Source organism: Crassostrea angulata, chromosome 8 (genome assembly GCF_025612915.1).
Source record: "Crassostrea angulata isolate pt1a10 chromosome 8, ASM2561291v2, whole genome shotgun sequence".
Classification (NCBI taxonomy): Eukaryota; Metazoa; Mollusca; class Bivalvia; order Ostreida; family Ostreidae; genus Magallana; species Magallana angulata.
The window spans coordinates 14,035,284-14,162,888 of NC_069118.1; the positions used below are offsets into that span (position 1 = coordinate 14,035,284).

Here is a 127,605-nt window from a genome sequence, read left to right on the forward strand (position 1 = left end):
ACAATCAATTCATCAATCAACCTGCTTTGCTCCTTCCTCTGAAATTTCGTTAAAACTGATTGGTCCGATTTTATATCAAATTCTGTTTATGCTTCTAAGCGATGATTATGCTAAGTATGTGTATAATAAACAAGAGGCCCATGGGCCACATCGCTCACCTGAGGAACAATAGGAATGATAAAGTCAGCTTAATGGAGTCATAATACAAACAATCTGGACAATGTACAATAATACATGTAGATCCTGCATAAATAAAATCCATTTTTCCTCCTTGGAACTCGGATAGCCCTGATTGCTGCCAATATTTACTAGAGCAGACTTTAATCACCGCTCCTGCACATATATAGGGACTCAACGTTACGCAGGGAGGGATGACCGCACACCTACGCAACTCAACAGGTACCAACGTTAACGCAAGCAGGGATAACGCAAGCAGGGATGATCGCACACTTGCGCCAACAGCTCAACCTAACGCAAGCACGCGCTAGAAAGGCCAGAACACCAGCAGGGATGACCATACACAAGTGCTCCGCCGCAATCACCACAAGCAGGTATGACCGCACACTTGTATACATGTGCTACAGGGCAGGAATGACCACACACTCTGTATCATAGGTTAGAAAACACAAAGATTAGATAGAGCAGGGGTGTCCACACACTCAATCTATCCCTACTTGTTCAAGTTTAACCCCAAACAGTCGCTCGTCAAAATACTATAGACACTGTCCCTATATAGGTGCCGGCCTAAAATAATTCATAGTATCTAAAAATTGGAAATCAAAAATAAACAAACTAATCCGGCCTAACCCAAAACTACTTATGCAGAACAACTTATATACATTGAATATTTATTATTGTATAAAAATAATCATCACAATCATTGGTTAACAGTGGATGCATTAATTAAAATAATCAAGAATCAATAAATCAAGGGCAATAACTCAATACAGTAATACAAAAAGATTCTAATGAAAAAATAGCTGCCTGCTTCAATTTTATAGTCATATCACATGTTGAGTATTGCAGTTCTCAAAAAGATCCTTTACAATTGTTTATATATAAGATATTTAGTTGCATCAAACTCTGAACCTTCTTGTGAGGCCAAGGAATTGTCCTGGAGCCAAAGTCTTAACAATTATAAAGAATCATCTTGCTGATTAGTTTCTGAGAAGAAGATTTTTAAAGATCTACTCTATATATTCCTATGTAAAACTTTAACACCCCACCCCCCAATGTGGCCTCACCCTTCCCCCAGGGATCATGATTTTCACAACTTTGAATCTACACTACCTGAGGATACTTCCACACAAGTTTCAGCTTTCCTGTCTGATTAGTTTCTGAGAAGAAGATTTTTAAAGATCTACTCTATTGTTCCTATGTAAAACTTCGACCCCCCATTGCGCCCCACCCTACCCCCAGGGATCATGATTTTCACAACTTTGAATCTACACTACCTGAGGATGCTTCCACACAAGTTTCAGCTTTCCTGGCTGATTAGTTTCTGAGAAGATTTTTAAAGATTTACTCTATATATTTCTATGTAAAATTTTAACACCCCCCCCCCCCCAATGTGGCCTCACCCTACCCCCAGGGATCATGATTTTCACAACTTTGAATCTACACTACCTAAGGATGCTTCCACACAAGTTTCAGCTTTTCTGGCTGATTAGTTTCTGAGAAGGAGATTTTTAAAGATTTACTCTATATATTCATATGTAAAACTTCGACCCCCATTGTACCCCACCCTATCCCCAGGGATCATGATTTTCACAACTTTGAATCTACACTACCTGAGGATGCTTCCACACAAGTTTCAGCTTTTCTGGCTGATTAGTTTCTGAGAAGATTTTTAAAGATTTACTCTATATATTCCGATGTAAAATTTTAACACCCCCCCCCCCCCCCCAATGTGGCCTCACCCTTCCCCCAGGGATCATGATTTTCACAACTTTGAATCTACACTACCTGAGGATGCTTCCACACAAGTTTCAGCTTTCCTGGCTGATTAGTTTCTGAGAAGAAGATTTTTAAAGATCTACTCTATTGTTCCTATGTAAAACTTCGACCCCCCATTGCGCCCCACCCTACCCCCAGGGATCATGATTTTCACAACTTTGAATCTACACTACCTGAGGATGCTTCCACACAAGTTTCAGCTTTCCTGGCTGATTAGTTTCTGAGAAGAAGATTTTTAAAGATTTACTCTATATATTCCGATGTAAAATTTTAACACCCCCCCCCCCCCCCATGTGGCCTCACCCTTCCCCCAGGGATCATGATTTTCACAACTTTGAATCTACACTATCTGAGGATGCTTCCACACAAGTTTCAGCTTTCCTGGCTGATTAGTTTCTGAGAAGAAGATTTTTAAAGATTTACTCAATATTTTCCTATGTAAAACTTCGACCCCCCATTGTGGCCCCACCCTACCCCCGGGGTTCATGATTTTCACAACTTTGAATCTACACTACCTGAGGATGCTTCCACACAAGTTTCAGCTTTCCTGGCTGATTAGTTTCTGAGAAGAAGATTTTTAAAGATTTACTCTATATATTCCTATGTAAAACTTTGACCCCCCCATTGTGGCCCCACCCTACCCCGGGGGTCATGAATTTCACAACTTTGAATCTACACTAACTGAGGATGCTTCCACACAAGTTTCAGCTTTCCTGGCTTTCTGGTTCTTGAGAAGAAGATTTTTGAAAATTTCTCGAAATTCTTCATTAATTTCTAATTATCTCCCCTTGAAAACGGGTGTGGCCCTTAATTTTCACAACTTTGAATCCCCTTTGCCTAAGGATGATTTGTGCCAAGTTTGGTTGAAATTGGCCTAGTAGTTCTTGAGAAGATGTTGAAAATGTGAAAAGTTTACGGACAGACGGACAGACAGACGGACGGACAGACGGACAGACGGACGACAGACAAAATGTGATCAGAATAGCTCACTTGAGCTTTCAGCTCAGGTGAGCTAAAAACATTGCAGTAGTTCATACACTTGACATAAAGAGAATAGAATAATGAAACGCACCATTTTGAAAAGATCTTGTCTCGTAATAACGAGATCTTTTCTCGTAATTACGAGAAAATTAACTCGTAATTACGAGAAAATTAACTCGTAATAACGAGATCTTTTCTCGTAATTACGAGATACAAATATTTTTTTATGTGTCCCTATTCGTCTTTCGTACTTACGCGCTATATTTGGGTATCTGTAAACTTCGAAACGAAACGTACGTAGCCCAAAATAGAAATGCCTTAAGGGGGCATGGTTATGATTTTTATCAAATTTTAGTTTTCTGTTTTTATTGTTTACAATGCCTTAGAAATGCATTTCTATTGATCAACCAAAATTTGAGTGTCAGTTCTAGAGTAAGATATAGAGCTCACAATTGTTTGCCATGTAAACAAGGCTCGTGCCCTGTTTTTTGTTTACATTGGTTCGATATACCGGGTAAAAGTTGTTTTGAAGCTAACTGCTCTCTCTTCTAACCCGTTTTTAGCATAACTAAATTGTTTTTAGCGTTTACCACATTCATTCTATGTCTTAACTGGAATTTTTACTTCAACTTCCAAAACGGAAACAAAAACACGACGTAAGCTTTGTTTACTTGACAATGAAACACGACGACTGACGCTGAAATTTTTGTTGACTGTTAGAAAATCCTTACTGAAGCATTGTAAACATCAAAAACGGGAAAATAATTTTTGACTAAAATCTTGACCATGCCCCTTCAACATAGATTAATTTTTTCAGGATTAACCGACATTTATATTTGAAATGATAAAAACTACGAAAATCACGGGCTGCTAATGGACATTGTAAATCTTCCAACTTTTTAAGCATTTAAATACGGTTTCGCTTATTTTAGAGAGATCCAAATAAAGTTCAACGTTGATTAAACGTGTAAATGCTTTCTTTGGGGTTCAGTTTCGATCAACAACCTTAATATACGCATGAACTACCAAAGAAACCATTAAACATAATATTTAATACAGACTGACTCTAAATCGGAAGATCGAGGAACCACCGGTACAACTGCGCAAAGTCATCCGTGATTAGTTTTCTCTGGCGCATTATCATGGTACAGTAGCCGGAATAATACAGATTGCGTAAATGACAGCCATTCAGCATAAATATTGATGTATATTAATTATACTGGAACTGGTTGCATCACGGACGTACCCGCTGCCGTTGTTTAATTGAATTTACCTGACTAACTTTACCGTGTGTTTAAGGGCACCTGTCGTTTTTTGTCTTACGGTCTGATCAGCTGCTGAAGATGACAATTATTCTAAGGAGACAATCTATAAAGAAATTCTTTAATTAGAAAAACAAGTAAACTCAATCCCCTCCCCAAAAAGTATATACATTGATCTTGGAATCCCTCTAACAACTGATGAATGGTGAACCTGACTAAAGGGCTCTCATTCTGATATTCTGATACAAAGTTTACAGCCCAGGTATATTAGCTTGCTTAATTAAGTCGAAGCCCTTTGAAATTGAGGAAACGTCTTTCCGCTTTACGTCTGGGTAATTAACGGTAGAAGTCTCTCCCTTTTTAAAGCGAGCCTGGCAACATCACGCACATTCTTCAGATGGCAGCGTGAACGACACATCTTGATTTCATGAATTCCTCAGAGATATTAAACAGGTCCGAGTTTAGCGACAATTTTCAGTTTTATGGGCGGTTTTGGAACACGATGCCAGTTATAGGCATAGCGACCGTCATTTGTAACATCATCGCCATCGCCATCATCTCAAGGTCTAAAACCATCGTCCAGAACTTGAAGGTTTACATCAGTAGTTTGATGGCGTGCGACTGTTTCACGGGATTCAATTTGGTGGTGGCCCCCATCGTACACTGGCTGGTCAACGCCCCTAGACTAGTGGATGTCAGCGCCGCCGTCATTCGAACCTTGCTCCAGATATCCATTCTCCACAGCGCCGGGTTAGCCGTAGATAGACTTGTATCCGTCAAGTATCCAATCTTTTACGCTTTGCATGTGAACAAAAGGACGTGCGTGTTTTTCTGTGCTTGTATTTGGTTCATATTGTCGGTGAACCAGGTCATAGTATCGACGATTTCATCCAACGACCCAATGGGCGGACAATTTGACAAAACTGTTTACACTGTTTTCTTGACAATATACTTCAGTTGCCTTTTGATTTTTCTGGTTTCAAGCAAAACGATTATACAATGTGCCAGGTGTCATTTAAATAGACAGACTCTTCGTTTACAACAACATCCGGAACGTGAACAACAAGTGACCACCACCTTCCGGTTCTCGATTGTCATTACCACAGCTTCCGGCTGCCTTTTTGCGCTTTACCTTCCGGTCCAAGTTTTTATCATCTTAACCTTCATCGACCCCGCCAAAGAGATGAAAGTTACACGGTTTTTCTCGGATATATCCTATCCCTTGTTGATGCTTGAAAGTCTCCTTAACCCATTACTATATATTGTGAAATTTCGGGAGAGTCGAAACTTGATTAAACAATTCTTCTGTCCATCCGGAAATGCTCGAGAGAATCAAAGCACAGTGTTCACCCTAAGGACCTTTAATGTCACATGAGGGTCTTATATAACAAGTAATCCACTAGCCTCAGGAGATGGCAGTTTGGGTTAGTTTGTATTTGTGTGTCTCGTTTCATACATTTCATGTCGTCAACATTTCATGTGTATGGGACCAAGATTATTGAAGACATGATTTGACCCCCCCCCCCAAAAAAAAAGTTTTTGATACTTGTTCCTCTAGACTTCACCACGGCTAGTTTTTTTCTGGAAAAATGATGACATGATTCAGTATTTTATAGAATAATTGACTCCGGTAAGGTTTGTGGCTTGCGTTGATTTTTTAATTTTTTTGGCACCCAAATTTACATATCAATTTGTTCAATACACTAACGTTTTACTACTATAAACTAAAATGTTTTCCACGACCCGTTCCATAACTAAAAAAAGGTCAAATTTTGTAATTCCAAGCTGTAATTTGATGAAAATGTCAAAAATGTACTCACTGTAAGAGTTTCTTAGAAGTTAACAAATTCTCGGATGAAACGCAAAGCAACAGTTGAGAAGCAATTTTCACTAAAAACAGGCGTACTCATTAATGGTCGGAAAAGACCATATTACACGCCATTTAAACGTACATAAACTCTAGTTCATCAAATATGGTAGTTGGCAGACCAATTTCACAAAAATTAGTTAAAGCAATATGAGCTGCAATTTTCATGCTGAATTTTTTTTTTTTACGAAAAAGTTATTTTCTTCTAAAATTACAAAAATATCATGGTTTTTTAATTTCTTTAGCCTTATTTTTGTTGGAGAACCCGTTTTTAAAAGAAGCCTTAATTGGAGTAAAATTGAATTACTGTCGTCCTGTACAAAAATTGAACTGCTATATATTCCCTAGAAGAGAGATCTTTCTTCTGACAAGAATTAATGATTTTTTCAAATCTGATTTATGATAAAAGTTTAAGTTACATGCATACTTAGCATGATAACAGGTTTTTGCAGCAAGATAAAATTCTAAACAAAATACAGCTCATATTACTTTAATCGTTCAATAGTTATAGTTTTCACCTGTAAAGTTACTTTTAGAATGCTCATTTAACCTTAACAATTACATTTGTTAACTGTAGTCATAATTTTACAAATTATGATAGTTTATTAATCAGGAAACTATTTGTATAGCTACATATTATTATTATTATTATAATAATTATTATTATTAATTGTGAAACTATATGTTAAGCTCGTTTTTCTAATTTTTGATGTGCTCCATATATGAACCATCGATGGCTTTGCGAGAGGGATTCCATCATTAAATTGCTGCTGAGTAAAAACTGATTCCAGACACAAATGCCAAATTCAAAGTTAGTACCAGTTGGGTAAAAACACGCCATTCTCTCTCTCTCTCTCTCTCTCTCTCTCTCTCTCTCTCTCTTAATATATTCTAAAGAGCACTCCGTTTAAGTTTACAATTACGCAATTATAGTAATAATGACAATGATGCATGCATAAAGACGACCTCTCCAGATAATAGGTAATAATGTTACCTGCGTCAATTGACCTATATCATTAGTTGATAATAATACATGTAGGAAGGAACATAAAGCCGAATATTGTACGGCGCCTACCTGCTGTCTAGATTTCCATAAACATGTGGGTTTTATTAATAAAAGGGTTGGCTGCCAGGCTTCTCAAACCAGCCACAGGGCTATATCAACATCACACTTCTTGATCAAATTTCATACAATTTGGATTTGCAAAGACACATGAACAACAAACTGAGTTACTTTTATTCCACATTCTTCGTGTGTCTTATAAATTCAATGGTGAGTTAGGATAATCAGGCAATGCCAGTAAGGAAAACTTAATCTGGAATCGTCAATAGCGGAAACGTACCCTTGACTGGATGGTCAACGAAATACCTTTCATATATGCTTTAGAATTTTAAATACGAAATACTCAATGAATAAGGAATCATTCTTTGAACATTACAATCAGATTGATCAAATCCAATAAAGCCCGAAGGGCTGTATGATATATTTGATCACACCCGACCGTATTTGATCACCTGATAATATTCATATTACTTATATTTACTTAAGGAAAAAGGAATCTTTGAGTATTATGAGGTGATAATTTTTGTCATGCGTGATCACTACCCCGACCGAAATTATGACCTCATAATTATATTCAAAAATGAGTTCTTATTACATTTGTATTTATATAATTTATAAAATTTTCAGCAATTGTGCTATCAAATATTTATATTTACATTCTACTGTGTTTTTTCATTAAATAATGTTATTTTTAAATGCCTCTAAATGCAACAACCCAATCATTTCTTATGTATTAACATGTAGTTTACATAAGTAGTTCCCAAACATTGATTTCTATGTTATCGTTATAAAAATGCATTTCAACTATGTTGGTAGAACACCATGTATTACAAATATTCAACAATAAAGTTGATTCTATTGTTAAAAGCAAAATTTAAAGAGTTATTTTTCATGAATTGAATTTCAAGGCTTATCTCAACAATCCATGTGATAACCAGTATAAACCGGTTTTAGAAATAGCTGTTCTTGCTGTTACTAATTTACTCCCTCCGCGATATGCAATTTATATCGATTTATTTAATAAAATAATTTACTTCATCAATAAGGGAATGTAAATATAAAGCACGTTATTCAATATGACTGCTCACCCGACGGCAGTTACTGAAGAATATAAATAAGCAAACCCCGCTTGTTCCCCATTTATACGTCATTTGAATTTATTAGACTGAATAATACAAAATCGATACGTCGTGTTATCACAGGCAAAGACCCTGAAAATGACAACTAAATGTAAATAAACAATTTTCATCAAGATAAATGTATTGTCTAATTATGACCACGACTACTGTAAATTCCTTATTTTACGTGAGTTCTTATTTCAGCGATTCAACCGTTTTCCATCAAATCGCGAGAACAAACAAATCGCGAATGCCGAATTTGTATCATAGTTTCTTGTAATTAACATATATCCGAAATATTTAAGCGAAATTTTAAAATTCGCGAGATGTGATTTTTGCGATTTTTACGCGGATATAATTCCTCGCGTTTAATTATCATGAATCTACAGTATCTTACCCGCTAAAGTACACACGAGATCTTCCTCAAATTAAGATATATAAATATATTTCCATGAAAATTTATTTTTAATTTTAACTGTTTATGCCAAAATAAATTCAAGGTACATTACCAGGCTATTTTGGAGTTATCATATTTTGGATTTTCCTTATTGTAGCATACAAAATGCATCAATGCATACATGTAAAATGAAAAATATGATTACGGATAACACAGTGGAAATCTCCACATTGCGGGGATAGAATTTTTGAAATAATTGAGGAAGCGTTCGAATGTCCTTAAGCTCGTTCAGCGACCCCAAATTATTATTATTAGATTAATTTGAGAGCCTTGCGGTTACCACCGAAGAACCACGTCAAATTTCAATGAAGAAGATTTTAATTAAATTTCAAATATTTCTATGGGAGTAGAACTTCATTTGGAAATTTGAAGAGGGAGTAAACTCAAAACACTGAAGATCAAGAACCGTCACCGAGATACGGATCTGGAGTTTGATGTATTTGTTACAGTCACATTCTTTGATCTTACATTATTTCTCTTGCTGGTCGTCGTTTCTTTGAATGAACTGTATTGAGTAGAAAAACTAACGTTCAGTTAATCAGATTAATGAAAAAGGCTTCGTTATTCTGTGAAGCTGACGTTCAGAGAACAGTAGCAGATGATAATTTTTACATCCAAATTTAAAACAAAATATCTAAAAATAGAAATAAATACATCTTGCAATATAATAATTTCAAAGTACATGTTATGACGATTGCTTGCGCAGTTTTCTCGCCGTTCATCGTTATTTTTGGTTAGTTCCCAAGATTGTTCCGTCACTTTTTGCTCTCGTTGTTTTACACCATTATTCCCATGGTTCCACATCATTATCAATTTACCTGAACCCGAATACTAGCTTCAGAAATCTACAGGACTGACTGACTACAGAATTACAGGGAGTTGGGTAGTCAAAGAATAGCCATAATCAGATCTACTTTAAATTTCTAAATAATATGCTTTTTGAGCTAAAGATTATTTCATAAAAACACAGTATTAAGCTATAAAATTTGGATAATTTCCTATTTCATTCTTCAGAGCTCTTCTATATAGGAAGATCAATATAGTCTAAAACGGCTACGTCCGTCCAGCCCTTCTTAACCGGAACCACCCCCACCCACCCACAATTGAGATACATATTAGTAATTACGTATGTAACGGTTGAGATGATCGTGTACTACATGCAATTTCCTGCAATAGTTTATCATAATCCGATTAAAGTTCCATTCTGTTTTTCAACGATGTGTCCGCCATGATCTCATCCTTGAAGTTAGATAGAAAGGAATGTATTTTATTTTATAGATCATATAGAATTTTATTCCCAAATTATATCTACCAAATTTTACGATAATATGACGTTAAGTAAAATGCTATGGCGAAAGTTTTATTGTTTATTTATTTTTTTGAATGGCCCTCGTATAAGTTCATATTTGTATACCTAAAATGTATCAAAGTAAATAATATCAACAGTTTGAAGAAACTTTAAAAAATCGTGATATTTTTTCTGACGCAGAAAGGTAGAGTTTGTTGTTTTTTTACAGTTTCCCCTTTGTTAACATATAACTATATATATATTTTTAAAATCAATTTTATTACAATGTAAATTTAGATAACACATACCAAATGATAACAGAAATAAAATAATCTAAAAAAAATTAATGTATACTTTGTCAAAAATTAAAATATCGTAATTATCAAAGGTATTACATTCTATTTAAAATACAAGTTTTTCATTGATATAACTGCCCGGATAACTAATGGCACCGGTCCTGCTGCCTCAATCAAGGTTCAGTGATTTGACGATGAAGGGATCCTTCTTCGCGCCCTCTATGAACTCCTCCACAGACAGGTTATCGTCACAGTCGCTGTCCATCTTATTGAATATGGAAGCCGTCTTCTCCTCTGGGTCATCTTGGGAAAGTCCACAGGAGAAATTGCCTTTGTTCAAAGCCTAAAAATTGTTAAAAAGTTGCTTGTTATTGATTTCCCATAAAGATATATTGTACTAAAAACACAAGAGGCCCATGGGCCACATCGCTCACCTGGGAAACATGAGGTATGATAAAATCAGCTTAATGGAGTCATAATACAAACTATCTGGATAATGTACAATTATACATAATACATACTTTGTATCTACACTACCTGAGGAAGTTTCAGCTTTCCTGGCTGATTAGTTTCTGAGAAGAATATTTTTAAAGATTAACTTTATATATTCCTATGTAAAACTTCGACCTCTCATTGTGGCCCTACCCTACCCCCAGGGGTCATGATTTTCACAACTTTGAATTTACACTACCTGAGGATGCTTCCACACAAGTTTCAGCTTTGCCGGCTGATTAGTTTCTGAGAAAAAGACTTTTAAAAATTTACTCTATACATTCCTATGTTAAACTTTGACACCCCATTGTGGCCCCACCGTACCCCCGGGGGCCATGATTTAAATCTACACTACCTGAGGATGCTTCAACACAAGTGTCAGCTTTCTTGGCGGATTAGTTTCTGAGAAGAAGATTTTTAAAGATTTACTCTATATATTCATATGTAAAACTTCGATCCCCCATTGTGGCCCCACCCTACCCCCGGGGGTCATGATTTTAACAACTTTGAATTTACACTACCTGAGGATGCTTCCACACAAGTTTCAGCTTTCCTAGCTGATTAGTTTCTGAGAAGAAGATTTTTAAAGATATACTATATATATTCCTACGCTTAACTTCGACCCCCCATTGTGGCCCCACCCTACCCCCAGGAGTCATGATTTTCACAATTTTAAATCTACACTACCTGAGGATGCTTCCACACAAGTTTCAGCTTTGCTGGCTGATTAATTTCTGAGAAGATTTTTAAAGATTTACTCCATATATTCCTATGTAAATTTTTGACCCCCCCCATTGTGGCCCCACCCTACCCCCAGGGGTCATAATTTTCACGATTTTAAATCTACACTACCTGAGGATGCTTCCACGCAAGTTTCAGCTTTCCTGGCTGATTAGTTTCTGAGGAGAAGATTTTTAAAGATTTACTATATATATTCCTATGTAAAACTTCGATCCCCCATTGTGGCCCCAGCCTACCCCCGGGGGTCATGATTTTCACAACTTTGGATCTACACTACCTGATAATGCTTTCACACAAGTTTCAGCTTTCCTGGCTGATTAGTTTCTGAGAGAAAGATTTTTAAAGATTTACTCTATATATTCCTATGTAAAACTTCAATCCCCCATTGTGGCCCCACCCTACCCCAGGGGTTATGAATTTCACAACCTCGTTTCTACACTACCTGATAAAGCTTTCACACAAGTGTCAGCTTTCCTGACTGATTAGTTTCTGAGGAGTTGATTTTTAAAGATTTACTCTATATATTCCTATGTAAAACTTCAACCTCCCATTGTGGCCCCACCCTACCCCAGGGGTCATGATTTTCACAACCTCGTATCTACACTACCTGAGGATGCTTCCGCACAAGTTTCAGCTTTCCTGGTTATATGGTTCATGAGAAAAAGATTTTTAAAGATTTACTCTGTATATTCCTATTTAAAATTTCGATCCCTCATTGTGTCCCCACCCTATCCCCGGGGGTCATGATTTTCACAACTTTGTATCTACACTACCTGAGGATACTTTCACGAAAGTTTCAGCTTTCCTGACTGATTAGTTTCTGAGAGGAAGATTTTTAAAGATTTACTCTATATATTCTTAAACTTCGACACCCCATTGTGGCCCCACCCTACCCCCAGGGGTCATGATTTTCACAACTTTGAATTTACACTACATGAGGATGCTTCCACACAAGTGTCAGATTTGCAGGCTGATTAGTTTCTGAGAAGAAGATTTTTATACATTTACTCTATATATTCCTATGTAAAACTTTGACACCCCATTGTGGCCCCACCGTACCCCCGGGGGCCATGATTTAAATCTACACTACCTGAGGATGCTTCAACACAAGTGTCAGCTTTCTTGGCGGATTAGTTTCTGAGAAGAAGATTTTTAAAGATTTACTCTATATATTCATATGTAAAACTTCGATCCCCCATTGTGGCCCCACCCTACCCCCGGGGGTCATGATTTTAACAACTTTGAATTTACACTACCTGAGGATGCTTCCACACAAGTTTCAGCTTTCCTAGCTGATTAGTTTCTGAGAAGAAGATTTTTAAAGATATACTATATATATTCCTACGCTTAACTTCGACCCCCCATTGTGGCCCCACCCTACCCCCAGGAGTCATGATTTTCACAATTTTAAATCTACACTACCTGAGGATGCTTCCACACAAGTTTCAGCTTTGCTGGCTGATTAATTTCTGAGAAGATTTTTAAAGATTTACTCCATATATTCCTATGTAAATTTTTGACCCCCCTCCATTGTGGCCCCACCCTACCCCCAGGGGTCATAATTTTCACGATTTTAAATCTACACTACCTGAGGATGCTTCCACGCAAGTTTCAGCTTTCCTGGCTGATTAGTTTCTGAGGAGAAGATTTTTAAAGATTTACTATATATATTCCTATGTAAAACTTCGATCCCCCATTGTGGCCCCAGCCTACCCCCGGGGGTCATGATTTTCACAACTTTGGATCTACACTACCTGATAATGCTTTCACACAAGTTTCAGCTTTCCTGGCTGATTAGTTTCTGAGAGAAAGATTTTTAAAGATTTACTCTATATATTCCTATGTAAAACTTCAATCCCCCATTGTGGCCCCACCCTACCCCAGGGGTTATGAATTTCACAACCTCGTTTCTACACTACCTGATAAAGCTTTCACACAAGTGTCAGCTTTCCTGACTGATTAGTTTCTGAGGAGTTGATTTTTAAAGATTTACTCTATATATTCCTATGTAAAACTTCAACCTCCCATTGTGGCCCCACCCTACCCCAGGGGTCATGATTTTCACAACCTCGTATCTACACTACCTGAGGATGCTTCCGCACAAGTTTCAGCTTTCCTGGTTATATGGTTCATGAGAAAAAGATTTTTAAAGATTTACTCTGTATATTCCTATTTAAAATTTCGATCCCTCATTGTGTCCCCACCCTATCCCCGGGGGTCATGATTTTCACAACTTTGTATCTACACTACCTGAGGATACTTTCACGAAAGTTTCAGCTTTCCTGACTGATTAGTTTCTGAGAGGAAGATTTTTAAAGATTTACTCTATATATTCTTAAACTTCGACACCCCATTGTGGCCCCACCCTACCCCCAGGGGTCATGATTTTCACAACTTTGAATTTACACTACATGAGGATGCTTCCACACAAGTGTCAGATTTGCAGGCTGATTAGTTTCTGAGAAGAAGATTTTTATACATTTACTCTATATATTCCTATGTAAAACTTCGATCCCCCATTGTGGCCCCACCCTACCCCCGGGGGTCATGATTTTCACAACTTTGAATTTACACTACCTGAGGATGCTTTCATACAAGTTTCAGCTTTCCTGGCTGATTAGTTTCTGAGAGAAAGATTTTTAAAGATATACTCTATATAATCATGTGTTAAACTTCGATCCCCCATTGTGGCCCCACCCTACCCCCGGGGGTCATGAATTTCACAATTTTGTATCTACACTACCTGAGGTTGCTTCCACACAAGTTTCAGCTTTCCTGGTCTTATGGTTCATGAGAAGATTTTTGAAAATTTCTCGAAAATTTTCATAAATTCCTTTGCAAAAGGGCGTGGTCCTTAATTTTCACAACTTTGTATCCCCTTAGGCTAAGGATGCTTTGTGCCAAGTTTGGTTGAAATTGGCCCAGTGGTTATTGAGAAGATGTTGAAAATGTGAAAAGTTTACAGACAGACGGACAGACGGACGGACGACAGACAAAATGTGATCAGAATAGCTCACTTGAGCTTTCAGCTCAGGTGAGCTAAAAAATAAAACATTCAGTTATTGTTGTACTTGTATTACATTGCAAAACGGGGATACTAAGTAGTTTCTAAATCAGATCTAGTATTTTCACAAAATTGTCTTGATTTCAAAATTGATTCGACACTGGATAAAAATTGACAATCTTTTGATGAAATCCCACATAAACAATAGTACGATTTACACGATAGAATTAGGAAGAGAAATTTCGATTTTGCGCTCAAAAAAAACTCTACAGGGGTCATCTCAAAGTTGAAAATAATCTATAAAGAACATACAACTCTTGCTCAGTTATGTCAAATTTTTTCAAACAAATTCGTAAATAAAGTTCGATTCTTTTCATGGTTTTTAATTCTATAAAATTTCAAGTATCTTATCTTAGTTAATAGTGTTTAAAGTGACATACTGCGTAGATCATAATTACTTAGTATAATATAAAAACAGTTTTAATTTTTGTTTTAAAGCTAGCTACAAGCAGGGCCTCGATAAATAACAGAATTAGAACAACACAATGAATAAAATCTTTCTTTCTACCCGTATTACAGAAACTACGTACAGAGAGAATCGCAGACATTTCGTTCCGTGAAATAAATCCATTTCCGTCAATATCGTATATATTGAAACTGAACTTCAGCTTTTCCTCCAAACTCCCTAGTAATACAACACTAAATCCACACATAAACTCTCGGAAATCCAACAGGCCGTCCTTATTCTGATCGAACACACGGAATACATGTCTGGCAAACTCTGTTGCGTCCCCTAGCGGAAATATGTTAGAATACACTCCCTTGAACTCGTCTTCTGTCAAAAAGCCCTTTGGCCAGCTAGCTTTGAACTCTTTGTACCATTCCTGAAGTTCCTCCACTGAGAAGTTTGTCTGGTTCCTTAATTCCGCAAGGGTTCTCGGAGCGAGTTTGCTTTGTCTTTGTCCCATTTTAACTGCTAAGAGCTTCAAAATAGCTAGACTATTTACAACTTCGCTTCAAATACTTGTTCCTGTACTAAATAAAATGTAAGAGAACGTTTATCGTGTTTCGTTAATTCAACACCTTTTTATCAATATTTAATGAATTAATATTGATTTGCTTTTCAATTAGATGCATATAAGTACTTTGACAAGGATAGGTTTACGTGCCGTGTTGTAATCCAATAATGATTTTAGTATCCGTCTTTTTTAATAAATAAAGTTGTCTTATGGCTTTGTTGTCATATCAATTTCGCATGAAAAATTGTTCCACATCTGACCTCTGTAAACATGAAATTTATACAAAAGAAAATTGAACAAGTAAACTCCTAACTGCATTCATAACTTTGGTTTAGTTAATCTCAGGAAGTTTATATCTAATCCACCCAACCTTTTTACATTTAGACCACGAAAGAACGGACTATGTGCGTTCAATGCACAACTCAATGAATGTTCATTACATGCTCCAATCGCAACTTCTCGGACCTTTCCGTCAGAGCCCGGAAACACCTCGGATGATGTTTTATCGCTTGTCGGAAAAGCCCGAAAAGTTACGATTGCACATTCCCATTCGCCATACGAGTTTTAAAAACATATACCCAAGGACAATCTGCCAACATCGAAAGTGAGTCATTTCCAAACAGGAGACTGTATGCTTCGTTTAGCTTTTGGTAAAGCATAGTTTCTGTTCTATCATTTTAGCGATGTATTTTTGAAACTAGCAAGTAGAATCTTTAATCTAACATTGCTAAAGTTATGGAAAGTCATTTCGGTCTTCTCAAGTTTTTATTTGTTCTACTTGGGTCAATTTCCCCTTTTTTCGCCAGAAATTTTCAAAAAGTAAGGCGCTTTTGACAACGAATACCCGAGTAAATTATGACCGTATAATGACCATATATGATATGAATCTTAGCTGTCATATTTCATTGGAGGTATTCCAGACAATATTTTTCACCGATGGATATTTCTGTAATAAAAAATCTGCCTAACAATTATATTTCATTTCTGTTTTCAGTCAAAAGCGTCAGTAAATGTCACAGCCGTAAGTATACACATAGCAAGTACATGTACAATGGAGACCCCAGAACCCAAACAAAAGGCCTATGGGCCCTCTAGCTCACATCATTAACTTATCGATTTTGGCGAGTTTCTTTTTATATAATAACTCTAAACAAAGATGAATCAAAGAGTGAGGTTTTAAAAACATTTGAGTCAATTAAATTGTTTATTTGTTCTACTTGGGTCAATTTCCCCTTTTTTCGCCAGAAATTTTCAAAAAGTAAGGCGCTTTTGACAACGAATACCCGAGTAAATTATGACCGTATAATGACCATATATGATATGAATCTTAGCTGTCATATTTCATTGGAGGTATTCCAGACAATATTTTTCACCGATGGATATTTCTGTAATAAAAAATCTGCCTAACAATTATATTTCATTTCTGTTTTCAGTCAAAAGCGTCAGTAAATGTCACAGCCGTAAGTATACACATAGCAAGTACATGTACAATGGAGACCCCAGAACCCAAACAAAAGGCCTATGGGCCCTCTAGCTCACATCATTAACTTATCGATTTTGGCGAGTTTCTTTTTATATAATAACTCTAAACAAAGATGAATCAAAGAGTGAGGTTTTAAAAACATTTGAGTCAATTAAATTGTAGTGTTAAGCTTTATCAGGATTCAGGTATTATAATTTTACAAATTTCAGCATTGCAGTTATTTGCTTGAACAGTGTTTCTAGGTCAAAGTCCTTCAAAGACTCTTTAAAAATCCTTTTTCTGGCCTTATACTCTATATATTATTTACCATTGAGCCTAATTTCACTCATAAATAGTGTTCGTGTGTAAACGTACGTGTGCAATGACCTTGAACCAATTTTTTAGATCATGGCTAAGGTCATACAAGATTTTATTTTAAATTAAAGACTCTAATTCTCTCCCTATGATCAAACCTTGCTCAGACTTTATTATAAGTCTGCCTGTAGTGAATGGGTGAACAGTGACCTTGAATCAAGTTTCTATGTGGTAAGGTCAGAATAATAGTAAACCTCTGTAGAATTCTTGTCTAGAACTTAGTATTTCTTTTTATTCTTTCTGCTTTATAATTTATCTATACAATGCTATAAATGCATGGTATATAGGGTAGGAAATGTTTTAAAAGCCCTTTAGAACTAAATTTTTAAATCAAAGATCAAGGTCAAGCAAAGTCCTCTAAATTCGTTTTGTCCAAACATTGTAGGCATATTTGTTAAGTTAGGCCCTTTCAGATGGTCATCGTCTCAATATTGTATAGCCTTGTTATGGAAAACTGAACTGATGGCAAATTGAAGGTCATATTTCTTACTTGCCCTGTAAGTAAAATATGTAAATCATCCCATATTTACTTTCTCAGTTCTATTTCCTCTGAAAAGTTTCCTTTTCAAATGCTCAATGATATCTGTAGGATATTTAAAATTATTGCATGCTTATGCTGCATTTATATGTTACAATGACTGTACTTTTTCAGCACAAACTGATTCACTCACTTCTTAATCTAGTGCCTGAATTTGATACATTCATTATGATTGATGCCACAACTAGTACAATGCTGGAACCCCTTCCATCCATTTCAAAAATAAAACTTGGTCTTTCATGGAAAGAAACAAGATTCTCAGACTATACCTACATGTACTTGTAACAAGCACATACTGTTAACAATTAATTCTAGTATTTTCAACACTGTTTCAGTGATTTAGGCTATGTAAATTCAATAAACAGACACTGGAACAACATTTTAATATTTATTAGCAATAACCAAGGTAACATGTTTAAAATACAATCATAATTTTGATAAATAATCTAGATGACAAATTACTGTATACAGGGAAATAATTTCTCCCTCGTTGTCAGCTGGCAAATGTAAGACTGGGCGAATATCAATGTCTCAAATTATCTCTCTTTAAACAGAGATGTTTTGGGTGAATTCATGTAGGATCAAATCTTCTTGCAAGTGTAGGAAAGGCTAAAGTTACATAGGGCAAAAATAACCCTGTATACAGTATTAACTGACAGCAACATTGTACATACATTTCAATAATTAATGGTAATAACCAAAGTTACATAATACAATCATAATTTTACAAATAACCTAGATGTCCACTTATTATCTGACATCTACTGTGTACATACAAGTTAGAAAATTAATTTTTTCCCACTTAATATAGTATAAAAGTAATCCTAAAGCTGGGCTAAGCAGTATAGGCAATTAGTGAATGATAATTATAGTTTCATATGATGGTAATACAATAATTTTGGTGAAAAACTGTCCCTTCCATAGAGATAAATATTGAAGCTAACTAGGAAAGTCAACACTGCTATTAGACAGTCACACTCATCAAATTCATTTTAAATTAATTACTTCACTTCCACCAAAAAATAATTGTATTTTTAAAAATGTAAGATCTGGAAATATCATAATAAAATTAAAATTTATTTATGTACTTCAGTATATTAACATTTTCCAGTGTCTTTGTCAGTAATAACACTACAAATCAAATTTTTAAGGTATAGTTAAACACAGTTCATCTACAGGTTACTGTACATTTTAATATCAAGTTATTGGCATTGGAATATAAACTTCATCCCAACAGTACATAATTTACATTACTCAGATGAACTGTATTGAACTGTACATTACAAATTTGATTCACAGTGCTATCACAGACAAAAACACTGAAAAATGTAAATAATATACCATACAGGAAATGAGGAATCATTCTTTAAATATAATGAGGTAATCATTAAGGTTGGGCAATGATCAAATCTATTGTAAAGCTCTTAGGGCTTCATTGAATCTGATCATGCCCCACCATAAAGATCACCTCATAATACTCAAAGAATAAGACCTTATTTCTTAAATAATTAATTACTAAAATAAAACTAATAAAGTGTCAATATGGAATTAAAGGCATTTGACATCAATGATTGGTTTCTATTTAATGTTAAACACTGTCATACACTTGCAACAAACATTTTTACCACTAGAATAATAGAACAGTTAATATTTTCAAGCTTTTGGGTATACATTTTAATAAAATTTACTTGTCGTACCACAAAATAAATATTTTTCTTCATCCTAGTACATGTATTAGTTTAATTTTTCAAGACATTCTTATATATAAAAAATACTAACTTTGGGAAAAAGGGCAGTTAATATTTAATATGTCTTACATAATTTAATAAAGCATAAAAAAACATGATTCATTTAAAATAGAGAGAAGCATAAAATACTGCGAAGAGTTGTCCAGCAAAAAATTATAAAACAAAATCAAAGATGACACTCTTGATGAATAAAAAGCTGTGTTTATAAGTATATGATTAGTCAGTTTGATTCTGGTAGCATTGCATTATGTAACAATCAAGTACTCAACAATGTCATACACAAAGGCAGGGTCTTAAAGAACCATGTGCAAGAAATAATAGGTTAATATAGATTTGATTCTTTAAACAGTTAAACAAAAAATTTACAATTGGTAATGTAGAAGCATGGTAAAAACCATCAACAGTACTATATAGCAAGCTTATTTGTGGTACTATCATCAATGTTAAATGATGTGGTCTGTAAACACACGTGAAGTAATGTGCAAAACCTAAACTTTGTTCTCCCACTTGGCTTTAAATCATGTTAAACTGGAGAGAGAAAAAAAATAAGAGAAAAGGGAAGAATATATATATAAATGATGACTATTGAACTTTACTTTATCATCCATGTTTCTCAGTATAAAAAACTACACTTCTGTTTTTTACCTGTTTTTTTCTGATTCTTTATTACAATGTTATTAAATAACTACCAGTAGATATTTTTGTTCCAAAAAGAATCTATGTAAGAGCTTATTTGCTTTTCAACTTTCAAGGTTTTAATAGTTTATCTTTGCCATCTTAAAAATTGAGCCTAACAATTAAAAGACCTTTTTGATATAAGAACTGGGTTGCAATCTCAACAGTGTGGGTTATAAAGGTATTTAAACTGCTTCATATCAAAGTCACCTCAACGGGACTCAAAATCAATTTGCTATATCCATAAATTCATTACGTCCGAATTCATTTTAACCGTAAAATTTTTACCTGGGACTCAAAAAAACTTCGCTATATCCGAGAATTCGCTATATCCATGTTCGCACTAAACGAGTTTTACTGTACAGTATATTAAGCCATTAAAAAAGTTCAAATATTGGCCAATCGTATTAACGCATTTCCCTAATTTAATAGTGGGATTACTTACCTGTTAAGCATCACTTTTGAAATTTTTTTTTGAAGCGAACGGTCCATATAAAATTTTTAATGCTTTTGAAAGTTTAGAAGTTTAATAATTATCTTTTAAGTAACAGTGAGAAAGTTCTAAGTAATAATTTCACTGATGATATGATAATAGAGTTCCATCATTAGTAAACAACATAGACCTTCATTCCCCGTTGCGTTTTTTTTATTCTGGACTGAACGTTTTTTTTGTGCTCAAAATGGCGGACCATCATCATCTGCGCTATTTTCTGGACATTAAACAATGGTACCTTGTGTTTGAAGTGTTTTGTTGTTGTTTTGTGAGTGTTATATATTCATATAAATGGTTTTTACAGGCTGGACAAGATAAAAGTTGCACCAAGTTGCAGAAATGGTCAAAAGACATAGTGAACCATTTTTGGTATGCTTGCAAGACTGCAAACAGCATGGATGAATTCATGGTATGTAATGTATTTAAAAAAAAGCTATTAATGTTAAGACACAAAGAATAATATGGATACATTTTGTTAATGCCTTCAATACTTTGCACTTATTCTGTAAATGAGAATAAATGCATACTCTTAGCCCAGGGATGAAACAGGACACCCAGTTGTGGAGAATCTAGATACTAACTCTTCAGAAAGCGGTTATGAGTCACCAATTTCAATCCCACAACCTAACCAAGTACAAACTGTAAATTTTGTTAGCCTAAATTTTGGCATTGAAGAATACCTGCCACTTACGACAAATACTTTTGATTCTCTCCATTCACATGTCTTTCATAAAAATTAAAATCTGAGGGAGCCAGTTTATTAATTTGTGATCCTCCTCCTAAAATCTGCCTTCTTTTGAGCATCCACAAACAAAATAAAGACAAGCAATGCAATTTCATTATTAATTCAAATTAACACTTGTGTAGGAATTCTTTTTTTAATGCTCAATAAATATCTTTTAATAAATTGATACCACTGAAAATCCAAAAAAATAAAGAGAGTACAGAGGAAAACCATGCAGTTTCCTTGCTGATGAAAAAAAAAAAAAAAAAAAAAAGTATGTGCTGCTGCCTGCTTGGTGACCCCTCAGAGAAAATTAATGTTCAAAGAAAACAAAAAGATGGAAACATCAAAGAAGTACCAAGTCCCATCATTGGCCAAATGTACAACAAGTTTAATTATGCTGTTAGGGGACATTGCCACCCTGGGTTTACAGCGCAATGGGGGGAAAACAACTGGCACCAGCCAATCAGATCTTTTTGTTGTTTACTCTTGACCAATTAGATTAGACTATTAAAGCATGTTCAAATATTAGCCAATCATATGTACGCATTTTCCCAATTAGTGGGCTTACTTACCCGTTAAGCGTCACTTTTAAAAAAAATTTTGAAGCGGAAAATCCACGTAAATTTTTTTAGCACTTTCGAAAGCTAAAATTTAATACCATCCCTCCCTCCCAACTAGCATGTGTGGTTTATATGTAAGTATGTGAGTAGTGTATGTGAGTGTTAGCTTGTAGAGTAGTTTCACATGATTTATATTTATAAAAATTCAGTGTGCTGCATATAAATGTTCTTTGTAGCTTTAACTTGCATTGGTTGTCATTTTATTATAACATGTGACTGCATTATTAGTATGCAACACTGAATTCGGTTTGCTGTCTTGTTAATAATAAATCATGTGTTCACCCAAACCATGGTCTCCTGTTCTTACCCCTAGATGAGGATTTAGATTAATCATCTACACAAGCTATTGCCTACCAAAGCTAGCGAAGATCCACAGCAACAATTGGCATTTGTTAATGGTGAAATAGTTATTAAACTGAAACATAAGGAAGCTAAGATCACCAATGTTGAAACTTGGACCAATGCATTCCAGACCAAACCCAACAGCTCCTTAGATATATAAACATTGTCCGTACTGCAGCTTCTACGACATCCAGTTTAGACTCAGGCTCTCCCGCAACCCGTTACTCCCTTGGGACACTGTAGACGCACTCTGGCTGTTGTATGTGGTCCCCACGAACCCGAGCAAATCCCACTCAGAAGTCTCTTAAATGCTTTGACTACAACTACAAGGGAACTTGCCTAAGACCCTATTGTTCATACCAGCACAGTTGCATTAAGTGGGGTAACCCCCACCCAGTTCAATCTTGTGAATACTCGCCCCAGCTATCAAACTCACCCTACCGTTATGAAAAACCCAGACCCAACCCCCAACAACTATTTGCCCCTTACTTAAAATAGAAAGACATTTAAAGAGACATTCATAATATGTGTATCACATTACTGTGATGATGCTCAACTCATGGATGTTCCCCATTGCGTTGACCAAAACCCTGGACAGCGTATTCAATGTCCTAAGTGCATAAATGTATAAGTGGTTATGACAAACACATGGGTCCAAGAATTAATGATTATTAACTTTAGAGAGCAAACTTAAGAGACGCACCATCTGGAAAATTCCAATACTACCAAAAACAAACAAAGAGATTGCTTCCAAACAATCTGAAGATCTGCTTTTGAGTATTCACAAACAAAATAAAGACCAGTAATGCAATTTCATTGGAAAGTAAATTCATAAATTATACATGGATAGGAATTTTTTTTAAATATTCAATTGGAATAAATATTTAAAAAAAAAAGATTAATACCGCTTACTGAGAAATTTAAATCCACTCAGAGAAGATCCAATTTAAGACCAAAAGGTACATGGATTGTTTCATGTATAAGCAAAAGGAAAAAAATATTCTATTAATTCCACGGGATTTACCATGGCAGTCCGCCGTAGTTCACAAGTGAGATCTACTTACGTAACAAGTGCAAGTGCCCCGTACGATCTTAACAGACCCGAGAACTGGACAGTTGAGAAGGAATAATGTTACTTTTCATCAATCCGATAATAAAGAGTGTGTTTTTGAAGAAAGTGAAGGATCTGAGCTTTATTCATAGTTGCTTTGAAGATTGCCCTGTAGTTTTTGCATCGGGCTCGAGTAACGCATACCAAGATGGCTGTGATCATGCATCCCCAACTTATGCAAACAATTTCAACTCTCAAGGAAACAGTGCATGCGCGAACCAAAGATAAAGGATTATTGAAAGAAATGTGATTTATTTTAGGTTTCATTCATCATTGATAGACTATGATGACTTTCCATGTTTAGTTTAAAAAACAGCTGAGAAATCAATACAACAGTTACATGCATTCTTAAACCTGATGCTAAATTTAACTCTTTCCCCCGCACTAGCGCTTCTCGACGCCCTGTCATTTTTTCCGCGGTAGCGTCTTTCGAAGCCATGTTTGAATTTCCGCAAAAGCGTCTATGGACGCCTTGCCTTGTTTTCCCCAGAAGCGCTTCTGGACGACCGGTTATTTTAAGACCGTATGAAAACGAGACCATGACGATTATTTACACGGGGTATACATAGAATTGAAGTAATACCATTGGTTAATAAAAATAAAGTGCAGACTTCATAAAATCAAGTGATTACATAATGTATAAGGATTTTCCAACACATGTGTACACCGAAGCGAAAGTTGATTTTCAAGATGGCAGCGCTACCATCAAACAAAGATATATTGCAAGATTATTTTGATTCTGACGACAACATAAGTGAATTTGAAGGGTTCTCAGATAACGAATCTGATCTATACATTCCAGAAGAGTCAAGTAGTAGTGAAAATGAGGATAGTTCAAGTGAATCCGAGCGAGAAAATGACGTCAATTGGACAGAAAACCTTCGAGGAGTTCGTGTTGAACCCTTCACAGAAGACACTGGCCCTGTTTTTCCAGATGATTTCGATGTCGCCACTGCATCAGCGAAGGATTATTTTTTTTTGATGTTCAGTGAGGAACAAATTTCAGCATTTGTTCGGCATACAAACAATTATGCTCGATGGAAAATCGCTCAGAGGGGTGAGGCAGATCCTGTTTGGTATGAAGTCACCGAGGCTGAAATGCGGTCCTATTTGGGCATAAATATTGTGATGGGAATCAACGAAATGCCCACTTACAAGGATTATTGGTGTAAAAACCTTTTCCTTGGAAATGAAGGGATAAAATCAGTTATGACCGTCAAGAGGTATGAAAAGTTGACAGAGTATTTCCATGTGAGTGATCAAGAAAATGAACCTGCAAGAGGAACAAGAAATTACGACAAACTGTACAAGGTACGTGAAGTGATAACCATGGCAAGAGAAAAGTTTAGATCAAACTCCCCATGACGTTACGTTTGAATTTTTAACAGATTAATATCATTTTTAAAAGTAAACCATACTCAAACGTACTCAATTTGTACAGTAAATTACAGAAAATTAAATTATAAGAAATGAACTCAATGTCTACCTAAGTTATACGAGTATAACCTGGGTTGGGGCAGTTTAGGCTTTTTTGTAATCAGCTTCGCAGATTATATAGCGCAAACTGCCACAACCCAGGTTATACTCGTATAACTTGGATAGACATTGAGTTCAATTCTTAAGTGATCTGCTATTTTATTGGTATATATAGTGATCTGGTATTTAGAGATTGTTTGTCGGAACCAAAGTTACGGCATTTAACACATGCTTATTTATTCTGGAAATCATTTGTTTTATTCACCAAACTTCAAAATTACAATTATCGGAAGTTTAAATGGTGACTTCTGAAGACATTGATAATATTCGATAGTAATTGAGGATAAAAACAAATACATTAATTGTGAAATGGTTGATTTTGTAATTATTTACAAGATAAATTGAAAAGTAAAGACAAAATTGCTATTAAACCAAACAAATGTCGTGTTCTAATGTATCACAATTTCATCATGACATTCCAGAAAAATATCGAAATAATATTGCAATACGAAATTTAATTATGGCGATACCCATCCCTAGTCTTAAATACGCTTGTTGGATTAATTTATCAATTGCTAAACATTAAAATAGTTTGAGTTTTGAATGAATCTGATTAAATTGTAGCAAATACTGTCCATCCCATGGAACTAGGATTGAATCAAGTTCAACAACAGGCTTACAAATATCCGTATTACGCCTGCAACACTCCAGGGCCTTTGAACTCCTGTGCATGGACTGGAGATCATGTGTCAAGTGCTTTTAGAACTTTGTATAACACTGAAACTTAAGACATTCATGGAAATGATGGGAATTTAATTTACAACGGGAATTGCCAAACCATTACATATTTAAACACAAAAGTTGAGGCCTTGGAAAGGGAAATCGAAAAGATGCATATATTTATATTCATACTGATGTCTATTATTACACAATCATTTGTGAATTTTCTCATTAAAAGTTTGACAGAAGGATTCCACACAGGAATTAACCCCCTACCCACCATACCTTTAGAATCAGAGAATGTAAAAATCGTTTTATCGGCAAGGCAAGATCCTGCCACATTTACTTGGTTAATAGACGATGAACTTAATAAGGGTTATCTCATTGGACCATATGAAGAAATACCTTTTGAAATTTACCGCATCAACCCCTTAGGACTAGCTCAAAGTAAATACGATAAAAAGAAGCGTTTGATAGCGGATATGTCAGCTCCACACAATAACCAGGATCATCCAAGTCCAAACGAACTCATTAACAAAGAGGATTTTTCGTTACTTACAATATGTGATTATAGATCATGCAGTGTGAATAATCCAATCTTTGGGTAAAGGAAGCTGGCTATGTAAAGCTGATATTATGGACTGTTTCAAACTTATTCCAATTTACCCTTCATTGTGGCCATATCATGGGATTAAAAACAACAACAAATATTATTTTTCACTGGACTAGTCTTAGGTAGCCAATCAAGCCCAAAATCATTTGACTACCTATCATCTGTGTTATGTTGGATTTTGCGGGATAATTATGGAATTTCAAACATTCTTTATTTACTTGATGATTTCTTAACAATAAATTCACCAGACTTTGAAGCAACACAAACTATGGCCTTGGTTCACCATGTTTTTGCTAAACTTGGTATCCCATTATCAGATAATAAAACAATCATCTACAGAACTAAAATACCTTGGAATTATCTTGGATACTGACAGGATGGAGGCGAGGATACCAGAAGAAAAATTGGTTAGAATATCTCAACTGATACAGCAGTTTTCTACAAGGAAATCCTGCACGAAACGTGAATTACTTAGTCTTCTCAGTCATCTTAATTTTGCCAGCCGTGTGGTCCTTCCTGGCAGATCATTTGTGTCTTATCTTATTTTGCTTTTCACCAAAGCTTGGGAATAACACCATTACGTCGCCTTGAATTCAGAGTGTAGACTTGACGCACATGTGGTCCAAATTCCTGGAAGGATGGCACAGAAGATTGGTTTGCTTGGACAATGCTACCACAGATACCACCGATCTACATCTGTTCACAGACGCCACAGATACGGCTTTTGGAGGATTTTTTAAAAAGTGGTTTTAAGGTTATTTTCCTAAAGAACTGACCTCAGGAGACCAATCCCTATCAATGGCTTTATTTGAGCTCTATCCTATCGTCGTCGCGTCTGTGCTCTGTTGTGAGAAAAATTCAGACAGAACAAAGAGCTTCCATGGACAATCAGACACTATGTAGTCTTATATGTGCTAAAATAAACTGTAAAGAGGAGTGAAACCTTCAAAGGACACTCTAAAACTGACTAAATCAGCAGCTTACAATTACAATAAAGAACATTAAAGTCTATCATTTGTTATTTCTTTGTTATCAGTATGAACTATTTAAAAGAACGAGCGATGACTTTTTACTATCAAAAAAGGTCGCTGCACGTTTTCTCCCCCACAAAATATTTGGAATGTTGACAGGTATGCACTTTCAAAATTCACGCAAGGCAAAGCCATGCCAATTTATTCTACTGCTTTCAAGGCTTTCAACTTCAGTTTGCATTGCAATTGTGATATTATGACAAGAAAATTTTTTCTTCTTCTGATCGTGGGCATTATGGATTTGCTATCCCTACAAGAGTTTCTACAACTTCCTTCATGGTATGTCTTGTATGATGAAGATACCATTTGCCTAGTGTCCGTAATAGAAGAAGCAGATTTTAACCGCCAATATGCTTTTTGGATCATTTCCTTAGACTGTTCAGTTATGTGCTGTGGATGTTTGTTTTGCTTCCCATAGGAATTTACTTCAATTCCCGTGTGCCCTACACTGTCTTTGCCGCGTTTCGATTAGACTTCATTGACTTGAGTTACGCTCGATATTCAAAATATTCCTTGTTTATGAAAACAAAATGACAGACTCAGATAGCGAGGTAGAAATAACATGTGGTGAAGCTGCTGCTAAGAAATGGGCAACAATGAAAAAACTCTCTCCAAAAACAGCAGACAGACTAATAGAATTGGGCTATGACAGCATCATGGAAGCATTATCCCTCCTTGCAGAAGACGACCTCGGCGAGGCCATTATAAAGAAGGGCCTTGATGCTGCATCTAAAATTGAGAGTAAGACAAAGTTATTTACATTTGAACTCTATATGTATACTTATTATGTCACCTGAATCACTCTGGTGAAGTGTTGCTTTCTACTTGGCAACTTCTTCAAGCACTCTTTCAATCCTACGTCCTATAGACTACGATATTTGAAATTTTTTTTTACTTGCAGTAAATGTTCATTTCCTTCCATTGATGAGTTAGCGCCTCATCTGAATAAGCTTTTATTTTTTGAATATTGACAAAAATTTATTTTACTTTTTAGATGTCCTATGCAAACATTTTCAAAAAGATGTAGTTGTCATAAGGGCCAATATCAGGGATCGGCTGAAGCTAATTCGGAGGGCATATGACGGGGTATCGGTAGATTCATCTGAGTGACTGTATTTCAAACTTATATATAAAGTTGAAGCTGACATAAATTCAATTAGGTAGTCCATCTACAACTAAGGCGTATTTAACAATTTTGATTGATCTATACTACATGTACATCAGATACATATTTTAAAGTTATTATAAGGCTGACATAAACCAATCTCGGGGGGGCATGTATACTATGTAGTTCATTTAATGAACTTTTTGCACTCAAAACTTTTTTTTAAAGAGTTGTCAGCCCTTTACGAATTTATTAAAAATTTATGATACATGTATTATGAATGGTAAATCATGAATTATTTTAGCATATCTGAAGAAAGGAGAAGCTTCATTTTGCAATGTTCCACAAAGAAAAATTTGAGAAAATTACTTGTACTTAAACAATATATTAATGCATTTTCCCCAACAACCTCAATGTAAACTTTAACATATATGATAAATTTGTTCATTTTTTTTTTTGGAATTTCAGAGGGGAATCTTTATTAATCAATAAACCCATTAAAATCGCACAAAAATTTTATAGATCAAACTTGCAATCATTTAGACATGAAATATGATAGTTATGGATGGACTACCTATATACACATTATTTCCATTTAACTACTTGTAGCATCATTCCTTTGTCCGGACTCTAGCTAAGCAGACGCATTGTGATTTTAATTATTATTTTTTCAAACTTTTGACCAGCTTTACAAACTGTGACCTTAACCATCACAGTACATTAACATTTTCTATAATTTCAGGGGATTTACCATGGCAGACCACCGTAGTGCACGAGCGAGATCTAGTGCATGTGCCCCGTACGATCTTAACGGACCCGAGAACTGGACAGTCGAAAAACTCAGAGAGGAGTTGAGAAAGAACAACGTTACTTTTCGTCAGTCTGACAAAAAGATTGTGTTCTTGAAGAAGGTGAAGGACCTGACCCTTAGTCGTAGTCGCGTGGAACATGTTGAAGGTCGCCCCGTAGGTAGCCTCCGGCTCGAGTAACGGAAATGCATACCAAGATGGCGGCGACCATCACCAACTTCTGCAAACGATCTTGACTCTAACGGAAACAGTGTCTAAGCTACAAGATGAACTAAGAATCGTATCAAGTAAAGTATACAGCGTTCAAGCAACGAGTTCTAATGCAGTCTCCAAAAACAGCAGACAGACTTACAGAATTGGGCTATGACAGCATGGAAGCATTATCCCTCCTTGCAGAAGATGAAATCGGCGAGGCCAACATTCTGATCAGCCAAATAAAGCTGCTACTTCAAAGTCTGAAACAGACTTTTCCGTGAGGCCAAGCGGCGTCAGGAAATAGCGCTAAATAGGACCCGCAAATGAATGTGGACTCTGGGCAAAGCATTTTTAACATTGGTGATGACGACGTATTTATAAGGAACATTCTGGGCCAATTAAACGGGGCACAAACCCAACAGCAACCCTCTTAAACTGGATCAAGTGGCAATACGAACGGTATGTACTCATGGCAGGATCCCCAAATTTACTTAACCCTAGTACTAACTGTCGTTGATATTTCGACCCAGATAACGCACTGATAGAGCCAGTCGTCGATATAGTGAGCACCGCCATGTTTTCCATTCACTGCCGGTCGTCAATATTTCAACTTTTAACATGTGACATTTTCTTTCTTATTTTAACCAATGAATTAAAAGAGGACGAAATTCGGATTCGCAGCGGAATCTCTCCCCCTGGTAGAGACCATCTCGCCTCATCTGCGCCTCCAAATTACATCAGGTAAGGATGTCAATTTAGCATCCTTGTTAATACCATATTTCTCTCCCCCTGACGAAAAAGATGTCAACAAGAAGCCGGATAAACGACTGCAGAAGTCGCTTAAACATCGGTGAGTTGATTCAAGCTTTCGGAATTCACAAAAACATAATGTGTCAAGCATATCCCCAAAGAAGACAGGAGTTAGATTTGTACGAAAGGGATATCATTGACATGGGTACCTGCTACCCAGGCAATGGGTTCTACGAATATCATCGTCAATTCAGTCTTATGGCCCAATCACATCTTAAGTATAATAACATTCTCATTGACTGGTCTGTGCGGAACAACACTTTATTTTGTAATTTGTTTGCGAATGCCAGACCCCAGTCATGTGCAACCTGCAACAGTACGCTGCACTCTACAGGCTTTTGCCCAATTACCGACAAAGTTAGGGATAAGAGAAATGGGGACATGGATTTTTATGGACGTCAGAGAGAATTTCATGAAGGTAGAGAAATATGTAACAATTTCAATTGCTTCAGAGGCTGTCACATACCTAGATGCAAGAACACCCACATCTGCATCAGTTGCAGAGGAGACCACTCTAAACACAATTGCAGCTCAAAAAACTCCCTTCATGCCCCACACAAGTGGGGTTTTCAAAAAGATGTAACATCCAGTTTTGATAATAAAATAACAACTCCCATTAACATAGACAGTCTTCAAAATCTTATACAACATCATCCCGACACCAAATTTACAGAATATTTTATGAATGGTTTACGTTTTTGCTTTAACTGGCTTTCAGGATCTTCCAAAGAATTTTATGAAATGCAAAAATCTAAAGTCAGCTTCATTCAACTCGGACAGCGTTACATAGATCGTAAAAAAGAACTAAACCTGGGTTACTTGTATGGTCCATTTTCAGAAATTCCCTTCCAACACTATCGCATTAACCCTTTTGGGATAGCCGAAAGCAAGTACTCTAAGAAAAAGCGCCTCGTTGTGGATATGTCAGCACCACACAATGACAAAGAAAATCCTAGCATGAATACTCTTATTGATAAGTCAGAATTCTCCCTGGGTTATGTTACAATGGATGATGCTATTAGACTAATTAAATTATGTGGGAAAGGAGCATCACTAATTAAAACAGACATTACTGATGTCTTCAAGATCATGCCTATATCACATGAGTTATGGCCATATACTATTTTTTCAAGTGCCTTGTCTTTGGAAGCAGATCAAGTCCAAAGATCTTTGATGCCCTGTCTTCCGCTGTATGTTGGATTGCAGAGAAAAAATACAAGATACCAAATGTGCTGCACCTGTTGAATGACTTCCTAGTTGTGGTTCCACCATTTGATGATGCTCATGAAGTGATGGAGAGATTCCTGGGGATATTTAGAACCCTCGGGATTCCTCTATCGGAGAAGAAAACCGAAGGACCTTGTATAGAACTAGAATACCTTGGGATAATATTAGACTCCTGGAACATGGAAGCCTGTTTACCACCGGAGAAGATTGATCCCATCTTATCTGTAATCAGGGGAATTGGTACCTACAGGAGGGAGTCTGGTATTCAGACAAAGAATTTCTAGGTTTTAACCCAGAAGATTTAGAAAATTATGAAAGAACAACAGATTTTAAAGATACATGGATCCAGGGTGATCTCGATGTGAATGCCCCAATCCAAGGTTAGAAGAAATAAACGTTGAATTGGACGATGATTGTGAAATGGTAGAGTTTTTTTAAGCTCATCGTAACAGAACAATTTTTTGAGGATGTTTTGGTCCAAGAAACAAATATGCCACAGACCTTTTTTAACTCGCCGCAAGGAAGAAACTTGAAGCCACAATCTCATTTCCAAAAATAGGTTGATGTTGTCATCGATGACATGAAGCCTTTCATAGCTATCGTAATAGGAATGGGACTAGTACAACACCAAGACATTAAGGATTATTGGAGCAAAGATGAAATGCTTAGAACTCTATTCTTTGGGAACACAATGACCAAATACAAGTTCTTGTTGATCATGTCATTGTTTCACCTGAACAACGACAATCAAGTGCCCCGTGGACAAGATGGATATGATCCAATCTTCAAAGTACGCAGAGTGTATGATCACTTTCGCCAAAAGTTTGAGGAACTTTACTCCCCTGGTGAAAATATTGCAGTAGATGTAGGAATGATAGCATGGAGAGGCATATAATTTTTAATTTTTAATCAAATTAAAAACATGAGCTGGCCTGCACAGTCTCCTGACTTAAAATATTATAGAAAATGTTTGGTTATATATAAAAAGAAAACTTCAATCACAAATACACATGATCAATTAACCGGACGAACTTTTTCAACAAACATTGCAAATTTAGCAAGATATTAATTTAAATTATGTTAGAAATCTTTATGAATCCCTTCCCCGAAGAATCCAACAGGTCATCCGATTGAAGGGACACTTAACTAAATACTGAGGTGAGTTGTTTTATTCATAGTAGGCAAATCAGCTGTCAAAGCGGTTTTTTGTACAAGGTGTCCCCCTTGTGTTGGAGATGTGATGCCATTTTTTTCTCAAGACTTTTGTCCCCCTACTGTACATTTTAACACAATTTTCTGTTGTACCTTATATACCTTTGAAATGCTCGGTAAATATGTTGTGAATGTTGTTAGGCGCTATTTTTCTATTAACTTTCCATTTCTGGTCATGACCAGATTATCACATGATGGAAGTTGGCACACGTGACAGTTGAGAAGAATTTAAGGGTTTTGAATTGGAAGATGTAGAAAAAGCATATACTACTTATGTTTATCATCTGCCTGCTTTGGATGATGCTGTTAAACAAGGATCAAACCTCAAAGTGTCTGTTATTGAATCAGAATCAGACCACGAGTCAGAAACTGAAAGTACCGGTAGTGACGATGATGATATTGTACTGGCAGATTATTATCATTGGATAGACAATATACTAGACATTCAGTGGACCACAGCCTGGACCTACACAAACACTTGGAGCCAATGAAAACGAATTGGATTTCTTGAATTTTTTGTTTTCTGAGAAATTCTACTCAAAGATTTCTGAGGAAACAAATGTGTATGCTCCACTCTGCATCAGAGCTAAAGCTAATCCTGTATGGTATAACACAACCTCCAAAGAAATATGTGATTTCCTTGGATGTTTAGTTGTTATGGGGATTATTAGTGCACCTGCACAAGATCTTTACTGTTCAAAAGACAAACTATTTCATTTGTCATGCATTGAAGGGAGGTTTACAAGAGGACAAGATTTGAAAACAATCAGAGGTTAATGCTACACTATAAAGAATCCATAAAGAAACCAGCCTTGGCACAATTGTGACTTTTTTCATATTCAAACAGTAATGGAGATAATTAGATAATTAAATTTGTTTAATTTATTATTCATGTCTATGTAATGTTCTTCCATTTGCGTGTTCTATACATGTGTCATAAAACTACCCTGCCACTTTGTTACCGCCTGCAGTGCCTGTTGCTGACCGTAGTTGCTATTTTTAGACCACCTGTCTTTGTTTATTTGCCTCAGGGGGTCCTTTGTTTATTGGGTTGGTCAGCAGCGCTATATCGGGATACTGTGCGGTAATATTACGTAACCATGGGTTGTTAGTTCCATTGGGTCGCCTTGGCACTTTTTCTATATTTAAAAAGGGTCCCGATGGATCTTGGCATGTTGGCATGGCACCAACCAATCAGAGGCCTTGAGAATTCTAAATTTGCGCCCACTTCCCTCTCTCTCTTCACTTTCTTAGAATTAGTCGAAGGGCAAGGCCACGCCATTTTCCTTAAAATTTTCTCTGTTTCCTGTGATAATTAAACTTGCGTTCCTTCGACTATATAATTTTATTCAATGCTATTAGCATGATCGTTCACCATGGCAGAAGAACGTTTTGTAAGGCAGTATTTTGACATTCCGCAGTGGTACGTTTTCGCGGAACATGAAGTAACCAGACTTCACGCCATTATTCGTGAGAACATGCCCAGCCAGATTATTTCGTGCATCTTACTGGACTGCTTGGCTATGTGCAACTCGTGTATTTTTTGTGATCCAGAGATCAATGTCCTTATGACTTGTGGGGCCATATCGAGGCCGGCAAGATCGTGTTAAATATACAAAACTATTGACAGTGACGATGACAGACCTAATATCCGCCGATATAGAGGAAGTCACGCAATGGGCGGCCTCCAAAAATCTTTCAGTAGACACTGTTAAAACACTTTTAGCGTATAGATACAAGTCAATGGACGCCTTGGAGACTCTTACCCCTGAGGACACTTCGAAGGCGAAAATCCCCGTGGGCCAAATGAAACTTTTACTTACGGCAGTCCGCAACACGTTTCGTGCCAAGGACGCACCATCTACTGTGGCCGCACAACAAACACCGAACACCACTGCCGAGACCGCCGCCGCTAACTCGACCCCAAACGACCTAGCTACCGCGGTGAACTCGGAGACATGCGACGACGCTTTCGTACGCGTGGTGATGGACCAGATGAGGGCCAGCCAGGCGAACATCGCCAAGTCCATCGTACCGGAGCCCCTACTGAACCAGGAGCTGCCTCCAGAAATTCAAGGTGGGTACTCTTGGCAAGATCCCCAAGTTTATTTAAAATCATTAAGTGCCAGCAGCAATTCTACATGTAGCAATCATTTAGATATTGTAGACTTTGTTAATGTTGGAGGGGCACATCAGTCTGAGAAAGTCATGTCTGATAATTCTGGTTTTCAAATCATTTGTCGTAGCGGACCCAACAAACCAAAATTAGAAAATAGTGATGTGCCAACAAGTGAAACTAGCGAGTGTGACAACATCCAGCATGACACGGCTTTTAACCGTGTTTCCACTGCAGCTGCAGGATTACCAGCACAGGGCCGAGAATGGAAGAGGATGAGATTTGGGTTTGCAGCGGAATCCCTCCCCTAGTAGAGACAACTGCGCCAACAGATTACCTCAGGTAAAGATGTCAATTAAGCATCTTTATTAATTCATTATTAATCTCCCCTTACAACAAAAAGGCAGACAAATGACTACAGAAGTCCCTAAACATCAAAAAGTTTATTCAAGCTTTTAGAATTTACTCAAGTGTCCACCAGAAAAGTTCATATACTTACAGGGAAAAAGAAAACATGAGGCAGTTGCTAATGAAGCTGTTCATGGTCTTGATACCCACTGGGAATAGCCATAACAAAAAGCACCATCACTTGACGATTTGCAGAGCGATAGACAACACATACTTTTCCAGTGTGCATAGAAAACGAGAATTACCGCTGCGCCAATTCATTAAAGGAGAGGTAATAAGAAATCTCTATTTTTGAAAAAGCCGCTGAGGGCTTTTCTGTTGCTGAGGACAGAGATTTATCTTAATGCATGAAATATGAGGGCTATAAGTTCTTTTTGTCGCTGAGGACAACTTAGAGTTAATGCATGGAAATTTAAAAGCCACTGAGGGCTGTAAGTATATTAACTTTTCTGTTGGTGAAGTTTTAAAGGCCACTGAGGGTATACAGTTTGTTTCTATTGCTGAGGACTGACGGGGGGAGTCAGAAAAAGACTGTTTAGAGATGGCGGGGAAAAAAAACACAGAGGGAAACCTTAAATGCTTGCTGCATTTTGCGATTATTCAAGCCAACAAGTTTGGCCAACCAAATGGTCAAAATCTGGAGACCATTGAAGATCAGGTATTCATTTCAAGTGTAATAGATGTATTATATGTAAATGACAATAAGAATTAATGAATATTAATTTACCTTTGATGCGTTATGAAATCAGACAAGAAGGAAATATCAATAATGATAAAAATAAAAATTTAAATGTATGGAAATAAGTCTTTCACGTTATAATTGTAGGAGAGCGAACCACAAGAGCCTCCAACGAAAAGAACAAAGACATCAAGCCCTGAAAAGATCTTACAGCTGGAAAAAAAGCCAGAGCAAAGATGACAGAGAAGTAGAGAACGTTAATGAAAAGGTGAGGAAGCCCTAGTGAGTTCTATCTTATCTTAGGGCATTAGGGGGAATTGATGCTTCGGGTAGCAGGCTGATAAGGCTAATAGGGAGTAAAAAGTTAATGTTTCCTGTCTTTTTGTACGAAATAATCGCCAGAGAAACTAACAAGTATGCTGATCAAGAATAGGAAAAAAATGGCGTCGAACAGAGATGGCAAGTGACCACCCCTGAAGAAATACGGGCCTATATAGCCATACAGATTGTTATGGGCATTATTGTGGCCCCAAATCAGGACATGTATTTAACAAAAGATGATCTGTTCCGACCAACAGGAATAAATGACAGAATAATGCGAGATAGAATGGACAAACTGAAATAATATTTTCATGTGGCATACACAACACAAAAATCCCCAAGAAGGCAACCTGGACATGATAAATTGACTCATGTAAGGCCAATTATTAATATATTGCTGCACCAGACAAAGCAGGAATACTCCCCTTATAAAGAGATGTCCGTGGATGAGACAATGGTTGCATATACTGGACGTAGGCCTCAAACAGTATGTCCCCTTGAAGCCCACAAAAAGAGGGATAAAAGTCTGGATGAGGGCAGATTCTAACAATGGGTATGTTAACGAGTATCAAGTCTATACAAGAAAAGAAAGCAAAAATTTACCCAAGAAATTAAAAACTTAATTTAAAAAAAACCCACTGAGGGTGTTAAGTATTAAAATTTCAGTCACTTGTGCGCAAATACAAATATGCATGAACAAATTAGCTGATGGTGCTCTATGTAAAGCATTTGAGGGCTATAATTTTTTCCTTGTTGCTTGGGACCAAGGTTAATAAATCAAACTTTTTTGAAATCGACATTAATGTTCCTGTATTCAATGGACCACAGCCTGGACCTACACAAACACTCGAAGCGGATAAAAATGAAATAAATTTCTTAAATTTATTGTTTTCTGAGGAGTTATACTCGAAGATATCCGAGGTAACAAACGCTTATGCTCAACTCTGCATCAGGGCTAAAGCAAATCCTGGATGGTACAACACAAAGGTTGAAGAAATATGTGCTTTTCATGGATGTTTAGTCGTAATTGGGATTATTAGTGCACCTGCACAAGATCTCTATTGGTCAAAGGACAAACTGTTTCATTTGTCATGTATTGAAGAAAGGTTCACAAGAACAAGATTCGAAAATATTCAAAGGTATTTTCAGGCCGACACCACACAAAATCCACCAAAGAACCAGCCTGGGCATGACAAACTTGTTCATGTACGAACAATAATGGAAACAATCAGAGAAAATTTCAAACGACAATACAATGCACACAAAGAGGTTTCAATTGATGAGGCCATGATTGGATTCTCAGGCTGGCTTGGTTTCAAGCGGTATGTTCCACTGAAACCTACCCAGCGTGGAATAAAAGTGTGGGTTCGTGCTGATCCACACAATGGATTTATGAACGACTTTCAAGTCTACACTGGAAAGGAAGGAAATGTTCCAGAGGCTAACTTAGGTGGCAGAGTTGTCCTGGACCTGTATTGTGTATTGTGACAGTTATTTCTCATCCCCTGATCTGTTTTTGAAGCTTTGGAATGAAGGAACTGTTGCGTGTGGCACAGTAAAACCAAACAGGAAAGGAATGCCAAAGGACTTGGACAAGATTGAATTAAAAAACCAAGGAGACCACATCATGAAACAGAAGGCAAACCTTGTGGTGAGTGTATGGAGGGACAAGAGGAAACTGACAATCCTGTCAACTAACACCAATCAGAGTAACCAAGAGGTACAAAGAAAACAGAAAGATAGGACCGTGAAGAATGTAATGTGTCCAATGTCAGTCAAGCTTTATAATGCTTACATGAATGGTGTAGACCATGCTGATCAGCTTAGGTCCACATACAACATTGCAAGGAAAAGCCTTAAGTGGTGGAAGTACCTGTTCCAGTACGATGTGTGTTGTAAATTCGTTCATCTTGATGTGCGAGTCCCCAAATCATGGCCTGAGGACCAAAAACAACAGGGTGAGGACCAGAACTCAACTGGAGTTTAGAATGAAGCTAGCCCATCAGCTGATAGGACTTTTTTCTATGAAAAGGAAAAGGAAATCTGAATTCAATGTTGAGCATGGGATGGAACATCACTGGCCAAGCACCGTGCCGAAGAAGAGGAGGTGTGAACAATGCACAAAATCTGGTGTTAGACGAGAACCATTGATTGGATGTTCCCAGTGTGATGTCAACCTATGCAATGACTGCTTCAAACCATTTCATTTGGAAAACTTTCCGGACATTTATGGACAATAAACAAAGAAATATCATTGTTTATTATGATTTTGAGAAGTGTTTCCTTTTGTTTATCTTTATGGAAATAAACAATTTTTAAGGTATGGTAATAAAAGTTATATCTTTCGAATCTGCATTTATTCTTCTTTGTTCCTTGAAAATATGAAAAACAGATGTGAATAATTAATGAAGCAGTGGCTGTTTATCTATTGTCTGCTCACCGCTCATCAGCAGCAGGGATTCTGATAAGAATTTGCCTGTGGCACAATGCTGCAAAAAGCGGCTGGGGCTGAATGAGTTAGACAACCAAGATAAATGAGAAATTTACAATGAACAGACTCGATAAACTGAACAAATACTTTCAAGTTGCCGACACATCACAGAGTCCATCCCGTCGTCAACCAGGACACTATAAACTTGCCCATATAAGACCAATTATAGATTATAGATATTCTCCTGAACAAAACAAAGCTATGGTGGCCTACACTGGACAGTTGGGATTCAAGCAGTATGTCCCTCTCATGCCTATATTAAACGAGGAATCAAGGTTTGGATGAGAGCGGATCCAAATAACGGGTATGTCAACGACTACCAAGTGTACACAGGAAAAGAAGGAAATGTTGCAGAGAAAGGTCTCGGTGAACGTGTAGTAAGAGACCTCGCTATATATATAACTAAATTTATTCTTTCATTGGATTATGATTCATTATATCAAACATCTACACTGAAAATTTTGTGAGTTTTTATATCAGGATTAACCAAATTATGGTCATTTATATAATGATCACTGCCATCAGCTGCGATGCATAATTTGCAATTAAACAAAAAAACATGTAAATTTTTTTTATTACAATGTAAATGTAAACCACCTCTATGTATCAGAATTTGCCCGAAACCTGTTACACCTGTTATGATTATACTATTAATGTGACTTTCGTTCCTGGTTCTTCACGTGATTTCCTTTGTAATTGGAAGACTGATAAATTTATGTTTGGGCTTTTTTTCATCACTGATTATGGAAAAGTTTGACTCAACAACTGCGACCATTCAACCGTAGTGATCGAGAGACAGAAATTGTTGAGGAAAAAATATTTGTGATCAGTGAAATACAAAGATTGAAACTTGAATATGTATTTGTGTGTGTGTTTTATTTTAACAGGACCAGAGCCTAAATATCTAGGGATAGAGTGCACCTTGACATCAGGATAATCTCAGGAAACTCTATCTGAAAATGTCCTAAGATCAAGATTTTCACAAGAATTCTGATAACAGGATTCAGCAGTATCAATGCACACTTATTGCTATCTTGATCCTTGGATTGTCCTAAGATATTTTTGTTCCAGTATCAACCCTAGAAAATCTAGGTCTCAGGATCAGGATTTCCAAGGATTATCCTGAAACAGATTACAGAATTTTGACACGAGATTCTTCATGTCTTGATCCTTGGATTATCCTGAGATATCCTTGTTCCAATACCATCCCTAGAAAATCCAGGTCTCAGGATCAGGAGTTCCCAGGATTATCCTGGGATAAATTACAAGATATTTCTGAGATTTTCCAGAGAAATCCAGGAAATTCCTGGTCTGTTTTCGCAACATTTTATCAATACCTGAAGAACCAAGCAGTGATGAAGAAAGTGGAGAAGAAAAACGATTCAAATCCCAACAAGAGGCCCATGGGGCCACATCGCTCACCTGAGCAACAATGGGCGTTCAAAAGATATTGTGCCATATGGTCCCTCGGTAGAAAAACAAAAAATAAATATTGTAAAGTATTCGAATTTTACACTTTTTTTTGTATACATGTAATCTTTGACATTGTACCTTCATGAAATACTATTTTTTACCAGAATAAGAAATTTCTACGCAAGATATAAAACTAAACATTTGATAGAGGTATACTGTTAAGTTGCTAACTTCCAGATCCCTATAATTTCGTTCTGCCCCCCCCCCCCCCCCCCCCCCCCCCCCCCCACTTTGTAAAGCGATCAAAATATATGAGAGCATATAGGTACATTTTTTTCATCAACTACTCAGTACTTACTAGTTATTGTATTAAAAAAAAAATAATAGTTATTGTTTTTTATTTTAAAAACCCTACATGTATAGATGTGAAGAAGAAAATTGTACCTCAATGTGCTCAATTCCTCAAATTTAAAACATTCAAAAATTTTATTTGTCTTCTCCATTATAATTAAATGACTGTTATTTACTTCGCGTACAAACCAGGATAATTTTCCGCTGTGATATTCTTAGGAATAGCGATAATTACTTTATCCCCGCAACAGAAATGTGTCAGAAATATGGAAACTGTTTTAAAAATGTCGTTTTTAAGGCGTCGAGCTAATGCTCGGCAGCCTTCTAGCGATCGTCTGGATTGGCAATCGTCCAAAAATTCATGCTCTGCACCGCCTTTTTAATGCGCATAAAAAAATAAGTTCCTTGAAGTATTAAACGTATTACAAGATTTGTATCCTTTTATTCAACTAAATTGTGTTACAAAAACCCAACTTTGCCTCCCTGGTTATTGACAACTCATTGCATTAGTATAAATTTGCTTAATCAAGAAATGGCGGATGAATACAATAGGGTGCAATGTAAACATTCATTAAAATATCATTTAAGTTTATCGCTTACATTTCGATTGGAGACCGTGCCCGATAGAAATAAAATTTGATATGTAAATTTATTTGTTATCGGGCATGGTCTCCAAAATAATTATAAGCGATAAACTTATCTAGAGATTTTGTTGCAATTAATAAACACGATAATGCAGTTGGTTTGGTCGAGCATTTTAGATAGCACGTGTTGTGGATTTGTTTGTAAACAACCATAGCATAGGTAATCTTGTTTCAAACGGGAATTGAAATAAATGAAAGTATGTTTTATTATTATAATTAGGGACACACTGTTAATGTATTCAAATTATGAGCCTGTGAAAATTGTGCAAAGACTTTTTAAAGCAGAAAGAAAATGAATTTTTTTTGGAACTTTGAAATTTCTTCGATTTTTTGTAACCATGATGAGTTATTGTTTATAAACGCATCACTACCTATTTTATAACGAAATATACTGATTATTGTTTTTGAAACAGCGCAAAAAGTAATTCATTTCCTTTTTAATTCTAATATTATTTGATATATGACTATTAGTACAGTACAGAAATTCAAATTACAAATGTATTGATATCATTCTATATAAAAGAAAATGTCAGCTCGACGCCTTTGTGGCCGTTCCGGCCTTTGATTATTTACTGGTGTCTGAAAAACTATCAAAATTGATGTAGATTTCACAGTATTTATTGTATAAAGAGAGGGCCCCAGAGAGTAGATATATACAGAATACTAGTATCATTCTTTTATTTTGTTTGTACAAGTATTTAACATACTCTAATTCATAGAGATTTTCTAATGTTCAACCAAAATTTCAGCGTCAATTGTAGAATTATAAGCAAGATACAGAGCTCACAGGTCGCCTAGGTTTGATTCATAATTTGTTCACATGAGTTTATTACATTCAGCTTATGATTTTTAACTTGTCATTTCCTATTCAGCATTTAAAATGGAAAAAAAGAATGGCCTAAGATTTTATATTCTTTTATTCACTCAAGACCCGCTCACTGGTATTTGAGGTTCAAAATCAGTTTATACAAATGTACACAAACACAGTGAAGGATCACATGTACAGTAGGAGTAATAATGACGAAAAAATGTTAAGTTTACAATACAATAAGATGTTAAAGTTGGTTTCTGAACGAACAGACTTTGAAAATTTTCTTAATAAATATTGACAAATTTTTTACTTTTTTAATCTTTTGTTTTTTTAAGATCTGTGTACAAACATAGAATTGTGAGCAAATCTCTGTATCTTGCTTATAATTTGAAGCTGAACACTCAAATATGGTTAGTAAATAGAAATTGAAAACAATTACTAGTAAACACAAGAAACATTCACTATAACAAATAAAGAACACAATTTATTTTTTCGAAATGAATCATATATATACATGTATATACCTACATATTTCCGTCAGCAATGTCAAACTTTATTTAAACTGAATAAACTTGAGAAAATGCCGAGCATCGCAACAAAACCTATTGCATTAATCTACCATTACACAAAAGATAATGCCGATCGAATTACCCATAGAATGAATTGTATTTCATTATTTTTTGATACATCAGATTTTGATTAATTTGCGCAGGTAAAAAGTTAACTGTTTGATTTACCAAAGTCTCTGTTTGATTTGATACTTAAAAATCACGAAATAATACGGACGATAGTTCCCAGGTTACAAGCAGAAATAATGAAAACGAAACGATAATCAGAACAAGCTAACACCAACGTTATGTGTGAAAACTGTCAACGCATTGAAATATTTAGCCTCAATTTACTTCACAAAATCGGCAACAATATATTTTGCATGTTTCAAAAATTTTCCCTTTATACGCAAACTGTAGCACAACAAGCAAATTCATCATAGTCAGATCGACCCCTTTTCGTATAATGTCATGGCTGCTTTAAACAAAGAACCTCGTTTTAGAAGTATGGAGAATACGAGTCTAGGTAAAATGGGTAACTATGCAAACCCGGGCCGTGGCAAAATAAAAGCCAAGGCAGATCGACAATCGTTAATTCCAAATACGCATTATTTTGCAGAAATATTTACAGCGAATACAAATATACTAGTCCATCAAATATCCTGAAATTTTAATGAGATTGGCAGATTAATAACTGCCAATCTTTGTTTTGCCCAGACCAAGTCTTGCCTACCCATTTTACCGGATGCCGGATTACCGGATGCCGAACCCGAAGCTATTAAACTGATTGAAACACGCATTTCCTTTATTATTATTTTCGTAATAACTCAGATTTGAAACAGAATTAGCACTTAATTTTTGCAATTTATATTTTCCTTCCCATAAGCATAATTTATGCTAAACTACGTTGAATTGGAATCAGTAGTTCTTGAGAAGAAGATTTTTAAAAATGCACCCCCCTTTTCCTACAGTTTCAAGGTTTTCTCCGCTTTGAATACAGATCGGACTTTTATTTTTGCAATTTACATTCGCCCTCACATAAGGATGCTTTGTGCCAAATTTGGTTGAAATTGGATAAGCGGTTTTAGAGAAGAAGTTCAAAATGTAAAAAGTTTACAGACGGACAGACAGACGGACAGACGGACGACGGACAAAATGTGATCAGAATAGCTCACTTGAGCTTTCAGCTCAGGTGAGCTAAAAACTACACCAAAGGCACAGACTTGCTGTACGTCGTCCATTTTGAGCAGTTCAACCAAGAGATTGGGCAGACGTTTCCTGCCAATTTTGATGAACAAAGGGTATCACAAGTGAAATCACGTGCTACCGAAGTGACGTCATTCCTTTTCGCTGTTTGATGATGATAGCAGACAGCAGATCGAGAGGAAGGTAATATTTTATTTTACATTATATGCTGTTGGAGGCTTGAGTGAAATTTACGGTCTAAAGATTGTTGGATATCTTTAGAGAATATTTGAGTTAATGTGAATGTTGGATGTCGCAGATTTGAACTGGATTGTATTTGGAATATGGCAGGGCCAGGGGTCATTAAATGATATATGAGACATGCCGTGGAGCGGCGTTTTGTGTGAAATTGGAATATCTAAGCTGGGTTTTCATTCAAATGCATTTTATATGTGATTAAAGAGACTGTGGATATTGACTACAATGTAGGAAGCGTGAAATTTTATTTTATGCCTGTATATTATCTACTTCGTTTATCCGTATTTATCTGGACGGTAAAGTTCGGGTCGAGCATGAATGCTTACGTCATGATTGTTTATATTTGAGATGGTTCAGCCGGTAGTTTTAAAGAAGAGACATAGTCTGAAGGGGCTTACTCTGTTACCTGTAATCAGGAAAGTAAAGGATGGGCGGTTAGAAAATGTTAAGGAGTTGGCGAGGATAAGTGTCGGGAAGCGCACGGAGGCGCTGCAGTTGAGGGATATCGCCAAGGCAGTGATGGAGATGACGGGGGAACCCATGGACGAGTTGTTGGAGTTAGCAGGTAAACTGTGTACTTGAATAGATTAGTATGGGCAATATTTAGTCTTGAGCACTTAAGGTATTCAATGTATAATGAAGGGATATTGAACAATTTTGAATGGTTTAAAACCAGTTAAATATGTACTGCTAAAAAACAATGAAAGTGAAATGAACCAAATTCACATGACTGACAACTTATAAGAAGCCGGTCATTTTGCACCTTAAAATTTTTTAAAGAGTTTTCTCCCCTTGTTGAAATTTTTTTTTTTAATTTTGTCAGAATATCTGCGGTAAATGATTCATTTTAATTCATATTTTAATAAAGAGAAAGTTTATGCATGTATTAACCAAGAGAATTTTACAAATTTTAAGTTACTTTTTACAATATCGCATTAAAACATACGTTGCCCATAGACTTCAATACAAAATTCAAGGTGTAATTAGTTGGCCCATAATTAATATTTTGAAAATTCCTTTAATGGAGTATTTTAATTTGATAACACCTTCAAAATGATACCATGATTAGGAATATCGGACCATTCATTTCTTAAGTACAAAATGTGGTCGTTATACATCGAATACCTTAATCTGGTTTAATTATATTGATGTAATAGTAGTATTATCACTATTATGTGTCTAGTTGATATTGTTACGTGCAAAGTATGTCTTGTAGGGAAAGATATTCAAGATTATGATGCAGCAAAGTTACTGTTGCACTATTGTGTACTAGCAGCAAATGAAAGGGGACAGCCCAAAGGGCAGGTGTTGCAGGATGATGAAGCGGGTCCGAGTACGTCTAGTACACCTGCAGAGAGGCAGAATCAGACCGAAAACAATACTGTGGAGGTACTGTGTCTAATATATTGTGTGTGTGTGTGTGAAAAAAAAAAAAACCCCGAAGGATTATTTTTATCTAATGTTAAGTCCAGGGATTATTTGGGACTTTGTAAGAAACACAGTTATGCACGATGGAAAATGGAACAAAGAGGAGAAGAAGACAGTGAGTGGTATGAAATTACAGAACCCGAAACGAGCGCGTACCTGGGAATTAACCAACTCCTATCATACAGATATTACCAACCTGAGGATTTATTCCTTGGAAATGAAGGAACAAAATCTGTAATGACTCTACAAAGATATAAAAAAATCACCAAGTATTTCCATGTTAGTGATAGGAGAGCAGAGCATGCCCATGACATGGAATTATGACACTCTACATACTAGTTCCATTTATGACACTCTACATACTAGTTCCATTTATGACACTCTACATACTAGTTCCATTTAAAGTTTCCACCCACATTATATAGAGAAATCGCCAGGGAAACTATCAGATACGTGGACCTGGAAGAAGAAAAAAAATGGTGTCAACCCGAGATGGTGACCAACAACCCCCGAAAAAATTTGTGCCTATATTGCAAAACAAATTGTTATGGGCATCAATGTAGCCCCTACACAGGATTTGTATTTCTCCGAAGATAATTTATTTAGACCAACCTAGGTAATTGAGAGATTTACAAGGGACAAGCTGGATAAACTGAACTAATACTTTCATGTTGCTGACACATCACAAAATCCACCCTGTCGTCAACCAGGACACGATATACTCGTCATATAAGACCATTTATATATAAATTCATAGACAATTCGTTTAAGGAACAGTATATCATTATTATTAAGAAAGCTAAAGAACTAGACAATATTCAAACTTAAAAATGATTCAATGCACTAGCTACACAAGTTTATACATTGAAATGGACTGAATTATACATTGAAATGGACTGAATTAAATTGGTTTAATTTTTTTTTCATAAGAGGGTGTCAGATATCCAATAGTTTTTGGGTTTTTTTTAAAGACTATAATGTGTTCTTTGATGTTTAATGGTTTTAATGTTGTAGAATTAGAAAGTTCTGCGCAAAGGAGAACAGGCAAGTGCCTTTCTACACATCGCTGTAAAATCCATCAGGAAGCCTTAACATGCCCGTGTTTATCACTATCTACAGTGGAATTTCCACCTTTTCTGTGGCAGTGCCACCTAATCCAACAATTGCAACTGATGAATCGCATATCGGAGGCAGGGTGTAATTTGATCCGCCCACATTATTGCCATGTATGGCACAAGGCTCATAACACATTCCATTTTTGCAAAGGAAATATGGGGGGATTTTTTCAGCCGCCTTCCAGGATGATGTGTATCAGCTTTTTAATGCTGTGGTATGAACACTTTGCTTGTTTTTATACACAACTTGTAATGCACACATCTATTAACCTAACCACACTCCTCACACACAAATCAATTCAACAGCACAAGACATCTTATAAAAGTAGGACCTAATATATAAATAACATAAATTCTCTCTCTCTCTCTCTCTCTCTGTACTATTTTGAAATTTATTCTATTCCTCAGTGTCCCAATGATCGTACAGAAGAAACGAAGAGGAAAAAAAGACTTCAGCATCACATAAGACTTTCAACAATGAGGCAGAGTTGCTGGGACCAAATGGACAAAATCATTAAAAAGCACCCTGGGACAAGTATTTTCGCATTTAGAGAGTTAAGTCGCCTGGAGGTTTCTCAGGCAAGTTCTCTCCTTCAGAGAGTTATTGATGAAGGCTTGAGCATTGCCAAGATGAAAAAGATATTGAAGGACTGTCCCTCTCCTCCACCAGAGACAACTTTATTTGCTCTGCAGAGAATTCGGGGAAAGGTAACATACTAGTATCTCTTGTTATGAATGTAAAATGAAAATGAAATTTTATCCATAAATAACTTCAAAAACATTTTTGACCATTATTTTAGGCTAACAAAGAAAGGAAAAGAAAAGGCACACCAAATGCACCAAGCTCATCGACTCCTCCAAAGGTAAATGTAGTTTCAGTCTAAAATAATATGCACATCATACAATTGATATTGCATGACGTTGTTTTTCAGAGTTATTGTGCTTTGTATTGTCAACAGTATTTATTTTTTTATAGGTTTCTGCAATAGAAGAAGCAGATAATTCTCGTGACAACAAAGAAGTAAGGCAATGTTTTTGGTTTCATTTTTTACATTACAATTTTAGTATTAATTATCATCAGAATTGACCATTGATTAATGATATTTTTTCAATTTTGTATAATTATGTGTGTTCAGTGTCAATTAACGCTTTAGTTTATTGATAGTAGGTCATTTATTTTGTAATAAATAGGTTGAAAAAATTGAGCTAAACAAGCACAAACAATTACAGGTAAGAACCTTTTTTGTTTATGTAAATTTGAAGAATAAACTACCAAGTGAGAAATGTCAGTACTTTTAACAATTCACTAATGTATATAATAATAGTTTATTTCCAATTTTGGGCCCAGAGGGCATACGAGATTACAGATATTAGATAGAAATGCCTAAAAGAGAGATTCTACATATAAAAATGTATATTAATATGTATACTAATGGTTAAAACAGAATATTATTTTTAAAAGATCATCTAAAGTAAGACTTCATTGTGCAAATTTTAAGTTTGTAATTGAGCAAGTCTATGCATTAAAAGTACCCAACTACTTTTTACCATCATGATATATAGTATGTGAAACAAATATTTATCTTCTTCAGCGAAATATTGAAGAGAAAAGGAAAGTGAAGAATACTCTTGAGGTAAATTTCTGATTTGGTCTGAGTTTTCATTGAAACAGTAATCAAGACTCTCTCTCTCTCTCTCTCTCTCTCTCTCTCTCGTTGTACACACCCACCCACACACAAGCATGGGATATGTTTGACCACATTTAAAACATACATGTATATGTTATCTTATTATACTTCAAAATAATTAATTTTGTATAATTTTTAGCGGGATATTGAAGAAAAAAGAAAAGAGAAAGAGAATCTGAATGTAAGTTGAACAATTATATTTTATAAAGGTAGATATCATTAAGCTTTAGTAAAATTGTTTTTTATCGATTATAAGATTAACTTTTTAACAAATAAGTTCTTTTTTTTAGCGAGAAGTTCTTGCTACCAGGAAAGAAAAAGATGATCTGGAACAAGAAATAGGATTATTAAAGGTATTTATAATACTATAAGTAATAAGAAACAGTACGAAAGCAATAAAACCTTGGTATTTATTTTCGTCAGATATTTGAAAAATATTTACATGTACATGCTGAGAAACTATTTCAACATACATGTAAAGCATATATTTACATTTTTAAGAGTAACTGTGTAATTATAAAAAAGTGAAAAGAATATAATTGTGTATTTATTTATTATACTATAAATATTTAACATCCTAGATGGATATCCGGAAGATTCTTAAAGAGAAAAGTTCCCTAGAAGAGGAGGTAGAGGCACTTAAGGTAACAGAATACATTTGTAGTCAAATTGAAGGATTAATGATTATGCGACTTCAGAGTAACCCTTTTAAATGACTAAAATTGCAAATAATATGATTAGATATTCAACATTAAATCTGACTTAATGATTTCAAATTTATTTTACCCTGAAGAGTCAAGCATCTAGGATCTGTAAAGCAGAAGACTCATTGCCACTAAAAGTTAGTACAATAACATGTTTTACTTATTAGTGTTAGACTTTGTGAAGTGTTCAGGGGTCAACATTATATAAATAGTACTGCCTGTTTGGGAGGGTAACAGTTGAAATTGACACCCCGAGAAAACCATTGTCAACCGACGCGAAGCGAAGAAAGGCAACCAGTTGTTAAGCCCAACAAATTTTAAACTAGATTTTGGCATTCTTAACAAGCTTAACAAACAATGCCAAAATCTAGTTTAAAATTTGTTGGTCTTAACAACTGCTTGGTAAAAATTAAGTAATGAATCAAGTTTTAAGTTTGCAAGCCTTCCCAAAACTGTATTTGAAATTTTTTTTAATTTTCTTACCAACCAGTTGTTAAGACCAACAAATTTCCTCAATCTTTCCCAATGGCGTTTAGATTTCGGCATTCTTAACAATCAGTTGTTAAGAGTTGCTCTCTGTGAAGCAAATTCTGATATTCTAACCAAGCAGTTGTTTACACGGTTTTGTAGAGGTTTACAAACCGATAACTTGATTTTTTGCTTGATTCTTGCCAACCAGTTGTTAGGACTTGCAAACTTTGCACTGTAAGAGATTTTGGCATTCATAACAATCAGTTGTCATATTTTGCATCAAAAGCCATCTTTGATAATCTAAACATGAACTTGTTACATGCAGTAACGGTTTTATTGTAAACACAATTTTTTTAACAAGTAGTTGTTAAAAAAGATAAAAAGATATGAAAAAATAACGGAGTATTTTCATGTCAGCGACAGAAGATCCGAGCCAGCCAGGGGGACCAGAAACTACGACAAACTTTACAAGGTTAGAGAAGTAATTGTTATGGCAAAAAACAATTTCAAAAATAACTACAGGCCAAGTGGAAACCTTGCAATAGATGAAGCCATGATGAAGCCATGATCAAATGGACTGGCAGGCTTTCATTCAAGCAATATCTACCTGCTAAACCCATCAAAAGAGGAATCAAAGTTTGGATGAGATGTGACTCAGAAAATGCATTTCTGACAGACTTTGACATTTACCTTGGCAAAGGAACTGCAAATTCTGAACATGGATTGGGACACGATGTAGTTACAAAGCTGACCAGAGACTTAACAGGAAAATACTTTCGTGTTTTTTTTTATAACTACTTTACAAGCGTTCAACTTATGCAAGATTTATTGGCAGATAGGATTTACGCTTGTGGTACTGTTCGGATGAACCGTAGAGGATTTCCGGATGATCTGAAAGGACGTCTTCGTCTCCAGAGAGGCCAGTCAATGACGAGACAGAAAGGAAACCTTACAGCATCTGTGTGGCAGGATAAAAAACCTGTTGCTTTCCTGAGTACTCTCAGCGACCCTCGAGCCGAAGTACCAGTGACCAGGCAGCATGGACGCCAGGAGCTGAGAATGACTCAACCCCATTCAGCAAATGAATATAACAAATACATGAATGGAGTTGATCGTCATGATCAGCTACGTATGAAATACTCTCTTGGAAGAGATAGTAAAAAAGCATGGAAATATATGTACTTTTTTCTTGTAAACTGTGTGATTGTAAATGCGTTTATCCTCTTCTCGGCAAGTTCCATCCGTCAGAATTCCAAGAAGAGATATACCCATCTGGATTTCCGAATGGAGCTTGTACATCAGCTTATAGCTGGATTCAGTGGGAGGAAGAGGAAAGCAGCGGAAAATGTGCAAGGGGTCCAGGATGCGGGAAATTACCAAGGACATGAATCTGTGCACATGGGCACAAAAAGAAGGTGTCGTGTTCATTTGACTAAAAAAGAAAGAAAAGAGACTGTTTTTGGCTGCAAAGTTTGCAATGTTCACCTATGTAAAGATGGGTGTCATTTTGCCTATCATAATGGACAATAAATACTTCAAACTGTGAAGTTATGCAATAAATTAGTGACTTTTATTGTTGTGTTTATATTCATCCTTCACATTTGGAGAGCAATATTTTTTTACTAATTAATTCAAATGGACTTTGATAAGCACAGCTGTGAAGGTGAGACCCTCCTGAAAAAGAAAATATATGGTTTTATATACTTGTTAATAAAAATAATCATAAAGCAATAAAATTTGTAAGAGCAGTGTGATTTCTTTGTTGATTCCTGAAAGTCTCTGAGTAAACGGGGTTATCAGTGCTGCTGCTTATCTGTGGAGATAAGCCTGGGGCAGCAGGCTGCTGTGCGAGTATGCAGTGATGCCTTATCTCTATAGCTGTGAGGGGGAAAGAGTTAAGGAACAATATATTATTATTATTAAGAAAGCTAAAGAACTAGACAATATTCAAACTTAAAAATGATTCAATGCACTAGCTACACAAGTTTATACATTGAAATGGACTGAATTGTACATTGAAATGGACTGAATTAAATTGGTTTAATTTTTTCTTTCACAAGAGGGTGTCAGATATCCAATAGTGCTTTGGGGTTTTTTTACAGACTATAATGTGTTCTTTCATGTCTAATGGTTTTAATGTTGTAGAATTACAAAATTCTGCGCAAAGGAGAGCAACAGCTAACATTTTAGAGCTTAGAGAGATTAGTTAGGATCATTCTGTAGAAGAAACTGAAGCAAGCTCTACCTCAACTTTGAGAGAACCAGCTAGAGCAATTAGTAAGGAACTAGACAATATTCAAACTTCCGACAATAACCATGATTGCGTTTGCTGTTGGTGTCCATCAAAGTCTTCCAAAACTGGCCAAGTTAAAGTATGGAACAAGTGAGAAGGATCTGTATGTGAAAATGATGGAGAAAAAACCTCAGAGGACTAGTGAATGTATTGGAAATGGATTCTTTGTAGTTGTGCATATAACAACAGGACATTTTCTCCAGATGAAGAAGTTGCAATTTGTGAAACACTTGGGGATTTCAATTCAGCACTTTTCTTTAAATGTCTGTCCATAGGTCATCAGATTGTGCATAGTACGGAATACAAATCCACGCAAAGAAGAAACAATGCCATTGTTAAATACAAGGACAATTTTGGTGAAGTGAAAACTTTTGTTAAAGTGATTGTAAATGAAGAGACATGTGTTCTTGCGCTCATCCACCCAATGGAAAGATCTACAGTTACAATCCCTAACTGCCAAAGAGCTGCGAATAGCCACTCCATACCATTGAGGCCACCATCAAGAAGATATATTGTCGCTGTGCCAGTGAAGGACATTTGCGAAGTATGTGTATGCGTTTTGTTGAGCAATGAACTTTGTTTTGTTTCGGCAACACCAAACAGAATTGAGAAGGAGTGAGGAACTGTAGACTTAGCCAGAACAGTTTGACTTTCTAGTATTCTAGTTAACTGACTGCATTTCTTAAAAATATTGATTATGTACTCTTAAATGAAACATGCTGTGTAACGGTAATTGTAATAAATAAAATGTTATTATTGCCCCTGAGAGCACTGAATCTATCATTTTCATTTTTGGCATTAATATGTCTGATTTGACTGTCTTTCAAATTTATAAAGCAAGTAATATGTATGATAGATTTGTGTGCAAAGGTGGCATATTACATGATGACTGTATATTGCATTTTGTTTTATTTTTACTACATGTACTACAAGTCAAAATTGTTATGTGCAGGAGTAGTATTCAAATGAAAGTGTATGAAACGAAATACTTAAAAAAGTTAAATGAAAAAATAAATACATGCATAAAATCTCACTAGAACCTACAATGAAATGTAGATAAATGAGATTGGAAATGTTATTCAGCAAATTCTTAAAAAATCCATAAAAAAAAAATAAAAATAAGACTAAGTCTCCAAAAAGGCACACTTTAGGTACACCAGCTTTAGTTAAAAATTACTAAGTCTAAATTAGATACATTTTAGGCACACTGAAAATTTTCTAAGTCCAACAGGAAAAATACTTAAAACAGTTAAAAATTTCTAAGTTCCAATTAGGTACATGTTAGGTACCTATAAAAATATCTAAGTTAAAAATAGGCACATTTCAGGCACACTGCAAAAAGACTAAGTCCAGCATAGGTTTCTTATAGGTACACTGCAAAAAGTTTAAGTCGAGCATAGGCATTTTATAGGTACACCATGAAAAAGATAAGTCCAGTATAGGCACATAGTAGGTACATTGAAAAAATATTAAGTTCATTTTTGATACTTTTGAGGTATGCTTATTTTGTACCTATTTTAATAGGTACATATGAAGTACTCTTTAGGCACAGATAAAGTATGCCTATATGTACTTTTTTTTGGTATGGGCAGCATCGATCTGAAGCAGGGATGGGGTCAATTACAATGGAAAGTAATTAATTAAATTACAATTACTTTCTTAAATTCTTCAATTAAATTACCATTACAATAGTTTTCAAATGTAATTAATTAAATTACAATTACTTTGCAGATGTAATTAATTAAATTACAAATTACATTTTCATCAAAATTTACTATATTAAACCATGATTTATGTACAACACGTAAACATTTAAGAAGGTATGTGTAGAATGTGAATAGCATTTTGTCATAATCAAAATACTTTCACTATTTGAGAATTTGCTTATAACTAGTACTCTGATAAGTAACAATTTTTGGAAAGAACAAACATAAATTTGATTTATTGTTGATTTCAAAACACAGGTACCAAATCTATAGTCACAATATGAAGGTGTCCCATACCACCTTGATATTCAATAAAAATTTGAACGTTATATCCCCTAACCTACACCTATCATGTAACTAAAGTATTTTCTGCATGCAAAACTATTCTATGAAAACTTTCACCTTTGCATTTTTATCCACTATTTTTTCTAAGTTATACTGGTTAACACAATGCCAAAATACAGGTTAATCTCAGGTAGAGGATTGACTATAATTGTTATCAAAACACAATTCACACCTGTTGTTCTGTACCTACATGTAATTATTAAATGTTTGCATTAAGGGAACACACCCTGTGGACATGTTAGGCATCAAAAACTTAAAACCCATTTGAAGCCATGCATTCAGCTCTATGTATTTTAGACTATCAATTTGCAAGAATGACTTGATAGTTTATATAATTTAGGTAACACTGATTTTGTTTGTAAATTAAACAGTGATTTTTTAAACTAATTTAATGATAATTGTCACACTAATTATTCTAATAAGAAGGGTAATAAGTATTTCTTTTTCAAGCAAATCATTAAATTCATGTACTTAATTAAATTTGGGAAACTTATGATTAAATATTGAATCACTGAAAAAATTCATTTTGAAAAATATTTAGTATGATATATATAACAATAGTTCAATGCTTTTTAACTACTCTTCCTATCTTGACGTTGTACCATTGATAGTGTGGGGAACAATGGGTAGTGGACAGCTTTATATTTATATGTACATCAGTGTGTAATTGAATGTAATTGAAAAGTAATTGGAATTACATGCCTTTTTTGAAAGTAATTAATTAAATTACCATTACATGTAATTGAAAATTTGACCAATTACACATTACTTTCAATTACATCAAAATTTGTAATTAATTACACTCAATTACCATTACAAATTACCATTACCCCATCCCTGATCTGAAGATGGCAGATGACACTGACCGTGCTGACTCTAACTGCATTCCAAATTATAAGTTTGTACACTGTAAAAGTGTGGCACAGGCTTTTATGACTATCTACAGTGGAATTTCCACCTTTTCTGTGGCATTGCCACCTAATCCAACAATTGCAACTGATGAATCGCATATCAGAGCCAAGGTGTAATTTGATCCGCTCACCATTATTGCCATGTATGGCACAAGGCTCACCCATTCAATGGTTGAGATATATTGGAGTAGCAACGGCTTATTCTACACGCCCAGTGAAGGGATTGACATGTTTTCACGTACGAAAGCTAAGGGATGCATAAAAAGACAGCTTCTAGGGAGCAAAGAGTTAATATTAAATTGATACATATATAATACTCAGATTGTAATAGGTTATCATTTAAATAGTACTGACCTGCTAACTTTATTCAAAATTGTCACATATAAAGACATTTATATATGTATATAAATGGTTTATGGTGTTTGTAGTGTGATTATTTTTAGATGTTAATACGCGCCTAACGGAATTTTTCAATGCGTATGCACATTTATCATTCCTTATTTTGTAAACATAAATGGCCATCTTTTTATTAAAAGGTGAGATAAAAAGTGTCTATTGCCACTGATTGATAAGAACTGACCCTTCAGATTTTTATCCGTATTAAGGATTGACATCTTAAGAGCGCTTTAACAAGATAATTTGTTTGTTTAGATGTGTGTTTTTTGTATAAATTGAATAGTGTCACCTCGGAGTCCGGTATCACATATGTATGATGACCTATATGTGCTGCAGTGTCTGTGAACATGAACGATCTGTTGTAGCTGGATGTGTATGCTATTGGTAGGTGATTCTCATGTAAGAAGATTCGAAAACTATGTGAAAGGTTTGCTTAGGTATGAAACATTCAACATAAGTGATTTAGGGATTTTTGCATTCTGCGGGATTAGTGGAAGATCTATCGCCAATCATGCGCACACTTGGCCTCAGAACGTTTGGTGAACTTGGGAGGAAACGATCTGGACTAGTCAGAGGATATTGATTGTATAATATCCAGGCTAGAGTCATTCTCATCTTTGTTAAAAAGACAGTTCAACCTTTGAACTGTTGTTATTTTAAGTTTCATGCATCACTATAGGACAAGGAACATTAGCATCACAAGTTACAATAGTCGAGTGGACGCAGCAAACCAATTACTCAAAACATACATTCCACAAGGTTGTATGCTATTTTGGAAATTGAAAGGCTTCAAAAACAGTGTGAATAACATTTTTAGTGACGGTGTTCATTTAAACTGTGTAGGACAGTACAAACTTTTGAGACAAATTAGGGGAATTATCCTTTTGTTTACCTGGAACTCATAATTTTCCATGGAGACAGGGGCTTCATGGGTACACACATTCATAAATCATAGTTTTTACATATTTTTAAATGTTTTTCCTTTTAATATAACATGTTTAATTTACCCAGCTTATTTTTTATGATATTACAATACATGACCAAAATTATGCCAACAATTGAAGACACATTCAAATCCTGCATCGCACATTATTTCAACAAAACGAAGGCTACAGACACTACTCAGCCACTGCCTTTAGAGCCACCTACCCTCCTACAGCAAACTACAGGTGGTAGTCATGTACCGATTACATCTACAGGTAACCAAGATTGTCTGGTTGACTCCAATCCTCCTCAGACCCTGTCTGCTCTATCTTTGACTTTGGGGGTACACCAAAAAACCCATGCCAAAATTCAAAGTCATGAATACGTTAAGTTTGCTTTACTCGTAAAACAAAATGACCCAGACAATGAAGAGGCATACTGTGGTTTCATCAATATTCGTTGAATACCAATTTTCGTGGATTTCGATGTTAAGTTGATCCACGAATTTAAATGTTCATTGAAGTTCAATTTCAACTAACATTTTGCATTAATATGATCACTGGCCACGGAATTACGTATCCTTGAAACTGTGGTTTTCAGAAAATCCACGAAAATTGATACCCACGAAAATTAATGAAACCACAGTAATGCTACCACGTTATGGTGGCAGATAACACCCTATACAATTTTACACTCCGGACTCCGGGACATTTTTTAGCAATAACGTACTTTGTTAACTCTGGTGCTTCTTTTGAATTTTTTTTTTTTTGTTTTTCTAGTCAAAGATTGGCACTAACCTTGTGTTTTCACTGCATAATATTTTTGCTCCCAGTCTTTTTATTGATTGTATAAATGGACATTGTTTGTAATTTATTCTAATATGTCTTGAATAAATGACCATTCCTATTCCTGTTACCTACGAGTTACTGTTATGATTTCATAGGTGGTCAAATATAATGTTACTGTATATTTTTCTTCAAGAAAACAAGTTGGAGGACTCCCTGCAAACCTGCGAAAAAAAGGCAAATGTGTAAAATATTTCAATGTTTTATGGTTATTTTTGGAGCTGTTTTCGTTTGAGTTGTGTAGTTCATATGTGAATGATTATATTTCAGGAAATAAACATGTCAGAGCGAAATGGATGATGTAGAGTTTCTTGAAAGAATTGTAAAGAACAATAAAGATTTCATAGCCGGACAAATTGATAGTATGAAGAAAGACATGAAGAATCAAATTTCTACTTTGGAAAAAAAACCTCAAAAGAGATGGAGGAAGAAAACAACAAAATTGCTAGCATGAAGAAAGACTTGAAGAATCAAATTTCCACTGTGGAAAACAAACTGAAAGAGATGGAGGAAAAAAACCACAGACTTAGCAAATGAAGACAGATGTTATTTGTGTACATTAAACTGGATCTGTTAAACAATTTTTTATATGAGATTCTACAGTTACTGTATTCAGATTTGACCATGTTGACCAAACAAATGGCTGTATATAGGTTTGTGTTACATTGTTAACACGAACCAACACATCTGTTTTCAGTAGTAAAAGTACTTCTAGATATAGAGCTTGTTCCACTAATTACAGGATTTAGTAAGTTGAAGAGAAAAGGAAGAAAACATGTCCAAGTGGTCCAGGATGCCCTGAACTACCAAAGACATGAATCAATTCACATGGGGACATAAACAAAGTGCCGTGTTCACCAAACCAAAAAGAAATGTTAGAATACTGTTTTCGGTTGCAAATTTTGCAGTATACACATGCAAAGATGGATGCATTTTTTTTTATCATAGTGGACAGTAAATACTTCAAAATATGTACCGGTAATTATGCAATGAATATGCAAATCTTAATATTACATGTACATTGTTGATTATGTAATAATCATTGTTTATATATTAAACTCTTTCAATTTTTCCCTTGGGGAACCCTATGTGTATATGTTAATTTTAGACAAGCCCCGTTTTCAGTGTAATTTTCAGCGTCAATAGCCTCTGTTGTTTTAATTCATCAAATCTCATGCCACCCTCTTCTATGGACTTATTTATCTACTCTTTTTGTGTATTATCGCTTTCATGGAATATGGATTTTTTATTTGTGATAGTGTTTCATTGGGATGATTATTCCGTTTAATTTATTTTGATTTTGAACTCTGAACTTTGAACAATGGCCTCGGGTCGGAGATCACACGCCAATTCTTCTATGCCTCATGTAGAGGAATCCGACAATCCTTCTAATTGGACAGTTACAGTTTTGAAGAAGAAATTGGCAGATATGGGAATAGTTATTAATGCACAATTATCACATAGCGTGTTAAAAAGAATTTATTTAGACAATGTAAACAATGGTGTAGGTAAGGAAGTAAATTTAAACGTCTTACTCATACCCAACTATACTACGCCATTGCATAAGAAAATCAGAAAGAATACAAGCGTCTTGTGAAAAATTTGACTTTAGATGAATTCATAATTGCATTTGGACGGTACAAACGTATTATGTGCAAATATTTACACATATGTAAATCTTGCAAGTCAAACCAAGATTGAATGCAATCAAACGAAGACTAATGGAAACGACAACCCAGTCGAACGATATAAACAGTTGAACAAAACATTTAAATCGCCATCTTGTGACGTAGTGTCTTAAAAAGTATAAGTCTTGGTGTAGTGAAGTACCTTAAGCGTACAAGACTGCGTATAACGAGTTCTATTCTTTGTAAAATTTGTCATTTGCTTCATTCAGGTATATTCCATATGTTTACTAAACTAGTTCTTTGTTAGAAGCAGCATGCACTGCTGCTTTCTTTGGATTTTTAAGATGTTTTACTGCGTTTAGTGAAATTAATGTCAATGATTGCCTTTTGATATACCAACTATCATGACTAGGACTCGTTTTGAGAGAATCTCAAAATATTTTCATATGAACGACACCACACAAAACCCTGCCCAAGGGCAACCAGGACACGACGAAGAATGTCACATTAGCCCAGTCTTAGAAAAAGTTTCAGAAACGTGCTTTGAAAATTATCATCCCCACAAGGAACAATCAGTGGATGAAGGAATGATAGCTTTTAAAGGAAGACTCTCATTTAACTCATTCAGCCCCACTGACAAGTATTTTCGTCATATTTATGATGCGCTATTTAGCCGCTGACGAGTATAGTCGTCTGGGTTTTCCCCGGCAATATGGCCGTTTTACCTGTATGTTAAACAAGCAGTGGTTGGTCGAAACTAGAGAATTTCATGTACACATGGTTATACCAACCAATAAAATACATGTTTAAATGCCTTTCAGTGAAGTGTTCTTTATTTAGATGCGATATAAATACCTGTAAACAAAGGAATTCGGCACGTGTTAAATTTACCGATCGAAAATGGCGGACGTATTGCGGGAAATATTACAAGACGATAGTGGCGAAGAATTTGAGGTTTTTAAATTGGAGGATGTAGAAAAAGCAGATAATACTTATGTCTATCATCTGCTTGCATTGGATGATGCCAATGAACAAGGATCAGACCTCGAAGTGTCCGATTTTGAATCGGAATCAGACCGTGAGTCAGACACTGAAAGTTAAAGTGACGATGACGATATCGTGCTGGCAGATTACAATCGTTGGACAGAGAATTTACGTGACATTAATGTTCCTGCATTCAATGGACCACAGCCTGGACCTACACAAACACTCGAAGCGGATAAAAATGAAATAGATTTCTTAAATTTATTGTTTCCTGAGGAGTTATACTTGAAGATATCTGACGAAACAAACGCTTATGCTCAACTCTGCATCAGGGTTAAAGCAAATCCTGGATGGTACGACACAAAGGTTGAGGAAATACGTGCTTTTCTTGGATGTTCAGTCGTAATGGGGATTATAAGTGCACCTGCACAAGATCTCTATTGGTCAAAGGACAAACTGTTTCATTTGTCATGTATTGAAGAAAGGTTCACAAGAACAAGATTCGAAAATATTCAGAGGTATTTTCACTTGGCCGACGCCACACAAAATCCACCAAGGAACCAGCCTGGGCATGTTCACAAACTTGTTCATGTACGAACAATAATGGAAACAATCAGAGAAAATTTCAAACGACAATACAATGCACACAAAGAGGTTTCAATTGATGAGGCCATGATTGGATTCTCAGGCCAGCTTGGTTACAAGCAGGGTGTAATATATATATACACATTTTGGGACATATATTATCAGCCCAATTGAAAACGTTCCCCACATTTACGATGATGTTTGATACTTGTACTTGATTAAGCAAGCGTTTAATTTAATCGGACTTTTGTTTATGTTTTTATGCACCAGTAGAAATCTGTGGTGTACATGGGTTTAAGTAAGAGAATTTGTCATCCGACATTCGGAAGCCATGTTTAAAATCCCCAGGTGTAAATCATGTGACCCACCAAAATGGCCGCCTAATGCAAGTCGACTGTACAGTTTCAGATCAAAATACGATGACCGCTGACTGCGTTAGACAGCTGACCGCTCTTAAGAGGGCAATTATATAGGATTTTTCATCCGGAGGAAATAAAATGACCGCATACGAAAGGTGACTGCTTAATAGGGGTGGCCGCTTCGGCAGTTTTGATTGTAATTTTTTTTCAGATTGTAAGCCCATCAAAACATCCAGATGAGTACTGGGTGTGCTTTTTCAAAAAAGCAACAACTAAGAAAACCCTCATGAAACTTGAAGAAAAGGAGTTTTTTGCTTTTTTAAATGAAATAACAAGAAAAATCAAAGACCCTGTGCTAGAGGCTTTTGGAAGCCGAATTTATTATAATTTCAGTGATATTAGTACTTAGGACAATATCAGCAGATCAATAGCTGTAATTACAAACTTGTCAATCATGCACTTTTCTTATATAATCTAAAGAAAGCTGATAATGGTCCTATACTAGTACTAATTATATCAACTATTCATAATAAAAAAGATTTAAGGTTTAATGCGTATGAGAAATTGTTTTACTCATGTGTGATACCAGTTTTGGATTATGCATCCAGAATTTGGGGTTTCAAAAAATTTCAATCAATTGATAATATTCAAAATAGAGCTAATCAATATTTCATGGGGGTTCACTGTTTTGTGTCAACATTGGCTATATATGCCTTAATGGAGACACCAGATGGATACCTAGCCAATTCAGACGATGGATAAATATGATCTCAGGGCTCGACATTAACGCTTGTCCGGTACCAGTTAAAAAAATATACGGACAAGTGAATATTGCTTGCCACTTGTCCGACTGGACAAGTGCATTTTTATGTAAAGAAGTCTCCAACATTTTAAAAAGTAAAGAAAGTTTTCTGATAAGTTTATCCGTAGTCCCGTTATAAGTTTATCGATTAGTTATTTTGAATTTCGATCCCGACTTCAAATTGAAATGCAATTGAGTTACTCTTGATCGGGATTGAAGTTCACTAATTACAAACAACTTTCAATATTGAACTGTAAAGGTGTGGATCTTAGTTCTTACACAGTACCAAACACACATGTTATCAAAAGAAAGGAATAACAGGTAGCAAAGATAAACTTAAGGATTATGGAAAGAAATGTAATTTATATTAGGTTTCTTTCATCATTGATAGTCTATGATGACTTTCCATGTTTAGATTAAAAAACAGATGAGAAATCAATATAAGAGTTACATGTATTTTAAAACCTGATGCTAAATTTAAAATGTCTTGTAATTTGCCATGACAAAGCTACAGCTGACAAATCATGTTTAATGTTATATGGAACCAATTCATTTAGGAAAGACATCCAAGAAGTCAGGTTATTAATTATGGCAAGAATAATTATCAATAAATGACTTTATTTTAGTAATACAGAACTGTAGTTTTCAAGTTGACAATATTTGATCTTTAATATTGAAATTTTTTTGGACAAGTGAAGTTGAAGTTCAGACAAGTAAATATCTTGGTCACTTGTCCGAATGGACAAGTAGAAAAAAAAGTTAATGTAGAGCCCTGGATCTGATTTTGGAATAGAGTGTTATCCTTTGAAGAGGAACGAATTAAACGAATTGTATTTGAATTTGATTATAATAGATGTAGAAATAACTGGTGCTGTGTCTTAAAAGAAGTTTTTCATATTTTAGAATTTGATAATTACTTTGAATCAAAGTTGATGGTGGATATAGATTTAGTTCAATCAAAAATACACACTTTAAGTTACTATTCAAACTATTGGAGTGATGAAATACTTAACATCTCTAAATTATACGTACTTTCGTAATATTCAAAGCAGTCTTTGGAAGAGAAAATTACCCTTTTTTAGATATGCCTGAGTATTTACGATCAACTTTGGCTCAATTTAGATGTGGTATTATACCAATAAGAATCAAAACTGGAATATTTCAGGGGGGAACCTATTAAAGAAAGAATTTGTGTTTTTTGTACCAATAGAGGTTTAGAAGATGAATTTCATTTTCTATTACATTGTTTTTTATATATATAACGATTATCGTAAAAAACCATTTGAAAATACTGGTCAGGTTGCCAAATATTTATACTCATCTATTAAGAAAAGACAATCACTTGTATTTAAGTAATGAGTTGTAAGCAAATATATAAAAATAATACTTAAACTCACTGATATCCCAAAACTCCTTAAAGATTTATTTGTTGTATTATGTATTTAAACATGTATTTTTGGGGTTTTTTTTGGTCCTTTAGGGTTTTTTCCCCCCATCTTGCATTGCGTTCTTTCCTTTATGTATTACAATTTTAGTGATTAACTCTTCGACCATGATATGACAACAGAGTCAACAAAAAGCTTGTCCAAGACTGGCAGAAACAAAAGGATGCACTGAGGAAGACTAAGAAATCACGGATAGCCTTTCTCAAAGCCAAAGCCATGCCAGAAGAAATGAAGATCGACGACTTCCAGAGCACAGTATCATGGTGCTTCTGTTTCATGAAGAGAAAGGACTTGGCCATAAGACAGCGGACCACCCTTTTCAAGACCCTACCAGATGATCACTGAGAGAAGATGGCTGCATTCCAGGCATTCGTCGATGACCAGACAAAGAAATTTAACCTCAGCAGTGACCAGTCAACATCGATGAGGTGCTGCTGACCTTCGACATCCCAATGAACAGGATTATCGACAGCAAAGGAATCAGCAGCATCAACATTAGAACAACGGGCCATGAGAAAGTGAGCTTCACGGTAGTCCTAGGATAGGGAAAAAGCTGCCCCCAATGGTTATCTTTAAGAGGAAGACGGCGATCAAAGACAAGTTTTGGTTGATTGCATATACCGGCAAACAAAATAAACTTGTCAGCCATATGTCATTATGACCCATGGTATGTGCCTTCAAAATTCCAACAGAAATGAATACCAAAGGGGAAAACCGCAGTGAGTGTGGACAAAATGATTGATATGATGACAAGAACAGCCAAAATTCATCAGGTAACTTCAAGCACCTGCCCAACACCAAACTCTTTTTACCGAGTTTATTAGGAATATTTCAGTGTGAATGTGTTTTTTGATAACATTTGCAACATTGCGTATTAGGATTTGCATAACTTTCGTTACATAGTTGTTTTTGACTGTGTTTGTACAGAGTGTTCTGGAGGAAACAGTTTCCATTCTTCCTTTGTGTATTATTTATATATATATGTTGGATATCAGAGCAAATAAGTCGCCCCCTTTGATGAACTTTATTTCAATTTTTTAATATTGGGGGTGGGGTGGTAGGGGGCGGCTTTGTATAGAATCTAGTGAGTGATGTGGAAAAGAAATTTGGAGAAAAGAAATCTGACTTGGTATACTAAAAATTCAGAACAATTTCATGGCTGCTTAACATGTGGATCATTGTTTGATTCCAGTCATGTTTGTTATCATAAGGATACAAATGTCTACATGCATTAGCAGTTGAAAGAAGATGGAATCAAAAGCTTACAAATTACTTTTTTCTACTCATATTAGCTTTAATGATTTAAAAATAGAGCAGTTTTTAGCTCAAATTAAAAAACGCTTGATACTGTACATTTACCACATAAGTTAACTTAAAACTGTCTCATTTGTTCAAAAATGTTTAATATCTTTAAGATTAATTAGTATTTATCTTGCAATAAGTTATCATTTAAACATACTTGCTAATTAAAAATTGCTTTATATATATATATATATATATATATATATATATATATATATATATATATATATATATATATAAATTTTTAATTAGCAAGTATGTTTAAATGATAACTTATTGCAAGATAAATACTAATTAACCTTAAAGATATTAAACATTTTTGAACAAATGAGACAGTTTTTAGACGTCACGTCCTCGTACACGAATATTCCTCACGATGAAGGTATCGAGGCCTGCAGGGAGGTATGGGACAGTAGAACGATTCAGCAGCTGTCAACCGAATCTCTACTTAAGCTCCTTGAACATGTTCTCAAGCTGAACAATTTCATGTTTAATGGCGAACATTACATACAAAAAAGTGGTACAGCTATGGGCACCAAAATGGCTCCCTCTTACGCCAATATATTTATGGGAAGATTGGAACGCAACCTGCTTCTCAGAGCTCCTTTCAAACCTTTGAGCTGGTTGCGGTTCATTGATGATATTGAGGTGAAATGGGTCGAAAACCGAGACTGCCTAAATGACTTCATCACCTTTGCCAACTCCTTCCACAATTCGATAAAATTCACAGTGGACATATCTAATTCCAAAAAAAATTCAGGTCTCCATACCAAACCCACTGATTCTCACCTCTACCTCAAGCCTTCGAGTTGCCACCCTCCCCATACTTTTAGAGGAATTCCTAAAGGATTAACAACCCGAATCAGACGAATCTGTTCTTCTAATAAAATCTTTGAAGAACAGAGCATAATATTAAAATCCCATCTGTGTTATCGAGGCTATAAAGCCCACACAGTTCAATCTGCAATTGATGAGATTACTACAAAAGACAGGAAAACCCTTTTACAATACAAAGAGAAAACACTTGTCACTACATATCACCCCGCCCTTAAGAACCTCAACAGCATCCTTAGAAATAATCTGTCCATTCTTTACACTAACGAAAGAATGGCTGATCTTTTCTAGGATCCACCAATGGCTGCGTTTTAAACGCCCGAGGAACTTAAAGGACATGGTAGTGAGGGCAAGATTAGACAACCCGTTGCCAAATGGTGGTTTTAAAACATGTTCCGATACCAGATGCCTGTTGTGCAAACACAGCACCAATGCGGACAGTTTTAAAAGCCCCATCACGGGCAAGATATTTGGCAACACTTCTTGCCGCACAGACAACTGCATCCATCTCATCAGTTGCAAAGTCTGCTCTAAGCAATACATTGGCGAAACAGGTGACCTCCGCAGAAGAATCAACAAAGTCAAGGAGCCCGTCGGAGAACATTTTAATACAAGTGGCTACAAATGGGAAGACATGACAGTATTGGTTATTGACCATAATCCTAATTGGACAGACGCGGAGAGGAAGAGCAAGGAAAAGTTCTGGATGCACAGATTCAAATCATTCAGACCTGATGGCATGAACAAACAAATGGACCACTAAAATGAACGTCTCATAGCCATACATCACCTGACACCCACATAGTAATTTCATCAAATCTGTCAACTGCGCCTCTTCCATTCATTTATTAGTTTCTTTACTACTTTTTATTTGTAAATCATTTTTTCTTAATTTTATTTATTTATTTTCATTTAATTTTATCTCTTTTTAATCAAAAATTCGAGTCTATATCATAAGTGCCGTACGTGTTAACAATGGGGGTTCAAATTTTCATTTATTAACTCGGACGCCAATTTTAATTAGCTAATTAACTTAATCAGGCGTGAAGTTGGCAGTCGATTGATTACTTTATAGCGATCGGCGAAAGTAGCAACACCTTCTTTAAGAATGTGAACAAATGTAGCTGTTCTTTTTTATTGATTTTTAAGTAGTTTAGTAGTAGCTTTAGATTTTGTTTTCTTTGTTTTGTACTCATGTAATTTATTTTTTGGTCCTGAAGAAGGGACTGGTTGTCCCGAAAATTTGACAATTTCTATCGTTCGTGTCGTTAGCCATTTTTAGTGCTATATACATATATAATATATAAAAATTAAATTGTTGTCATCGTATTTTTCTTCAAGAAAAGAAGTTTGAGGAGTCCCTGCAAACCTGTGCAGAGCCTTCTTCCACAAGCTGGAGAGAAATCTTGTACAAAGCATAACATGCCAGTATTTTGGGGTTGTTGGCCACAGCACACGTCTGGCTGGGAACCAGAGGTACCAAAGAAATGCTGTGGACACAGACCGCCCAGAAGGGGGTGTTGACCTTGAATGCCAGTACTTGTTCAATGTGGAACATCAACACTTTTAATCTGAGATTATCTACATGGACAACTTCTATCCACCCCTCGACTTTGCTAGACCGTCTGTGGAAAAAGAAAAGACATGCGCAAGGGAATCAAGTCCTGCAAACTAAAGAACAATGGAGACCATAAAATCCTTGAGAAAAAAAGAATTTGTTGCTACTGCATAGTGGGACAAAAACTGTTTACTTGTAAAAAATGGACACATCAGTGTTTTGAGAAAACAAAAAGATTGCACCATGAAGGATGTTTCCTGCTTAGCTATTTGTCAACAATAAAAATAGATTATTGTTTGGAGTAGATAGTGCTGACCATGTGAAAAAAAATGGTGGAAATATTTGTGGTAAAAATTGCGAACAATGATATATTAATAATAATGATAAATAATTGATAAAAAGTGTGAACATCTTTTTTTTGTTATACATGTTCTTATTAATTACCCATAGGTAATGAGTTAATGAGTAATAAATGTGTTGACTGCTGCACTGTGTTTTCATTCAGCTTGAAATTATCTCTGGAAGTCAAGTGAGCTAGTAAACAAGCGCTGGTAGGCAGCCCGAGTCCTTATCAGCAGCAGGCTATCTATATATAGCGTGTAGCAGTTAAAGACTTAATCTAATTAAGGAATATTTTCTGTGAAAATTTCAATGCTAAAAAATTCCTTAAAGAATTAACTACAGATTTGCTAACTAACTTGCTTCAAACAATTTCCTGGGCATCCTAACCAAAATCGGAAAGTGAAGACCACCCTAACCGAAATCGGAAAGTGAAGTATGTTAAATTCACATCAAGATCTAGAGTCAACATTTTCACCCATTTACAAACCAAACCATTTTATTTTTTGGAGATAGTGAGACTGTTTAAGAGATCTCATGGGGTAAATAAAGAAATGACATCTACAGTAAAATGACTATCAACAGCGCTTTCCTATCAGGAAAGATATTTTAAATATAGGTGTTTCTTTGTGAATTAATTTCAGAATTGGCTCTTTTTTGTTTGTTTAACATTTGTAAACTAAGGACAATAAAGAAAACTGAGGTCAAAATCTCAACGAACAGAAGTCTTTATTCAAAGCCAGAAAGGTTAATAATGTTCTCATATATACATGTACATTGTAAAATGTGCATGAATACGATTTGGCTGATTTTTGGGTTTTTCTTTTTCACTTTTATTATATAAGTCTGTATCAAAATAAATGAATGATTATGTAACGATGAGTGTTGATAATGTTTTACAATGTTTGATGCAGATGATAATGAATGAACTAAATGATGTGTGAAATATATCAAAATAGGATTAAAATCTGCAAAAACTGTCTTCATAATAGCACACATGGTTCTCCATACTCTGCCTTTTAAGAGTCTTCAAAACTACTGTTTCGTAGCAAATAGCCCAGTTATTGTAGCTGTTTTACATAATAAATGCTTAACCACATATCCTGTACAGAGAAACGACAATTTAGACAAGATTTAACAAATAATTCACTGCTTAGCCCAGCATAGGAAATTAATGTAACCATTTTTCTAATGTATTAAATGTTTCATCAACCAAAAGCAATGTATCTTAAATATCAGAAAAATTATGTGTGAAAAGAGCATCATTTACATTTACACTTTTAGAAATGCCAATAAATGAATATGGAGCAAAGAGAAATATTGACCAAGACAATTTGCTTTTGGTTCATTTACAAGCAGATCATTTCACACCAATTTAAAGGTTTGTAACATTAAAATAGTCTTCAAATATACTTTTTAAAAGTACACAGTATCACCTCATTTTCCAAGTTGCATGCACCTTGGAAAATATTTTTTTAAAATCTTGTTCAATTTGCATTAAGTGTAATGCAAATCACACTCCAGTCTCTCAGACTCATACAAATGCAAAACATACTCTTTAAATAAAACGTGCATAACAGAAACTTAACATATACTTATCACATTCACATTTTATCTTATTTTTACCACATGCAATAAATGGTTGGCACATAAAAGAAAATGGAATTCATGGTTAGTTATTGCCATAATTTTCCTACATATCTCCTTCATTCTTAAGCCATACACAGAAAGTGACATCACATAACTGGTACCCAGCCCTCGTTCTCCTCTGTTTGGTGCAGTCCAGGCATGACCGATGCTCTTGTTAGGCCGAAGAATTTCGGAGGGGTCAGGTCTTTGCGTGTGGCAGTGAACTTCCACCCAATATGGAATGCACACCTTCTACACTGGGCAATTGTCCAAGCATAACTAGAAGATAATTAAATTTTTCTAAATCATAATTCAGTGTTTGTTTTTCAAATGAATGCATACTAAGTTGTAAAGATTGTGCTAAATTATTTTCTATTTTTTGAAGTTCACATTCAATTCATATGATCTTAAGATTTCCACTACAGTATAATGATATAACAAGCACCTTTTTAATAACTGTACTAAAATTAATTATGATCAGAGAGCATTACCCAGGAAACCAGCTGTGTTCTTTGGTGGCTCTGCCAATGAGATTCAGGTTCTGGGCCTTGTACACGGTCATTGTCTCGTGGACGTAACCTTGGGGGTTAACGTAGGCCCCCAGGGGTCCCTCCACGGACAGGCTGAACACATCGTTCTTGTTGGCAATGTTTGTGTTGCATTCCTTACAGCATAAAGAAGAACACTGGGGAAAAAAACCACTTTATTTAACATAAAAGATTGGAAAACAGACCGTGTGGATGATATTCATTTACTTATAAAATGAATAACATGCTGGTCCATATGGTGATGACATGCAGATATGCATACCTAGCGCTATGTTATGTTCATTGCACATTTGGACCTACAAGTTTCTTCATAAATTTTATTTAAATTTGCTCTTTCTCTTTGCAATAGACATCAGATTATTTACACATTTTCCCCATCAAAGCAGGCAAATCTTCAAATTACACTGTCAAGTGGATGGCTTAGAATATACATGTATCAATACTTTTCAATGAACACAACACAGACACCATGACTTTCTACAAGAAAATTATTGTGGCTGTCTTGTTTACATGAGACACATTGTGCATACTGCTGAGTATAGGGATATATCCCCCCCCCCCCATTTCATTTTTGCCCCTGTTGCTCTCATTGTCAGCGGGCTAATTTACCACTGGGCAAATTCATAACTATTTAGAAAACATAGGTAATCACTGTGTTCTCAATAAGAGAACATCAATAACATAACAGTGCCTGGGTGAATTCAAATGTTGCACCTTCCGTGCAGAAGGGGGAAAAATCACAGGGCAAAAATATATCTGTATACAATAATACAATACTTTACAGAGGGTCTGTACCTTCTGTACAATACTGAGTGAACATCTAAGTCTCTGCACTGCACTGTCTATTCCCATCAGATTAAGGCGCAGGTCATCGTCCAATGGCAGATTTTGTATCACCCAGTAAGACAGCTCCACAGGGTGACTCGGCAACCTCTCAGGTACATAGGATGAATTCCATCGGTACAATTCTTTCTTCACATTTTGTACTACCATTTCCTGTTCCATATAGAGATTAAAGGACATTATAATGGTCTCAAATACATGATAACTAATCCATTGTTAAAATGAAACAAAACAGTTTCTCAAAAATTTTCATAAGAGAAAATTGATAACCTACTCCCCACTTGAATTATTATCAGAACTTGAAAAAATAAACATAGATGCCAAAAATTACAATTGTATCAATTATTGCCTTGGGATTCATCAAACACATACAGGGTCATACATCTTGTACACCCATGGAGGCCACCATGTCAAATAAGCCGCAGAAAAACGGTTAATCTGCAAAATGATAAAAACCAACATTAGTCACCTACATTCAACAGAAAAGTAACAAAAGCACATTTTAATATCTCTTATTAATTTTAATTTATTTCAACAATCTGTCCATTTGAAATTCAAAAATAATGTTAAGAATTTATAAATAATTCACTTAAAACTAGTCAAGCTCGAAACAATAAGCAAGCCTGATCACAAATAAAGGTCTCCTCACAAGGTCAAATATTAATATGAAACCATTACCATCTTCAGACAATTTTCCATGACAAACATTATTAGGCCAGTATTAATAATACTAATGTTTGAAGTACTCTGACCCAAATTCTTCAAAGTGGGTGGGTAGGAAGCTTTTTTTTTCACATTGATAATCTGATAATCAAACTATATCTTTGTTTTCTATACTGAGAAAGCTAAATAAATTCAATATCTATTGATAAAAAAAACAATCTAAATAAGACATTGACAATCAATTAAAAATTATTGGGTAATGGCAATTTTGATGGGTTGGTCGGAGTACAACAAACAAATAATTTTTTAATTTTGGCCTTACCTGTGGAGAAGTGGACATGGTTACACTGGTCAGTATGTTGCCCTGTCTGTCTACAGCTGTCTTGTTGGCAGTGCCCCGCTCGGGTGGGTCGCAACAGAACTTGCAGTGGGAGCCCGGCCTCACGTCACTCAATATGTCGCCCAAAATTGCTTCCTTTAGGATCTTAACTGAACACATCAAAATCCTGAAATATGGAAAACAAAGGGACTAGGAATTGGTTTATGAAGGAATCAATTTACCAGGGTCCATTTTGCTTAAATTGAATTAACTTAGTTCATACATGTATTTCATATGATTGTCTTATTATAATATGAATTGATATCATTGCGCATGAACCCCAGAAACATTTGAGATAATTACAATTTACAAGAATTATTTGGTGCCATTCATTTTACCCTGTTGCTGTCCTTCTGGATTCTATGACCTTGAAACGCTGACGACCTTTGGCCTTGACTCTGATGGAGGCCAGTCCCGTTCTTTCGTCCGTTTCATCTTTGACAGAGAATATTTCAGCTGTGGTTCCAATAGTTGCAATGATGTGGCCACCGTCCTCCTCAGAATACCTACAAAATCAACTTTATTTGTTAGAATCATTTTTTCAGACATTTCATTTCTGAATTTATTTACAAACAATTTACAAAAGACTTATTTTCAGAAGCATCATCAAAGCCATTAAAGTGATAGTAACAATTTTTTTTGTGCAAAAAAGTTGGTAAAAAGTAATATGTATTTATTTTTTGTTCAATTGCATCATTTGTAGTTTTCACTCATTTGTAACATCAATGCAGATTTAGGTGCTAAAGCAAAGTTTTCTTGCAAAACATGTCTTCCAGAAAGACTTCTAACAGTGAAGGTCTCTTAATTCCCTTTGACAAAGAGAAGTTTTACTATGGCCTTGAGAAAGTCCAGTCTGGCCAAAAAAATGTTTCAGTGTTGCTTGTACACAGTAAAACTGGCTGATCAGATGGAGAAGCCTAATCACTTACCTATAAGCAACAATTCCAAATGTGTTGTCCTTGTCCATAACCCCTTTCAGCATGGCCACTGTGTGCTGGTGAAACAGGTGTAAGGGAATGGTCTGACCAGGTACCAGCACCATTCCAGGCAGCTGTATGACTGGGAGGGAAATGGTGGCCCCCTCCTCGTGGAAAGTGCGGCCTCTAACATCCTCCAAATCATCACCTAGATACTACCAGAGCAAGGATAGATTTCACCAATGTCAGAACCACTACACAACAGTTTTGGCAACTTTTGCTTGAAATTCACACCAAAGAATTTTAAAAAAGATAATGATAAAGGATTTCTAGAGACTGATTTTTTGTTTCTCTTGAATCATTAACAAATGTTTTGGCTACTGATCCTATAGATATACACCTATTAATCACAACTTTTTAAATAAGCTGTGAATGATCTTGCAGTTTACCATGGGCATGAAATGTTGTAAAAAGAACTAACATACACTATGAATAATAGTACAGTCAAACTTCGTTATCTAGAGCTAGATGGGACTGTTTAAAAACTTTGAGATATCCGAGTATTTGAGATATCAAGAGTAGAATACTTAAAAAATAAGTAGTTGGGACTTACAAATCACTTCAACATATCCATTGTATTCAAGATATCAGTGTTCGAGATATCAAAGTTCAACTGTATATTTCAAAATTAAAGCAGACTCACGGAATGTGAGAGGGGAAGAGACTGGTCGAATGTGATGGAATCTTGTCGAATTATCTGGCATTCATCAACTTCTGCAGACGCTGCGTTCTCTGGGGATTCACTTTCCTCACTACCACTGGATGAATCTATCAACAAATTAAGGGACATGAAAAATTTGAAATTAATCATTCAGGAATCTTCCCTTCATATGAACAAGTTAATAGACAAGCTTTATGGCTCAGCTTGATATTTTGACTTATGCCTTCACTTGAAGCTGGTACAGTCTGCCATAATTCATGTCGAATATTTTAGCTGTATAAATTGTGTAGAAGCAAGTGAGACATTCTACTTTTACAATATTTACCTGCAACGAGCAACCAAAGTTGGCGATTTTCAGACAAAAATGATGAAGTGTCCTTAGCAGGTCCAGTAAAATCACTACATTTAGCTATGAAGCTTAAATTAGCTTTATTGGCATTGTTAATTTATTTAACTACTCAATCAAACTTTTGTGTCAAGAGGACATTTGTACTAAAAGTCTAAATGCAGTCTAAGTTTTAAAAAGTTTTGGAGCTGTTTAACCGTTTATGTGTTACTTTACAGCTACTTCTTAAATAGAATAACAAAGAAGAACAGTTCTGGTTAACATGACGATTGATTTGTAAAAAGTTAAAAACTCTGCATAATGTGAAGTAATCACACTTATCAATGCCCCATTGCACACAAGGTGTCATAAAGTTGAAATACTCAAACAATGGAAATCCATGTTTTCCTTGAAACTACTCAAAAGCAGTGATGTTTTAACTATTTTTGCTCTGGCCTGCTTTTATAAAACTACACAGTACAAATATAGGAACCTGATATTTCCTTGCGACTTTTCGTCGGAAAATTGCATAAACATGATAAAGGTACCTACTTAAATAAACTTATAGGTACTTCAGGTAGATAATAAAGATATGCAAGTAAATCAAGCTATGTAGCTAATTCTATTGAATGTTTTGGACCTGCTACGATTCGATGAAGGCATCAGTACAAATATTGAGCCAAGATTAAGCAGGTTGGGACCAATCACCCAAATGGGATATAACAACCTGTTTGGAATACTAATAGTCTCAACTCAAACTCAGGGTTTGGCAAAAAGCAGGAAATGCTCACTATACTCTGTCCCGAGTTTTTGCTTCCACCACTTTTTGCTTGATATTTCAATAATAGTAAATACCTTTGTGCTCAAACTATGTTCATCCACTAATATGAAAAATTTCCAGATTATCTGTTATGAAACGCCCCCTCTACCGCTTCAGGTTTCAATACACATCCCAAAATTGTAAGTCTACGGAGATTTTGCATTGCATCAGCCATTAATAAGCCCGTATGATAACGTAAAAAAATTGCGCGAGGTATCCAGAGTACTTCCGAATGGAGAAAAGATGTAAACATTTCCCACTATAAATCCCCGTAAGAAAATTGTTTTTGTTCCTGTGAAATTTTATGTAATTGTTCAACAGGTTGGGACCAATCTCCCAAATGGGATATACCGGTAATAGCCCGTTTAGGATAGAATAGCCCATATGGGATATAAATTAAAAGTGCAAAAAAATTAAAAATTTTGATTTTGAAATTTTTGATATAAATCCGCATTAGAATAGATGAAATACAACAATTTTTGGTAAACAACTTCTTCTGTAGCTGTACTATTATGGAGATTGATCCCTCAGTATATCCAATACTTCTTGGGGATCAATCTTACAAACTATAGACATATAGAAAAACTTCTTAACCAAAAGTTGTTGCATTTGATTCACATTAATGCAGATTTATATCAAAAATTTTAAAATAAAAAAAATTATTTTTTGCACTTTAAATTTATATCCCATTTCGGCTATTATATCCCAAATGGGCTATTGGTCCCAACCTGTTCAATGAAGATATCTTGGATATATTCCCTTTCATCGATTTCAATTGTATTTCTTTCACATGTATGTGTATTTTTATTAAAAATCATCAAAAAGTGATGAAAGCAGTAACTTGGGACAGACTATAATAAACAAGGGCATCCCCTCGCGACATGACTTGTTATAGGGGAAATGCATTATCTTAGAAAATTCATGTAAATTTGTCAGATCAAAATAAATAGGACAAAAGTTATTTTTTAAAACAACTTTGAATTCATAATATATATTTTATCCCAATCCCTAAGATCTAGATTTAAATCCCCCAAAATGTCAAGTTGTTGATTTGAACTGCATACTGTAACGATTTACTTCAAGTCGTACATTTAATTACTGGAAATGTCTATTGTCAAGTTGTACATAAATTTCCTCTTTTACCTTCGTCTTTTTCATGATAATTTAAGAAATATTGAATCAATTGACTTGGAAATCAATAGGGTTTGTCCTTTTACCATGCCAAAGAAGTGTACAAAGTTAAATGAATATTCATGAGAGGGTTTTCTTGGAATTTTGCTACAGAGCTAACTATGGTCTGTCAGTATGGACACACTCATACACACACACGCACAGCAGCGATGCTATATCCCCCTCGCAACAAGTTGCGCGAGGGGATAAAAAACACCGTGAAGCTGATTGTGGGAAAATTTTATCATCAGAATTAATTCTTATCTTTTTTTATGGATTCCTGATAGCATTAGTGATTTAAAAATTAGGAACTAAAAGAACACTTGCTAGACAAAAGTTAAACCAAAAAGCTCTTGCATTCAATCCAAAAGTCTTCGAAAATACCAAAAATACATTTAAAGCCTCGCACTGTAATACGATATCCGACTTATGGAGATGATTGTAATATGATATATGCGCAGTCGATTCGAGCAAATTCAGATTGACATCACCACGACACATTCTGAGATACATTTACATAACAGATGGTGCTTCTTATACCTTCCTCATCGTCGTCTTCTTGCACTACCCCTATGCCTAAAAGTGGCAAGAGGTCATCATCCATTTCGCGGTTCTTTCTCCCTTCTCAATGGGAATTTGAATCTCTCGGAACTGCAGGGTTTTATGAAGAGCCTTGAAAGCTTACGAATATGAGCTGTCACGTGACTCGGATCAGCGAATCACCAGCCATGTCGTGTCTTTCGCAAAAATTGCATTTCCGGTTCTAAATATATCATTATTTATCAAATCATCTGTCATAATACAGACGAGAGTTTGAACAAGACAGGAAGGTAAGGATTGTGTGAGAACTAATGACTTTATGTTTTATGTTACAATTGTAAGAATAATTTCTGAATGTGATTTCTTCTTTTTCAAACCTACGTGTTTGGTTTTTAGAAAACCGAAAATTGTGTATCGCAATGCAAATTACTGATGACGAAATTATTTAGCTAAATAGTAATTAATTGGTCGTCGCGATAATTATCAATTGCCTTAGTGTTATTTGTCTTCGAATTAGTGTAAAGAGTGTTTCTTTCCCGGAAAAATATTCTTATCAATAATTTCTGACATGCATGCAACTTTTAACCGGTTTTTAAAACATTTGACAAAGATATAGCTGCCAATGATGCAAAGTCCATGGACACCAACAGCTGTTGCCAAAAAATAATACTGTCTTATTTCCATTATACTGATGAATGATAATTGCCTCAAACAGGGCTCTGTTGTTCATATTAGGTGTGATCTTTCTCACTTTTTGAAGAGTACAGATTATAGTCTTATAATTATAAATACAAATATCAGGGAATAAACACTTCAGGATACTAAATGTGGTTATCATTAACCTCTTAATCATGAGGTACTGTTGTTATAATGTATTAAAATCATTTTTTTTTTACTTGTAGTAAAAATAGGATATTGTTTGACTGGTAAACTGCAATGAAGTGTGAGAATCTTGTCTTACTGACTGCTCTTTGTGGCATTTGGACTGTGAACTTGTCCTCAGCCAAAAAGGATTTGTATGAAATATTGGGTGTAAAGAAAACTGCTACTGACAAGCAAATTAAGCGAGCCTTCAGGAAATTAGCTGTTAAATATCATCCTGATAAAAACAAGGAAAAGGATGCAGAGGCCAAATTTTTAGACATTGCTAAAGGTAGGTGTAATATATATACATGTATACAGTAAAACTCGTTTGGTATGAACACGGATATACAGGGTTGTCTCTAAAAATTGAAGTAGAAAGGAGAAATGAAAAAGTAGAAGGGGATCTGGAGGTCTACCTTATAGCTAGATTGTGTTTGAAATGCAATAATAGCCGGGTAATTACGTCACTTTAGGCGGGGAAATTCCCCGCCTCCCGGGTCTTAGAGACAACCCTGGATATAACAAATTATTGGATATAGCGAAGTTTTTTGGAGTCCCTGGTAAAATTTTACGGTTATAACGAACTCAGATATAACGAAATTTACGGATGTAGCGACTGATTTTATGTCCCGTAGAGGTAAATAATAGCGAAATTTACAAAAAAAATTTCAGTTAAAAAGTTTGCACCCCCCAAATAACATAATTATTGGAATGAATTTTTTTTCATAAATATTTTCAATTCACAATCAAATTATTAAAGATATCAAAGTGATGTATTTTTATTTTAAGCCTTAATTTACAAAAATTATAGTCTGGTGAAAGGAAACATGTATTTAGTAAATTTGCCATAGTTATTCTTATGAATTCGTTATACGGATATAACAAATTACGTATACTGTGGTTTCATTAATTTTCGCATCAACTTTCGTGGATTTTCTGAAAACCACAGTTTCAAAGATATGTAATTTTGTGGCCAATGATCCTATCAATTCAAAATGTTAGTTGAAATATAACTTCAATGAACATTTAATTTCGTGGATCAAGGTAACAACGAAATCCACGAAAATTTGTATTCAACCAATATTGATGAAACCACAGTATAACGAAGTAAATTCCTTAGTCCCTCGGACTTCGCTAAAACCAAATTTTACTGTACAACTCTATGGCCTCAGCTGTGTAAAGTCATTATCATGCACTTAGCATTAGTATTTTTATTTTCAAATTTCAGTGATCCCAGCTGTGTGTTATAATATTCATTTTCACCATTGTATAATTCTGATGAGGCCTAAGAAAAAAAATTGTTTGTTTCCACTTTCCCGACTGACCTAGCTTTTACCCCCCGACTCAAAACTTTTTTTAAGGATTTTTGATGGAAAATCATTTATTTTCGTTTTTATCCAATTTGGAAAAAAAATTACTCAAAATTTTGGTCACAAAAACGCTTGAAGCAGTTACTCTTCTCAAATCAGTGTAACTCAAATGTTTTGTTTCAAAATGGCTGTATGTTTCCATGTGTTGTAGATTTTAATAATGCTCTCATCGTTGGCAGAGGAAGTATCTGATATATATTAATATCATTTTTGTGTTTTCTTAAGACCAGCTTAATAGTCAGGGATGATATTAAAAGTATTTCTCATTTTATACCATTCAGCAGTGTCAGTATCTAACCGGCATGTATGGATACTGCAATATTAAAGGGGAAAAAAAATATTTGAAAAAATAAAAAAAAAATCCGACCATCCGACCCTACTTTTTTTCAGCATGAAAGAGGAAACAAACTATTTTTTTTTGTTAGGCCAGAAGTGTATACATTGGTATAGCTACATGTATGTGTGTGTGTATATATATATTATGCTGAATAGTTACTATGTGCATTTGAATCAAATAAAATTGAATTTATATCATTAAAATAAAATATTAAAAGAAAAGCACTTAAAATCATCCTCTCCTTGTAGCATATGAAACCTTAAGTGACCCAGAGAAGAGGAAGCGATACGATCAGTTTGGGGATGAGTCAGATAAGCCCCAGGGTGGAGGAGGTGGCCATGGACAGCCATTCACATTCAACATGAATGACTTTTTCCAGGGATTCGATGAGGCGTTCAATGCACATCAGCACGGACACCACCAGCATCAAGAGGGATTCACGTTCCACTTCGGCGGCAACAGAAATGGAAACAAGGGCAACACCAGATTTTTCAACTTCGACGATTTGTTCGAAGATGATGATGATGACGATGGTGACTTCTTCTCCTTTGGAGGCAGTCCTTTTGGTAGTCATGATATGAATTTCTTTGGAGATGACGGAGAGGATATGTTCGGACATGCAGGTCATCATCATCGTCATCATTATGATAGGGCCCATAACCACAACCACAATGCCCAACACACCCACCACCGAAACCTACATAACAATATGCATAACAATATGCGTCACATGCATCAGAACATGCATGGCAACTTTGGTAACATGCATATGCATTCCTCTGGCTTTCACAGTACAGGTAACTGCTTCTCCTTCCTCTCCTCAGTTTTCTTTGCAATACTTGCACTGTACTTTTCTTGCAATTTTTAATTAAAAAACAGCTAATTTGTAGAAACTTTTATTTTGCATAGATAAACCAGCTTTCCTTTTTGTTTTAGAAAAATTCTGAAATATTTTATTGTTTTTCTCTCACTTAGCTCAGTTCCTGCTTTCAGTCTTCTTGTTCTGCTAACATGTTTAAATAAAAACAAAAAACACATATCAATTTTCAATACTCCCTCCCCTTTCATCCCTCTCCCAATCCCAGTCAAATGACCACCCAGACTTCTTTGTATTAAGAATATAAGAGGTATTTGTTAATACAAATACTGGTACAAAAAGTATTTGTAAGTGTGTAATTTACAAAAAAAAAATTCTCAAATGTTTTGTGTTATTGTTTAAAGTTTCAATTAATTATAAATTACGTATGTATACCAGGTACCCGGTACTTGTGTTCAATCACTAGATTTTGATAATAATTTTTTATTTCTTTCTCCAGGAGGAAGAACTTGCCGCACTGTGACTCAGCGTGTGGGTAACATGGTGACCACCCACACGGAGTGTTCCTAGTGAGACCTGGGACAAGTCTTGCTTTATTTTACTGTGATATTATGTGACCCTCTGGTGCTTGGATCATCCTTGTTTTCAGCAGGTGGTTGTCATTCATGAACATTAATTACCCCACTGTTGACCCCTCTGCTCTTTCAATGTACAGTGTGAAGTACAGGGGTGGATCCTTCGGTGGTGACTGTGGTGTTTCTTCAGACACAAGAACTTACATTGCATATATAAAGTGACGTTACAAAAAGAAAGTGCTGTAAGAAAGAAAAACTTCCCTATTATTAACCTGTAACATTACGATTGTTGATATTATGATAATTTCTTGTCCGTAGGTTATAGAGATAACTGAAATAATGTTAAAGTTATTGTATTTGTGATTTGCATATTTTGTATGCATGTAATATTTGTTCAAGAAGGAAAATGTCTGTGGATTGATTATGAGAGGACCCACAATTTTTTCATTATTTGCTCAGAGAGATTTTTCCTTAAAACCATTCTAGTAAATCCCAGTTGTGTTCATCATGTTGAATGTTTAAAGGTTAGATATTGGTTATGTACAAATGTGTCAATCATACAAGCTTGGCTTTTGTTTGATTTCCGCTTTAGTAAAGCTAGATACATGAATGAATGTTTGGGTGATTTCACATAATGCAGGAGTCAATTAACCTATTAAGAGTGTGTGTATATAAAAATATGTAAATGATAAAAATATGATTATGTAAATTTGTTAAAGTGTGTGATTTTAAGTTATTTAGTGTGACAACAGAATGTAACTCTTTATTATACCCCCGCTCCGAAGGAGAGGGGGTATACTGTTTTACCCTTGTGTGTCTGTCTGTCCGTCCGTCCGTCTGTCTGTCTGTCCGTCTGTCTGTCCGTCCGTAACAAAAATTTCTGTCGCATTTATCTCAGCAACTATTTATCGCAGATGCTTGAAATTTTTACACAGTATTTGTATAGGCATGCCATATCGTGGGATATATTTTTGTACCAATTGGACGCCAACTTCCTGTTAAATGACGACTTTGCTTATTTTTTAACCAAAATTTTCAAACAAATTTTCGTCAAAGAATTCTCAGCAACTGTTTATCGCAGATGCTTGAAATTTTTACACAGTATTTGTATAGGCATGCCATATCGTGGGATATATTTTCGTAGCAATGGGACGTCAACTTCCTGTTAAATGACGACTTTGTTTATTTTTAGCAAAAATTTTCAAACAAATTTTCGTCAAAGAATTCTTAGCAACTGTTTATCGCAGATGCTTGAAATTTTTACACAGTATTTGTATAGGCATGCCATATCGTGGGATGTATCTTTGTACCAATCGGACGCCAACTTCCTGTTAAATGACGACTTTGTTTATTTTTAGCCAAAATTTTCAAATTAATTTCTGTCAAAGATTCTCAGCAACTATTTATCGCAGATGCTTGAAATTTTAACACACTATTTGTATAGGCATGCCATATTGTGGGATATATTTTTGTATCAATCGAACGTCAAACTTCCTGTGAAATAGTGACTTTGTTTATTTTTAGCCAAAATTTTCAAACAAATTTTCGTCAAAGATTTCTCAGCAGCTATTTATCGCAGATGCTTGAAATTTTTACACAGTGTTTGTTAAGGCATGTCGTATCATGGGATATATTTTTGTACCAATCGGACGTCAACTTCCTGTTAAATGAGTACTTTGTTTATTTTAGCCAAAATTTTCAAACAAATTTTCCTCAAAGATTTCTCAGCAACTGTTTATCGCAGATGCTTGAAATTTTAACACACTATTTGTTTAGGCATGCCATATTGTTGGATATATTTCTGTACCAATCAGATGCCAGCTTTCTGTTAAATGTCGACTTTGCTTATTTTGCATATTCACATCAGAGCGGGGGTATCACTAGTGAGCATTGGCTCACAGATATCTTGTTGTTGTATGTTTATTTTTGTGCTTAATGCTTTAAGTTCATGCCAAACTTTGATTTGTTCATCCTTTACAAAGCAAACCTTGGCTAAATTTAGTCATGAACATGCATCATTCAAATATGGTACAATGTGTTTCATTGAGGATTACAAGTTGTTAATGGATGTCATAGAAAAGTAGTCTTGTATTGAACATTACTGTTTGTCAAAATTAGAGATTTTATTTTCATTGTGTTCGTTAATTGTTTGTATCATTTGATTCTCAAGGTACCAGTGTGTCTGCATTCTAGATCTTTTAGGTAGAGAAAAAAATAGCATTATTTGATAGTTGCCCTACTGTCCAAAAAAGATTTGCTTTGTAAAATGTACATTAATGAGTCACAAGTTTTGTTATACCAGTATGGAAAATCACATTTTGTTACAGCTGAACTTTTGAATATAGAAGTAAAAATCTTTCTCTTCTCTATCAGAATAGATTTTATCATGAAGAGACTCTCTCTCTCTCTCTCTTTCTTTCTCTCTCTCCTCTCTCTCTCTCTCTCTCTCTCTCTCTCTCTCTCTCTCAGAAACATTATAAAAAGAATCAGATTGTTTAACATTTCTTGTGACTCTTTGATGTAGATGAACAGTTGTTATGCATTGTTATTACAATTATATTGTTGAATGAGATACCCATTTGTCTTTCAGTTATGGGAAATAAAGTTTATGCTCACAGCAATAAGTGTACAGTGTTATGACTTTTCTTTGTTATTACTGCTTCAAAGAAAATGAGAGTAGAAAAGAATTAATCAAATAACCCAAAGTACATGTAGGTATTGCCTTGGGTTAATGATGCCTAGAACAGGATAGTTGAATGATCTAAAGCTGATCAAATGTGTCTGAAATTTGTTTTTCTCTTGTAGTTGCTACGACAAATGGTGTCTTTGGAATTCTTTATCTTTTTAATTAAATATTTTAAATCTGGTAAAAGTCTGACTTGGATATTTAAGTGCTGTCAATTAGAAGATGAACCAGGAAAAAAACCTACAAACATTTCAACATTTGATGGAAGTTTAAGACATTTTTAAAGAACGAGTGGTTTAGTTAGAGGTTCCTAAACAGTAAATGGGTACCAATACATTACCGGTAAGACTTGTATCTATTTTGAAAAAAAAAGTCTTGGAAGAATAGGATTTTATTGCTAAAACGTAAAGTTCTATAAATACAAACACCAGGATCTCTATTATTTTCTACTGTTCTGTTAATGGGCATTTAGTTCTTATACCGTTAGACTTTATAATTATATGAAGTTCGTCGATCGAATCCTCAAGGTGACGGCATCGTCGCAAACCACGGAGCCAATATGTACGATATACTGGGAAGCTATGCGGACTCCGGACCCTGGCTTGAGACGACAAGAAGACGTTTGCTCCACCAATTCGTAAATATCATTCCTTCCTCGATGAGATCATCTCCTCGTAATGTCTGGTTTTATCCAGTGTATCTAAAATCGTTTAATGCTTCTATGTCTTGATTTTGGTTAATTACAGTAAACTTTTGCAATTTCTTCTGGATCTGATCGAAGCAATCTATGTTATTAACACATTAAAATAAAAATGTTACTTGCTAAACAACAAATATTTAATACATTTCTTGAACCGTATATTATTGATAATGTCTAACTGATAGTTATATCTCACGATCTCTACAATTATCAAGTCACTCTAGCAGGTTCAAGTTTGATTTACAAACATAAGTCATCTGGTTGTCTAAAATGATACTGTAAATCTTCATGTATATTTACACTGATAAATAATCTTGAAAGATGTTAATCAGCATGTAAAAGATAACGAAAGACCCAGTCTGACTAAAGCCAGCCCCTATGTACAACGAAGTCAAATAGATTAGTAGGGGCTACAACGAAGTGAAATAGTAGGGGCTATGTACAACGAAGTGAGAAAAAAATAGAGGCTACAACGAACTTAAATAATAGGGCTTACAACGAAGTGAAATAGTAGGGGTTACAACGATACTGATAAATAATCTTGAAAAGATGTTAATCAGCATGTGAAAGTTAACGAAAGATCAAGTCTGACTAAAGCCAGCCCCTACTTTGTCACTCCGATGTACAACGAAGTGAAATAGACTAGTAGGGGCTACAACAAAGTGAAATAGTAGGGGCTACTACGAAGTGAAATAGTAGGGGCTACGACGACCTAAAATAGTAGGGGCTACAACGAAGTGAAATAGTTGGGGCTACAACGAAGTGAAAATAGAAGGGGCTACAACGAAGTGAAATAGTAGGGGCTACAATGAAGTGAAACGGTAGGGGCTACAACGAAGTGAAATAGTAGGGGCTAAATAGGGGCTACAATGAAGTGAAATAGTAGGAGCTACAACGAAATGAAATAGAAGGGGGCCCCTTCTAGGGGCTACAACGAAGTCAAAAAGTAGGGGCTACAATGAAGTGAAATAGTAGGAGCTACAACGAAATGAAATAGTAGGGGGGCCCTTCTAGGGACTACAACGAAGTCAAAAAATAGGGGCTACAACAAATGAAATAGTAGGGGCTATATATTTAGTTAGATTGACGTAAGGTCCTGCCTAGTGTCTGAAGTGTTTCCTACAATTGCGTCGCTCAGCAGCTGTAAAGTTTAATTATAAGGTCAGACGAAAGAGCGTATAATGGTGATACAAGAATTCCTTACGTACTTACCATCCCTATCTATCAGGTTCACGTAACCGAGTGACATTCGGGCATTGATATGAGGTTCTATGACAAGCAGACCGTTACTGCCCAACATTTACCACACAGTTTGCACATTGTTATGGCAACCGTTCTTGAAATGTACGTTCAATATGTACATGTAAGCAGTCTGCTTTAGCAAACCTTCACTAGCTCGTTTTTTATTTGATTGTAACGTGAATGTCCTTTAATCTGGCTTGTATGTACATTTCTTTTTAATGAAGAATTGAATCATGCAATATCACCAACTGTGATTGTTTTGGAATCGCTCACTTTAATTTTATGCAATTTCTATTTCAGCACATTTTCTCTAGGAAAAAAAAAGTCATGGAGAAGTATACCTGTTTATCTCTCTTGAAAGTCAGAATATATTTTTGAAGTTTCAAAATGCGTACGTTATCAAAGATATGGCAAGTCGTTATAGGATGAACAAATTTATGCATGTCTAATAGATAGAAACCCCCCCCCCCCATTAAATCCAGGAAAAATTGATTTAAGGTGGTATGGGACACCTTTAGGTTGTGACGTACTATTTATCGAAATAAACAATAAAATAAAGTGTAATTTTATCAATAGTTCCTTTCCAAAACTTGTTAACTAACAGCGTGGCGCAGTAGGTTAGAGGGTTCACTACAAATCCAAAACCCACTATATAGGGATTTTAAAATTTTGACATAATTTCCAAAAAAATTTAAAACGCAAATTTTGGTTAAAATGTTGTAAAATTTTGAAAATTCCATACGGGTAAAGGTATGATATAGTGGGTTTTGTGTCTCACAACTATGAAATCTAAACTATTGTTGAAATCCAAACAATTTTCAAAGACCATTTTTAAGCAATCGTTGATAGAAATAAAGCAACTATATCAAACTTTAAACGAACACAATCTTATCGCAAGGAAAGTTAGTATTTCTGAAGAATTGTATTGTACCCCACGCTGTGTGAACGCGCTTGGTACGTATCAAAGTACTGAAAGCCGGGCTCTTTTGATGTGTCTTTATGCATATTGTGTAGTAATGACTGAAAAATTCTCTCTCTCTCTCTCTCTCTCTCTCTCTCTCTCTCTCTCTCTCTCTCTCTCTCTCTCTCTCTCTCTTTCTAATGTCGGCAAAGCGTCAAAGAGCGACCAAATTTTTCAAGCGGCTATAAACAAAAATATGTCTGTCTAGTAGAAAAAAATTCAACAGTTGCTGTCTTTAATTTTGCAAGAAGCGTTAAAAATTCAATCCCCATTTCTTAATGCGCAGCAAAGTGCATCATGGAAACTCATGTGCATTGTATGTGTCCAAAATGCATAGTCTTGTTTTTAAAACACGTAATTAATAAGAAAACTAAAAAAGGTAGGCAATTCTCTTGAAATTAAAAAAAACACACACACAAAAAATCAACACTTTTGACAAAACGTGGCCCTTTTTGTAACTATTTTGTATAGCGGAATCTTTAATTTGACGCTGTTCGGTTTTTTGTTTACTTTTGAAGTTGTGTGCTATTTATAGTAACAATGGCGATTTGCCTGCCTACAACCAGAACTCTGCTTTCAGCAGAGCCCGGCTAAAAATATTGTGTACCAGACCACGAGATAACTCAGATTAAAAAAATCGTTAACTGTATATTGTTGTTATGATATTGACTTTAATTTTCAAACTGTTGAATATGATTTATAGGATGAATTTATATACACAAACAAAATGTCTCCAAGAGTACATAGATATAACATAATATATAAAGTATACATAGGCAAGCTCATGTTTCTATAAACTAGATTATGCTGTACAATATTAATATTTACAATATACTAAACTATAAATCGACCGACGCACACAACACAAAAAGGTTACGAAATAAACTACATGTCACTATACCCATTGTTTCGTTCTTGTTGGATTCAGATTAACTGAAATCATAACTAAGATTCTATAATTTGAGTCCAATTCTTAACTACGCACCACGAACAAATGCATCATATTTCAACTAGCGAACAATATTATACAAAAGCATTTAACGTCTTGCACAAAAGGGTATCGAGAACCGCAACACACCGGAAGCTGCGTAAGATCGTACGAAAGCTGTAGATGTTTGACATCCGGGATATATTTTTCCGGTTCGTTACATTTTGGAACTATCCACATATCCGCTGTTGTCGTACTGGTACTTTTTCTTCTGTTCCTCTTCCCTCTTGGCTTTGTATTCCTTGGACATGAACAGTTCCTCAACTTCCTCTAAGGTCTTGTTCTTGGTTTCCGGTAAAATGAAGAACAGGATTGACATGCCGAGAAACGAGATTCCACAGAAAAGGTAAAATGTGCCTGAAAACATACAGTACTTAGCATTTTATGCAACCCAATAACGTATTTTGTTATAATAGTACGCCTCCATTTTGGAAATTACACAGTCAAACTGTTTTCATGACATTAACATTTCAAAAGTGCTTGAATCTAAATGTCTCTGTGCATAAACGTAAATATCTAATGGCATCAAGACAACTCAATCACGACGCAAAAATCAATTCATTTATATTTTTTGATATCTCAAATATGCATGTTTAGGTCATTTTTTTTAAAAAGTTACGGATTGTCAGACTCATATACAGTATCAAAGACACGAAAAATAAAATCTTTTTTTTTAAACTGCTTTCTTTGTAAGATTTTGTGAAATAAGGAGAGCCTTTTTAAAAGTGCTTGATAATTAACATCAATTCTTGAACAAATACAAAAAAATATAATTATAATTTTTTGTTGCTGAAATTTTGAATTTCAAAAGAATTTCAAAAAATAATAAAAGAATATTAGGATCTTTCTACAGTTCAGAAAATTAACAAGAAAACAGCAGAAATATCTTTTATTCTATCAGAACTTTATTGACTCATCCTACCACAGGTAGAAAATCAGGTGATCACGTTTTCTCCACGAGCACCTGAATCACGTATTAACGAGGTGATTGCATTATGTTGCTGACCAGGTCTACACGAGGGTTACACGTGCCGGTAGTTTAAACAGGTAACGTTTGACCACGCAGCTGTTTCTATTCAATGTACATACAGAGATTGTAATTTAAGCATAGACCGTGAGTGTATTGTGGATAACATAGATTCTAAAAGACATTTTGAGGATTTTTATGTGGTGTTTATAGGTAAGATTTTAAATTTGATTAAAACTTTGATTGTAACAAATTGAATTAGTATTTGAATAACTATATTAACAACTTAAATACTTTTTCACGTTTATGGCATACACAACTCTTATGTCAATACATTTTATATGTGGTGTCCTCCAAAAGAATCTTGAATTTACACCTTAGACGTACTTAAAACAATCTCTATAATTTGTAAGAGTTTTGGAAAGGTATCGAATGATTTAAAATTTTGCATTATCAATATAAACTATGACATTATATTATTTTATTTAATTTAGTTCACTTTCTCTAGAAGAGTTGCTCATCTAAACATTATGGAACTATGCAGTATAAGTGTACAATGTACTTTTATTATGAACCTTTTCTCTTACAGCCCCTCCTCCACCCACCCACCCACCCACCTCTCTCTCTCTCTCTCTCTCTCTCTCTCTCTCTCTCTCTCTCTCTCTCTCTCTCTCTCTCTCTCTGTGTGTGTAAGTGCTGAGGTTTCACATGATCAAATAATGACACAGTCACTGTGTTCGCAGAGTGACACCATGTTCACGGGGTGACACCGTGTTCACGTGATTGAACCTACCGTATGTGGTGATGTTTTTGAGCAGCAGGAGGAAGGTGAATGAGACGATAAGATTGCCGATCCAGTTAACACACGTAGCTAAAGAGGTTCCTGTTCCTCGCGCCCACAGAGGGTAAATCTCCGAGTTGATAGTCCAAGGGTTCGGGCCAAGACCTGAAATAGAAAGGGAAAGGCATAATGCGTATCATTGTCTTCATCTCGTTATACCTATTTGGCAACTTTTGTCATTTTCGGATTTTTGATTGCATGAAAGGGTGTTTGCAAGTAAGATAAAGGTTATGTCATATTTTCCGTTCAATTACAGGGCGAGGGACGAACATGTGTTAAGGTACTTCACTACACCTAGACTTATACATTTTAAGACCCTACGTCACAAGATGGCGATTTAAATGTTTTGTTAAACTGTATATATTGTTCTATTGGGTTGTATATCGTCATAGCTCAGTGGTCAAAGTATTGGGCTTCTGAATCGCAGATCATGAGTTCGAATCCGCCTGGAGCTTTTGTTCATGTTTACTGAATTAAGTTTTTGAAAATGTAATTTTTTATCAAATGTTGCACATTTTTTCTTACCTATTTGACTTAAATACTTCTTATCCATTATGATATCTATCATAATCAAGTAATTTTCTGCTGATTTGAGAAAATATTTCAAGGTGTAGTGAGCCACCTTAAGGTTAAGAGTAAGTGAAAACTAAATGGACAAAGAACGACCGGACGAACCTGGAGCAAAGGCTATGACGAATAAAGCCAGACCGAGCACAGCCATCCAGGAGTAGTCGGTGGGACAGAAGTCGTTGGCCCAGTTGTACTTCTCTGTGTCGTAGTTAGTGGCGTTACACAGCGACTCGTTGTAGTGGGTGGTATTTCCCTCGGGCACGGCATACCGCTCCGGATGGTCTGTGTACACGTGGAGACACCAACCGGCGGTGCTCTCCATGCCTTCCTGCCAACAAAAGCCGCATTTTTCGTCTTTGATGCAGCTGTTACATGAACTGTAATGGACATTTTAAATTAGCATTAACATTAAGTTATCACCTCAGATTACATTTTAAACAAATGTAACAAATAGACTTTTGTCCGCATTGAAGAACCATACGTTCATGCGATGCATATTCTTGATCCGTATTTGTTTAGTGGTTTCCTTATAATTGTATTTATGTCCTTTTTACACAGTTCACCATGCAAACGCAAACTTACTCGTATTTAGTATGGCAAGTCGAGGAATTGTCCAAGCGAAGTGAGATGGGTGGAGAATTTTTCTCAGAGAGCTGAAAGCCAGCGCCTAGTACAATCAGTGCGATGATGATTCCTTCATAATACAAACATATAGGATATACCAGTATGAAAAAAGTTTGATTCAATAGTTAGATAAGTAATGGCCAGAATGATTTTCCGTAGAGAATAAACCGGTTTTTTTTTCGGAATGGAAATTATTTGTTGTATGCACAGGTGTCACACTAGAATCAGCATAGCATTCAAATGGTGTATTCGGAACAAAGTAACAAGAAAACCAACCCACAAAATGGAGTACATAAGGTAAATTCTATGAAACTAACATAAAAACTTGTATAACTCGCAAGAACCTACCTATGAAACTAAGCAATGTAAGGACCCTTCTACCAGCCTTTTCGACGGCGTAGATTCCAATAAAGGTACACAGGAAGTTAACAGTGAACGGGATACAGGATAACCAAATAGCAAGACTGGAGGGAAAGCCTGATACTCGGAGAATACTTCCGCTGTAGTAGCTATAAAAAGAGAAAAATGACGAGGTTTTCAATGGGCTGCAACAAGAATAAAAGGAGGTTGCATAATACATTTGCATTATAATGTTGACTGCGTACATGACAGTGTTAATTCCACAGAGCTGCTGGAACAGTTGGAGCGTGCAACCCAGCACTAGGGCCCGTCTGACTGGCTGTGTTTTCACCATCAAAACAAAACACTGTAACATATCTGAAAAAAGAAAATACGTTTTGACACCCATGTTGTGGAAACTGACAATTTGATATAATTGTATATGCCTTATTCATTGGTACTGTAGTTACATTAGTATCTACAAGAATATTGACAAATGATTTGCCATAAACCTGCTTACGAATTTCATTATGTCCAATAGTTTTGAAAAACAACTGAAGATTAGAGGAGGAAGACCTCTTCATAAGCCTGAGTTCGATATAAGCGTGTTCGGTGTAACCGTGTTTTAATGTATTCTCAGTTACTGTGTTTTTAATTACTGTACTCCCACTCACTGTATTTATTCTGTTCTTTGGTCTCCTCCACGGACTTCTCTATCTCCGACATCTCTGTATCCACATTGTCCAGCCCTCGGATTTTTTTCAGGGCTTTTGTGGCCTCGTCCACACGGCCTTGGCCCACCAGCCACCTTGGACTTTCGGGTAAAAAGAAGAATCCGAAGAACTGAATAACGCTGGGCACACCAGCAATTCCCAACATATACCTAGGATAGCAATGAAAGCAAATATCATACTACATGTATTTACATCCAGTTTTCACAATTGAAGCCTGATTTTTTACCACGCCAAAATCCCCAGTGAAAAGGATTTTAAAGGAAAAAAATATATAAAAATAATATAGAATATTACCTCTTATTATCATAATGATTTCAATAAATTCTACTCATCATTCAATGTATCAGTCTTAGATTTCTCACCTCCATCCATTTTCTTTGTCTGTACTGAAGGCCCCGGCGATGATACTAGAGAGCAGGATCCCCACGGTGATGAACAGCTGGTTGACGGTGACGAGAGAGCCCCGGATGTGAGAGGGAGCTGCTTCAGCAACGTAAACAGGTACGGACATAGAGGCAAACCCTGCGGAACACCATCAGAAGAATATAATTGATTGAAACAATAGCATCAAATACTTTGTTTTAGCCATTTCTTATTATTTAAAAAGTTTATCGTTTTCTACTAGCGAAATTCCACTGTTCATTACAACCAAGTTTCAGATATCTATCTGTCTGCCTGTCTAAATGTCTCTGTCAATTTTTTGTCTGACTTATTGCATCCTAACTTTTTATTTGAAATTTGGTAATTGTTTGGTAGTTTAAGTGTTAAACTACTGATCTATTTCAACTTTTGTCTCAATTGTACTCGGACTTATGTGTATATGCTTCATCACAGACAAATTAAAGTTGTAAATTAAAATTTGTGCACTGTTAGGATTCATTATACATATAAAAAATGCAGGTATAGACAGCGGTCTTTGAAACTGAGTGTGGGAACAAAGTGTTATGTTTGCATTGCTTAACATTTCAAAACATATCAGTACTCTTATATCGATGATCGACACTTTAACATAAATTGCATAATTTCTCAACCAAAGGATTGCAAGTTTATATTTTACGCAACACGAAGTAAGCCTTTTACATAATTTTGTATTGAATAAAATGACCTGCTTATCTATACGAGATTTTTTTTTAATGAAAAGTTTATTTTACCTATAAAACAGAGATTTGAACATGTTATAACTGTATACTTATGAAATCAGAAGGTTGAAAATTGTGCCCATCGGCCTGTACAAGTTACACCAAGTGATACACGAGTAAATGTACACATAAAGTTTTTAATTCTGATAAGAATTTTCAGTAACTGCATCAGCAAAATTTTCCGACACCGACACTTAGCTTTAAGGTTTGAAATGTTTGAATAAAATCCATCTACGTCAACTGAAGATTCTAATCTACCAGATAGGTTGTTTGATGAATTTGGAATAATTCCGTTTCTACGTGGCCCGAAGATTTTGCATCGAGTTTGTTTACAGTGACATCCAAACGTGTGCTACATGTACACGCCTATGATTAGACATTTTCTAATATACTTGTACATCACAAGCAATTTATTTTATTCGTAACTAAAATATGAGTAAAAAAGCACTTGTTTTATGCTTTCATCTGTTCTCTTTATTATATGTAAGACAAACACCAACAAGATTGGACAAGTTAATCTTACAGGAGCATACGTCCACCTTCAGCTTATACGAGCATATTTTGGTCACCTAACACTTTCGCCTGTACGTTGGATCCATAATGAATTAAAGAACAAACACCGAACAAGATAGATCGTTGACTGCTGGAATATCCGCGTGTTCCACGCTGTCAAACCTAAATTTGGGATTGCAGCGATAATCTAGGCAGCCTTGATGTCTTAATTTAATGCCGTGTTGAAAACTGTTGTGTACTTTGTAATCAAACATATACATGCAGTTCATGCATATTCTTTCTATGTTAAGAAATACTCAGTGTACTCTCAATGAATGGATAGGTCGCCGATCTCCAAACGTGTCATTTATTTTGTGTTTCTGTTTTATTTTCATTAACTTTACATGAAACATGCATTACATTTTTGTCTCTTTTACTCTTACACATGCAAATCAATAAAAATAAATTTCGGATTGGTTTTTTTTTCACCTTTTGTCAATTTTACATGATATTTTTGACTAGTGAAATTATCATTACTGTGTTATAATCATACTTGGTTACAAAGATCGGTTTCTTAATAGTTTTTATCAGGAACTTTATACAGTTGTTTTAAATGTCAACACCATTATAGTGAGTTATGATATAAATATTTCAAAAATTACATTACGTGTATATGGTATCGAATCTGCTGTAAAGTACTTGTATATTAGATTTATATTAGATTTTAATTTTGACTTTAAATGTTTTTACTTATAACATTACGATTACATATTGTTAAATTACTTTTAAATATATTTATGCGAGGCGCATTTTATTCGGATAATCATGTTAATAATGATCTTCTTATCACTTGATCGAGATACGTGTTCGAGTGTTCCTCTTGATGACAGGTGTTATCTCGAAATAAAATCTCTGTACACACAGAATTATGAGAACGGGAGATAAGGATGGCCCGTACCCCAGCACCGAGTTTGTTTACCCAGTTGGCTCACTGTTCTGTGGTGAATCTTAATCTATGAAACTCACTTTAAGTGGGGGAGTTTGATGAAATTAAAATGTAGGTTAGAAGTTCAAAAAGTGAAAACCGGGAACGATTTTAAAACGAATATACATCTTAAATTTTGAATTATAATATCATATTGATTAGAATTGGTTAACACATCTTCGACCAATTTATAAATGCAAATTGTTTATCCTAGATAAAATCGGTGAATGAACGTCTATGTTTCTTTGGATATGAAAAAAAATTATTTCACAAATTCGAATCTGACAAACGAAAATTCGATATGACAAGAACCATTTAGCAAAGCACGATTTTCATCTTAAACAATAAAAGTTTAGAATGTAAAAAAGGATTAATGAATAGCAAGTTCTTACAATTTAAAAATCTGTGTATGAGCAATTATTACATTCAGGTAATGTAAACTAGTCAATGTAGTCGTCAAAAGCCACAGGAAACGCTATTTTTTATTTCACAAATATCGATAGATAAATCATTTTTTTAAAGGATGATATGCGTTTATTGATAACTTTGATTCATATTTACCAATTCCAGCACCAACAATTAGACGTCCGATCAACAGAATCTCCTTCTTGTCCACAGGAGAGACCGCCATTAGTATGGCTCCGGCGGTGAAGATGAAGCTAGCCATCATGATGACCTTCTTTCTGCCAATCTTGTCCACCAGGACGCCAGCAATTAGGGAAAAAACGGCGGCGGCGCCAATTGTGGAGCTCACGATCGCACTCTGCCATATTTCCGACAACTGAAAGTCGTCTCGAATGAGAAGCATGGATCCGGAAATAATTCCAGTGTCGTATCCGAATAATAGTCCTCCAATGGTGGCAAACATGGTCAGAACTATCACGTAAAATTTGGAACCCGACTCGTCGGGCCGTTTCTCTTCCATGTCGAGTTTTTCGCCCATGTTTGGTTTTGCCTATAGAATAAAAAGCTGTTGATATTTCCTAGTCTTTTTGTTTTCTTCAAAAAATAAAACGGAAAACAATTATAACGTTAACTCTAAAACCTGAAATATCGTGGGTGCAGAAAAATTAGAAGTCTTCTTTAATCCATTAATTTGGTCGTTTAACGTCAAATTTCCGTTGTTTGACTGAACAAAAACGTCGTCTCTCTCAAAAATTTTCAGAATTCCGCAAGATCGATACTAATATCCGGAGAACTCCGACAAGAGGTGTCTTTTGGAGACAAAATTAAGTCAAGAAACAACAATTCCCTCCAGTCCCTACCAATGGGGTCAACTAACAAACTAAAAAGAAAACGGGAGACTTTATCTATTGCGGGTTTACTTATATACCAGGGTGATACCCGTTATCTGGGCTAGTCAGCCAAGATTTAAACTTTGTTTTACAAAACGATATACGAATGCATGTCTTGTCCATGTAACTCATTTATTGACTGATATATATGTATACATGCATGGTTGTACAAATATATAATAAGGCATAACAAATTACTTTATTTTTCCAGATTTTTTATTATTAAAAACGTCTTTAATTCATTCAGTCGTTTACGACTGACACAATTCTTGACCAAACTTTTGTAACCCCCCCCCCCCCTCCGATTCTCCACGCTTCTGACAATGACATAAGACAGCGCAAAGCAAAATATTAACGATCTGTTTAAAACCTTTGTCAAAATAAAAATCGTCTATATTCAAAAACTTGATTAATAAAAGTATATCATCACATATTAATCTGAAATTCAATGTGTAGTGGGCATCGATAAAATTAAAAAGAAAAGAAAAGAAGAGATTATTGCAGTCACACACGTGCGCGCCCAGACCCACGTACATTTATATAAAGTGACATATATTTTTTTATAAAGTTTCTAGAATCATTTCATCTTTTTATATTACATTTTATATAAATAATCAAATGCAAGTGAAAAAAACCCTCATGAAACGTAATCCACAATAAACACTAGTAAATGAATTTCTTGAAATGCATGATCATTATGTACATAGTTGAACTTATCTAGAATTGAACTACACAAAGTCATTATCTCACTCGCGTAACGTATAAATCGCGTTTGATTTTATGGCGTGTTAGTTATTTGAACTTTGTGATATGTACTTTGCTACAACCTCAGTCATTTGTGTACTATCGTGTACTTTTTATGGGTAAACGTAACATCAAGGTATGGCAAGAAGATTAAGGTCACCTCCTTAGATGCGCGTGCACGCTATGTTATCTCATTAAATACCAGACTGTTATAGATGTCAGGTTTGGACCATATCCTTCTAGAGGAACTGACCATTCCCACCCACCCACACCCAAGAAGAAAATCCTTGAATAATGATATGTGTGGATATATCCCTGCAAGCTACTAGATAAATGGAGGGAGAATATTCTGATGACACTGATATACATGTACTCTTTGTATTCATTTTACATAACAGGCACGTGGCAACGAAAAAGGGAGGGGGAAGTAGTCCCTTCATTGTAAGAAATATACACACTTTTTTTTAAGTCCTAAACTGTATTTTAACCTTCAAGCCAAATTGTCCCTCCATTCTTGCCCCCCCCCCCCCCTCTTTCCCCATTTCCTAACTTTGAGAAAAAAAACCCGACGCTATGTTCCGTTCGGGGATTTCTTACATTCAGCCAAAATAATCAAATAAATATTTTCTTCGTATCTCGTATGTTTCGAATTAGTGTATATACATGTATATATCTACCGGTATGGCTACATTGGATATCGATTTTGTTGATAAACTTATTCTTGTACTGTATAGGCAATTTAAAGATTATAGGTTTTTGATATCTCTATCTTTTTGACACGTTATTTTTTTATATCGCATATTTCTTAAATATTACATGGAAACATAGCTAAGAAATGAAAGCACCAAAGATAAAAAAAAAATTCGGGAAAAATGTGACGTACTTCAATAACAATTCTTGCTCAATTTCAGTCATGGTTTGCATTGTAAGTAAAGTATGTTGCATTTAGTTTTTGAATTACAAAGAACTTAAACTAAATTTTGTCAATGATCATAGGTTTTCTATTTCATCGATTACTTATTGGATCGATTTACTAAGTACAATAAACGGGTTTTAATATATGTGACCACGAATCGAAAATTGAAAATCGAAAAAGACGGGGTCAATTATGTAATACAATCGACTGAAAACCATCTTTAAACTTAAAGATATTTTGTGTAAAGATTGTCAACGAACATAATTTTTTTTTCTAGATCATCGATTACTTGTTAAACCATGATTCCAAAAGACCGGTATATAGGTCAATAAACGAATGCGACAGTCGGAGTATGTCCCCGATAAACAGAACAGCAACCCAGGCATTTGTGTTTACCTCCCCGGTTATTGGTATGTATATGTTTTGATTACCGGTCGTACAGGTCAGTGATGAAAGTGTACCAGGAAGAAACTAACCCCGTCTGTGTGCCTGACCAATCAGAATCAGGGTCAGTTGGGTCGGCTGACCCGCACTGGACGGGACCTGTGACTACTGGGGGTAGGGGTGTTGGTGTCATTGGGTATATATTAAAATTCCAAGCTCATCAGAATACCAAATATGCTATGCACATATATGCACAAGAAGTGAATGCACTGTGTTACCTTAATCTCTTCATTTTATGATAATGGTTTGATTCTGTGACACTTAACGAGGCAATGGGGGTTAACAAATCAACCATCAGTCCTCCCCTTAGTTTTCGATTCATTTTTAACAATTTTTTTTGTGAGGAAAATTTCAATATATTTTAATTATGAAATTTCCCTTTATCTTAAGTTTATGTAAAACTCTTCATTCATTAGAGAATTAATCTGCATATGGTTGAAGTGTATAGGGACAATGCAGCAAATTCAGTTGGATTTCTCATAACAATTTATTGTTCTCTGTTTAAGTTGACGAATAACATAAGCTCATAAACAAATAAATATTAAAATGTGGGCGACTTTTGATTAGAATTTCCATGGAATACAAGCAGACATCTTTGTCAGATTAAAGAAACCGATTTGATAAAATGAATGCAGGATTTTTAAGATTGTTAGATTAATTGATTGCAGGATTTTAATTAATAAAATGCCTGTTGACTTGCCGCAGCGTCCCGCTAAAGTCCTGAGGTGACGTAACAGGGACAGTCTCCGGTAGAGGGAGAGCGGGTTGGGTCACGTGTTTAGGTTTCCAACAAGCGCAAACACGTGTTTTACCTTTTTCAAGCGATTTCTTGGTTTTGAAAAGTGATAATAATTTGTATGTCCTTTACACTCCTGTTTGGTAATTTTTTGTCGGAGTATGCAAAAAGTGACAATTTAAAACCAAGTAAAAGTTTAATGTAGGAAAGATATCTCCGGGGTGTTATTTTGGCAGGACAGAGTACAGAGCTTAAACGGGAATGATTTGGTCAATTCCGCTCTTCTTAGAGACAGAAACGTTAGAATGAAAACAAACATTGTGGGAAACCCCCCATAAAAACCATTGAACGACCAAAGATAAAAACTTGGCACCCCAAAAGTCCAGATACTATAGATTAATTAATGTACAATGGCCGCACAGGTGAAGGTGGAGTTACCATGAATTTTTGCGAACCAGTACACCCGGAACTTCTCGGAGTTTACTGATTAGACCGGACATGCGAGCATTTGACTCAAAACACCACATTCTAATAAAAAACACAACCCATAACCATCAACATAAAAAAACTTTTTATTGGGTCTAACCCTATGCAGACTTTGCAAGCATTGGTGCACTATATATATCTTCACAGATAAAAATTTATGTTGGCAGAAAAATTAAAGAAATGTAAATGAATCTCAGACAGTGACATGCATGAGGAGATTAGTGCGAGGTCAGGCCCCGCCGTCACCAACTTTCCTCAAGTCAATACTTAACCTCAAGTCTGAAAATTGACTTCAAAATGCACTTCATTTTAAAAGATTTGAGTTCTGGTTTGAAAATTTTGGTACTTCTCTGAAAAATTACGCGCGTTTAAAATACATACCTTACATTTCTAGATAGATCAGATAGTTAATTTGTTGACCATTGAGCCTACTTAATGAAAACTCTACTCTGACTCAAGTATGTGTAAAAAACATGTAAGACCGCGGGACATCAACAGGCAATATTGGAAATATACACATAATACAACTTACGTCAATTTCACCTGTTACAGTCAAAACGTTTGATTTGGCGGTGACAAATTGACGCGGACGTTTGAGAAAACATTAGATTAAAACTGTATTATTTCATCAATAAGTAAATAATCAGCAAGACAAAGTCTTTAATCTTTTGTCTTTAGTATTAAACATTCAAATTCTTGTTGTAATCAACAGAGAATGCATCTGTGTGTCTGAATGCCTGAATATAAAACGCAGGATTACATGTTGTATTTTTTAATTTTTAAAATCAAATTAAATCAAAACAAATAATTTTTAGTGTATCGATCCTTCAAGATGTCCAATAGGTCTAAAACATCCGGGTGTTATTTATTCATATATATATCTGTCAGAAAATTTGAAAAAATCGTTTATATTTACATTTTCTACTGTGTTCGTCTGTGATAACCTTACGAATCAAGTTTGAAGCCTACAACCCAATACTTTTATAAAAGATGGGCGAAACAAAATGGGCGTGTCTTATAGTATAACCAAACAAGAGGCCCATGGGCCACATCGCTCACCTGAACAGCAGTTCCTTGTAACATTACATTTCGTAGCATAATTATGCTTTTTCTATTTTAAACATTGAACCCCTTTCTGGGGACCCAGTTATGGTCCGAGGTTTATGGTTGGCTTGAACAACATAAATAGTAACATAGGAATGAAAATGTGAAGCACTGCGGTGGGACCGCACGTACACAACCTGAAAAACTGAACATAGCAGAGTTCCACTTCAAGAGGAATAACTCTTAGACTGTACAGAACACAAGAAAGATAACTCTTGGTTCCACTACATTAGAGTTTACACAATTTGAGGATCCTTGCATAGTAATCTCACAAACTGTAGCATTATAGTTCTCGAGAAAAACTTTTTAAAAACATTTTCAATATATCTTTCTATGTTAAACTTTGAACCCCTCTTGGGGCCACAGTATTAGTCCAGTGCTAAAGTTTTAATTATTTGGAATCTACATTATTTAAGCATTATAGTTTCCTAGAAAAAGATTTTTCAACATTTTCCCTCTATATTTCTATGCTAAACTTTGAACACCTCTTGGGGCCCCAGTATTAGATTGAGACCACGGCTTTTATAATTTCGAATCTACACTATTTGAGGGTGCTGACGTAGTTATCTGACAAATTGATGCATTGTAGTTCTCGAAAAGAAGATTTTTAAACATTTTCCATATATACCGGTACTTCTACACTTAACTTTAAACCCATCTTGGGTCTCTAGTATTAGTCCAGGGGTCACTATTTTAAAACTGTCGAACCTTCATTATCCAAGGTTGTATGCATGATAGTAATCTCACAAATTGAAGCATTGTCGTTCTCGAGAAGAAGATTTTTTAACATGTTACCTTTATATTTCTTTAATAAATTTTGACCCCATCTTGGGGCCCCAGTATTGGTCCGGGGTCACGATTTTACCGATTAGGAATCTACATAAGCGAAGGATGCATGCATAGAAATTCCACAAACTAAAACATTGTAGTTCTTGAGTAGAAAATTTTTAAACTTTTCCTTTATGTTTTTTAAAATGTTTAAATTTTGAACCCCTCTTGGTGCCCATCAATTGTCCGGTAGTTACAATTTTTTGAATCTACATTATTTAAGGATGTACATGTATGCATAGTAATATCCCAAACAGTTGCACTATAGTTCTTGAGAAGAAGATTTTAAAACATTTTCCTACATATGTTAAAATCTAAACCCCTACTGGGGCCCCACTTTTTGTTCGGGGGTCACGATTTTTACAATCTTCACTATGTATACAACCTTTTGTGTATGTATTGGCATTTTTGGTGAAGTGGTTCTTGAGAAGAAAATTTTTAAACATTTTTCATATGTAGTTCTATGTTAAACTTTGAACCCCGCCTGGGGCCCCAGTCTTGGTCCGAGGGTCACGATTTCTACAATTTAGAATCTTCATTATACATACAAGCTTTTGTGTAAATATTGGCATTTCTGGTGCAGTGGTTCTTGAGAAGAAGATTTTTTAAACATTTTCCTAAGGTATTTCTACGTTAAACTTTGAACCCCGCCTGGGGCCCCAGTTTTGGTCCGAGGGTCACCATTTTTACAATTTAAAATCTTCACTATATATACAAGCTTTTGTGTAAATATTGGCATTTCTGGTGCAGTGGTTCTTGAGAAGAAGATTTTTAAACATTTTCCTATGTATTTCTATGTTAAACTTTGAACCCCGCCTTGGGCCCCAGTTTTGGTCCGAGGGTCACTATTTTTTCAATTTAGAATCTTCACTATGTATACAAGCTTTTGTGTAAATATTGGCATTTCTGGTGCCGTGGTTCTTGAGAAGAAGATTTTAAAACATTTTCCTATGTATTTCTATGTTAAACTTTGAACCCCGCCTGGGGCCCCAGTTTTGGTCCGAGGGTCACCATTTTTACAATTTAGAATCTTCACTATGTATACAAGCTTTTGTGTAAATATTGGCATTTCTGGTGCAGTGGTTCTTGAGAAGAAGATTTTTAAAAAAATTTCCTATGTATTTCTATGTTAAACTTTGAACCCGGCCTGGGGCCCCAGTTTTGGTATGAGGGTCACCATTTTTACAATTTAGAATCTTCACTATATATACAAGTTTTTGTGTAAATATTGGCATTTCTGGTGCAGTGGTTCTTGAGAAGAAGATTTTTAAAACATTTTCCTATGTATTTCTATGTTAAACTTTGAACCCCGCCTGGGGCCCCAGTCTTGGTCCGAGGGTCACCATTTTTACAATTTAGAATCTTCACTATGTATAAAAGCTTTTGTGTAAATATTGGCATTTCTGGTGCAGTGGTTCTTGAGAAGAAGATTTTTTAAACATTTTCCTATGTATTTCTATGTTAAACTTTGAACCCCGCCTGGGGCCCCAGTTTTGGTCCGAGGGTCACCATTTTTACAATTTAGAATCTTCACTATTTATACAAGCTTTTGTGTAAATATTGGCATTTCTGGTGCCGTGGTTCTTGAGAAGAAGATTTTTAAAAACATGCACCCTAAACTTACTGTTTGGCAATTATCTCCCTTTTGAAAAGGGCTGTGCCCTTTATTTTAACAATTTATAACCCCCTTTCCATAAAGATGCTTTGTACCAAATTTGGTTAAATTTGGCCCAGTGGTTTTTGAGAAGAAGTTGAAAATGTGAAAAAATTACAGACGGACGGACAGACAGACGGACGGACGGACGGACGACGGACAACGGGTGATCAGAAAAGCTCACTTGAACCTTCGGTTCAGGTGAGCTAAAAACGGTATTAGCGGCGCCGCGTAGTAATACATAACATGTGCTACATGAAGAAATAGTGGCTTTAAAATGTTGTTTTAAGGAGGTTTGCACCTGAAATAATAGTAATGTCAATCATCCGAAAATCACTTGGATATAAAGATGGGGACCTAAGATGTTCATTTTTGTATTTGTGACTTATGTCACATGCCATTTTTTGGAAATACGGGGTCTAAACAGTAATGATAATTTTCCTGAAATTATTGCTTAAATTTGGTAAATTTGATTATTTGAAGAAATTGAACAAATATCTATAGTTTTATCTTTTATTTAGTTATGATTTTAATACAGTATGAGGTTGAACACATGTAGTGTTCAATAAACGTAATATCCAAGTCAAAGGTTAAAAAACCTTGCTTTACTGATGGCTTCAAATACCAGTACATAATGAATACAACAGCAAATGTAAAGATTGTTATAAAATTATCAAATTATAACACAAATAAAAAAATCAATAGCAATGCCAACATTCCAAAACTTTGCATACAAATAGACATACATTTCATGTCTCACAAAAAAGTAAAAAAAAAACAGTAGGGATCACATCTCAAAAACTTCAGATACGACATGAAATAAGCTAATTTTAGGCAAAAATTGGAGCTAATTGTTTCTTGACTTCTGTGAAATATAAGCTAAATATGAATTATGAAAATTGTTCATTTTCTTCTTGAAAACCTTCCGCCACAAAATATATTTCCCTGCTAAACTCTGTTAATTTATATACATTTATAATTTTCTTTTAACAATTTATTTAATATAGTTTATTTGGCGTTGAAAAAAAATATAAATGTACAAATAGAATCAATATATGATGCAAAAAGTTTAAGATAAGAGGTGACATAAAATAGTTACTCAAAAAGAGAGGAGCGAACATCTTTAAAGTGTAGAAATTGGAAATAATAAATAATATAAATATATTAAGTAATAAGGAAACATTCTTTTCACATGAATATATTATAAGGTGATAATTTCGGTCGGAGCGTGGTCAAATCTATCATAAAGCCCTTCAGGCTTTTTTGGATTTGAGAACGGCCCGACCGAATTTATCACCTCATAATACTCAAAGAATGATTCCTTATTCCTTAAAAGGTTTTCATTATTTTACACACTGATTAACATATCATGACTTAGGCTCAGTAGCATCACTGAGAAATGTTCCTAGCCAATGGTTTTCGGTCCACACCAGCGAAGATGTATATATAGACACGCAGTGCTACCTTTGCTCGGTCACATATTTAGTACATGTGCTACATGTAGTATTACCTGGTTGTCTAACCCACTATACTATGTTGTATGCAAGTACTAAATATAATGATATATTTATTTTGTCTGCCTATCTACACTATGTTTTATACATGTATTGAATGTACATGTATAATTCTACCTTTGTTTTGTTTATATTCTGTCCCGATTTTTTGCTTCCACCACTTTTCGCTTGATATTTCGATAATAATAAATACATTGGTGTTCAAACTACGTTTATCCACTAATATGAAAAATGTCCAGATTATCTGTTTTGAAATGCCCCCTCTACCGCTTCTGGTTTCAATACACATCCAAAAATAGAAGGTCTACGGGGATTTTGCATTGCATCAGCCATTATAAAGCCCGGGTTATGACGTTGAAAAAAATTGTGCGAGGTGTTCCAAGTAATTCCGAATGGAGAAAAGATGTAAACATTTCCCATTATAAATCTCTGTAAGAAATTTGTTTTCGTTCGTGTAAACTTGAGTGAACATGAGTGAACATGAACCTGAGTGAAAAGGTAAAATTTGTCAATAAAGATATCTTAGATATTTTCCATTTCATCGACTTCAACTCTACTTCTCTCACAGGTATGTGTATTTTTATAAAAAAAACATAAAAAAAGTGATGGAAGCAATAACTTGGGACAGACTATAACTCACTCTACTACGTGTATGTACTAAATGTAGTGAAATATTTGTTTTGTCTGTCCATCTACACTTTGTCTTATATATGTATTACATGTACATATATAATTCTACCTTTGTTTTGTCTAACCCGCTCTACTAAATATATGTCATTTACATGCACTACATACAGGTTGGGTCATTTTAGTTTTGTCTAACCCAATGTACTATGTTTTAAACATGTATCACATGTAAAACCACCTTTGTTTGGTCTGACCCGCTATAGTACCTGTGTTACATTAAAGTTTTAAAATTCAGAGAATTTAAAACTATCTATAACAATAGATAGTTTTAAATTCTCTGAATTTTAAAACTTTAATGTAACACCTGACCTACTGTACTATTGGTATATATATATCTATCTCTTACTACATGTATTATTACCTTTGTTTTGCCAGACCCACTGACAAGCTTCTCTTTCTCCATACTCTTGTCCGTTTTTCCAAACACCATCTCTTCATTTCGTTGTGTAAAATGTGTAATCCCCAAACGTCCTTTTCTTTAGGGCACGGAGAAGTTGATATGATAATACTGAAACTATTCAGTGTGAGTTGTCTAAATGAACATACATACATGTTTCAAGATAAAGGGTCAAAATTAAGTCAACAATAGTCACACTTACAATGTATCCATACTCTCTTCATATATATCTCCTCCCTCTCATTTTTTGCTCTCTCTCTCTCTCTCTCTCTCTCTCTCTCTCTCTCCTCCCCCCCTCTCTCTCTCTCTCTCTCTCTCTCTCTCTCTCTCTCTCTCTCTCTCCTGAAATACCTTTAGCTAACACGCCGTGAAGGTCGTTTAGGACTGCTACATGCACATTTCTGTTTGTCTTGGACAGCTATATACACACGTGCATATTTTTGTTTGTACACAGATCTCGTACATCCAATATGTGCCCCTGTATTGATCTTATCGTCACAGCTGTGGCAGTCACAGGTCATCGCACTTTGATTCGATGTGCTTCAGTTGCCACGAGGATAAAAATTAAAACAGTTGATATTACATTCGTTCACAATATTCTGCAGTGCACTCTTCCATTTGTGGTATCCAAAGCAAAATCAATACCCCGCGTTCATAACATTTGATATTTAAGATGCATGTAATACAAATATTACCTGGTATGTCTTTTTTTTTTACAAACTAGATTGCTTTCTTTATTGTCTGCACTGGTACTAGTAGCGTAAGGTATATCTATAGCTACGTACCAATTTAGCTTCCTTATAAGAAAAGCAAGACTAAGTACTTCTGTATATCCGGAAATTTTCGCGAGATATTTTTAATCGCAAATTATTGAATGCGCAGAAATTAAATTCTGTATTATTTTCAATAAGAAACCTTTTAAATTGCAGAAATGACCGACGCAAATTAAAATGCTACACATTTTTCCATTTTTGCAAATTTTGTGACACGCGAAAAAGCCCGGATAAACGGTATTATAGCATAGATAACTTAAAACTAGCTTTTGCATTATAGCTGTTTTCTTTTTTACTCATTGCATTCGACGCGTCAGTTGCAAAATTAATGATCATCAACTCTGCACATAGAATCATGTGGTACATGTACTATTACGCGACTAGAGTAATGATTCGCGCTTTGTGTAAAATGAAACAGACTGAAGTCGACAGTATATAACATCATGCTAGACCATGGCAAAGTCACCAAAACTATATTTAAATGTAAAGGTTCTTTTATTTTGTATGTCTTAGTTACTTTTTTCCCTACAGAATTTGCCGCAATACAGGCTAATCATAATTTTTACCTGTAAGAAACTTGAAGATTTAAAGCAAATTTAAAACATTTACTATCAAATTTTATTGAACTATTTTACATAAGTTTTATAATTTGGCAACTTCAATTTTCGCAATTTTAAAAGTATAAACAGAAGATAGCAAATGCATGTTGTTTATAATATAAAAATAGCAGAATCATAATTTTTTTACAGACCCATACAGAGTGACAAAACTGTTGTTCTCCAATACATGTACGTATACAGGTATGTAGGATTCTATGTTCTAATGGCTACATGTTTAAGTGTAATTACATTACACATTTTGTTAAAAATCACTTGAACAATGCAAACTTGTTGTTGACGGGTCTGGCCATGAATTTATCGGACGCCATGTAGAACTTGATTTTTGGGAGGTTCTCAAATCTCTCCACAAACTTGGCCAGGTTGGGGTAATCGTCTAGTATCCCAGGCTTCATCAGTCTGTGCTGGTCCAGTAACTCGTACATTGGGAAGTCACAGATGGTGATCTAAAGACAGAAAATCGTAAATTTGCCAGGCTAAATAAGAAGACGGTTTTTTTGTTACTTATAAAACCAGAAAAACGTCAGATATTTCGGACTACATGTAGTAAATTTTAAGGATATGTCATGAAATATGTCATAAAATAAAAAAAACCCATTATCTCTGGAAGAAGAAGTTCTTCACAGTACTATAGTTCTATTTTCAAAACTCATTTGAATTGACTTCTATAGTATGAGATACTATGTTTAGAGAATCTGCTATATCTAGGGATTTTTTTAACCATGCAGAATAAAATGTCAATATAAAGACTTACACCATCCCCAGCGAACCAAGGTTTGTCTCCAAGGAACGTGTCAAACTGTCTTAGTTTGTCCTTGACATTGGCAAAGTAGTCGTCCTTGATCTTTTCCTGTGTCAATAGAACAATTGGTATTACAAGCTTTATATATTGTAGTTGTATATTGATGGAAAAAATTGAAAAGCAGAGAAAATTTATACATAACCAAAAAAAAAAAAACAAAACAAAACAAAAAACTTAAACTTTAGACTAATTGGTCTCATATATAAAGAAAATCATTCACATATTGTATATTTATCCTGGAATTTATTTCACAATTACAAATATAATTTTTTTAGCTTACTTAAACCAGGCTTTCAAAATAAAACAGTCGTGAAATACAAACAAATAATGGGTACTCAGACATGTGAGATTGTATTAAGGCAACATAACATAAACCTTACGTAGTCGTTGTCGTAGCACAACCGAATGACCCCATTTCTAAAATCCATGGCGTTCTCCACCAGCATATCACAGTCCACTTTTTCTCGGGGAGTTTTTCCCACTATGGGAAAGGATATCATAACAATTTTTTTTTAAAAATCCTACTTTGATAAATAGCATATTTCCATATAACACAATGAAAAATAAATCAAAATTGGATTTTTAAGCTGACGAAAATTCAGAATCTGTTATAGTGTATTACACATAAAGTTGTCTCTAAATTGGGGCCAGAGCAACAGATACTTACACAGGCCATGTTTATCTCCAATATACCTCAGGATGGAGTTAAATTACTTTGTGTAATTTTTATATCATCATCAATGTAATAGGGAATCTTAAACAGAAAGCAATGAATTTTAAATCAATGCATAAAATATATAATAGATAATGACTCATCTTTAAAATCAATTCTTATGTAATGACAAATCATATTTCTGAAATATCCAAGTGATTCCTACATTTGGGAAGGCCAGCCCTAGAGTGTTTTTGACAGACAACCATTCTTCCCTGCTATAGTCGGGTGCTGTAATGTGAAATATGCAACAAAATTTGAGTTAATAGAATTTCTTTCATAAAAGTGCATGTTATGCCATTACTTACATGCATCTTCTAACAATTGAGCATTTCTGTATTGTTATACGAGTCATATCTACAACGTTATGTGTTCAGAGGGCTGTATAGTTGTGGTTATTTTAAGACTGTATTGCAAGAAGAAGAGCTCTGTACAAAGATATAGAAAATGCTTAATTCTACAAGCTAAAATATATCTAGTTTTTCTTTGCTAAATGATAGTAATAAATACACAAATTATGTCCAAAAGTTAAGGTAGATCTGATAAGTAATATGTTGACGACAAAGCCTCCTAGCTTAACCGCTTGCCTAATCCTATTCTAACCTTTGCAGGAATATAGGGACGTCTTCATCGTATTTTATAATCATCGGCATGATGTTAAACAGAAGTTAAACTACATGTATGGTGCATAGTGTTAACCCTGAATACAACAAACAACCGCGCTAAATTCTGGATCAAAATTAAGGAATATAATTATTGAAAAATGACTTTGGCTTAGCTACATATATACCAACCATCTCCAAGTTCATACTGTACATCATCAAAGTCCTCTCCGACATAGTTCAGAAGCAATCTTATTGGCTGAGCTAGCTGAAATACAAATAGTATTAATTGTGTACACTGAAATATAAATTATTACATCGTTTTTATTATCTGAAATCTTTGAGACTAAACTGCTTAGACATAACATATAAATGTATCTGCCCTCATTAGCCCACGATATTTTGTTATCTAAAAAACTTTTTTCTCCAAAACATTCATATAAGGAGTACCCAGGGACCATTAAGGCCCATGGGCCTATCAGAAAACACTACTGATTTGGATCCCTATGTATCATCATAATGAAATAGACATCTTTTAAAATAAGATTCAAGTTCCAGTCAAAAAAACTTATGATATATACCCCTCTTGTTTTCCAGTATCCCAGTGTAGGCATAATTTCTTGTAGGTCTTGTAACGACAATCGTTCACCGGAAATCAAAACATTTGGTTAAATGCGATGATAACTGACTAGCAGCTAAACATGTACGTGCGTCTGCACAGCTTAATATGGTTTTACTAGGTCAAGAATGATATGAAATGAGGCCAAGGCCGTACAGGACTGAGGATGCCCGAGGGCTATATAGGCCACCCGAGTATAGTGTAAATCACAAGTTTGTCATTGGTATAGATGATTTCTCATCAAATTAAAGAGGATAAACAAGGAAAAGTTATGAAATTGAGTTGAAATAAGTTACTTTCATGATGACGGCTGTCTGGGTTATCAAAAAAGAACAAATTCATTTTCAATTCTCAGTGTTCTAATAGCCCCTCTCCTTTTTTTCAGTGGCAAAATGCATTTGAATTTTAATATATATGTAGTTGGAATTTCAAGGACTTCTATTAAAAATGGACAATTCAAATTATCATTCTGAAAGATATTGTTATGTCATAAATCCCCTGAACCCATTCTTCACACAAGGTGGTTTGATTTATGTCAAGGTCAAATAACTTGATTCTTTCAAATTCGTGTCCAGTTTGTAAGTTTCCTAAACAAAAACATCAATCGTTCATACTTGATTTAAAGGTTGCCAAGGATCTATTGAGTGTAATGACCATTACTTACATGTAGAGCTCTAATATTCTTTGTATGAAAATCAGTGTCAACTTCCTTGAACTCTAACGAAACGAATGTCCTTTATTAAGAAATGCAATGTGATAGAAAGGGTCCATTTAATTACTATAATGTAATTACTTTGATGGTTCAAGTATAACCCTCTCCAGGGATTTTTTAAAGGTCTCCAGAAAACGTCTCATCAAAATATTGAAAAGATTTACAGTGTTGCAGTTAGTTTGAAAGGGGGAAATACTTGTGAACATTAAAATTTTAAAATTAAGAAAAATATAAACACATGTTTATAAAATCCTGCATTGCCAGCAATCCTTATACCAACATGAACCAACAAACGAAGCATGAAACATATTTGATTACATAATAAAGCGAGTATAATTATAAAAATTCTGTATTTATATCATTATCAGTATCTCAATTTTATTTCACACATACATGTACAATATACATGGAATAGCCACTAAACATTTGACTTTTCAAATTGATACTTACCTTATTCACTTCATTCATGTCGTATAGCTGACTTTCTGTTTATCAATTTTTAGCGGTTTTAACGGGGTCTATCCAGTAAAGCATGCTTCCTGCCTTTTATGGCAGTATGAATATTGATTCTCGTAAGAAATATGCCTGGTGTGGAGGCATAGCTATTCAATACCTTTTAACAGTTATTAAATTTCACACTAAAATTTTCTAAGCTCTTAAAAACCATGCAAGGATAACCTTGGTGTAATTCACGTCATTTCTATCATGCATCTAAATAAATCTATTAAGATTAAATTAGAAATTGTTTTTTAAACCACTTCAAATTTCATTCAATTTTAAGCTCTAACCTCAAAAACTAGATCTAATATGGTGAAAAAATTGAAAGATGTTCACAAGCTTGTTAGGGAAGACGTTCAAATCCTTGGATTAATCATATTAAATGTGGTTTACAAATTTGACAGCCCTGAACAATGTTGGGCAAAACAATCCAATAAATTTGCCACCTTTTCACTAATTGTTCAGGACTGCTTTTTGGTTTGAAGACAAAAAAAAAAGAGATCAAAGCATTCTGGATACTTAATGACAGAATCAAAAAGTCAAGAGAAATAAATAAATTAACTAATTTATTGATTATTTATTAAATTTCACGGACATCTGCACTAAACAACACTGGCCTGGATATAAAATTTGACTGGCCTATATCGAAACCTGAAAATAAAATCCTAAAACGTACCAAAGAGGAGAATATTGTGTCAAAATAATGAAGGAAAACAACCATGCGATAAAAAAAATGGCACTAAAATAAAGTATAAAATACTAGATTGCAAAATCTATGGAAAAAACAATAATTAAACTGAGTTAAAATTTGTTACAACAATGTCCTTATATATCTAACAGCCCATTATTAACTTATTTTTTATAAACCAAAAGTTCACAATTTTTGTAAAAGGAATCTAGACAATTTGGTGGCAAGGAAAAGTGTACCGGTAGTAAAAGACCAATTTAAAAAAGTTAACATTCAACAACCAAGTCTAAAAAATTTTCTATAAGTCAATAAGGTTCTATAAAAAGTAAATTCGGAAAGGGTTTATATATTAGAATCTACAACCTCATTTATCAAAATAGTACTCATTATTTCTAAAATACAAGCACTCAACAATGCATCATTGTTTCCAGTGAACAACTAATTGCTGAATACAATACTACATAGCATTACGCCATATCATCTGATTAATCAGTTAGTACTTTTTTTTAGAACATAAAATGAAAATTCTATGCATCCAAAGGTTAGTCGTTGTGAGTGAAAAATCACTTGAACCCTGCAACTTTGTTGTTGATGGGTCTGGCCATGAATTTATCAGACGCCATGTAGGCCTTGATTTTTGGGAGGTTCTCAAATCTCTCCACAAACTTGGCCAGGTTGGGGTAATCGTCTAGTATCCCAGGCTTCATCAGTTTGTGCTGGTCCAGTAACTCATACATTGGGAAGTCACAGATTGTTATCTAAAGACGGAAAGTTTGATCATGTAGTTTAGCCATAAAGAAACTATGGTAAATTGTAAAATAAGACTGGGATCAATGGAAATAATAACATTAAAGCTCTGTACCTCCTTCATCTAATATATCCTACAGGGGGGAGATAAATTGTAAGATACATTTATTTATGTGACTCTTGCTCAATTTTCCAGTATTTTCAACCCCTTTAGCTGACTCCCAAAACTATACTTACATTATCCCCAGCAAACCAAGGTTTGTCTCCAAGAAACGCGTCAAATTGTCTCAGCTTGTCCTTCACATTAGCAAAATAATCTTCCTTGATTTTTTCCTGTGTAAACACACAAATTACATATTAACAAAAATATAAATTAATGGATGGTTTATATTCTTACAAATGATAGCAGATTTTGACTTGAAATAATGTAAAGTATAAATTAGCAAAACTTGTGGGACATACCCTGAATCCCTCCCCCAAACTTCTTGAAATTAATAATAATTCATCTGACATTGTCTTTTGATCTCATGAAAGAAATCTCATAGATACCCACAACAGTTGAATATTAGAACAAGACCTACATAATCCTTATTGTAGCACAGTCGCACCACTCCATTCCTGAAATCCATGGCATTCTCTACCATCATGTCACAGTCCACTTTCTCCTTTGGAGTTTTGCCCACTGTTTGAAAACATGATACATGTATACTTTGATGAATGAATGCTCTATATTCCAAAGAGGACAAATTGCTCTTCTTGAAAAAAATCAATACACTTACATAATATTATTGACATATACATGTACAAGTATGCAATTTTCTGTTTCAAAATAATACCAATATAAATACATGAATTTTAGTAAACCATCAATACACATAAAGCATGCATATGTTACATAAATATAATGAGGTAAATTATGACTTCTCGAGAATTATTTTGCTCTAACAATTAAAATATGGAATCTAAGTACTGTAAAACACCAACATTTATTTGCGACCAGTTTACGATTTGTCAGATAAAATGGTTCGTGGTGACTAATTTTCATGAACAAGTTTAGATTGTCTGTTAGAAAAAAACTACCACAGAAATGTGGGGATTGAGAAGTATTTGTGATGGTGATGATATTGCGAACATCACAAAACTTTTTTTCATGCACAGTTAAAAGTTGGTTTACATTAGTTCAAATATTGAGCAACATTTCATTTCTTTCAATTTCTTAATCAAATTTAAATGATAAAACCTCTGTATACTCACAAAGACCATGTTTATCCCCGATGTACCTCAGAATGGAGTTACTTTGTGTAATTTTAATGTCACCATCAATGTAATAAGGAAGCTAAATTAAAATCAAAATAAATGTAAGCATAAATATTAAATTCATCAACTAATTTTTTTAACATACTTAAAACTGGCATTTTTTTTTCAACAGCTAACAAATTTGATAGAAAATAATCAGGTTTTTTCTGCAAAGGATAAATTTGAATTATCATATGATATTGTTTTACACTTTATGTTTTAAATGATGATGAGTAAAATTATAAAGATTTTTAATCTTGCACTACCTATTATCTTAATATTCTCATTTCTGTAACCAGATCTGATATACTTATTTCATAAAATCACATTTATCTATATCCAAGTTTTTCAGAAGTCTTACATTAGGAAAGGCTAGACCTAGAGTATTTTTGACAGACAGCCAAGCATCTCTGCTAAATTCTGGTGCTGTAATATAAACAAATATATTTACATTTTCCAGTGTCTTTGCCTGTGATAACAGTACATATCGATTTTGTACTTTATAACCCATAACTTCAAACGAAGCCCAATTAAGGCGCCAGCGGGATTTGCTTATTTATTTTTAAATATTTAATTGTACGATGGCTTAAAATTATATAAATATAAGTAATATGGAATCATTCTTTGAATATTATGAGGTGATAATTTTGGTCGGGGTGTGATCAATTCTATCATAAAGCCCTTCAGGCTTTATTGGATTTGATCACGCCCCCACCAAAATTATCACCTCATAATACTCAAAGAATGATTCCTTATTCCTTAAATACATATTAAAATGAGCCAAATTATTGTAAAATGGGACACTTAGATAAACAAAATGAAAAATGAAATGGTTAAAGTTTTCAATCTTTTTTCTTTAAAAAGTATGTCAGTTTTTTTCTTATTTCCCTATATATTCATATTTTTATCGGAGGGGACTATAGCTTTTCTCTGCGTCTGTCAGTCCATCCGTCTGTCCGTCCGTCTGTCTGTCCAACTTCAGTTTTCCACACTTTTTTTCTTTATGTGTTTGAGGAATAATATGAAATTTGCTGAACAGCTTCAAAATGTTCGAGAAATTTAATTTTTTATATTCCAATTTTTTAATGTTCAGGTTCGATATTCTGCCTAACAGTGCATTGTTTTCATAATATCTACAACCTGGTAGGGGATGTGTATTGCTTATGCAATACTCTCAGAATGCTTGTTCTTAAAAGGTTTTCTGTTATGTTTTTTTTTTTTAATTTATATTGATAAAGAATTAAGATTCAATTTTCACTTTTTGACAAACATTAAAATAGTTTTTTGACAACTCATTTGTAAAATAAGATATTTCAAGCACAACACAAAGATATTGTTTAAGAGCTCTCTTATATATCTTCTGCAATATGCAAGCCAAACGAAATCTTAATTTGGATTGTGAATAACAAATCTCAGGAACTCAGTGTTGGAAAAATGTTTCAATAAAATGCCAAAAGAGCTAGAGAAATTCGAAATTTATCAATTGAAGTCTTTCCAAAATTGTTAAAGGGTTACATTTTAACTATTCTTTGAAAAAGGTTTGTTCTCAATGAAATATATAGTGAAAAGAAAAAAAATTGACATGACCTGGCTCAGGTGAGCTTAAAATGGACTATTCTCAATAATAAGAAAACTATATATAATATACATGTACTGAAACATTTACTTTACTATATACTTGTACTTACCATCGCCTTGCTCATATTGTACATCATCGAACTCTTCTCCAACATAATTCAGCAGTAGTCTTATTGGTTGGGCTAGCTGAAATCAGTCAAAAGGACGAATTTATAGAGGGGCGAATAGATAACATACCGCCGACATAAAAGAGCATGTGAATCATGCAGTAAACATCTAACGAATTCTGCCTTTTTCGTGAAATTATCGAGCTAACTTTTTTTTTTATATTTTGATATAAAGAATAATCTTCAAAGGATAAGTATTACATAATTACATGTTGATGAATGTTACGTAATCAAACGGGAAATGTGCACCAGATAGCGGTCTCCAGCGGAAGCGCGCACCTGCTATGGAACACATTTGTAGTAAATACATCATTCACGGTTATGGAAAATGATATTCAACCTACCCCTCTAATTTTCCAGTACCCTAGAGCCGGCATGATGCTTGATATTCGAGCTAGGTAGACGCAGCAAAACTATCAGACTTGCACTTGTTACCGTTAGTTAGCAAGGCAGAAATCAGTACCACCGATCCCGACTGATAAAACTTAAAACGACTTTGTCTTCTCTCGAGGTATCGCGGTTTGATTTAAAAGGGGGTATTGAGGTTTAATAAGCTTTGTTGAAATTACGACGTAAACTTGCAGATAAGCACGATAAATATGTCGATAAGTGAGGAGTTTTGGCGGGGGTTGAGGCTATATATAAGTTCGGAAGAAAGAGTTTGGATAAAAAGTCAGGAAATCCCCACCACAACCCCCACCACCCACTTTTCCTGGATAATTTAGACTTTATGACATATAAAATCAATAATTTTTCTAAATTGGCCTTTTCTTCAGACTGTTCATAGAGGGGATTTTCTGCTTCGTCCTCTCCCATGCCTGTATGAATGACACATATAAAATAAAATTCCTCGCGTTTAATATTTCCACCTTGCCAAAGTAGTGATTTTCAAATCACCTTAGTTATACACTAATAGATACCAGTTACATGCAATTGCAAGAAATATTTTATTACAAAGATTACAACATAATCTATTGATGAATTACATGCTATTTGATTGACTAGCCACTGCATGATGTACCACTACATATATAGCATCAAATCCTAGCTTCTGCATGATATTTTTGATTCAAATTCGTTATTATTCATTACATTTATTATAATCTTTCCCCACATCACATAAGACAGACAGAGAGACAAACGGACAGATATTGGACAACATGTACATGTAAATAAAAAACCTCACTTGAACCTCAGTATAGATCAGCTGAGCCTAATTTCCCAACATTATTTAAAATTATTTTCAATCACAATCAATCGGCGTTTCCAAAGATTTTTTTTAATAAAGCATAGGAACAAATTTCATACAGAACAAAGATGTACATCAAAATACATCACCAATTTCCCCCGCAAAACAAGGACAGAAAAAAGGAAATGCACTGCTGTTTCAGAAAAAAATCACCGCTGTATTAATTGTACATACTATTTTTTCCACCTTTGAAAACAAATGAGCTTTTTTAAAATTATAGTTTTAAGGATATTAAGGTAGGCCGGTGTTAGAGAAAAAATCACATGAACATTGCCAGATTACTGTTGACGGGTCGCGCCATGAATTTATCGGACGCCATGTAGGCCTTGATTTTGGGGAGGTTCTCGAATCTCTCCACAAACTTGGTCAGGTTGGGGTAATCGTCTAGTATCCCAGGCTTCATCAGTCTGTGCTGGTCCAGTAACTCGTAAATTGGGAAGTCACAGATGGTGATCTGAAGGCAGAACATCGTATTTGTATAGTATTACGTAAATCTGGTAAGTAAAATATCGAAACTGTTAAAAAAGCTATATAGGAAAACGTCAGATATTTCGGACTAGTAAATAACATGATCTAAAGACCGGGATTTGCATCATATGGTAAATCATAACCTTTATAAGATATCTACAAATTAATTTTGAAGACCTGAATGAAATGGTAAAGCTTTCCATGCATCTAGTGCTCAGTTAAAATAAAAGCTCAAAATACTTTTGTATCGTTAAAAATTTTGAGGATTAACTGTAAACTATACCAGTGCCTAACCTTCAGTTTATCTAATTTATCTAGCTTATAAACTGAACAAGATTAATTTTGTAATCCTTGAAGTGCTATTGCTCGATTCTAGAATATCTTGGAAGCTAAAGACTAGACTTACACTATCGCCAGCGAACTGTCTCAGTTTGTCCTTGACATTGGCAAAGTAGTCGTCCTTGATTTTTTCCTGTGTTAGTTAACAAATTGATTACAATTACAGATATATGCATAAACATCCATGGAGTATTTTCCACTATTGAAGGGGAATGGGTTGTCGAAAAATTACACAATCTAATTTGAAAAATTAGACTTGTATAAATTATTCGCTCCTCTACAATAATATATATATATATATATATATATATATATATATATATATATATATATATATATATATATATATATATATGCATCTGCTAATTTAAGTGTACAGTCTATACGCATTTGAAGGAATTCATATTTCTTAAATACATGTAAGACATTGCTCTTTGAAATCAACAAGATTTGTCTGGCTTTTTAGCTAAAACTACGCAATCAGTGCATATTTCGCTTGAAACCACGTCATTTTTAACTTTTTTTGACGCAAGAAATAGACAGCTACGTCCAACCGAAAGTCCAAGGTCTTGTAAAAATGGTTCTATTATCCTAGGCCTCAACATATGAAAACATTTTCCTTATATAATTCTATGTTAAACTTTAAACCTCCTCCGAGGCCTTAGCATTTGTCCTGGTCACATGAATAAAAATCGACATTATCTGAGGATGCTTACATAGTAATCCCACAAATCGTAGCATTGTAGTTCTTCTCTATATGGGACACAATATTGGTCACAATTTTAAGAATGTAGAGTCTTCGCTATGTAATCAAGCTTTGATGTAAATATTGGCATTTCTGGTGCAGTGGTTATTGAGAAGGAGATATTTTTAAGGCGAACACCTTATTATCACTGTTTCGTAATAAATATATCCCTTTCAAAAATGGCTTAAATCACCCTTCGTTTTAACAATCTGAAATCCCCGTGCAATGCTTTGCATCAAGTTTGGTCAAATTTCGCCCAGTTTTTCTAGAAAAAAGTCGAAAATGAGAAAAGTTTACAACGAGATGGACGGACAGACAGACGACGATGGACAGCAGAAATCAGAAAAACGTTGGTTCAGGTGAGCTAAGAAAGGAATGGTAAATTTGATTTTGTATGTTGGAAAAATCTCATTCCCAAAACTTTTAAAATTTCCTCATTACACTATGATGAATGTGTATTGGATGAAAATACCATAGATACACACAGTGGTGGAGTATGAAAGACCTACATAATCCTTATTGTAGCACAGTCGGACCACTCCATTCCTGAAATCCATGGCATTCTCTACCATCATGTCACAGTCCACTTTCTCCTTTGGAGTTTTGCCCACTGTTTGAAAACGTGATACGTGTATATTTTGATAAATGAACACTTTATAGATAAATTTCAGAACCTAGAAAAAGTTTCCTATTTCTATCTTATTTTTGTAAAAAGTTTAAGGTTTTAAACTTACAAAGGGCATGCTTATCCCCGATGTACCTCAAGATGGAGTTACTTTGTGTGATCTTCGTATCACCATCAATGTAATATGGTAGCTGAAATCATGATACTTGAAGATACTTAAAAATGTTTTTTGCAGCATTTTAATGAATTTCAAGTTTTACAACAGTAGACTTATGTTCCCACAATAATTTGTGTATTTTTGATTTCCCGTAGTTTATCTACCAGTTCACTACCACTTTTGGTCTTTAATGCAGAACCATTTTTTGCAGAAAACAAACTCAGATAAAAACTTAGAAAATGTTTGAACTTCATAGCCCTTATTCAAAGGTTTTGTATTTTGTAAGCGACATGATTTATGATAAACCGCAATGGCAAATATTTACTATTTTCTTTCTGAATTAATTTAAAATAATGTTGATGAGAGTTGTGATGTATACTTAAATTGGTAAAATTCTGTTATCGAAAAAATCACCGAAAGAATTTGTTTCATAAATAAGAAATGTACAAAGTTCTAGATTTAGGAAGGATAGATACCTCAATGGGAAAAAGAACAATTTTTAAGAATAAAGTTTCAATTCCAAGAATTCACTGGTTCATTAGTTCACAAATACCAGTTGGGCATTTTGTTTGGAATGGTTTAGACATTTAACATTCAAAAATTTAATTACTATTAACAAACGAATTTTTGTATTAAAAATTCCAGATTCTAAGTATAATTATGAAACATAAAGCAAAACTATATTAACAAAGAGCAGAGCAGCATACATTTGAGGAAGTCTTACGTTAGGAAAGGCCAGACCGAGAGTGTTTTTGACAGACAGCCAAGCGTCTCTGCTAAAATCCGGCGCTGTGATGTTACAAGAAAAAAAAATTCAGTTTTCAAAGTTAAATTAATGAATCATACCGTCGGTTTAAAAATCACAGATGTCAAAAAATACCCCCCTAAAAAAAACCAAAAAAAAAAAATAAACAAACAAAACAAACAAACAAAACAAAACAAAACACAATGTACAATCCGTTTTTTATTGATCAACTTTATAAGATCAGATTTGTGATTTGCTGTGATTTTCCAGTATATGTGTTGACTGTACTAGGCAGCTAAATATAAATGTACTAACCAACTCCTTGTTGATATTGTACATCATCAAACTCTTCTCCGACATAATTCAGCAGCAATCTGATTGGCTGGCCAAGCTGAAAAACGAAAGGTACTAGAAATCGAACTAATCGTTTTTATTCTTGAGAGAAAATGCTCAAACAAAAAAGAATCCTTCATTATGTGTGCATTGTGATGTCATGTTGTAAATTTTGAATTTACCGGGTGGCAGTAAATACAAAATTTACAAGTTGTCATGTTTTACTGTCACCCGGTAAATTTAAAATTTACAACACGACAGTGCATTGTGCACTTTGAAAAAATACACAACAATTTTAGAGTTCCTTAAATTTGGGACCAGGGCTTTATGAACATTATTAACATGCATTCAGTTATTTTCAACTACTGCAGAAGTAAAAACGTACGTTTTCTTTTCTAAGATTGAATACATTTTCACTAATATGGCAATATATGCTTTACCCTAAAAAGAAAATGAAAAACAATTTCTAACTTTACATGTGTATTATTATCTCCATATAGAATCCTGTTCGTATGATAATACTGTACGCTTACTTGTTCCATGTTTTAATGTTTATATGGTTATAATGTTGATAAAAGATAAAAACCTGAACTCTTTGTAATCCCGTTTTTATAAACGTATGGAATTAAACGCCACTTTTAAATATACAGTGTAGGCCAGACATTGTTTGCTAATCAATAAGATTTGTTCCTGGAATAACCCATTTTTTTTTTTACCTAAATAAGGGGTTTTACTTCAAATAGTAGTTGCAGATATATTTTCACAAAATAAAAAGATGAATTAATGGACATTTTACGATACAGCGGTTCACGTCATGTAAAATAATTTTAAAACATTTTTAACTGCTGTTTATAATGTGTAAATTGGTGAGGATCTAATAACTTTCGAACGAATAATTATGTCTTTACAGAAAAATATACAACTTCTTCGTTAAAACCAAATTTTACAATAAACTTAATGTAGATCTTTCATCCTTTAATGAAAATTATATACTTTTCTCAGATCTATGTATATAGAACCATTTGTGTGCTTGCAATAACACGTGAAGAAAAATCCAAATTAATCAAACAATATAACGGTTAAAGATATATAGTTACCCCTCTAATGTTCCAGTAGCCAAGCGTCGACATTTTGCTTGATGAAAAAAGTGCAGCGAATCGAACTAGCATGTGCACGTACCAGCGAGTACCGCCGACCTCACCCTAAGAAAGTAGGGCTATTCTTAAACTATATATGGTATGAAGGTTAAAAATAGTGTTATGCATTTTTGAAACATGCACACGTGCAGATAAGGGCGAGGTGATTGTTTGTAGTTTACATGTTACCTCAACAGGCACTGTAGCCGCGCATAGCATTAGGAAAGGGGTGGGTGGGTGCGAGTAGGGCCTGCATCCTCATCTACTTTATTTTGCAATATTTACATTTTTCAGTGTCTTTGCCTGTGATAACACTACGTATCGATTTTGTACTATATAACCCATAACTACATATGACGCCAAATTGAGGCACCAGCGGGGTTTCCTTATTTGTATATAAATATTTAATCGTACGATGGCTTAAAAAAGGAATCATTCTTTGAATATAATGAGGTGATAATTTCGGTCGGGGCGTGATCAAATCTATCATAAAGCCTTTCGGGCTTTATTGGATTTGATCACGCCCCGACCGAAATTATCACTTCATAATACTCAAAGAATTATTCCTTATTCCTTAAACAGACACAGAGTGCATGCATGGTTACAATAATATTACGTCACGGTTGTTATTTTTGGAAGGGTTTGTTTGTTTTAAGGGGGTTAAATTGGGAGATAGAGTTTAGCAGATTCCAGGCAAATCAAGTGGGTCCTTTTATATTGTCGGATAAAACCTTGCTGTCTGTACGCCTCTTTACACTAAATACACTATAGAATTATTCTCTCAAAAATGACATAATATCACCCCGCCATGGTAACAGGGGACCAAACAATTGGAGCATTTTGAAGTTAACATTGAATTACATCCTCCCCATCTAAGGGACAACGCAACTCTAGATTTGTGAATGGTTTTTGTGCTTGCAGACGAGACATTTTTTGTCATTTGACGCGTAAAGCCAGTTTTGATTTGACGCGATCGCGTCACTTACTAGTATATTATTCTGTGTTTCCACGGCTTTCTGCTACAATACCGACATGCAATGCCCAGTCAAAAGGCAATGCCAATTCAATGTCAGTGATCACGAGGTCAAAACAGGCGAGGTGTTACATATGAGAAAGGACTTAAAAGTAAGTCATGATCTGTTTAACCTCATTGTAAACTTTGTAAAACTTTGTAAAGTAGCTTCTTATTTACCGTTGATGACGGATGAAGTAATAATACAGTTATATATTATAATTTGCAGTACACACTGTTACCTAAAATGCGCAACAACGTTAATTCCAACGAGACTCAGAGATTTTAACATGCATGATATTTACCCCCCCCCCCCCCCTCCCACACACACTAGTCCATGGTCAAGCCACACCCCTTCGTCTTTTTTAAAAGAAGGAAGGAAGACATGTACAGAGAAGTAAATATAGTTACAAAGTGAATTACACATTGCTTTTTTAACGTAACTAGGTGATATGAAGATTCATCAAGAATGCCCACACTAGTTTGAATCAAACTATAGCAAACAGTTTTCCTATTTTTAACCCCCCCCCCCCCCCCCAAAAAAAAAAATAAAACAAAAAACAAAAAACAAAAAAACAAAAACAAAAAACAAGAGGCCCATGGGCCACATTGCTCACCTGAGCAACAATAGACATTATAAAATCAGCTTTACGGAGTAATATACCAAAAAATAATATGGACAATGTAGTCTAACAGATCCTGTATATCAAAAATTTAATTTTTTCCAAGGATATTTTGTTTATCATTGGTCCCTTTTTGTCACAGTATAGTCATTTCACATTTTGAGCATTACAGTTCTCAAGAACATCTAAATCAAATGGGATATAAACCTGTACATCAAACTTGTGTCAGCCCAAGAATTGTCCAGAGGCCAAAGTCTAAACAATTTTAAAGAATCAAAAATATGTCAAAATGCTTGCATATAAGTTAAACCATATATTATAACATTTGAATTTTGGTGAATTTAAACTGTTTTCTTTTGTAAAATTGGACCCCCCCCCCCCCCAACCCATGTGGCTCCATCCTACTCCTGAAAAATATGATTTTGACAAATTTGAATCTACACTATCTAAGGTTGCTTTCACTAATGTTGCACCTTTTCTAGGAAAATGTTTTTTTTTTTAAGGTGGATCTCTACACCAAATAAGTGCAAGAGATTTTTGTTGCATGCATTTGTTACCAATACTAGGCACAGTATTCAACAATAATAGACCTTAAAAATACAATACACTATTTTCTAGAGAATTTTTAAAATATCAGTCTGGTTCCAGGTAACCCCTTATTTATCAAATTTTTAAACATTTCTGTTTTAAAATTCTTATGAAAGTGAAATGTTATTAAGTTTAGAAATGAAAAACAAAAAAATCATGAATGAAGTGTGTATGCTTTTTATTGGAATCCACATAAATCTGAAACTAAAATATAATAAAATTCTTTTAAGGCAAACTGCTGGACAAAATCCCACAAAAAACTGAAAATATAAACAATATCCGTTGGTGAATGGGATGAAGAAAAGAAATTGAATGAAATTGAAAAAGTAACGGAAATACTTAATTATTGCAAAAATCTTGGTATAAAAGATCCTGTTTAAGAGTTGTCTTTCTTTATTTTACATGGTCTCAAATATCTTGGGATCAATTTTTTAATTAATAAAAATCTCGAAGAAAAATAAAAAAAGGAACAAGTATATGCTAAATAGGTAGATATAAGATAAGTAGTGCTTATGATAATGTTTGAAGCTAAAAAATTATATTATTGATGAATGCATTATATATATTCAACTCTTCAGAACAAAATATTAGTAGTTTAAAATTATATTATAAATTGCCTTTTACTTTTTTATATACAATAGCAATTATAAACAACAACCATATGCATATTAATACATACATTAGATGTCCATAGTGATACACATGCATGTGTGGAAATGAAAAACATGCTCCTTTTCAGAATTCTGTCTTTCCCTCATTTGGCTTGCAAATTCGGGCTTCCACTGCTATTGCTACCTAGCTGTATCTATTTTAATCAAAATACATTAGTTTAATGTCAAAGTTTCAGTGAAAGTCTTTTACTGCAAATGTTTTTTTTAATTTGGGAAGTTAATTAGGATCAATTCAAGAGATCGTACTACGGTACTTTCGTTTTATATTCATCATACATATAAAGTTTAAATGAAAATTTGACATCTGCTTACCTATATCGATAATCCGCCACATATGTATGATCGTCTGTTGCAGATGACATGACAAAAATGTATTGCCAATAGCAGCAGAGCAGGAAAACGGTATATTATTTAGATTCCACGTTTTCCGTACAAAACAGCTGATAATCAATGTTAGTTAAAAGCTTTAAACAGAAAGAAAATTGGGGTGATACTAAAACAAGTCCCACGGAGAAAACAAGTCCCACGTAAGTCCCACGGCAAATGCGGCTATATATCGATATATCTATGATTGATTATGATTCAATGTATTAAAATAATATTAATTCACACAACAAAATATTTTTATAAGCTTTTATTACGGATTTATCGATGAAAAATCAAAGATGTTGGTAAAGGTAGATAACTCGTACGTAGAATTCATACGGCAGCAGAAGAAATCTTTAGCCCGCCGTTTAATTGATGGATAATTTTAATTTTCTCCAACAAAATAAAATCCAATAGCAGTAAAAAGTTGACTTTATATTCATTAATTAACACAAACTAAGTAAACGTTAGGTAAGTAGACAACTCCTACGCAGAATGCATTCGCCCGCCGAGAAAAGAGCACTCCTGCCGCTTACCTGATTGGTTATTTTAATGTTTTATATTTTCTAACTTAAAAATGATCATATTAATAAAAAAATGGATATGATTTTTTCATTACCTTAGTTTTTTTTTTAATCAACTGTACGAGGGTTGTTAGAAAACTTCGCGGACAGTGATTTACGGCAAAATTACTGTGAACTTTGTAGGATGGCGTATGTTTTATTTTAAATGACTACCATTTGAAAATAAGTATGAATTTAATTTTTTTTTCTCCAAAAGATACAGCGATTTTTACTTTGCGTGAATTAGATTTACGGAGCAACATTTCATATTTCCACGAAGTCAGGTGACATCAAACAACTGAAAGTCAAACATGTTAATTACTCTTTTTCAAAGTAAACACCTTTCAGTTCCACACACTTTTTAAGAAATTTAACCGATTTATAAAATGCACGTCCATACCATTATTTGTCAAGCTTTTGTATAATGCCTTTTGTGGCATATCGTAGATCATTTAGGTCCAACAATTTCTGTCTACGCAGTTTCGACTTTCGATGAGGTAAATAAGCGAAATCTATAAGTGCAAGATCCCGGCTGTAGGTGGGGGGGGGGGGGGGGGGGCTGCAAGGGCTAAACAACAGTTTTTCCATCTTTAAACCTCTGTAATTCAAGCTGTAAACGTTTTTCCTATAAAAAAAAATAGTAGCATTCATATAAGAACCCTTTGGTGACCATCGGAGATTTTTCTGCGTGCACACAAAATTAAATGACGGCCCGGTGCTCCAAGATGTCCATAAATATAACAGACGTCAAAGTTTTTTTTACTCATTTTTCAAGCGTTGTTCGTCCAAGTTCGGCGATAAAACGGTCAGAAATTAATTCTCCAACTTAAAACTTTCATAAAATTACCCTCATAAGTTATTGTGATGTCATATGAAATATCGTTTATTTTTATGCACTTCAACGGTACATTTTCTTAATAAGGAATAATGCGTACAAAATTTTAAAAAATAAAAAAAAAAAAACCCTGACATGCTCCGTGAAGCATACTCATCAAATAATTAAGATGTATATTTTTTATGGTGCATTTAAAACAAACAAATCGTTTCATATTTCTTAGAAAATAAAAGTTAAATCTGAAAAGTTTCGCTAGTATCATGTAAATAGTCCGCTTACAAGTCAACTTGTCTGCGAACTTTTCTAATAACCCTCGTATACATGAGTAAGAATTCAATAAGAATTACTGTGTTTTAAAAAAGTATACTGTCAAATATTATCATAACTTGTTCGTCTGGCGCGAAAGTTTGTGATCTTGATATCATTTAACTAAACCAATTAACGATTCAACAAATAACTATCAGATTATTATTAATATTAAAACGTAATAAAAACCATCCGTTCATCCAGAATATTTTTGAGGGGTATATGCAGGTTTGTTAAGGGAGGGGATCGAGGAAATTTAAGAAATTTGATTTGTTCCACGGCCGGGGGGCGGAACTCCAACCCCACCCCCCCCCCTCCCCCACCCCCGAATCCCATCTAGATTCAGCTCATGAAAAGTATGTGATCGAAAATCATCTACAAAGCCAAAGAAAAATTCGTACATCTTCTCCAAGTTTTTTCAGATGTAAACAGTTACTAACATTGTACAAAACTGATTGTGTGTATACGAAAATGTGCGTGCACTTTGCTTTAAACGTATATTCTTTCTCCATGAAAATTTACTAAAATTATGAATTTTGGAGAACAAATAATTATAAAATCTGGAATGCTTACACAATACGTTAGCCTGTTCTTTTTCATATCTAGATCTAAGACTTTCACAGCCTAGTTCACCAAACTATATGTAAATCTTGAAGTCCTGATTTTGTTTCTAAAAACAATTATTACATACGTCATTCATAAGACTGTAGCAAAATTTTACATTGCATGATATCAGTGTAACGAATGTAACTGGGTATATTTTGGTTTCAGTTTTCACTGGAGGAAAAAAAAGCACCCGGTTCAATGTTTAACGTTGTAAAATGATTCAACTAAGACAACTCAATGACATGGCAATCTTCTTGTCTGTTTCGTAAATAGTAATGAATTATACTTTCCTTTACAAAAACAATTTTGTTTTTCTGTATTTTATAAGCTTCTCGAAGATATTAACACACATGTTTAAATGTTTACGGTTATGAATGTACTGTAGAAATTATACTTAAGTTTGACTAGTTAAAACACTGATGGCTTATAATATTTTTTGATTGAGTGGTCAGTGTAAGTGTACATGAGATACATAAGGATTGAGTGTTATTCGTCTTCAATTTCATAAAGATTACATAACGATTACGTATAAGTTTTAATTGGGTGTCAGAAACTCTGATAAATCTGTTGCATGTAACGACCTTGCTCTATCAACGGGAATAATAAAAGTGGACTGCATAGTATTTTGAAACATAACTATTTTGTGTTTCGTAGATCTACTCGTTCATAACTGTTATTTTTCCTAGTCACCTAAAGCATTTGAGAGAGAGAGAGAGAGAGAGAGAGAGAGAGAGAGAGAGAGAGAGAGAGAGAGAGAGAGAGAGAGAGAGAGAGAGAGAGAGAGGGAGGGGAGAGAGAGAGAGGAGAGAGAGAGAGAAAGAGAGAGAGAGAGAGAGAGATGGGGTGGGGGTTGTGTACACGGTGTGCTTCACGGTCGTCTCCCAATATACAGGTAGGTAAAGGTCTATTGTTTCTTAAGCGACAAAAAACCGTTCAATTCACACAGAATATACAAGAAACTAACACGTGTATATATACACGTGTATTGCTATAGGTAGAGCCAACGACCACCAATCATCTTTGGACATGTAGCCCCCCCCCCCCCCCCCCTCCACTAGCCCCAAATATTATAGTAAAGTAGTAAAGGAAATAATGAGCAAGTTATTTTGTAATTAGTACATGATTTATAGAGATAAAAAAAATACATTAATCAACGTGTTCGTGTTCAGATTGTGACAATGGTACCGCTTCTTTTTTTTTCTTTTTTCTTTTATACAAAACTCTGCGTGTAACCGTTTGAGGGAAAGTGAAGTAAATGATTGTTTGTCGTATGAAAAACATATGCACATGTCAATAAATACATGTATATACATTAAAAAATCAATAATATTTGGTAATGCAGCTATGCATTAATCTTGCATTATTCTTGATTTTCTTTTTATCAGGGACGTATATACTTAGTATATACGTCCCTGTTTTTATCAAATGTAAAACATTTCTTGACCTTCGATTCATTCTGTTCAGTGTGATTCATTAAAATTGTCGGAATGACATTTTGCTTTTCGAACATTTAGAATGTGAATGTTGCAGTGGAACTCTTACCGACTCGCTACAAAAATATTAAAATAATTTTATGTCTATCAGTTTGAAAATGATTGATATATTGTCACATATTTTTTGTGCATGTCTATAGCTATTTATTTATTTTCCTACACATTCAATCCCGTTTGCTTGATAGTTTTCTCTATACATGTATTTTAATTGTATTGAAAAAATACATGTACTAGAACAGTTAAACGCAGGTTCAACTACATCTCTCTCGATGAGAGAGAGATGGATGGAGAAGACGTAGAAAGGGATGAAGTGAAAGAAGGAGGGAAGACAAAGAAAGAGAGAGAGAAATGCATGTTTATATATACATATACGCTTGTGTGATTCTAGCAGTTATTATGAATAATTCGATAAAATAAGAAGTCGAAAACATTTATTTCAGTAGAAAGTTACTTTTAACATATGTATAGATTTCCGAATAAAGTGGGGGAATATAATGGAAATCTCGAGAAAACAGCTTGATTCCTTGCTGAAAATTGACAAGCAAACAACTATATATTTATACATGTTTTCAAAGCCTTCTCTTTTATCATAAGGGTTTCGAAAAATATGACGATCTCTGCTGGTTTCTATTTTTGAAACACGATTTTTCATTCATTATGTAGAAAAAAAAACCCACTTTAAACAGAGCTGGTCTTTAGACCCAAAGATCGTGGAACAGTCTCGACAACGGTAAGCTGCCGTAGACTAGAATGTTCTTGCTGACAATAACAATTTAATAACAATACATGTATATGTTAGTATAACTCATGAACTTCCATCAAATATTATTTCAGTCAACATTTTTTTTTGGAGTAGATGCAAGATTTTTTCTTTGACCTTTAGGAAGATTTTCACCACTAACAGACTTTTCACGAGCTGGGATTCGGAGGATGGGGTGGAATCCCCCCCCCCCCCCCCTGGAAAAAAATCAAATTTTTTAAATTTTCATCGTAAAATGACCAAAAATATGCTTCGACCCCCTCCCCCGACAAACCTGAATACCCCCCCTACCCCCCCCCCCAAATACTCTGAATGAACGCATGGTTTACAACATGACAGTTCTTAGAGAGAACAGAACTGGGCCAAACTTAAAAGGAGTGATATACGGACTATATAAAACTCGTATCACCCAACTTCATGTAATATAATAAATTAATCACAGCAATAAGTAAACCTCTCTTCTGAACTTAATCATAAGGCAAAATGTTAACTTTACAGCCATCTGAAATAATTTACAAATAAAATGACATAACTATAAATGGCAGGCGTGCATTTTAAATCCACAGTCGTAAGAATTATTCTGTGTTGGAGTTTTCCCTTTATTTTTAAGTCATTCGCGCTTTTTTCCCCTTAAGAAATTAATAATTTTATCTATGCATTTTTAGTACAAAGAAATAAAAGACTAACATACAAAAAAAATAAAATAAAATAATTAGCATTTAGTTGTTTAGATTATGGATTCTTCGTAATTTTTTTTTTACTTTCATGATTTTTACTCATTTAGTGAGTGTTAATCAATAAATGTGGTATTTTTTTTTATCAATATTAATATGATCATTTTTTAAGTTAGAAAATAAAAGTAA

General features: G+C 34.8%; 10 protein-coding genes, 3 long non-coding RNA genes and 1 pseudogene across 17 annotated transcripts; 7 read left to right on the plus strand and 7 right to left on the minus strand.

Moving 5' to 3' along the window:
* Nucleotides 1-10,273: 10,273 nt before the first annotated feature.
* On the minus strand, nt 10,274-15,586 carry LOC128161250 (neurocalcin-like). The gene is made up of 2 exons (XM_052824493.1): nt 15,116-15,586; nt 10,274-10,631 (listed from the first exon to the last, which is right to left on the minus strand). The coding sequence occupies exons 1-2, from the start codon at nt 15,491-15,493 to the stop codon at nt 10,458-10,460; spliced, it is 552 nt and encodes a 183-aa protein (XP_052680453.1). The 5' UTR covers nt 15,494-15,586; the 3' UTR covers nt 10,274-10,457.
* Nucleotides 15,587-24,325: 8,739 nt separating this feature from the next.
* LOC128159328 (piggyBac transposable element-derived protein 5-like) lies at nt 24,326-25,000 on the plus strand. Its single transcript, XM_052822383.1, has one exon. The coding sequence runs from the start codon at nt 24,326-24,328 to the stop codon at nt 24,998-25,000; it is 675 nt and encodes a 224-aa protein (XP_052678343.1).
* A 7,945-nt stretch (nt 25,001-32,945) lies between these two features.
* Nucleotides 32,946-39,009, plus strand: LOC128158030 (uncharacterized). 2 transcript variants are annotated; one of them, XR_008239916.1, is made up of 2 exons: nt 32,946-36,015; nt 36,184-39,009. XR_008239916.1 is itself a non-coding variant. In XM_052820701.1 (2 exons), the coding sequence occupies exon 1, from the start codon at nt 34,469-34,471 to the stop codon at nt 35,258-35,260; it is 792 nt and encodes a 263-aa protein (XP_052676661.1). In that variant the 5' UTR covers nt 32,946-34,468; the 3' UTR covers nt 35,261-35,291; nt 35,451-39,009. The 2 variants fall into 2 exon arrangements, 1 of the variants encoding a protein (XP_052676661.1); XM_052820701.1 differs by having other exon boundaries at nt 32,946-35,291; nt 35,451-39,009.
* Nucleotides 39,010-45,479: 6,470 nt separating this feature from the next.
* On the plus strand, nt 45,480-49,321 carry LOC128161633 (uncharacterized). Of its 2 annotated transcripts, XM_052824947.1 has the most exons (10): nt 45,480-46,816; nt 47,010-47,309; nt 47,402-47,464; nt 47,578-47,622; nt 47,793-47,831; nt 48,194-48,235; nt 48,429-48,470; nt 48,580-48,642; nt 48,871-48,933; nt 49,083-49,321. In XM_052824947.1, exons 2-10 carry the CDS (start codon nt 47,079-47,081, stop codon nt 49,158-49,160), a joined length of 666 nt encoding a protein of 221 aa, XP_052680907.1. In that variant the 5' UTR covers nt 45,480-46,816; nt 47,010-47,078; the 3' UTR covers nt 49,161-49,321. The 2 variants fall into 2 exon arrangements, with proteins under 2 accessions (XP_052680907.1, XP_052680908.1); XM_052824948.1 differs by lacking the exon at nt 47,793-47,831.
* A 1-nt stretch (nt 49,322) lies between these two features.
* Nucleotides 49,323-53,356, plus strand: LOC128161631 (piggyBac transposable element-derived protein 4-like). The gene has a single exon (XM_052824946.1). The coding sequence runs from the start codon at nt 50,029-50,031 to the stop codon at nt 50,992-50,994; it is 966 nt and encodes a 321-aa protein (XP_052680906.1). The 5' UTR covers nt 49,323-50,028; the 3' UTR covers nt 50,995-53,356.
* A 1,297-nt stretch (nt 53,357-54,653) lies between these two features.
* On the plus strand, nt 54,654-67,954 carry LOC128158918 (uncharacterized). The gene is made up of 2 exons (XR_008240066.1): nt 54,654-63,460; nt 66,165-67,954. It is a non-coding gene; the product is annotated as an uncharacterized LOC128158918 (long non-coding RNA).
* On the minus strand, nt 67,431-75,468 carry LOC128158916 (protein cereblon-like). Its single transcript, XM_052821906.1, has 9 exons — nt 75,276-75,468; nt 72,403-72,527; nt 71,712-71,914; nt 71,121-71,288; nt 70,726-70,909; nt 70,113-70,178; nt 69,693-69,893; nt 68,841-69,034; nt 67,431-68,628 (listed from the first exon to the last, which is right to left on the minus strand). Exons 1-9 carry the CDS (start codon nt 75,337-75,339, stop codon nt 68,457-68,459), a joined length of 1,377 nt encoding a protein of 458 aa, XP_052677866.1. The 5' UTR covers nt 75,340-75,468; the 3' UTR covers nt 67,431-68,456.
* Nucleotides 75,430-80,003, plus strand: LOC128158917 (dnaJ homolog subfamily B member 9-like). Of its 2 annotated transcripts, none has more exons than XM_052821907.1 (4): nt 75,430-75,565; nt 76,178-76,428; nt 78,095-78,643; nt 79,163-80,003. In XM_052821907.1, the coding sequence occupies exons 2-4, from the start codon at nt 76,212-76,214 to the stop codon at nt 79,231-79,233; spliced, it is 837 nt and encodes a 278-aa protein (XP_052677867.1). In that variant the 5' UTR covers nt 75,430-75,565; nt 76,178-76,211; the 3' UTR covers nt 79,234-80,003. The 2 variants fall into 2 exon arrangements, with proteins under 2 accessions (XP_052677867.1, XP_052677868.1); XM_052821908.1 differs by having other exon boundaries at nt 78,095-78,469.
* A 5,475-nt stretch (nt 80,004-85,478) lies between these two features.
* On the minus strand, nt 85,479-103,372 carry LOC128160156 (proton myo-inositol cotransporter-like). 2 transcript variants are annotated; one of them, XM_052823430.1, is made up of 10 exons: nt 103,276-103,372; nt 93,068-93,461; nt 90,253-90,412; nt 89,831-90,039; nt 89,423-89,534; nt 89,166-89,326; nt 88,776-88,887; nt 88,299-88,570; nt 87,576-87,728; nt 85,479-86,172 (listed from the first exon to the last, which is right to left on the minus strand). In XM_052823430.1, exons 1-10 carry the CDS (start codon nt 103,342-103,344, stop codon nt 85,973-85,975), a joined length of 1,842 nt encoding a protein of 613 aa, XP_052679390.1. In that variant the 5' UTR covers nt 103,345-103,372; the 3' UTR covers nt 85,479-85,972. The 2 variants fall into 2 exon arrangements, with proteins under 2 accessions (XP_052679390.1, XP_052679391.1); XM_052823431.1 differs by lacking the exon at nt 103,276-103,372 and adding an exon at nt 93,552-93,803.
* LOC128160158 (uncharacterized) lies at nt 86,855-93,214 on the plus strand. The gene is made up of 3 exons (XR_008240244.1): nt 86,855-86,995; nt 90,283-90,391; nt 93,077-93,214. It is a non-coding gene; the product is annotated as an uncharacterized LOC128160158 (long non-coding RNA).
* Nucleotides 103,373-104,617: 1,245 nt separating the features above from the next.
* LOC128159925 (glutathione S-transferase Mu 2-like) lies at nt 104,618-109,065 on the minus strand (annotated as a pseudogene).
* Nucleotides 109,066-109,199: 134 nt separating this feature from the next.
* Nucleotides 109,200-113,633, minus strand: LOC128159926 (glutathione S-transferase Y1-like). Its single transcript, XM_052823151.1, has 7 exons — nt 113,467-113,633; nt 113,066-113,141; nt 111,739-111,803; nt 111,336-111,417; nt 110,663-110,763; nt 110,319-110,414; nt 109,200-110,092 (listed from the first exon to the last, which is right to left on the minus strand). Exons 1-7 carry the CDS (start codon nt 113,497-113,499, stop codon nt 109,898-109,900), a joined length of 648 nt encoding a protein of 215 aa, XP_052679111.1. The 5' UTR covers nt 113,500-113,633; the 3' UTR covers nt 109,200-109,897.
* Nucleotides 113,634-114,349: 716 nt separating this feature from the next.
* On the minus strand, nt 114,350-118,952 carry LOC128159927 (glutathione S-transferase Y1-like). Its single transcript, XM_052823153.1, has 7 exons — nt 118,881-118,952; nt 117,766-117,841; nt 117,430-117,494; nt 116,658-116,739; nt 116,433-116,533; nt 115,246-115,311; nt 114,350-114,825 (listed from the first exon to the last, which is right to left on the minus strand). Exons 1-7 carry the CDS (start codon nt 118,950-118,952, stop codon nt 114,631-114,633), a joined length of 657 nt encoding a protein of 218 aa, XP_052679113.1. The 3' UTR covers nt 114,350-114,630.
* Nucleotides 118,953-121,307: 2,355 nt separating this feature from the next.
* Nucleotides 121,308-122,271, minus strand: LOC128161776 (uncharacterized). The gene is made up of 3 exons (XR_008240408.1): nt 122,126-122,271; nt 121,822-121,947; nt 121,308-121,402 (listed from the first exon to the last, which is right to left on the minus strand). It is a non-coding gene; the product is annotated as an uncharacterized LOC128161776 (long non-coding RNA).
* Nucleotides 122,272-127,605: the final 5,334 nt, after the last annotated feature.

What these genes read in the sequence shown, in the direction of transcription:
- LOC128161250 (XM_052824493.1), bottom strand. Translation starts at nt 15,493, where the DNA reads ATGGGACAAAGACAAAGCAAACTCGCTCCGAGAACCCTTGCGGAATTA. An exon ending in AAATGTCTGCGATTCTCTCT is followed by an intron (nt 10,632 to 15,115) that starts GTACGTAGTTTC and finishes AACAATTTTTAG; the next exon opens with GCTTTGAACAAAGGCAATTT.
- LOC128159328 (XM_052822383.1), top strand. Translation starts at nt 24,326, where the DNA reads ATGGCAGCGCTACCATCAAACAAAGATATATTGCAAGATTATTTTGAT.
- LOC128158030 (XM_052820701.1), top strand. Translation starts at nt 34,469, where the DNA reads ATGACAGACCTAATATCCGCCGATATAGAGGAAGTCACGCAATGGGCG.
- LOC128161633 (XM_052824947.1), top strand. Translation starts at nt 47,079, where the DNA reads ATGAGGCAGAGTTGCTGGGACCAAATGGACAAAATCATTAAAAAGCAC. An exon ending in ACAAGCACAAACAATTACAG is followed by an intron (nt 47,832 to 48,193) that starts GTAAGAACCTTT and finishes TATCTTCTTCAG; the next exon opens with CGAAATATTGAAGAGAAAAG. An exon ending in AAGAGAAAGAGAATCTGAAT is followed by an intron (nt 48,471 to 48,579) that starts GTAAGTTGAACA and finishes TCTTTTTTTTAG; the next exon opens with CGAGAAGTTCTTGCTACCAG.
- LOC128161631 (XM_052824946.1), top strand. Translation starts at nt 50,029, where the DNA reads ATGATCAAATGGACTGGCAGGCTTTCATTCAAGCAATATCTACCTGCT.
- LOC128158916 (XM_052821906.1), bottom strand. Translation starts at nt 75,339, where the DNA reads ATGGATGATGACCTCTTGCCACTTTTAGGCATAGGGGTAGTGCAAGAA. An exon ending in CCATGTCCACTTCTCCACAG is followed by an intron (nt 70,179 to 70,725) that starts GTAAGGCCAAAA and finishes ATCATTTTGCAG; the next exon opens with ATTAACCGTTTTTCTGCGGC. An exon ending in CACTCAGTATTGTACAGAAG is followed by an intron (nt 69,035 to 69,692) that starts GTACAGACCCTC and finishes TTTTTTCCCCAG; the next exon opens with TGTTCTTCTTTATGCTGTAA.
- LOC128158917 (XM_052821907.1), top strand. Translation starts at nt 76,212, where the DNA reads ATGAAGTGTGAGAATCTTGTCTTACTGACTGCTCTTTGTGGCATTTGG. An exon ending in ATTTTTAGACATTGCTAAAG is followed by an intron (nt 76,429 to 78,094) that starts GTAGGTGTAATA and finishes CTCTCCTTGTAG; the next exon opens with CATATGAAACCTTAAGTGAC. An exon ending in CTCTGGCTTTCACAGTACAG is followed by an intron (nt 78,644 to 79,162) that starts GTAACTGCTTCT and finishes TTCTTTCTCCAG; the next exon opens with GAGGAAGAACTTGCCGCACT.
- LOC128160156 (XM_052823430.1), bottom strand. Translation starts at nt 103,344, where the DNA reads ATGGTGTTTGGAAAAACGGACAAGAGTATGGAGAAAGAGAAGCTTGTC. An exon ending in TGTGGAATTAACACTGTCAT is followed by an intron (nt 89,327 to 89,422) that starts GTACGCAGTCAA and finishes CTCTTTTTATAG; the next exon opens with CTACTACAGCGGAAGTATTC. An exon ending in TACATTGCTTAGTTTCATAG is followed by an intron (nt 88,888 to 89,165) that starts GTAGGTTCTTGC and finishes TGTATTATGAAG; the next exon opens with GAATCATCATCGCACTGATT.
- LOC128159926 (XM_052823151.1), bottom strand. Translation starts at nt 113,499, where the DNA reads ATGCCGGCTCTAGGGTACTGGAAAATTAGAGGG. An exon ending in GGTACTGGAAAATTAGAGGG is followed by an intron (nt 113,142 to 113,466) that starts GTAGGTTGAATA and finishes GACTGATTTCAG; the next exon opens with CTAGCCCAACCAATAAGACT. An exon ending in ACAATATGAGCAAGGCGATG is followed by an intron (nt 111,804 to 113,065) that starts GTAAGTACAAGT and finishes TTTATATTACAG; the next exon opens with CACCAGAATTTAGCAGAGAT.
- LOC128159927 (XM_052823153.1), bottom strand. Translation starts at nt 118,952, where the DNA reads ATGCTAGTTCGATTCGCTGCACTTTTTTCATCAAGCAAAATGTCGACG. An exon ending in GCTACTGGAACATTAGAGGG is followed by an intron (nt 117,842 to 118,880) that starts GTAACTATATAT and finishes TTCGTTTTTCAG; the next exon opens with CTTGGCCAGCCAATCAGATT. An exon ending in GACAGTTCGCTGGCGATAGT is followed by an intron (nt 114,826 to 115,245) that starts GTAAGTCTAGTC and finishes TTCTGCCTTCAG; the next exon opens with ATCACCATCTGTGACTTCCC.